We start from the raw sequence: 144,179 nt of genomic DNA on the forward strand, positions 1-144,179 counted from the left end.
ACAGGTCTGACAATGATGGAGCATTGTGAATGATGTCATCAATCTCGTGTTGAAGTAATAATGCCCATTCTTCCTGCAGAGGCACTCGCAAGTGTTAGAGAGTGGTTGGTGGATGCTAACATGATGAAAAGCTACCTCCTGAGAGCATCCCAGACATGCATTATGGGATCAAATTGGGAGAGTGAGCAGGCCACATGTCGGGTGCAAAATCTTTCATTTCCAAGAAAACGTCAACGACCTGTGCTCTACTAGGTTGAGTACAATCATCCACCAGTATGAAGTCTGAGCCTACAGCACTTCACAACAACTGCACATGAGGTCCCAAGATGTCTTCATGAAACATGACATCATTTAAACTTTGTCGATTCACCCGTACAATTTCATTAAGTGTTGTCGACATAATCCTTGCCCTCACCATTTGTGATCCTCCTCAATATCAGTCTCTTTCCACGATGTTTTGGTCCTTAAATTGTGTTCCTTGTTCCCTCCAGATGGGACTCCATTGAGAATCACTCTCCAGACCAAATTGGGACAAAGTAAGAGCATATGGACTATCAGACCAATTGTGTGATTGGATTGAAGAGTTCCTAGATAACAGGATGCAGCATGTCATTCTCAATGGAGAGAAGTCTTCCAAAGTAAGAATGATTTCAGGTGTGCCACAGGGGAGTGTCGTAGGACCGTTGCTATTCACAATATACATAAATCACCTTGTGGATGACATCGGAAGTTCACTGAGGCTTTTTGTGGATGATGCTGTGGTAAATCGAGAGGTTGTAACAATGGAAAATTGTACTGAAATGCAGGAGGATCTACAGCGAATTGACGCGTGGTGCAGGGAATGGCAATTGAATCTCAATGTAGACAAGTGTAATGTGCTGCGAATACACAGAAAGAAAGATCCATTATCATTTAGCTACAATATAGCAGGTCAGCAACTGGAAGCAGTTAATTCCATAAAATATCTGAGAGTACGCATTAGGAGTGATTTAAAATGGAATGACCATATAAAATTAATCGTCGGTAAAGCAGATGCCAGAATGAGTTCATTGGAAGAATCCTAAGGAAATTCAATCCGAAGGAAAAGGAAGTTGGTTACAGTACGCTTGTTCACCCACTGCTTGAATATTGCTCAGCAGTGTGGGATCCATACCAGATAGGATTGATAGAAGAGATAGAGGAGATCCAATGGAGAGCAGCGCATTTCGTTACAGGATCATTTAGTAATCACGAAAGCGTTACGGAGATGATAGATCAACTCCAATGAAAGACTCTGCAGAAGAGAGGCTCAGTAGCTCGGTACAGGCTTTTGTTGAAGTTTCGAGAACATACCTTCACCGAGGAGTCAAGCAGTATATTGCTCCCTCCTACGTATATCTCGTGAAGAGACCATGAGGATAAAATCAGAGAGATTAGAGCCCACACAGAGCCATACCGACAATCCTTCTTTGCACGAACATTACGAGACTGGAATAGAAGGGAGAACCAATAGAAGTACTCAAGGTGCCCTCCGCCACACACCGTCAGGAGGCTGCGGAGTATGGATGTAGATGTAGATCTGTGAAAACAACATTGGCCTACTGTTCGACTGTCCTGGTGGCATATTGATGACTCCACTCCATATGTTCCCTTCTGTGAAGATGTGTCAGAGGTACACATACAGCAGATCTCTGACAAAGGCCACACTGCTGAAGCATTCTGTACACTGTTTGTCTCGATAAAACATGTCCAGTGGATGCTGCTAGGTCCGGTGCCATTTTCCATGCAGTACTAAGGCGGTACTGTTGTGCCCTGGGTGCCAAATAATAATCGTCTCTTTCTGATGTCACATGCAGTTGAACCTGCACTAGTCTCTGGAATGCAGTTTCAGTGTCTATAACCAGTTGCCACATCCAAGAATCAACAGAACGATTCCTATTAAGCCAACAGGTCACATCAATTTGCAACTGTTCTGTTTCCATTCTTCCTATGGCCCTCCCCTGCAGAGTATCTGAAGGCATCTTCTCTGTGCCATACTGCACTGTCTGTGACTGTGTACACAGCAACTGTGGGTGTGTGACTACCCAGCAAACACTAGCCCATTTGACAGCTGCCATGACGTCGTCATTGGCGTGGTTGTCTACTGACTGGAATGCCATCTTCTCTACAGAACATGATCAAACAGACATCTGATGACAGTTTGTGTGATGGTATCATGAATTAGACACAGGGTGGGGAAATAGAGGCTTGTTGCTTTAATTTTGGACACCAGTGTATTTGGCAGATTGCCTAGCCTGCCCATTCCCTCAACTTAAATTGCATCGAACATATATTGGATGTGGTGGGGGGATGTATTACAGCACACCCCCATGTACCAATGAACATCCAGCTGTTGTCAACTGCGCTGGTAGAGGAATGGAATGCCCTACTATAAGAGAACTTGTAACCAATCTTTGACCAACATGGGAGCACATTGCAGAGCATGCTCTGCCATCTGTAGTGATCATACACACTGTTAAGAACCATGTCCTGCTCTTTGCAATGTCCAGGGGACCACCACAAATCACAGTGACATCAGTGTAATTATTATCCTTGAATTAGAGCATAATTTCTGTTCATCTCATTGTGTATTTCCTTCAATTACCTTTTGTATTATATTGTAGTAATTTTTATGTAACGTCTGAGATTAATCGAGTTATGTTACTTGGTAGTGACACAGTTTTTGTTGTTTAATAAAGAAGCTTTCAAGCTGTTAGTCAGCTGTTCTATTTGTGCTACATAAATGTTATGCATCTCATTACTTCACTTCGATGGAAAGGAATAATCATCCTACAGCTAAAAATCGAAAGGGGTGCCTCAGTGAGAGTCGATTTGGGTGATGTAGTAAACCTGCCGGATAATGTTCCACTGATTAAATGTATCCAATGAAAACATTTTCCAAAAAGGAATGCTGATTCACCTGTAATAGTTTACTGTGCATATCAGTGTCATATAAGCAAACACAATCTGAAACAGGCCTTGAAGGGGCAATGGTGCCGACCAGCTGCTTTGTCATCCTCAGCCTATAGGCGTCAATGGATGGGGATGTAGAGAGAGATATATGGAGATGCATCTGGTCAGTACCCTACTCTCCCAGTCGTCGTCAGTTATGATTACTGGTGTTGTTACTTCTCAATTAAGTAGCTCCTCAAATTGGCCTCACAAGGGCTGAGTGCAGCCCGCTTGCCAACAGCATTCAGGAGGCCTGGAAGATCAGCCACCCAAGTGCTAGCCAAGCCTGACAGTGCTTATCTTCTGTGATGTGACAGGAACCAGTCTTACCACTGCAGCAGAGCTGTTGACACTGGTCTTCATATGCTTGAAGTATATTCAAATATAAACCTAATAATGCTATTAAATCCTAACGAAGCATTAGTGACACCTTATGACTATTGCTGAAAGTATGTTAGGTTTCACTATAGAACAAGTTTATGAAAGATGCACATATACACTAGAAAAACCCAACTATTGTTATTATTGGTGTTGAGTACTGAATACACTCTATGTATTCCCATTGTAAAATGATATGTGAATTCAGGTAAATGTATGTGAGGAACTTGGCAGCCACTTCTATTAACCCACCAACTGAAAGCAATACAGCACTTGAATTGGCAGGCTGGCTGGTGTGGCCGAGCGGTTCTAGGCACTTCAGTCTGGAACCGCTACGGTCGCCGGTTCAAATCCTGCCTCGGGCATGGAAGTGTGTGATGTCCTTAGGTTAGTTAGTTTTAAGAAGTTCTAAGTTCTAGGGGACTGATGACCTCAGATGTTAAGTCCCATAGTGCTCAGACCCATTTGAACCATTTTTTGAGTTGGCAGCTGTGACTGAACAAACATCTTCCATAGAGTGTGTACAAGTATTTACATACATAAGGTTTATGTAGACTTGAAAAACTGGTAATATATTAACACTTTTGTAGAACTGAGGAATCATTTATTCACATTGGTACAGTCAGCCAGCTTTTTAATAAAGAGTAACTTCACCATATTTAGTATATCTTTCATATGGTGCTGCTTTTCTGTTTTGATGGTTTCAATGCATTGAAGAATAATAATTATTGCAAAAACTTGGACAAAATTGATACCAAATTGCCGATCTTGGTAAAAAATTAAATATTTCATAAAATTTGTCTGACTGCATATGTAAAACACACAAGTGGTACCAGAACAAATGCTCTAAATACACATTTGCATGTACAGTACCTGAAGTATATTACACTGTTCCTTTTGAGATGTTTAACTGAACAGTAGATGATACTGTGGCTCCAATTGCCATTAGTAGTTGACACTTTTGTTCACTCAGTCAGGGGCTTAATGCAAAGAGAGTAAAACAAAAGTTATGTTGTACTACTGTGGGAGATAATATCTAAGAACCTCAAGACCTGAATTTTCTGCCAACCATGTCTGGAGCAAATCATGACACTAAGTTTATGTGAGAGAGTATTATAGTATTTATTTTACAATTAGAGCTACATAATGAGGGCAAATTGTGTCTCCATAATGAAACTGTAGGAGCAGGAGGGGAGTGGTAAGGTGCTAAGCCACTTTACAAACACACCTTAAAAACAAAATTGTTGCTAGTCTCTTTAAAAATTTACACACCTTAACACAGATCATCAGTTCAGAAAACTTTAAACAAGCTCTGATAACTGGCATTAAAGAGCATTACTAACATTACAACTCTGATTACTGGTAGTAAAATAATATTAACAATAAACAATATGTACAAAGAAAGTATGACGTTTCTCCTTAAAACAAATACTTACAGCTCATAATTTCACAAATGGCTGACTTGAGAAATCAGTCACGACAATGAGCTGAACAACAGTTACAATCATTGCTTATACATTCACAACCAAGGGATAAACAACAGTACTTAACATGTGGGTCAGGGGTGGGGTTGGGGGTGGGGTACAAGGGGTAAGGGGTAAGGGGTAAGGGAGTGTTTATGTGCCACAATATTGGTATTAGTTTTACAAATGGTAGATCATTCAGTGCACTTGCTGGCCTCTCTCTTTACAATAGTCCACAACTTGGCCCTTCTGGTTTGAATAACTTGCGGTACATGTAACATAAACCTGTTAGCACCATGCATAGACAAGAAGTCACAGTGCTTAATTAAGATATGTAATAATGGCAGCAAACATACATAGCCCGGTGTGCATGCGCACACAAAATCTGCAATGAAAAACAATGACAAGTATTAAAATTATCACTTGGCATTACAAGCCACTGACCCATTTAATTTTAATGTTTTAGTTTAGCCATCTGTGAATTCAGCAATAGATGATTGCTCCCTCTCAAACTGACTTAACAAACCAACAATCTGAATTACTTCCAGACACTTTGAGTAAAAAGTAAGTATTTGAACAATGCAAACAAGAGCATTTGACTTCATGAAACAATTCTGGATCAGCAGCAGTGCAAACAGTTTAAGCCAGTTACTCATGTTTCCACACACACTCAGTAAGTCAAAAGCTAATTCACAAACACCACCTCAGTTTAAAAGAAACAACTGGGTCAGCTCACTTCATCATACTAAAATTATAAACAATTCAGTGATCATACTCCCACTTAATTTTTAAGTAATGATTGAGTAAACGAATCTCCATTTAAAGCATAAAATATCTAAAGTACAGTATAATAACAACAACATCATGTTACAGTTCTTTAAATATGAACACCATGCTAAATTACAGCCAACTGAAGCTGAGATTTCTTAATGGGCAAAAGAAACTTTAACAGCAAAATGTGGACAAATTACTGATATCAAATGACTTACACCAACCAGCTGTTCAACACATATACCCTTGGTAGTGCAGTCACATCACAGAATAATGTATAATAGTGTAACTGTACTCACACTTCCTCTATAACTGGGGTGTGGGACACACTAATGCTTTAAACAGCAACTTAGACATCAAACCAACTAAACTGACAAACAGTCACCACTGTTTGTGAACACCAGTGCAAATTGGCCCCTCAGATTCGAATACACAGCTCTCATTTGACTTTTACTCTGTCACAAAGACAGCTACGCACAGTCATGGCAGGCAACGTGCCTCTCACTGCACCAACCGCTCACAATACCAGCAGCCGCGTGACCCGCCATCTCTTTGAGTATCCTTGCACTATCGTGGAACCAAACTTTAAGGACTCAAGAGTAACCAACATGCTACACACATTTACATTCTACATAGCCGTCCACTCAAAAACCCCCACACCAGTGTCTCTGACTGGAGGACTAAGTAATAAGTGACCATTGACAACAAGAGAGGCACTACTCTGTCCATCAAGCCAGCACACATGGCTCACATAAACTGATATCAGTTTTATCTCACAACATAGACATATTGCAGTATATGGTTTTGTTTTTGTCTTATTGTAAGGCATTAAAAGTGAAATTATAAGCGACTACATGATAAGCCCAACCAACAAAAGGAAAGACAGCTAAAGGCAGATACTTGTAGAAAGGTCCATAAAATATGCCATAGAGAAATGGAGGTGATAAACTGAAGATTAAATTTCCTTCGCCATATTGCTGCAACAGATAAAAAGTAAAATGTGGTCGACAGCCCACATGTCATTCACCAAAACAGCTGGTAACTCAGACAGCAAACATAAATTGGAACGTAAGTGATTAATAAAAGGGCATTCTGTCAGGAAATGGCAAACCGTCAAAGGTTGAGGGCAATGAGCACAAAGTGGTGGAGGAGCACCACTTAACAATGGTGATGGCTAAAAACACAATGCCCAATACGCAACCTAGCTAAAATGATCTCACAGCAAGATGGTCGAGATGAGGTCGTCCAAGCCGCTGGGAAAGGTTTAATTTCCTGGAGCTTGTTCCCATGAAAGGAGGACCAGTGATGAGTCCAATGTGCCATTACCTGCTGACAGACGGCAACACAGATATCATTCGAGGGAATGGAAGAGCTAGCGGGCTGAGGCACGAGGACTGCAGCATTGGCAACAGCATCAGCAGCCTTGTCTCCCATCGGATCAACATGACCAGTGACCCACATAAACATCAAAGTGGCTCCATCAACAGCGAGAAAGTGATAGCTTTCCTGGGGCCTTTGCACTAAAGGATGTATAATGTACCGCACACAGAGGCTCTGAATGGCACAGAGAGAGGCAGGATGTGTACTGCATGGCCCTACACAGGGTGAAGAGCTCTGGTGTAAATACTGAACAGTGATCTGGAAGCTGATACTGAAAAACATCAGTGCCAGTGACAAAGGCACACTCAACATGGTGGTCAGTCTGAGAGCCATCAGCGTACAGAAAGGTACTATTGCCAAGTTCCATGGGAATGTCGTGAAGCTTACAGCGATAGAGTGAAGATGGAGTATTGTCCTCCTGAAGCGAATGAAGGTCAAGGTGAACACAAGACACTGCACAAAGCCAGTGTGGTAGGGGTTTCACACCCATCAGGAAAGTGGCAGGTAGCATGAAGTTAAGCTGCTGGAGCAAGTGCCAAAAGTGAACTCCAGGAAGTAACAGAGAGGAGGGATGCGCCTCATACTGAGGATCAAAGGAGACATTGGAGAAGGAGGCATAGGATGGGTGGCTTGGCATGACAGACAAATGACTTGCCTATCTGCTGAGGAGGAGGTCACAGTGGTTTGACAGTGATATTTTGGCAGCTTCTGCATACAGACTCTCGACCGAGCTAGTGTAAAAGGTGCCAGTGGCCAAACGGATGCCAAGATGGTGGACTGTACTGAAACAGCGTAAGATGGGCAGATGTGCAGATGCATAAACGAAAACCCCATAGTCTAGTTTTGAATAGACAAGGAACCGGTACAAATGGAGGAGAGTGGTGTGATACGTTCCCCAGGAAGTACAGCTGAGAACACACAGGACATATTGAGAGACCTCATACAGCAGGCAGGCACATAAGACATGTGGGAGGACCAAGAAAGTTTCCTACGCATCATGAGCTGCAGAAATTTTGTAGTTTCAATGAGTGGAAGAGCAACAGGCCCAAGATGTAAAGACAGTGGAAGAAATCAATTGAGCTATATAACGGAACATATTAAAGGCTTTACTTTACCGAAGTATGCGATACACTCCAAATTCAACCAGTTTAACGAGTATTTATGATTATAGAAAAGTTATTGTGTATGTTAACAATGATTGCACAACATGTCTCCATAAACAGTCAACCCATTAAATTATACTGAATAACTGACCCACACAAAAGTTAATATCACTTGATCACTGATACAGCAAATGTCATCATGTAAAAACACTAAGTTTATCTTAAATAATTAATATGAAGTACGAAAAATAGTGGCCAACTTAGGTATTTTGGATCTCCTTAAATAAAAATCACCCAGTGAAACCTATTTGTTCACTAGGAGCGTTTTCACTTAGTATTCACGTAATCAATCCTATTTTAGATGAAAACCAATGTAATTCTTAATAATTCATGTTACTTACTTATTTATGCAAATTACAGAAGTCAATTGACAAAATTCTAAAAAACGGCCTTTTTGTAACAAAGAATTATTCTGTCAAGTCAACAAATCTGTCTGTCATTTTAATAACATGTTAAATTATGTCACTCGATGCAAATTAATAACTTTTCTGCACAAATTATGATAACAGATGTACATGTGACTTATAAACTATATCTCTTTTTAGTAGTTCTTTGACAATGTTATAAATACAAGCAGCGAGAAGGGTCGAGAGGCAGTCGCAGGCAGTCAGAGGCAGTCGGAGGCAGTCGGGGGGCAGTCGGAATGTCACTTTGGTGAAGTGTGTTTCTGTGTTATTGTTTGGGATGGAAAACAATGCAAAGAACATGTAAAGGAAGTACTACTTTGTGTTGTGTTATGGTCTTTGGTGGACAGTGGAATTAATATGGCCACCAAAGTAATAAATATTTGATGTTTACATATGTGTTGGTTTCGCTTGTTCTTTATCATCAAAAGCACATGAAAAACACGGGACCTCATGTGTTTACCCTAGACAACCAGATTTAGAGCCAGCATCAGCATCGAGACACAGCAGCGATCCAGCAAGCAGCAGCGATTACTACAATACAATACATTTTAATGGCGCCAACCTAACATCAAGTGCTAACAAGCTCCGTAAATTGGAGTGAAATAGTGCGATTACAGCAATTAGCAAAATATCTATGACTCAGGCAGACCATTACAGCAACCAGAAATTTATACAAACGGTTTTGTTGGCAGACAAGTGAAAGCCACTGTCAATGCACCATGTGTAAAGATGATTGAGACATCGCTGAAGATGCTGCTCAAGAAGGCAAGCCTGTGAAGAACTGGAATAGGTGGCAAAATCATCAACTGAAAGGGGTCTGGAGATGCTTGGCAGGAGACAAGCCATAATAGGGTTAATGGTGATAGCAAAAAGGATGAAGCTCAGCACAGGATCCTGAGGCACACCGTTTTCCTGAATGAAGGTGTCTGACAAGGCAGAACCAACAAGTACCATGAAAACATGGGATTTTAAAAATTCCCGAAGGAAACGGGGCATGTGGCCACAGAAGCTCTGCATGTGGAGATTACAGAGGATACCAGTCCTCCAGCAGGAGTCATAGGCTTTCTCCAAATCAGAAAAGGCAGCCACTGACTGGTGAGGGTGGGGGAAATGACGTGATAGTCAACTGGAGAACAGTGTACTCAAAATCCACTCTGCGCAGTGGTCAGAAAATTTTGAGACTCGAGCCACCATACCAGCCAGGCACAAACCATATGTTCCATCACATTGCAAACACAGCTGGTGAGAGAAATTGGGCTACAACTAGAAGAAAGCTGATTGTCTTTGCTGGGATTATGTAATGGTATGACAGTGGCTTTATCCCAGTGTCTGGGAAACGTGACCTCTGCCCAGATGTTATTGTATGTGTGAAGGAGGAAGTGCTTGCCCATAAGAGAAAAGTTCTGCAACATCTGAATGTGAATGTTGCCCAGCTCTAGGATGGAGGATCGGGATGAAATGAGAGCAAGATATAGCTCCAGCACAGTAAAGGTGGCACTGTAGCTCTCACCATTCTGAGAAGAGACTGGTATTCCCCAAGCCTTCTCCACTCATTTCCGATGGAGGAAGGCAGGGTGTTAGTGTGAGGAGGTTGAAATCTCCACAAATTATTGGCCTCAGGTGTTTGAGATAGCAATAGGGTACACAATGACATTGGCTGCTACTGTCATGCTGGAAATCAGGAAATGGACCTTGGTCCCAGAAAGCTGTTGGAGGTTGTTCCACATGATGAAAGAGGGAGTGGAACCATTGAAGGAACTAGTTAATGAAATCCAGCTAGCTTTTTTGTTAACCCAAAGAATGCAATGACACTGTGCATGAAACTGTTTGTATTGAATGGAGTTTGCCATCGTAGGATGATAGTTAAAAACATGGAGAGCATGTCTCCATGTGCGAATAGCATTCTGGCACACTCCAGTCCACCAAGGGATCTGGACATGGTGCAATAAAGAGGAAGTGCAAGGAATGGTATGTTCTTTGGTGGTAAGGATAACATTTGTAAGATATTCTACTTGGTCATCACTATTGGGGAAATGCGCATCATTTAAGCTCGCTAGGGAGGAGTAAAACCTCCAGTTGGCCTTAGAAAGCTGCCATTTGGGTGTGCACATAGGTACATAGGTGGGATAGAAATCAGCACACCGACAGCACACAGGAAATGGTTGCTCAAGTACATGTCAGAAAGAATGGACCATTTGAGATGACCGGAAGCTGCACAGTGGAGAATGAGAGGTCCAAATGGGAATAGGTGTGTGTGGTGTCTGAAAGGAACGTGCATGCTCCTATGTTAAGGCAGATGATGTGAAGTTGACTGAGAAGGTGAGCCATCAGGCCACCTGGGAATACTCCAAAGGAGATAGTGCACATTAAAGTCAATGAGCAGCAGAAATGGGTGAGGGAGTTGCCCAATAAGCTGGAGGAAGTCTGCCCTGATGACACTGAATGATGGAGAGACGTAAAAGATGCAAACGGAAAACATGAAGTCAGGAAGGAAAATATGTACTGCTACAAGTTGAAACTGGTTAGTCAGGGAGATGGGTTGACTGTGAATGTCATCCTCGATGAGCAGCATGACTCCCCCACAAGGTGGAATGCCATCAGGGGAAAGTCAAAGTAGACCAGAAAGAAATGCGGCCGGTGAAAGCTATCATCGTGACGCTACTTTGTTTCCTGGAGGCAGAGGACACACAGACACTGCGTTTCGAAGGGCAGCCACAAGTCCTCTTCATTGGATTGAAGGCCACAAACATTCCATTGGAGGAGAGTCATGATGAGGAAAGGGGAGGGGGGAAAACGAAGGGATGCCATATCGGCAGCTCCCGAGTGCCAGCCTTTGATTACTCACTGCTACATGACACAGAGACTAGAAGATCTGGGTCCATGAGGTCTGCAGATGTGTTGGCATTCTCCTTCTGTCAGTCTCCACAGTCAAGGCCAGAAAAAGGTTGGCAGTGTGCACTGGCGACATGTAGGCTGGCTGGGTGACTGTTTCATGTGGTGACACCATCAAAGAGGATCTCCGAGATGGTGAAGGAGATGCCTTTGTTTGACTTCTTGGAGCCTTTCCAGTTGGCAGGGGAAGACTCAGATGTTAGTTGGCTGGAGGGACGTAGAAAGTCTTTGTGGGAGTATTCCCTCTGTCCATTCTGGCCCGCTGGTTGTGTAGCAGGTGACATTGCCCCGTGCAGCGAAACTTTGGTGGCTTGCTGCACAGCTGGAGGAGGAGGACACGAGGATGCTACCATGACACAGAGATATTACAACCATTGTGCTGAATTTTGTGTCACATGTTTGCATGGCCATGTCCTTCATGGAGCGAGAAGCAGCAAGAACAGTACTGTAAGTGGCAGATGGTAGAACATAGAGTTTACGACTAGCCAACAACTTGCGAACAACAGGGAAAGGCCCTTTTTCCTTCACCTGGATCTCCTGGACAACCCACTCATTGAGATACATGGGACAAGCTTGGGAGGAGGTGGCATGATCGCCATTACAGTTGATACAGTGGGGAGAAGATGGACAATTGCCCTCATGAGTATCCCTACCACAGGTTACACATTTGGCCGGTTGTCATCAGGAAATGCAACTGTGGTTGTAACAATGACACTGGTAGCAGTACCAGGTATGAAATGTACTGTTGAAATGTGATAACTTCATAACTGCTTTGATCTTTGATGGAAGCACCACTCTATCATAAGTCACAAAGAGACTGTGTGTGGGCACTAAGGGTGCATCTACCTTTTTCATCACCCAATGGACTGCAACAACACCCTGATCAGAGAGGTATGTCTAGATTTCTGCCTTGGTCAGGCCACTGAGCAGCCTAGGGTCAGTAACACCATGGAAAGAATTCACCGTTTTATGGGCCTCCACACGAACAGGATAGCCATGGATGAGTGCAGCTGCAAGCTGTTGTTGTGCTTGAGAATCAGAAGTACTCTCCCAAAGCAAAGTGACATTGTGTAAACAATAACAAGATTGCACAGTGCCAGCAACTTCATCAGCACTTTTCTGAATAATAAATGGATTTACCTTAGGAAAGGACTGACTGTCTTCAGTATGTGAAAACACAAGGAACAGCTGGGAGAGTCTTTGAATCGTTAGCCTCATTCAGTTTATGTTTAGTAGACATAGGCTGTGAAGAAGGTGACTGGCTCATTGTGTGAAAATCCCCTGGACTGCCAGCATATCAGATGGCATGCTCCTTCCAACTAGGAGACCCTCTCTCACAGAGGGGGGGCTCACTCACCTTAGGTGATAGTTCACACCTCCTGAACATCTGACAGAGGGACCAAATTGAACAACTCAGGCAATCTCCTTTCCCTGGGCTTGGCCTGTAACAGGGGGTATGTGCAAAACTCACCAGTCAACCTGGGGCAGGACATATGCGTTACCCAGTCATCTGTTTTGTGTCAGATGTGTGGGCTGGCCTTCAGGAGTGCACATGGTAGAAGAAGAAGAAGAAGAAGAACCTCAAACACTGAAGCGCAGGAAGGGCAGGAGAAGGGGAATAAAGAAAGAAAAAAGGAACGAAAAACAGTGGAGAGACTGTTCTGATATCAGCTACTGAAAATGCAGAACTCATTTTCAAAAACATTCCAGACATGTTCCCCAAAGAAGAGGCAAAAAAAGTAGCAAGAGGATAGACATGCAGCATGGACAGGAAATGGTGCTGCAATGTTTTGTACTTTCAGAACAACGGTATGACCATACTAAACATCAAACATGGGAGAGTTCACACTCTGTGGTGTAAAACAGCACTCATGATGCTTACTGAATCTTGTAGAGGTTCATTCTTACTTCTAAAGCAATGTTTAAATGACACGATCTTCAGCCACTGTAAAACCATGTGTCATCAGTTTCTGACTTTGGTACAATATGTGGCCTATATTTAGCAATATTTCCTTTTCAACTGTCAAAACTACTATACGTTAAATGATTTTTCCATTGGAGCACATAGGATCAATGAAACATAACAGCGAAGTGCTGACAGCCTACAACTGCATGAAATCTTGCAACTGCATAAACCTTCTGGCACACATGAATCTTCCTCAGGTTTGAGTCTGTGGCAATTTTTGTCCTACATTTGAATCTGCTATGAAGTGGTCCCTCACTTCCAATAGAACATACAATGACCTCGAGTATCCAAAAGCAAGCATCATGTTCGTGTCACCTCTAACCGCACTAGCCACCAACATGCCCTTATTCTTCCACCAACAAAGTAAGGAAAAGGATAGATTGCTACTCACTGTAAAGATAACATGTTGAACTCTGGACCAGGACAACAAAAAGAGTTTACATTTTCAGCTTTCAGTCAAAGCCTTCTCCAGTAAAAGGTGCCTGTCATGTGTGTGTGAGGTGTATTTGCTTGTGTGTGTTTCCTTTTCAGAAGATGGCTTTGTTGTGCCTATATGCAACTCAATATGTCATCTTTATGGTTAGCAGCAATCTGTCCTTTACCTTGTTTCCATTGTTTGCTTATTTTTCCACCCACATGTGATGGTTGTTAGTTCTTAGTCTGTTATCTAAATGCGCAACCAATTGCACATTACTAGAATCTCACACCAAAAACTGAAGACAGGCACTCATCTGTGGAGTCATGGTGCACAGGTACAAATAAAAAAAGTCTGATGTTTCAAGTTTTTGAGCTATGCATATTTTTGTAGCATGTAGGTCCTACATGAGATTTACTCATACACACTTAGACTGAAACATGAACCTGTTTTGCATGCCGAAAGCAGGAACAACATCAGAGTGTCAGATGGCAGCACTGATGCATTGATCAATGATGCTTCTGCCCACAGTACAGTAAAATTAATTTTTCTTTTCCTTTCCTTACATTAAGCCTCAGAGTAGGGTGTAATCAACAAGAAATAGTAATCCACAAATTTCAGGAGATTCAGGTTGTTCTGTAGAACATAACATGACGAAGCAAAGATAGAGATTATTTGAATCAGAGTGGCATTGACAGTGAAACAGTGATTACAGTCCTACTAGTCATACTACTTGACATATTTTATCTGTCAGCAACATCAAAGGAAGTATCAAGTGACAGCCAAGTCTCAAGGTATGTATGATTCAACCAAAGCTCAGTCTAAATATATTTGTTGCGTATTTGGGAAACCAGGTCATGTTAGTGCACAATGCTCAGATAAATTGTTGCAAAATCATAAAAGTAACAATTCTACAAATGTAGCGAAGAACGTGGGAGAGATAGGTGGAAGTGAAAATAATTTTTCTTTCTCAGCTGTTACTGGAGGTTCTGCAGACAGCAAATTAGAGTCGTTCCTGAACTTGTGGCATAAAACATTTAATTAATGAATCTGTTCCTATGATGCATGTGAAAAAGTGGAAAATCCAATAGAATAAAGGTTGCTGAAACAGATACAATTTTGATTGCCAGAAATGTTGTAGTAGTTGATATTTAAAGCATTGTTTCTGGAAAGAAATTTCAAATAAAAATAAAAGATGTTCTTACAGTATCATGTTTGCTAAATAATTTGTCAGTGTGTTAACTAGAGATGACTGGACACTACATTGTTTTGGAAAATTCAGTGTATTCAATTTGAAAGGGTAATAAAGTTGTAGCTCGAAGAAGAGATTCAGGCATGTATACCCTTTCATTCATACATACTAAGAGTTTTAACTGGCGTGGCTGTGTTTCCGACAGTGGTGTAGAGCTGTGACATAAATGCTTAGGACACTTGAACCTTGAGAATCTAAAGAAATTTAGTTACCTAGCATTGGGAATGGACCGAGCATTATCGTAAAGTTTTATAAACCCATAAATAAATGTTTGACCTTAACGGATGGTAAACAGACACCATTACCAGATATTCAGTCTTGTGTTCGAGCCAGACAACCATTTGGATGGATAGATAATAATGTGCTTGGTTCTATAATGCCTGTTTCTTTTTATGGAAAGGAATAAATAGTGACTTTCACTGATGACTGTACTTACTTTACAACGGCTTACTCTCTTCTGTCAAAGCCTCAAGTGTTTCATTAATTTAAAGCACTCTATGGGATAACTACTGCTCATTTTAACAAGAAAATTAGCAGATTTAGATGTGACAATGGTTGTTAAAGCACTTCAAATGACATGATGACATTCTTTGAAGAAATTGGGATGCAGCTCTAGTTAACCATAAGGTACACACCTCAGCAAACTGGAGTGGCAGAACGACACATCATACTATCGTTGAAAAGTTTTGTTGGATGCAAACTTGGAAAGCAACTTTGGTCAGAAATGGTACTGGCAGTTGTTTCTATCATTAGCTGCATTCCAACTTCAGCTATACACGGAGAAATTACAGCAATGTTATGGTATAGAAGGAAGCCAAATTTGAAGGAACTATGTATGTCTGGGTGTGATGCATACTTGCACATTCCAAAGGAACTATGGGTGAGTAATATTGGCACCAGGTCATTAGAATATTTCATGATGAGATATTGTCCAGTTGGTTTCAGATTATAGTGTACAAACAATACAAGATTGCATTTGTAATGATGTAATTGTTGAAGAAGGTAAGTTTCTATTTGAAGGTGATAGTAGTGGTGACTGGATCTTTAAGGAGATTTTTCAAATGGACAACGTAACACAGAATATAGCAGACGACAACACCATCAGAATGAAACTAAACTAGAGGAAACTGAACGAACTGTTGAAGATAACTCAGAGCCCTTCACTTCAGAAGTAGTGAAGGAAGAAAGAACTGCTGCAGAAAAGCAATAGAATAACAAGAAACCTAGATACTTTGAAGACCATATGGTGTTAGCCTTGAATGCAGAAGCATTTGTGAATAACTTACCACAGAATTCTGAAGATGTGAAGTGTCACCATGAGAAAGAAAAACGGACAAAAACAACGAAGGTCAACCGAAGCGTCCGATCCCACCCGTCGTCTTTGACCCGTGATGCAAGGCTGTTCTGGTGTGTGACGTCACGACGGCGCGGAATGTAGTTTGTGAGAGTGGCGTGTTTGTAGGTGTCGTTTTGATGCGATCGGTGGTGCTCTCTGTTGGTGTGTTTGGTGATGTTTTTGTTTTAGTTTGCGAGTGTGGCGTCGTGTGTAAATTGCTTTTTTATCTTTGGTGGGTATGGATATGACTGACAGCGTTAACAGTTTTCGGTCGTCGGCTATGATGGGGGACAGAGCGTTGTCTCTATTAAAATTTCTTGAACTATTCGGATTTTTGGATGAAGTCGTTTGAAGTGTTCAGTAGGTCGTGAAGAAATGAGGCTTACTTAAAGTTCCGGCGTCTCAGACCAGGGACGGCTGTATGTGGAGATGTCGTGAGGATAACAGGTCAAGGGAAGTGTTGGATCCCAACTTATGAGAGCGGGAGCTGCTGTTGAGCTATATAGGTCAAGGGAAGTGTCCGATTCCAGATGATATTGTGTTTAGTGGTATTTGGGGAGTTCTGTGATGTCGTTTTTTTTCGTCGTTTTGCGTGGTTTTGTATGGGGGTGGATGTCTAAAGTTGTTTATCTTTAGTTTGTCCCCACCCAAAAAACCCCTATTTCCCGCGCTTGTCCCGTTAGTGGCATTAGGATTTTTGTGGAACGTTTGTGTGTTTGTTTTTCGATGTATTTTCGTCCTCATAATGTGTACGTAACGACTTTATATGCGCCATATTGCAATCATGGTTTATGGTCGTTTCCGCCATATATGTGACGTCATGGGTCAAAGCAGACGGGTAGGATCGGACGCTTCCGTATTTCCCTTGGAATCCTGTCATCTAATGGAACTGGGACTTATGCATCACTTCGAGCAAATAAGAGTGTCATTAACAGTATGTGGGTGTTCAAAGAAGAAAGGGATGCATCTGAAAATACTGAAAAATATAAGGCACCTTCAGTTATTAAAGGTTGTTTTCAGGTAGAACGACAAGACAATGAGGAGACATATGCTCCAGTTACTTGACTCACAACAGTGAGAACTTTTGTTAGTCTGGTGAATGAACATGATTTATTTATGGAACAAATGACTGTACAAAAAGCATTCCTGCATTGAGAACTGACTGAAGAAATTTATACAAAAGTTCTTCAAGTTGTAAAGAGTAAGGAAGGACTTGTATGCAAACTCATCAATGTTTTATATGGGCAGAAGCAGGCACCAAGAACTTAGAACGTTAAGTTTGACGGTTTAATGAAGGAAAGCAGGATTTGAAAATCTGAAGTTGATAGATGTCTCTCTGTTTAAAACACTGATGGTTATAATACAGTACTTATTTGCTACTGCATGTAAGTTATATTGCAATTGCTGGAAAATCACTGATACTAAGAAGTAGTCAAAATTAAGTATATTAAAGGAACACTTGACATTCATTTGTGTCACAAAATGGGCAATTCAAATGGTCGTCTCTGACTGGGCAAGAGTAGAAGATTGAATATCTACAACAGCATATATATTCCAGGAATTTGGAAAAACTGTTTGTTGCTTTGGCAACAGCTACAACAGACACCCTGAGGCTGAAGGATCTTTTTGAAGAATTTAAATATTTATGACAACTGAACACTCTACCATGCATGTGTATTACAGAAGTGGGAACTTAGTGGATTGAAGCATATCAATACTGAATATGAGTTCATACATCAGCTGCTCAACGAAAGACATCTGAATTTTCAACGTATCAGCTATGAGGAACGAGAGGGAGATATTCAACAAAACCTACTATGAGTGCACATTTCAATAGACCGTGTCCAAAGATGGGTTTAGTGAAATTTGCAGATACTTAAAGAAATTATCAAATTGAGGCGAGGGGTGTTGTTGTAATGATTGGTAAATAATCATACTTGGAACTTTTTCCTCGTTTTTGTGTGTGCTTTTCTGTGTTAACCAATCTTCACGATTGTAATAGCGATACCTAATAAACAGACATTACGTATTTACACCTGGTAATTCCTAGAATTAACGACACACATATCATCCGCAGTTGTATATATACTAGTGATGCACAGTTAAAGTATCAATGAACGATTTTTTTGTCAACAGCCTTTCAGAAATTCACCAGATTTACAGAGGGCATAAATTCAAAAGTTTTTGCAGGAGTTATGGAAAAAAAACCCACCCTACGCTGCAAACACACTATATCCAAGGTTTTAATGCCTTCCACCATACAACATCAAGTTAGGCCTACTTATACAAAATACCCTACTGTATTAAGGTTCATGTCGAATCTTCGTTTTGTGGTGGTATGAATTCTCATATTTTTCACTAATCCACGATGTTTACACTGCCCCAGACGTTAATTTTCATCTGATATTTACTTCGTATTCAGAGGTTTAATCAATTCCACATTACAATATCAACAAGCAAACACAAAAAATTAAATATCTCTGAATATTATGGCGTTTTGGGCATTAAAGGAGGTACAAACAAAGTTTCACGGTTTGCCGAACTGGCACGAATTGTAGCTTTTGCAACTCCCAGCCGATTCGTAACGAATATACCTTTTCTTCCTGCTTTCGCACAATTAATGTTTTGTAACAGCCAAAAATTAATTTACAGTCGATTCGCGTCGTACGGTAACCTTGGTTGATGGTAGCTCAATTCTCATTGGTTGACTGCACTGTTGAGGCTTAACTTTCTAATGGCATGTATTTTAGGTCGAGGAAATACGTGGGCTTAGGGATTGCTAGCTCAGCAGCTCTACATGCAGAGCTACCCCAGTCTGTTGCGACGTTTAGTGAGGGTGGCGCGGGGGGGGGGGGGGGGGTAATTCGGAAAAACTGGTTGTCGGACATTACTTTAAAATAAAATAAACTGCATCACAGTAAAACATCTAATTCTGATATTGTATGTTTTTCCGTTAATTGTGTATGTTTAATTCAAGACTGAATGTCTATTTTAAGATTTAATTGTGCATGGAAATGCTGGCTGCAGTTATTCAATATTACAAGATCGTATATAGATTTTGTACGAAAGAAGGGCTCACACATCTCGTGCCAACAACAATAAAAGTAGACGAAAAATTTCTGCACTGCTCATGCCGATTTTTTTTCTTTCTTTCTTTATTGAATTTCAATTCCCCCCCCCCCCCCCCCCGAAGGGAGCGGGCTGGCATCAGCTTACTACGCCGCTCTTCAGCCTACAGAATTTGTGTTAAAAAGATGAAGATAATAAAAAATAACAGTTGGCGATAAAATCGGTGACTTAAAGGTAAAATGGCAGAAAATTCTAGAACTTAAAACATAAAACACAGGGTTGATGATGCTAAGAAAATACACAAGAAGCAGAAAATTAACAGACAGACAGTTAAAAAAACACAGCGACAGTCTGGTTTCTGTTCGCAAGATATAAAATGCACACCCAGCAACAGCATGATTTCTGTTCGTAACACTGTGGAAAGACGCACAACACTGAACACTCACTTAAACACGGCACTAAAAAGTTGGCACAAATATGACATACCACAGCCGAGAGCAGGTGGGGGGAAACTGGACAGATGATGAAGAAAATAAAAAAGGCAGGGAAGGAGAGGAAAAGTGAAGGGTGGGAGGGGGGAAAGAAGCCAATGGAGAATGAGGACCCACAAGAGGGGTGGGGGGTGCTGAGCAGACGTGCCAGGGAGTGGGGAAGGCAGAGGAGGGGAATGCAAAGGGACACGGGGGGTGGGGGGGGGGAGAAGGGACATAGGGGGAGGTTGGGTGGGGAGAAAATACAGGATGGAAGGGGGGAGGAAGAGGGAGCCCAGGGAAAGGACGGAGGAAAGGAGGGGGGTGATGATCAGAGTTGATAGGAGGGATAAATGGAGGGTGAGAGGGCATCGTCCGGGAGGGGGAGTTGTTGAAAGCCACCTTGGGAAAGGAGATGTAGGGTGGAGAGATGGAGGGTAGGGGGGACACAACGGTGAAGACGTGGCAGGGGGTGGGGATGGGAGAGGAGAGGAGCAACCAGGAGGTGAGGGGGTTCAAGACGGCGGGAGGTGTAGAGGATGCGGATATGTTCAAGGAATAGGAGCAGATGGGGGAAAGGAATGAGATCATAGAGGATCCGCGTGGGGGACGGGAGGCGTATACAGAAGGCGAGGCGGAGTGCATGACGCTCAAGGATCTGGAGGGACTTATAGAATTTGGGGGGGGGGGCAGATATCCAGGCAGGACTGGCATAACAGAGGATGAGACGGATTAAGGATTTGTAGGTGTGGAGGATGGTAGAGAGGTGCAACCCCCACGTCCGGCCAGAGAGGAGTTTGAGGAGTCGGAGGCGGTTGTGGGCTTAAGATTGGATGGAGCGGAGATGAGGGATCCAGGTGAGGTGACGGTCAATGGTAAGGCCAAGGTAGGTGAGGGTGGGGTTGAGGCGGACAGGACGTGCGCAGGCAGTAAGGGAGAAATCCAGGAGCCGGAAGGAGCGAGTGGTATGACCTGCGATGATTGCCTGGGTCTTGGAAGGATTGAGTTTCAGGAGCCACTGGTTACACCATGCAGCAAAAAGGTCAAGGTGATTCTGGAGAAGGCGTTGGGACCGTTGGAGGGTAGGAGTGAGGGCGAGGAATGCGGTGTCATCAGCATATTGCAAGAGGTGTACTGGAGGGGGGGTTGGGGCATATCCGCCGTGTACAGGAGGTAGAGGAGAGGGGAGAGGACAGAGCCCTGGGGCACACCTGCAGAGGGGTAGAAGGTGTGGGAATTGGCATTATGGGTAGTAACATAGGAGGGGCGATGGGAGAGGAAGGAGGCCACCAGACGGATGTAGTTGATAGGAAGGGCGTAGGTTTGGAGTTTAAACAGGAGACCGGGATGCCAGACACGGTCGTAGGCCTTTTCGAGGTCAAGTGAGACAAAAATGGCGGAGCGACGGGAGTTAAGCTGGAGGGGGAGGAGGTGAGTGAGGCGGAGAAGTTGGTCATCAGCAGAGAAGGAAGGTCGAAAGCCACATTGGGTGTTTGGGAGGAGGTGGTTTTGGTGGAGGTGGAGATGGATGCGCCGGGAAAGGATGGATTCCAAGAGCTTGCTGAACACCGATGTGAGACAGATAGGACGATAGGAAGAGGCATCAGATGGAGGCTTGTTGGGTTTGGAGAACATCAGGATACAGGAGGTTTTCCACAGGTCGGGATAGAAGCCAGTGGCAAGGATGACATTGTAGAGGGTGGCAAGGATGGAAAGGAAGGAGGGAGGGCAGTGTTTGAGGTGGCGGTAGGTAACGCAGTCGTGGCCGGGAGCAGTGTTGCGTTTAGTGCGGAGTGTGAGGCTGATGTCCTGTGTAGTGATGGGAGTGTTAAGTGCAGATGGTGGGGTGTGGCCCAAGTACTGGAAGCTAGGAGCAAGGGGAGGAACAGAGGTATTTGTATAGTCCATGACATCAGGGGAGAGGGAATAATCGAAGTGGGGATCATCTGGGATGGAAAAAACATCAGAGAGGTGGGAGGCAAAGTGGTTGGCCTTACTGAGGTTGTCAGGAAAGGGACGGTCATTAAGAAGGAGAGGGTACTGGGGGGTGGGGTGGTTCCCAGTAAGGCGGTGGAAAGCAGACCAATACTTGGAAGAGTTTATGGGGAGCGTGGTGTTGAGTTGTGTACATGTCTGGCGCCAGGCACAGTGTTTCTTCGCAACAAGCAGGTTGCGGATGTGTCGTTGTAATTGCCGGTGGCGGGTAAGTGTATCCCGGTCACGAGTGCGAAGAAAAGAGCGGTAGAGGCGGCGGGACTCTTGAAGGAGAAGGACGGCCTGTGGAGGCAGGGCGGGGCGGTGAGGGTGGATGGCTTTGGTGGGGATATGGGTGGCGACGGCGTCAGACAAGGTCTGGTGCAGGAAGGCAGCAGTGCGAGAGATGTCATCAGGAGAATGGAGGGTAAGGTCGTGGCCGTCAACCTGGGTGTGAATGGAGTCCCGGTAGGCATCCCAGTTGGCACGGGAGTAATCATGGACAAGTTTAGGAAGGACGTCAGGGCAAGGAGCGTTGCGGGGATGGCGACCATTAGAGATAGTGAGGAGAACAGGAGCATGGTCACTGCCAATGAGGTTAAGGACATCTGCGGTGATGCGCCCAAGGAGGTTGGGAGAGGCAAGGACCACATCAGGAGTGGTGTTGGATTTGGGTCGGGTGTGCTGAGGCAGGGGAACCAGGTCTCCCTGGAGAGTGGTGAGAAACTGATGCCACTGCTGGAGGTCGGCAGGATCACGGCTGTGGATATTGAGGTCGGCGGCAATCACGTAGGTGGAGAAGGTGCGGTCAATGTGGGCCAGGAAATCGTACGGGATGGGGGTGCGAAGGCGGACATAAATGGTGGCACAGGTGATGGTAAGGGTGGGGAAGAAGAGGCTGAGGGTGATATGCTCAGCGGGATTGTTAAGGAGAGGTTGGGGCCGGACGGGGAGGTGCTTGAGGTGGCCTATAACAACTCCGCTACGCGCCAGAGGGTGCGGGTTATCAGTGCGGTGTAGGGTGTAAGGAGCCGTGGAGACGGAGATACGGGGTTGAAGGAAGGTTTCATTTAGGACGAAGGCATCCACGCGGTGCTGACGGAGGGTGTGGAGGAAGAGGAGTTTGTGGGTGGGCAGGGAGCGAATGTTGTGGTACAGGATACGGTAGGGTTGTTGTACCATGGGAGGGGAGAGTTAGACGAGGGTGGTGAAGGTGAAGTGGGCCTGGTTGTGGGAGTATGTGGCATAGGTGGTAAGATGGAAGATGGAACGGGCAGTGAGGGCGATTTGGGAAAGAGTGTGTGAGCGCTGGATGGGGTCGATGTTTTGGAGCACAATGGTGGTGAAACGGATGATGTCCTCGGCAGTAGGGGGAGGGCGGAGCGAGTTGTTGGGGTGGATGGGGTCATCAACAGGACGGACAGGGACGGTGAGCTCAGGGGTTACTGGTGGAGGTTTCGCTTTACACTTCGAGGAGTAGGTAGGATGTGGTTCGTTGCAAGTGTTGCAGGAGGGGGGAGAGGTGAGGTTGGGGCAATGCTTGAGGAAGTGTGAAGCTTTGCAGTGGGGACAAGTAGGGGGGTTCTTGCAGGCAGAGGTAACGTGGTCGTTGTAGGTGAGACAGCATTGGCAGCGGTAGGATTGGACTGGGGAACGGGAGGGGTCCACCTTATGGTGGGCTCCCTCGGTGAGGAGGCAGTCAATGGAGGAGGAGGATTCGGTGAATATCCGCATGAGAAAAGTTGGCCCGGCATCATTGAAGATGCGACGGGCCGAGGGGATTTCAATGGCGGGCCGGGAGTTGAGTTCCGCCAACACCTCAGCCTCCGTGATCACGGGGCTAAGCTTCGTGATCACAGCGGTGAAGGTTGGCGGACGTCGGGGAGGTTGAGGCTGACGGGGAGAGGACGGGGTGTGGTAGGGGGTGAGGGTTGCACATTGGCCAAATTGGATACGGGGGATGCGGGAGAGGAGATTGGTGTGGAAGGAAGCATTGGGGGATTTGATGAGGTCCGAGTCCTTGCGAGGAATCAGTTGGGAGATGGGGGCATTGGGGTAGTATTTCCGGATGGCGAGGGTGAGGGAGCGGGCATCAAGGAATTGAGGGTCAGGATTGGAGAGGACAAAGGTGTGGGTGGCAGGCATGGTGGGGGCTGGGGTCGGGGCTGCGTCCATGAGGGTGGGTGGGTCACGGGGATTGGGGGTTTTTTTGGAGGAGACTTTGGGGGAAGGGTCAACATTCGGGCACTTTGAAGGTTTCGTGGGCACAACCGGGTGGAGAGGGGGCAGGGGTACGGGTTGCAGGGGGACATGGCGGGGGGCAGGACCACCCTGAGCGCAGCGGATGACGCAGACGGAGGGGGCGTGGGTGTCCCAGAGACTGTGGAACGTTGAGCAGAGATCCGTGCAGGCTTGGAGCCCGTCGGAGGCGGTGGAGGGAGCGGCGGAAAGTCAGTAGCTGTCAATGGGGCGACAGTGATAGGGGAGGAGGAGTTGGGGGTGGTTACAGCCGAAAGTGGCGCAGGGGTGGGGTGGACCGGGAGAGAAGGAAGGACGGGAAGTGGGGTGGAGGATGAGCTCCATGTGATGGTTGTTGGAGCAGCGGAGGGAGAGGTGAAAATGATAGTGGTGGTGGGTTGGGCCATGGTGGCGGCGCGCGAGAAGGGCGGCGGCGGCGGTGGCGGCGGCGGCGATGACCAGGCGAAGGCGGCGGCGGTGGTGGCGAGCACCGGCTGGCGGCGACCAGGCGGCGGCGGCGGCGGCAACGAACAGACGGACGGACAGCAGGCAGCAGCGGTGGCGGCGGTGACAGCGACGGCGACGGACAGCGAGCAGGCAGGCGGATGGACGGACGGACGAACAGCTACAGCAGTAAACGGTGGGCGGGCGGGCAGACAGACAGACACAAACTTCGAAGACGGAGATTCCAACCTGAGAGTAGCCCAGGCTTTGCAATCTGAAGCTTTTGAATGAGGGGATCCAACCCTCTGTTGATCATGCCGAAGCGGAGACACGTTTTTTTTTTCTTTATTGTGATTTTAAACACCTTATACAAAGGCGGGCTGTCAGCAGAACAATACGCCGCTCTTCAGCCTTGAGTTTGACAACAAGTAGTACATAAAGGTGGCACAGAGTAGACAGTAAAAACCGTGGGCAAAAATGTAGACACTAAAAATCGAAAAGAAATGGAGCCGTTCACGCTGGACGAGAAACATCACTAACACTGGGCGACACGGTGCACAGAACATGGATGATGGAGACGGCACGTGAACGGTGGTAGTGTGACGGCGACCAACACAACACACAAACGAAGGCACACACATGAAACACTGACGGCGATGATCTCCGGCGCGCGAATGTTCACTGAGCGTGTACGAGTCCTGGGACCTGCCAAGAGAGGAGGTGGAGGAGGAGGAAGGGGAAGGGGAATGGGAGAGGGGAGAGCAGAGATGCCATGGGCAAAGGAGAGAGGGGGAGGGAGGAAGGGGGAGGGGAAGCCCGGGGGAGAGGGGAGGAGGGAGGGGGGAAAGGAAAGAGAAGGGAAGGGAAGGGAAGGGAGGGAGGGAGGGTGCCTAAAGGAAAGGACACAGGAGGTGGGGGGGAGGATTAAAGTTGATAGGAGGGGTAGATGCAGGGGAGGAGGACATCAACAGGGAGGGGGAGCTGGCGGAAGCCACCTTGGGAGAGGGTAAGGAGGGTTGAGAGATGGAGAACGGGTGGGACGTGGGAATACAGGCGCGGCAGCGGGCGGGGATGGGAGAGGATCGGGGAGACGAGCGGGTGAGGAGGGTCGAGTTTACAGGAGGTGTACAGTATCTGTATCCTTTCAAGGAAAAGGAGGAGGTGGGGGAAGGGGATGAGATCATACAGGATCTGCGTGGGGGAGGGGAGACGGATGCGATAGGTGAGGCGGAGAGCATGGCGTTCAAGGATTTGGAGGGATTTATAAAAGGGAGGGGGGGCGGAGATCCAAGCCGGATGGGCATAACAAAGGATAGGGCGGATGAGGGATTTATAGGTGTGGAGGATGGTGGAGGGGTCCAGACCCCACGTACGGCCGGAGAGGAGCTTGAGGAGACTGAGTCGGGAGCGTGCCTTGGCTTAAATTGTCTGGAGGTGGGGAGACCAGGATTGGCGATGGTCGAGGGTGACGCCAAGGTACTTAAGGGTGGGAGTGAGGGTGATAGGACGGCCATAGATGGTGATGTAGAAATCAAGGAGGCGGAAGGAAGGGGTGGTTTTGCCTACAATGATCACCTGAGTTTTGGAGGGATTGACCTTGAGCAACCACTGGTTGCACCAAGTGGTGAACCGGTCAAGATGGGATTGGAGAAGGTATTGGGAGCGCTGCAGGGTGGGGGCAAGGGCAAGGAAGGCGGTGTCATCGGCAAACTGGAGAAGGTGGATGGGTGCTGACGGCAGCGGCATGTCCTCCGTGTACAAAAGGTACAGAAGGGGGGAGAGGACGGAGCCTTGGGGCACACCGGCAGAGGGGAAAAAGGTGTAGGAATCTGTGTTATGGATGGTGACATAGGAAGGACGGCGGGAGAGAAAGGAGCTGATCAGACGGACGGAGTTAATGGGAAGGGCGAAGGTTATGAGCTTGAAGAGGAGACCGGACTGCCATACGCGGTCATATGCACGTTCGAGGTCCAGGGAGAGGAAGATTGCGGAGCGACGGGAATTAAGCTGTTCGGAAAGGAGATGAGTGAGGTGAAGGAGAAGGTCGTCGGAAGAGAAGGACGGCTGAAAGCCACACTGGGTAACGGGAAGGAGGCGGTGCTGGCGGAGATGCTGGTGGATGCATCGGGTGAGGATAGATTCCAGGACCTTGCTGAAGACCGAGGTAAGGCTGATGGGATGGTAGGAGGAGACGGCGGACGGCGGTTTGCTGGGTTTAAGGAACATGAGGATACGGGAGGTTTTCCACAGGTCAGGGTAGTAACCGGTGGACAGGACTACATTGTAGAGCCTGGCCAGGGTGGAGAGGAAAGAGACAGGAGCTTCACGAAGGTGACGGTAGGTGACACGATCGTGACCAGGAGCGGTGTTGCGTTTTGTGCGGAGGGTAGCAATGAGATCCTGTGTAGTGATAGGGGCATTGAGTTCCGTGTGTGCAATGTTGTCCAAGTACTGGAAACCAGAAGCAAAGGGAGGGACAGAGGTGTCAGTTCGATCGCGGATATCCAGGAAGAGGGAGTAATCGAACTGCGGATCATCGGGGATGGAAAATACATCGGAGAGGTAGGAGGCAAAGTGATTGGCCTTACTAAGGGAGTCAGGGTAAGGGTGATCATCATGGAGAAGAGGATAATAGGGGGAGGGTTTCGTTCCGGTAAGGCGACGGAAGGCTGACCAGAACTTGGACGAGTTTATTGGTAGGGTAACATTTAAACGGGTGCATGTCTGTCGCCAGTCCCAGCGTTTCTTAGCCGTGAGCAAATTACGAATGTGTCGCTGGAGTTTCCGGTGGCATCGTAGTGTGTCCGGGTCACGCGTGCGGAGGAAGGCACGGTAGAGACGACGGGATTCATGGAGGAGCAGGATGGCCTGTGGGGGTAAGGTAGGACGGTGGGGTGGATGGCGACAGTAGGGACGTGGGCCTCCACGGCCTCAGACAAGGTCTGCTGGAGAAAGGAAGCGGCATGTGTGAGATCGTCAGGGTGGTGGTAGGTGAAGGGGTGGCTATCGACCTGGGTGGAAAGGGTATCCCGGTAGGCATTCCAGTCGGCATGGGAATAGTCATGGACATACTTAGGGGGAGGGTCATTACGAGGGTCGGGGTGGGGGCGACGACCGTCTGAAACGGTGAGGAGGACAGGGAGATGGTCGCTACCAATAGGCTCCAGGACATCCACCGTTATGCGGCCAAGGAGGTTGGGGGAGGAGAGGATAACATCAGGAGTGGAATTGGATTCAGGACGGGTGTGCTGGGGGATGGGGATTACGTCGCCCTGAAGGGAGGAGAGGAACCAATGCCACCGCCGTAACTGGGCGGCGGAACGACTATGGATGTTGAGGTCGGCGGCGATCACGTAAGAGGAGAAGGTAGGGTCCATGTGGGAGAGGAAGTCGAAGGGAATAGGAGCATTGGGGCGGACATAGATGGTGGCGCAGGTAACAGTAAGGACGGGGAAGAAGAGACTAAGGATCAGGTGTTCGGTGGGCTTGGGAAGGAGAGGTTGGAGCCGAACGGGGATCTGACGGTGGTGACCAATGGCAACTCCACCACGCGCAATTGGGAGGGGATTATCGGAGCAGTGGAGGAGATAGGGCGAAGTGTGGATGGTGTGGTGGGGTTGGAGGAAGGTTTCATTAAGGAGGAAGGCATCCATGCGGTGGGTGGCAAGGGTGTGCAGGAAGAGGTTCTTGTTGGCGGGAAGGGAGCGGATGTTGTTGAAAAGGATACGTTGCTGTCGCGCCATGACAGGGATTTAGACGAGGGTGTCAAGGCGGGAGAAGGTGAAATGGGCCTGGTTGTTGGAGTAGGTGGCGTACATTTTGAGGTGGAAAATGGTACAGGCGGCGAGGGATACCTGTTGGAGGGTGTGGGGGCGCTGAAAGGGATGGACATTCTGGAGGACGATCGTGAGGAACCGGATGATGTCCTCAGCGATGGGGGGGGGGACGAAGGGAATTTCCAGGAGGGGTGGGGGTGTCCAGAGGACGGACAGGGACGGTGAGTTCAGGAGTGGTCGGAGGGGGTCGGGCTTTACACTTTTGGGAGTAGGTGGGATGGGGGAGATTGCAGGTATTGCAGGAAGGAGGGGATTGGAGGTTAGGGCACTGCCTGAGGAAGTGCGCTTGCCTACAATGCGGGCAGGTGGGGGCCTCGCGGCACTCAGCTGTGGGGTGCGCGTTATAATGCAGACACCTCTGGCAGCGCAGGGATTGAGGAGGGGAATGGGAGGGATCTACCTTGTAACGCTGGTTGAAGAGGAGGGCACCCTCCTTCAGGATACGGTCAATGGAGGGGGCGTCCTCGGAGAAAACCCGCATAAGGCGGGTGGGGCCGGCCAAGTTGAAAATGCGGCGGACCGCCCGCACCTCCAGCATGGGATGCGCCTTGAGCTCCGCCAACACCTCCTCCTCTGTGATCGACGGACTGAGCCGAGTGATCACGGCGGTGAGGGTCGGTGGGCGACGCGGGGGTTGGGGTTGGCGGGTAAGAGATGTGGAAGGAGCAGGGGTGAGGGAGGCGTTGTGGCCAAAACGGGTGATGGGGAGGCGGGAGAGGATGTCAGTATGGAGGGTGGGGCTGGGGGAGGAGATGAGAATGGAATCCCGTCTGGGAGTGAGGAGAGAGATAGGTGCACCAGGGAAGTGTTAGCGGAGGAGGAGGGAGAGATTCCGGGCCTCAAGAAGGGAAGGATCGGGACGGGAGAGGAGGTATTTGTAGAAAGAGGGGGGGGAGGAGGAGGAGGAAGAGGCGGAGGGAGCAGGGCCAGGTGGGGAGACATCCATGGCACCCTGGGGGGGGGGGGAAGGAGGACGGGTCGCGGCCTTTTTGGGGGCGGAGGAGGTGGTGGTGCCACTAGGGCGCTTAACGGCGACAGAAGGGCGGGTGGTGACAAGAGGGACGGGAGCTATAGGGACGTGGCGGGAAGGGACAGGTCCCGGCGTGGACGCAGCAGTCGGCGCCGGAGACGGTGACGGTGACGGCGGTGATGGCGAAGGCAACGGGGAGAGCTGGGCATGGTCAGTGGCCCTATGGGCCACCACCCTAGCCGGAGCTGCAGTGACAGGCTGGGGGAGTGGGGGGAAAGGATCAGATCGAGAGGAGCGGGAGGAAGAAGCTGGAGAGGGGGCGACAAAGAGCGAGGGGTAAGGGAGAGTGAGAAGAGGTGGGATGGAAGGAGGGGGGTGGGACTGGGCACACCACGTGATAGTGGTGGAGGCGGCGGAAGGGGAAGTGTAAACGATGGCGGTGGTGGTAACGGTGGCGGTGGAGGTGGGGGTGGACATGACGTCAGGGAGAAACAATAACGCACAGAACGAAAAGGAAAGGACACAAACTGGGGACAGACGAAGACAAAGACGGAGGAAGACGAGGACGGAGGAAGACGTAGACGGCCAAAGACCAGGGTCGGACGGCGACGGCGGCGGCGGCGGCGGCGGCGGCGACCAGGCGACGGCGGCGACGGCGGCGGCGAGCACTGGCTGTCGGCGACCAGGCGGCGGCGGCGGCGGTGGCAGCGGCGGCGGCGAACAGACGGACGGACGGACGGACGGACGGACAGCAGACAGCAGCGGTAGCGGCGGTGACGGACAGCGAGCAGGCAGGCGGACGGACGGACAGACGGACGGACGAACGAACAGCTACAGCAGTAAGCGGTGGGCAGACGGGCAGACAGTCAGACAGACAGACAGACGGACACAATCTTCGAAGACGGAGATTCCAACCTGAGAGTAGCCCAGGCTTTGCAATCTGACGCCTGCGAATGAGGGGATCCAACCCTCTGAATGGGAGACCCGTTAAAATCAGATGCAGATGAATGACAGTGTACCGTAATTTCATAGTCAAAGATTCAATGAACGATAATAACAAGAGGTGAATTTAAATGAAATTTAAGTTAGTAACAAAGTTTGTTGCGCATGAAAGTGAATACCGCAATGAAGAACGTTCGCGTATCCACCATTCGGCACATGTCTGACGTTTGCATGGCACTCACTAGAGTCTGGACTCTGGACCTAACACAGGCGTCTAAAGCTAGCGAAATGAGGGATGCTCAACTACCGGACCTACCGATAGATGGCTCTACCAGCTGATTACTGTCGTCTGTATTGTCCGCCATATTCGAATTTGACAAGAACTCAAGAAGTTTCTTTCGGTCTGTACGGTGTATAAGGAATATCGAAATGGTGATTTCTTGTTCCGCTTTCAACTGTACGAAGCGATGGAATAAGGAAAGTGACTTACCATTTCACAGGTAATAGGAATACCGATACAATACGATAAAAATACAGACTTAGTGCGTTTGCTAATTCGATGTTTTTGAACAGGTTTCCTCTAAAGCACCCAGAGCTGCTAAAGAAGTGGATTACTTCCGTGAAGCGGAAAGGTTATAATCCTACGTCTTGCAGTTTTCTTTGCAGAATCCATTTCCGACAAGATGATTACGTACTGAGCCCTGGAACGTGGAAGAAACGTCTCAAACCCGAAGCAGCGCCACCAGTTTTTGACTTGCCGACACATTTGATGCCACCAAATAAACAGCCACGACGACATGTTGTTAGGATTTTGAGTTTTGAGTGACAACGATGCTTCTCCATTTGAGATAGCTAATTAATTTCCTTGCTATGTGTGCGCTTTTTACTTTTGTGAATTTATTTCGTACGGACACAAATGGGCTACATAGGTCTAAGCAATGTTGTAAACCAGGTCCAAATTTTTGTTTTTAGCGTTCTGTCATGGAATCCTTGCTCGATTTGCCCCTGCAGAAGCTACTGATTGCGTGGAGAATGTTGTCAATGAGAATTCTTCCGTGGAAAGCATGTCCCATTTATCCAATGCAGAAGCTGCGAATTGTGTCGAAAACGTTATTATGATGTTTTCACACCCCCAAAGTTTTCTTATATTTTTTCATCAAGCCTTGAGTTATTTCATTCATATATAACGAAATTATTTCTTTATTTCAGAGTGCAGTTGGTTCTTCAGTAATTGATTGTGGTATACAGTCGAAAGTAGAAATGGAAGACAAGGTGACCGAAACTTGCAATTTTTTCTCAGACATTGTGCACGAATTAAAATGTAAACTAAAGTGCGTCCATGAAAAACTTCGAAGAAGAGAGAAGAAAGTGTTTTCCATGGATGACATCATAAGTTCATTGAAGGAGGAGGGGCATCATCCTGAGAAGTTACATAACTTCCTCAATCATCAGAAAGGAACACAAGTGGAATCAGTGTGCAATTTAGTGAACAATTCTCTCTCGTAAAAGGGTAATAAATACACAACTAATGTGAAAAATGTTTGCGATGGCTGTGTACTTTTATTCACCAGCAGCATATGAATACCTGCAAAAATTAATGCCTCTGCCCCATAAATCATTGATTTCCAAATGGGTGGCAAGTGTTTTTAAGTACATTGATTTGAACCCAATTGTAAGGGACCAGTTCAGTGATTCATGTCTAATTGTAGACAGTATGGCAATTAGGAAGCAAGTAGTTTGGCACCAAGGAACTAAGCTATACACAGGTTTTTTAGACTTTGGTGGGGAAGTGCCTCAGTCAAAAGAAGTAATAGAGGCATCTGAGGCTCTGGTTTTCATGCTTGTGTCTATTAAAGGCAAATTTAAATGCCCGATTGCATATTTCTTTATCAATGGTGTACAGGCAAATAATCAGGCCACGCTGATAAAATCTGCTTTAGAGAGGCTGCATAGTTCTGGCATTAGGGTTTGGTGTTACATGTGATGGCTGCAAGGTAAATGTAAGCACTTTACATTCACTTGGCTGTACTTTAAACTTTTACAAGGGTGATTTTAAAAGCCACATTCCTCATCCTATGGAAAAATACAATGTTTATTGTATCTTGGTCATGTCATATGATTAAGTTAGCCAGAAATGCTCTAGCAGAAGTATCTGCTATTGAGTCTCCAACTGGCATTATTAGATGGCATTTCATTGAGCAATTGAACAAGGTACAACAAGAAGGTATGACATTTGCCAACAAACTATCAGGACAAAATATAAGTTATGTAAATAGAAAAGTAAATGTTTCATTAGCTGCACAGACTATGAGTTCTAGCGTGGCAGATAGTAAAGTTTTTGAGGAGGGTTGGTGATCCAAATCTTAAAGGAAGTGAAGCAACAGTAGAATTCTTTTATAGGATTTTTGATATTCTGAACTCCAGAAATCCATTAGGTAAAGGGTATAAGAGTCCCCTGAGACTTGACAACAAATCTTATTGGCTTGGTATTTTCAGAGACACTGAAAATTATATCAAAACCTTAAAAATCATTGGTGTTCCATTGCTGCTCCATGCAAGAAATACTTTTGCTTTTGGGATAATTTTCAATATGCAGTCAGTCAGGCACATAGCTCTGGCAAGTATGCTTCGTGTTGAATCTCCTCTGAAGTATTTGCTAACATATAAACTGTCACAAGACCACATAGGGCTTTTTTTTTCCTGCATTCGGTCCAGAGGTGATTTGAACAACAATCCAAATGCATACCAGTTCAAATGTGCCATGAGAAAGTTGCTCTTGGGTAACAGTGTCACTGCAATGAATGGGAATTGCTCAAATTTTAATGTGTGTTGTTTGCCACCTGTTTATGATTTTCATGCAAGAAAGCATGTAGTAGAAAGTGATGAAAGTGCTGCAGAAAATGAAGTAGAGAAGTGGTGTGCACTTCTTGATGATAAGATTAAGTTCTCATTTTACAAGCAAAACATACTCTATTATATTGCACGGTATGTGTCATTGCACCTGTCAAGGCAGATCACATACAAAGACTGTCTTCACATACGGAAGCCACCAGTAGTTAAATCTGCCTTGGAATGTGATGCTCTCTATGCTTTTGCCAATATGGCCAATAAGAATGCATTTGTAAAATTTTGTTAACTGGGGAAAACTGGTTGAAACAAGTGACTGCGTGTACTCTGTTGTAGAATATTCAGAGAAACTGTTTCAGATGTCTGTGATTGCTGGGGATATGTGACAGAAGTATATTCAGGCAAAGATTTTGCATTGTGTTAAAAATAAAATTGTAGGTTACCCATTTGCTGCTCTTGGTCATGATTACCATTATGAAATTGGGATTGAGGACTTACGTCAGACTCAACTTGTTTGTAAGATTGCATCCCTGTACTCCTACATATGCTTGAAAACATATGGAAAAATGTCCGCTGAGAAAATTTTAAACGACAAATCAAGTATAAGGCAGAAGTTAAATAAACTCATATTGTTTAATCATGTATAGTGCTCAAATTGGAAAAGATTATGTAATGGGACATTCCATGCAGATGGATGTGACATTTTGACAGATTTCTTAAAACTATTTTGTACATAGATTTGTGGTTGTGCAATGATGAAATTGAAAGGATGAATCACATTGAAGTAAAATTAACTCTTTACATCCTGTGTAGATATTGTAACAAAATTATAATTGTTTATTATATAAGCTTATTTTAAGATGTTTGGTGTCACACAATATGCACTTGCATTAAAAACAGGTGATTTGTGTGAAATTAATGAAAAAATTATGTTCTGAGACTTATTTGACAGATGGCTTTCAGTGTGAGAAAATATTTCCCTCAATAACTATGTTAACTTGAATTTATCATTTTAAGAAAACAGTTTAATCATAGGATGGGTGTGATCTAATGGAGTATGCAGTGGCCCTATGTTTCAAACAGTAATGTTTGGGGGTACTCTGCAACATAAGAGCAATAAAATTGTTACTCTGTTAATTTTTGTTTTAATACTTCCTAGAATGAACACAATGTTCCAATTGATCTTAAGCATTCTTATTACTTTAGAACCATTCTAGAATAAGGGGGCCTGAGTCAGGCAAAACCTAATATTGTGAATTTTGTCTTTATTTTGCTAGGAGGTCTTTCTATTATATTTTCCTGTGTTAAGGGGAGGGGGGGGGGGGGAGAGAATGCAAATAACCATATGTAATTATCTTTCTAGCACTACAAAGTACAGAATACAGTGATTACAGTTACACTTGGAAATCTAGGAAATTTCAGTATTCATGTTACATGCCTAATTTTCATCATTTACCTTAATTACACGGTTACACTTTTTGCTGATTTGAACTGTGTACTACATGTTAAAAAGATTTTGTTTGGTCATAGTAATAAAAGCATTTCATTTTGTTAGTTCATATGTCCCATACTGAACTGAAATTATCAAGTTATGATGCCAAAGGAAGGAATTAACATTAAGGAATCTTACTTCACAGAAAATATGTAACAATGGTTATACTTTTTGCTAGTTAACTTTAACATAAACCATTTAGTTTTCCATTAAGAGTGAAAGCAGTTGCACAAGTCACATAAAGAACAAAGTTTCCCATAGTGAACTAAAGTATTTTACATTTGAGTTATTGTAGACCCAAAGAATTGTGCTCTTGATATTTCTATTTAAAAAAGTTTGTAACTCAAATTCACAGACAATTTGGAATCTGTACATACATGGGTGTTGCCTGGTACTTCTCATGTGCCATGTGGAACCTTTAATTTTCTGGTTTAAATATAATTTCATGAATTACCTTTAATACCAACAATGTCTGAATGCATTATTTACCATTTAGAAGAAGAAATAGTAGTGTACAGAATAACAAACGTCATGAAAAATGCGAAAGATTGTTCTGTACAGAACTTGGAATGGCTCTTAATCAATAGCAGGTAAAAAGGCTTCTATTAAATGTTCAAAGAAACCAGTCAGTACCTCTTAATTCACCATAGAGGTGATACAGTAATAAAACAATTTACTTTTTTTCAGAATTTCTGCTAAGTATTAAAATTTTGAAGACCTATTCAATTAGTATTTGCTTTATCAATAACCTGTAGAACAAGCGCACATATAAGCAGGTCATTATGGGAGTCAAGAATTATGTTAAAATTAAAGATACTGACTGGTATTACCTACTCACAAAACATTGTAGTTGCTGTACAGTTTGTGGTGTACCCAATGTGATTCCTGGAGGACATAATATTCTTCTATCCTATGGGAGTGCACCGGTACCACACCTATTGAAAGTAAGCTTTGCTGTGGAATAGTTGTATCAGACATCTGTACCAGAAAACAAATCTCCACTGTGACACCCTCATGTTCTTGGTATGCTATTATTACAGGAACACACTTCACAAGGAGGAGGGAGGGGGGGGGGGAGAAAATCATGTTCTTAGGAGCAGCAAGCTTTACAGCAGCATGTGCTGTAAAAAGCATAGTGAGATTTCCCTTTTCATCATTTCCAACATTGTACAAAACTTTCTTGCACTTTTATGTTATCACATTTTTCCCTTGAGAATGGTGGAGGGGGGGGGGGGGAGGGGGAAATATTTAGCGAACTTTCATAAGAACTGAAAACTCTACTTGTGTCATTTGTTATTTTCAAAATGTTACTCTCTTTCCAAATACTGTTCTATTTCTTCAAACCAATTCTGAATTTCTCAGGTTATTACATATTATTTACTGTACATTGTCCAGCAATACTTCTGTTGTTATGGGATAGTTTGTAATTTGGCACTATCTTTGTGCCACTGGTATTGGCTAGTGTACTTTTGCAGATAAGAAAATCAACTGGACTAGAATGTCCTGTCAGTATAGGACAAATTCAGACAATATGGAACTTTTTACACTAAATTTGCAATATAATGTCACCCTTGTCTCACACAGATTGTAGCAGCCATTGGGGTGCCTGTCTGGCCAGCTTCTGCAGCTTCCGCTTTCAGGTTTGTTTTCTGCTTGGGCCCTATAATGACAACCAGTCATTCCAGTGATTGACACCATGTCAAAGACTGGAACAAAGATTCACAGAAATAAAATTCCATGGTTGTAATTCATAGTGTAATTAATTTTGATCACTGACATGCTTTGAATTCAGTTTTAAAATAAAACCATGGTACCAGTCATTGTTTGGGTGTCAGACTGGAAAATTACAGTTTTAAGACACCCCAACCTTAAAATTAACAGCTGTGATTCATGTTATTTTCAACAAGTTCCTTCACTTCCTACATCATCATGGATCAGTCCAATATAATATTATTACTAGACTTAACTTCCAAATGATACAAGTCATGCATTTAAGAGGAGCCTTAACGTTGGCCTTTGTGTTTGTCTCATTTAAAAGTATTTCTTGTCTTATATCAAAGGCTGAAGCACTGTCAAAACTGGTGCTTCTACCTTATCACTCAGTTAAAATACACCATGCCACGTACAGGCGTTAATAAAATCATGGCATTTAAATTTCTGATGAAAGAGAGAGCCAAAATCGTAAGTGCATGTTGCAATTAAAGTGTCAGCATATATGCAGATCGGTAATGCATCACTACAGATAAAGAAAAATAATCATTTTTTCCGTTTATACGTAATACTTTAATAGTTCAGTTGTAATTTCCGTTGTCAGTAATGATACTCCTGCACGCGATGTCAACATTTTTTTTTTAAAGAGACGTCTTCACTGTTTTCCACACTTGATTTTCCGAATTATACCTGTAGTTCAAAGCTTTGGCAAGTAAACTAATTTGTTGACCTCCATTGAATCTTAAATAGGGTTTTAAAACGGGCAAATAAATAAAGCACTCATAAAATTAATAGTAAACGATTTATAGGTCAGCTTGTCAAACTTCCAAAAGACACTCGAATTTAGGAATTTCATAGCAGAACTGTCACTGTTTTTTTCTCGCTAGATTAGAAACACTTCATTATGTTGATGTTTAGATATCTATAACATCCAATATAAAAGACTTATGAGGGCGCAGAACGAAAAACATTTTCATCCGTGTCCTATTGCAAGGATCATTTTATACATTAGAAGAGTTCCTGAACTACAGTGTTTAACATCTCTTGTATTGTAAACTGCAAATGTATGCCCAAATTTGTATTTGTAATACCGAATATTTTTATTGTAAACATATATTTTGCAATATTTATTTCTCTGTAACACTTATTATTTTGTAATCTTTATCTCTCTCTAAAATGTATTTTTGTAGTGGGACCTAAGTTCACTGTTTTTTGTTTTGTAATCTCTATCTATATCTAAAATGTATTTTTTTTTTTTGTAGTGGGACCTAAGTTACTGTTTACTGTTTTTGTTTTGTTTCATGTATTACCATAAATTCTGGCCAAAAGCTTGTAAAATTGACACGTTCCATATCCTTTGATACTGTCACAACATGGATCACCGGAACAAGAGATAAATAAATAAATAAATAAATAAAAATACTTCGATTTTTGCCAAATTCAGATATGGCGGACAACAGTGACCTCTGGCGGACACTCAATGATATGAACTTTGGCCGGCACACGTTAGAGCCACCTATCGGTAGGTCTGGTAGTTGAGCATCCCTCATTTCGCTAGCTTTAGACGCCTGTGGACCTAACTAGCCACGCCATCTCTTTTACTGTGCTGGCGGCGAAGTACTTCGGTGTATAACCGCTGTGCGGCGCCACCATTACTTCTCAGCTATGACACAGAAAATAAAAATCTGCAAGCTTACGCAGAGTAACTACATGAGTTATGTCATAAGAAATTCTTTACAATCAAAACCGGTAAGCGTATCAGTTCCCTTGGGAACGTACACATTTATTACCGAATGCAGAAAAAAAATTGTACCCATTTAATTAGCGTAACGGATTGTTTTTATACGTCGTAGATGGTGGCGTGAGCGTACTTTTCAACAATATCCGCTCTCTTCCCGCCAACAAGAACCTCTTCCTGCACACCCTTGCTACCCACCGTGTGGATGCCTTCCTCCTCAATGAAACCTTCCTCCAACCCCACCACTCCATCCACACCTCCCCCTATCTCCTCCACCGCTCCGATAATCCCCTCCCAGTTGCGCGTGGCGGAGTTGCCATTGGCCACCACCGCCAGATCCCCGTTCGGCTCCAACCTCTCCTTCCCGACCCCACCGAACACCTGATCCTTAGTCTCTTCTTCCCCGGCCTTACCATTACCTGTGCCACCATCTATGTCCGCCCCAACGCCCCTCTTCCTTTCGACTTCCTCTCCCACATCGACCGTACCTTCTCCTCCTATGTGATCGCCGCCGACCTCAACATCCATAGTCGCTCCGCTGCCCAGTTACGGCGGTGGCATCGGTTCCTCTCCTCCCTTCAAGGCGACCTCATCCCCATCCCCCAGCACACCCGTCCCGAATCCAATTCCACTCCCGACGTTATTCTCTCCTCCCCCAACCTCCTTGGCCGCATTACGGTGGATGTCCTGGAGCCTATTGGTAGCGACCATCTCCCTGTCCTCCTCACCGTTTCAGACGGTCGTCGCCCCCGCCCCGACCCTCGTCATGACCCTCCCCCAAAGTACATCCATGACTATTCCCGTGCCAACTGGAATGCCTACCGGGATACCCTCTCCACGCAGGTCGATAGCCACCCTCTCGCCTACCACCGTCCCGATGATGTCTCCCATGCCGCCTCCTTTCTCCAGCAGACCTTGTCTGAGGCCGTGGAGGCCCACGTCCCTACTGTTGCCATCCACCCCCACCGTCCTACCTTGCCACCACAGGCCGTCCTCCTCCTCCGTGAATCCCGTCGTCTCTACCGTGCCTTCCTCCGCACGCGTGACCCGGACACCCTACGACGCCACCGGCAACTACAGCGACACATTCGAAATTTGCTCGCGGCTAAGAAACGCCGGGACTGGCGACAGACATGCACCCGTTTAAATGCTACCCTCCCTATAAACTCGTCCAAGTTCTGGACCGCCTTCCGTCGCCTTACCGGAACTAAGCCCTCCCCCTACTATCCTCTTCTCCACGATGATCACCCCTTCCCTGACGCCCTTAGTAAGGCCAATCACTTTGCCTCCTACCTGTCCGATGTGTTTTCCATCCCTGATGATCCCCAGTTCGATTACTCCCTCTTCCCAGATATCCGCGATCGAACTGACACCTCTGTCCCTCCCCTCGCTCCTGGTTTCCAGTACTTGGACAACATTCCACACACGGAACTTAATGCCCCTATCACTACACAGGATCTCATCACTACACTCCGCACCAAACGCAACACCGCTCCTGGTCACGATCGTGTCACCTACCGTCACCTTCGTGAAGCTCCTGTCTCTTTTCTCTCCACCCTGGCCAGGCTCTACAATGTAGTCCTGTCCACCGGTTACTACCCCGACCTGTGGAAAACCTCCCGTATCCTCATGTTCCTCAAACCTGGCAAACCGCCGTCCGCCGTCTCCTCCTACCGCCCCATCAGCCTTACCTCGGTCTTCAGCAAGGTCCTGGAATCTATCCTCACCCGATGCATCCACCAGCATCTTCGCCAGCACCGCCTCCTCCCCGTTACCCAGTGTGGCTTTCGGCCGTCCTTCTCTTCCGACGATCTCCTCCTTCACCTCACTCATCTCCTTTCCGAACAGCTCAATTCCCGTCGCTCTGCAATCTTCCTCTCTCTTGACCTCGAACGCGCTTATGACCGCGTATGGCATTCCGGTCTCCTCTTCAAGCTCCAAACCTTCGCCCTTCCCATTAACTACGTTCGTCTGATCGGTTCCTTTCTCTCCCGCCGTCCTTCCCATGTCACCATCCATAACACCGATTCCTACACCTTTTTCCCCTCCGCCGGTGTGCCCCAAGGCTCCGTCCTCTCCCCCCTTCTGTACTTGTTGTACACGGCGGACATGCCGCCGCCGCCACCCCCCGTCCACCTTCTCCAGTTTGCTGATGACACCGCCTTCCTTGCCCTTGCCCCCACCCTGCAACGCTCCCAACACCTTCTCCAATCCCATCTTGACCGGTTCACCGCTTGGTGCAACCAGTGGTTGCTCAAGGTCAATCCTTCCAAAACGCAGGCGATCATTGTAGGCAAAACCACCCCTTCCTTCCGCCTCCTTGATTTCTATCTCACCGTTTATGGCCGTCCCATCGCTCTCACCCCCACCCTTAAGTACCTTGGCGTCACCCTCGACCGTCGCCTCTCCTGGACTCCCCATCTCCAGACAATCCAAGCCAAGGCACGTTCCCGCCTCCGTCTCCTCAAGCTCCTTTCCGGCCGTACGTGGGGTCTGGACCCCTCCACCATCCTCCACACCTATAAGTCCCTCATCCGTCCTATCCTCTGCTACGCCCATCCAGCCTGGATCTCCGCCCCCCCTTCCTTTTATAAATCCCTCCAAATCCTTGAACGCCATGCTCTCCGCCTTGCCAATCGCATCCGTCTCCCCTCCCCCACGCGGATCCTGTATGATCTTATCCCCTTCCCCCACCTCCTCCTCTTCCTCGAAAGGATACGAATCCTATACACCTCCCGTAAACTCGATCCTCCTCACCCGCTCGTCTCCCCGATCCTCTCCCACCCCCGCCCGCTGCCCCGCCTGTACTCCCATGTCCCGCCCGGTCTCCATCTCTCCACCCTCCTTACCCTCTCCCAAGGTGGCTTCCGCCAGCTCCCCCTCCCTGATGATGTCCTCGTCCCCTCCATCTACCCCTCCTATCAACTTTGACCCTGCCCCCCCCTCACTCCTGGTGTCCTTTCCCTTAGGCACCCTCCCTCCTTTCTCTTCCCTTCCCTTCTCTTTCCTTTTCCCCCATCCCCTCCCTCCACCCATCTTCTTCCGGGCTTCCCCTTCCCCCTTCCTCTCTCCCCCCTCTTTGCCTTGCCCGTGGCGTCCCTGCTCTCCCCTCTCGCTTTCCCACTCCCCCTCCTCCTCCTCCCCCTCCTCCTCCTCCTCCTCCTCCTCCTCTCTTGGCAGGTCCCTGGACTCGCACACGCATCGTGAACTTTCGCGCGCCAGAGATCGTCGCCCTCGGTTTAGTGTTTGTGCCGTCGTGTCTGTGCATCAGTGTTTTTCGCCGTCCACGCTCCTTCGTTCACGTGCGTCGTCTACCTCGTCAGTGTTTGTGCCCAGTGCCGCCGTTTTTTTTCTTGTTGTTTCGTCGAGTGTGAACAGATTCATGTTTTTTAACTATTGTATCTCCTGTTTTTTAAACCGCCATTCTGTTACTTGTCTGTCTCCCTTTCTTTTTTATTGTACTGCCTATGGCTGAAGAGTGGAGTACACTGTTCCGCTGCCAGCCCACCTTTGTATGGGGTGTTCAAATTACAATAAAGAAAAACAAAAAAAAAAGCGTGAGCGTAGGCATCAGAGGGTTGGATCCCCTCAGTCGACGACGTCAGGTTGCAACGCCTGGGCTACTCTCAGGTTGTAATCTCCGTCTTCGGCGGTTGTGTCTGTCGGTCTGTCTGTCGGGTTGGATCCCCTCAGTCGACGACGTCAGGTTGCAACGCCTGGGCTACTCTCAGGTTGTAATCTCCGTCTTCGGCGGTTGTGTCTGTCGGTCTGTCTGTCGGGTTGGATCCCCTCAGTCGACGACGTCAGGTTGCAACGCCTGGGCTACTCTCAGGTTGTAATCTCCGTCTTCGGCGGTTGTGTCTGTCTGTCTGTCTGTCTGTCTGCCTGCCTGCCTGCCCGTTGTTTCCTGCTGTCTGCTCGCTGTCCACCGCCGCCGCTGCTGCCTGCCGTCCGTCCGTCCGTCTACTCGCTGTCCACCGCCGCCGCTGCTGCCTGCTGTCTGTCCGTCCGTCCGTCTGCCTGTTCGCCGCCGTCTGCTGTCCGTCCGTCCGTCTGTTCCTCGCCGCCGCCAGTGCCCGCCGCTGCCGCCTGGTCGCCGCCGTCGCCGCCGTCCTGACCCTGGTCTACGGCCGTCATCGTCTTCATCCGTCTTCGTCTTTGTCTGTCCCCAGTTTCTGTCCTTTCCTCTCCGTTCTGTTCGTTATTGTTTCTGTCTACCATCATGTCCGCCCCCACCACCGCTGCCACCGCTACCACCACCGCCATAGTTTATACTTCCCCTTCCGCCGCCTCCACCACTATAACTTGGTGTGCCCAGTCCCACCCCCCCTCCTTCCATCCCACCTCTCCTCACTCTCCCTTCACCCTCTATCTTTGTCGCCCCCTCTCCCGCTTCTTCATCTCGCCCCTCTCGTTCTGATCCTTTCCCCCCACTCCCCCAGCCTGTTACGGCAGCTCCGGCTCGGGTGGCGGCCCGTCGGGCCACTGTCCACGCCCAGCTTTCACCGTCACCTTCGCCATCACCGCCGCCACTGCTACCGTCATCGCCGTCGCTTTCGCCTTCGCCTTCACCGTCACCATCACCTTCTCCGGCGCCGACTCCGGCCCCGGGACCTGCCCCTCCCCGCCACATTCCAGTTGTTCCCGTCCCCCACACCTCCTCCACCGCCGTCAAGCGCCCCAGTGGCACCCCTGCTTCCTCTGCTTCCAAAAAGGCTCCGCCTAGTCCTCCTTCCCCCACCCATGATGCCATGGATGTCTCCCCGCCTGTCCCTGCCCCCTCCTCCTCCTCCTCTACCCCCTCCTCCTACCGCTACCTCCTCTCCCGTCCCGATCCCTCTCTCCTTGAAGCCCGGAACCTCACCCTCTTCCTTCGCCAGAATTGTCCTGGTGCCCCCATCTCCCTCCTCACCCCTCGCTGTGATTCGGTCCTCATCTCCTCCCCCAGCCCAACCCTCCACACATACCTCCTTTCCCGCATTCCTGTCACCCGCTTCGGCCCTCATGCCTCTCTCATCCCTGCTCCTTCCCCACCTCCCTCCCGCCAACCCCAACCTCCGCGTCGCCCGCCAACTCTCACCGCCGTGATCACTCGGCTTAGTCCAGTGATCACGGAGGAGGAGGTGTTGGCGGAGCTCAAGGCACATCCCCATTTGGAGGTGCGTGCGGTTCGCCGCATACATAATGCTGCCGGCCCCACCCGCCTTATGCGGGATTTTTCTGAGCACGCCCCCTCCATTGACCGTCTCCTGAAGGAGGGTGCCCTCCTTTTTAACCAGCGGTACAAGGTCGACCCCTCCCGTTCCCCTCCTCAATCCCTGCGCTGCTAGAGGTGTCTGCGCTATAACGCGCACCCCACAGCTGAGTGCCGCGAGGCCCCCACCTGCCCGCATTGTCGCCAAGCGCACTTCCTCCGGCAGTGCCCTAACATCCAATCCCCTCCTTCCTGCAATACCTGCAATCTCCCCCATCCCACCTACTCCCAAAAGTGTAAAGCCCGACCGCCTCCAACCACTCCTGAACTCACCGTCCCTGTTGGTCCCCTGGACGCCCCCACCCCTCCTGGCAATTCCCTTCGTCCCCCCCCCCCCGCCACCGCTGAGGACATCATCAGGTTCCTAACCATCGTCCTCCAGAATGTTCATCCTTTTCAGCGCCCCCACACCCTCCAGCAGATCTCCCTTGCCGCCCGTACCGTATTCCAACTCAAGATGTACGCCACCTACTCCAACAACCAGTCCCATTTCACCTTCTCCCGCCTTGACACCCTCGTCTAAATCCCGATCATGGTGCGACAGCAACGTATCCTTATTAACAACATCCGCTCCCTACCCGCCAACAGGAACCTCTTCCTGCACACCCTTGCCGCCCACCGCGTGGATGCCTTCCTCCTTAATGAAACCTTCCTCCAACCCCACCACACCATTCACACTTCGCCCTACCTCCTCCACCGCTCCGATAATCCCCTCCCAATTGCGCGTGGCGGAGTTGCCATTGGTCACCACCGCCAGATCCCCGTTCGGCTCCAACCTCTCCTTCCCGACCCCACCGAACACCTGATCCTTAGTCTCTTCTTCCCCGGCCTTACCATTACCTGCGCCACCATCTATGTCCGCCCCAACGCTCCTATTCCCTTCGACTTCCTCTCCCACGTCGATCGTACCTTTTCCTCCTACGTGATCGCCGCCGACCTCAACATCCTTAGTCGTTCCGCCGCCCAGTTACGGCGGTGGCATCGGTTCCTCTCCTCTCTTCAAGGCGACCTCATTCCCATCCCCCAGCACACCCGTCCCGAATCCAACTCCACTCCTGATGTTATCCTCTCCTCCCCCAACCTCCTTGGCTGCATAAAGGTGGATGTCCTGGAGCCTATTGGCAGTGACCATCTCCCTGTCCTCCTCACCGTTTCAGACGGTCGTCGCCCCCGCCCCGACCCTCGTAATGACCCTCCCCCTAAGTATGTCCATGACTACTCCCGTGCCGACTGGAATGCCTACCGGGATACCGTTTCCACCCAGGTCGATAGCCACACCTTCACCTACCACCACCCTGACGATGTTACCCATGCCGCTTCCTTTCTCCAGCAGACCTTGTCTGAGGCCGTGGAGGCCCACGTCCCTACTGTCGCCATCCACCCCCACCGTCCTACCTTACCCCCACAGGCCGTCCTCCTCCTCCGTGAATCCCGTCGTCTCTACCGTGCCTTCCTCCGCACGCGTGACCCGGACACACTACAACGCCACCGGCAACTCCAGCGACACATTCGTAATTTGCTCGCGGCTAAGAAACGCCGGGACTGGCGACAGACATGCACCCGTTTAAATGCTACCCTACCAATAAACTCGTCCAAGTTCTGGTCGGCCTTCCGTCGCCTTACTGGAACTAAGCCCTCCCCTTATTATCCTCTTCTCCATGATGATCACCCTTTCCTTGACTCCCTTAGTAAGGCCAACCACTTTGCCTCCTACCTCTCCGATGTATTTTCCATTCCCGATGATCCGCAGTTCGATTACTCCCTCTTCCCGGATATCCGCGCTCGAACTGACACATCTGTCCCTCTCCTCGCTCATGGTTTCCAGTACTTGGACAACATTGCACACACAGAACTCAATGCCCCTATCACTACACAGGATCTCATTGCTACACTCCGCACAAAACGCAACACCGTTCCTGGTCACGATCGTGTCACCTACCGTCACCTTCGTGAAGCTCCTGTCTCTTTCCTCTCCACCCTGGCCAGGCTCTACAATGTAGTCCTGTCCACCGGTTACTACCCCGACCTGTGGAAAACCTCCCGTATCCTCATGTTGCTTAAACCTGGCAAACCGCCGTCAGCCGTCTCCTCCTACCGCCCCATCTGCCTTACCTCGGTCTTCAGCAAGGTCCTGGAATCTATCCTCACCCGCCGCATGCACCAGCATCTCCGCCAGCACCGCCTCCTTCCCGTTACCCAGTGTGGCTTTTGGCCGTCCTTCTCTTCCGACGACCTTCTCCTTCACCTCACTCATCTCCTTACCGAACAGCTTAATTCCCGTCGCTCCGCAATCTTCCTCTCCCTGGACCTCGAACGTGCCTATGACCGCGTATGGCATTCCGGTCTCCTCTTCAAGCTCCAAACCTTTGCCCTCCCCATTAACTACGTCCGTCTGATAGGATCCTTTCTCTCCCGCCGTCCTTCCTATGTCACCGTCCATAACACAGATTCCTACACCTTTTTCCCCTCTGCCGGTGTGCCCCAAGGCTCCGTCCTCTCCCCCCTTCTGTACCTCTTGTACACGGCGGATATGCCGCCACCGTCAGCCCCTGTCCACCTTCTCCAGTTTGCCGATGACACCGCCTTCCTTGCCCTTGCCCCCACCCTACAGCGCTCCCAACACCTTCTCCAATCCCATCTTGACCGGTTCACCGCTTGGTGCAACCAGTGGTTGCTCAAGGTCAATCCCTCCAAAACCCAGGCGATCATTGTAGGCAAAACCACCCCTTCCTTCCGCCTCCTTGATTTCTACATCACCATCTATGGCTGTCCTATCGCCCTCACTCCCACCCTTAAGTACCTTGGCGTCACCCTTGACCGTCGCCTCTCCTGGACTCCCCACCTCTGGACAATCCAAGCCAAGGCACGCTCCCGACTCAATCTCCTCAAGCTCCTCTCTGGCCGTACGTGGGGTCTGGACCCCTCCACCATCCTCCACACCTATAAATCCCTCATCCGCCCTATCCTTTGTTATGCCCATCCGGCTTGGATCTCCGCCCCCCCTCCCTTTTATAAATCCCTCCAAATCCTTGAACGCCATGCTCTCCGCCTCGCCTATCGCATCCGTCTCCCCTCCCCCACACGGATCCTGTATGATCTCATCCCCTTCCCCCACCTCCTGCTTTTCCTTGAAAGGATACGGATCCTGTACACCTCCCGTAAACTCGACCCTCCTCACCCGCTCGTCTCCCCGATCCTCTCCCACCCCCGCCCGCTGCCGCGCATGTATGCCCACGTCCCACCTGGTCTCCATCTCTCCACCCTCCTTACCCTCTCCCAAGGTGGCTTCCGCCAGCTCCCCCTCCCTGATGATGTCCTCCTCCCCTCCATCTACCCCTCCTATCAACTTTGACCCTGCCCCCCCCCACTTCCTGTGTCCTTTCCTTTAGGCACCCTCCCTCCCTTCTCTTCCCTTCCCTTCCCGTCCCTTCTCTTTCCTTTTTCCCCGTCACCTCCCTCCACCGCTCTTCCCCCGGGCTTCCCCTCCCCCTTCCTCCCTCCCCCCTTTATCCCCTGCCCGTGGCATCTCTGCTCTCCCCTCTCGCTGTCCCACTCCCCTTCCTCCTCCTCCTCTCTTGGCAGGTCCCCGGACTCGCACACGCATAGTGAACATTCGCGCGCTGGAGGTCATCGCCATTAGTGTCTCGTGTGTGTGTCTTCGTTTGTGTTTAGTGTTTGTTCGCCGGAACGCCGCCACTGTTCACGTGTACCATCGCCATCGTCCCTGTTTTGTGCGCCGTGTCCACTAGTGTCAGTGATGTTTTCTCATCAGGCGTGAACGGCTCCGTGTTTTTTGTTTTTTGGTGTCTACATTGTTTTGCCCGCCATTTTTGATTGTATTCTCTGTGTCCCCTCTATTTCTTACTTCTTGTAAATCTCAAGGTTGAAGAGCGGCGTACTCAGCTGCTGCCAGCCCGCCTTATGCAAGGTGATAAAAATTACAATAAAGGGAAAAAAAAGGCGTGAGCTTATCTATCATATTTTGTCAACAATGTAGTCAATTTTTTGGAGCCGTAGATCATATGAGATTTGCGGCTAGAATCACAAAGCCAATAACATAGTACGTGCCAAACTTTATGGCTTACGTTATTTCCAGCTTTCCCATTTGTGTCTTTTTCTGTAGAATGTATTATTCGGTAAGTGAAGCTTAAAGCAGAGTTTGTTTGTAGTTTACAAATTCGCGTATTGCATCTAACGTAAATTAGTTGCAAGTAACTACTAGAGGCACTTACATGTACAATAAATCTAATTATCCGCTAACTGGTATTTCTGGTCAGGCGAACAATGTCATTGCTACCAAGTGATATGTTTTCGTCTGTAAATGCAACTATTAGTACTTGTCAGGACGTAAGTTAACGTCTTCCCTTACCAAAGGGGCAAAACGTTTCATGAGATCGTGTTGTTTATATTTGCAACTATTCTTCCTCATTTGTTACATGATATACGAAAGTTGCGCTTGTTCACAGACAAAAAAAATTCTCTGAACAAAACAGTCAGAAGTAATTATGTTTTACATTTCTTTTTTTCCCTTTATTGTTATTTCATACCCCTGCTCATGCGGGCAGATGTGGTCTGGCAGCAGCACAATTCACCGCTCTTCAGCCAAGAGACTACATAAAACACAGGAGTAACGGTACGTACGTAAACTATGGACATAAAAGACGAAGTTTCCACATGACAAGGGGAAACAATGGGCGTTAAAATATACAAAAAAGGGGTAGTTTCACAAGGGACGTTTATATAATTTCCACATATACACTCCTGGAAATGTAAAAAAGAACACATTGACACCGGTGTGTCAGACCCACCATACTTGCTCCGGACACTGCGAGAGGGCTGTACAAGCAATGATCACACGCACGGCACAGCGGACACACCAGGAACCGCGGTGTTGGCCGTCGAATGGCGCTAGCTGCGCAGCATTTGTGCACCGCCGCCGTCAGTGTCAGCCAGTTTGCCGTGGCATACGGAGCTCCATCGCAGTCTTTAACACTGGTAGCATGCCGCGACAGCGTGGACGTGAACCGTATGTGCAGTTGACGGACTTTGAGCGAGGGCGTATAGTGGGCATGCGGGAGGCCGGGTAGACGTACCGCCGAATTGCTCAACACGTGGGGCGTGAGGTCTCCACAGTACATCGATGTTGTCGCCAGTGGTCGGCGGAAGGTGCACGTGCCCGTCGACCTGGGACCGGACCGCAGTGGTGCACGGATGCACGCCAAGACCGTAGGATCCTACGCAGTGCCGTAGGGGCCGCACCGCCACTTCCCAGCAAATTAGGGACACTGTTGCTCGTGGGGTATCGGCGAGGACCATTCGCAACCGTCTCCATGAAGCTGGGCTACGGTCCCGCACACCGTTAGGCCGTCTTCCGCTCACGCCCCAACATCGTGCAGCCCGCCTCCAGTGGTGTCGCGACAGGCGTGAATGGAGGGACGAATGGAGACGTGTCGTCTTCAGCGATGAGAGTCGCTTCTGCTTTGGTGCCAATGATGGTCGTATGCGTGTTTTGCGCCGTGCAGGTGAGCGCCACAATCAGGCCTGCATACGACCGAGGCACAAAGGGCCAACACCCGGCATCATGGTGTGGGGAGCGATCTCCTACACTGGCCGTACACCACTGGTGATCGACGAGGGGACACTGAATAGTGCACGGCACATCCAAACCGTCATCGAACCCATCGTTCTACCATTCCTAGACCGGCAAGGGAACTTGCTGTTCCAACAGGACAATGCACGTCCGCATGTATCTCGTGCCACCCAACGTGCTCTAGAAGGTGTAAGTCAACTACCCTGGCCAGCAAGATCTCCGGATCTGTCCCCCATTGAGCATGTTTGGGACTGGATGAAGCGTCGTCTCACGCGGTCTGCACGTCCAGCACGAACGCTGGTCCAACTGAGGTGCCAGGTGGAAATGGCATGGCAAGCCGTTCCACAGGACTACATCCAGCATCTCTACGATCGTCTCCATGGGAGAACAGCAGCCTGCATTGCTGCGAAAGGTGGATATACACTGTACTAGTGCCGACATTGTGCATGCTCTGTTGCCTGTGTCTATGTGCCTGTGGTTCTGTCAGTGTGATCATGTGATGTATCTGACCCCAGGAATGTGTCAATAAAGTTTCCCCTTCCTGGGACAATGAATTCACGGTGTTCTTATTTCAATTTCCAGGAGTGTAATTAAAATTACACTTGAAGACGAGCAGATAAACACTGGTGGCCCGAAGAGTACAATTGAAATCGCTTATCACAGCAATGAGAGCCACACGGGACGACGACACTGACCACACACTGCGAGCACCGAAACGCGACAGCGTAACTTGCATTAAAAGCAGAAGGGCCTACTAAAGGATGGGAGGTTAGAGAGGAAGGAGAGAGGTAAGATAGATGGTCGGTGCATGAAGGGAGGGGGTAGGAAGTTACAATGGGAGAGCCGGTAGCACACCGTAGGGCAGGAGACAGAGAGAGTGGGGAGGGAGCAGCCTAGGAAAGAGCCCAAGGACTGGGAAAGGAGAAGTGAGAAAGATGGAGGGGGTAGGAGGGAGATAACAGCAGATGGGGAGGGGGAGGAGAGTGAGATCAAGGGAAGAGAGGAGTAGAGGCCAGGTTCAGAGTTGGAAGGAAGAATAAATACTAGGGTGAAGTGCATCATCCAAGATGAAAGATTTTAATAGTTCCTTTGGGACAAGAGGTGGAGGGCGTAGAATTGGAGAGAGGTTGGGACACATCGGTAAAAGTGCAGTAGGAGGTGGGGAGTGGAGAGGAAAGGAACACATGCGGGTGAGGGGGACTGAGGCAGCTGTTTGTTTAGAGGATCAGATTTGTTCAAGGAAATGGAGGAGATGTGGAAAGGGGATGACATCATAGATGATCCTCATGGGGGATGGGAGACAGATACAGAAAGTGAGGCAGAACACATGGCATTCAAGAATTTGGGGGGCTTTATAGAAAGAATGGCCCAATCAGTACTCCCCAGTGAAGCAGTTCACACAAATGGTACTCCACGGCTTCGAGCATGCAGCCCCATACAAAATGAAACACAACAACAGTGACCAGGGGTACTACCAGAACAACGAGGCAGTAAACCAAAATCATACTAAGCCAAAACAAGGACCGACCTTTAAAATATCGAGACCTAGCCCATGCCGGACAACAGACCAAATTCTGGGAAATCCATAAAAAACCTCGGCCAACTTAATACCAAAACAACAATTTATGAACAATATGCAAGATACAAGACCTCTCAGTCCAAAGGCTTCTGTTTAGTTGCGAAGGTGCCTCCGACCCGCCTGCTGAGGACCGAAGCGTCATACCGAGTGCCGAATCAAGCTTAACCTTCGTTAACGGAAAGCGGAGGCACCACAAGACAAAATAAACTCCAATCTAACGGCGCAAGGCAAACTCTAAGGAGTGCCACTCGAAGAATATGCACTTGAATCAAACATAAAGCACCCAGACCAACGTGCCACTGAACGGCGCACTTCCATCACCAGCATCTAGTAGAGTACGGAGAGCAGCGTAGCCCATCGATATACATCCATGGGACGGTAAACGAGGATAGCAATCCCAGCGACGGAGAGACAGGAGGACGAAATGACATCCCGCCACACATAGAAGGTATTTCAAACCAGGCTCGACAAACTACAACAGGCGAGATTTTGCTCCCCTTGCCAATCAAGTTAAACGGCACACCACGCCGCTGTCCACACTATTAACCGTAAAGTCACGGTACGGTCTTCCCATCGGGCCCCACTCGGCGTCCAGCTGCAAACAACCCCAGTTGAGCCGAACTGTCTTCACGCCAAGGCAGCCACCTCTTCCCTCCTCACACGCCTCCAGCTCAGCCCCGGCCAGCGATCACACACGGAACCAACCGCCTAACGCCCAAGCGCCATCTGAGTGAAAACTCAGCACTAAGATCGGTACGGAATTTGAAATAAACGAGCACCATAACAAAAATGAACATACAAATTTACCTTTCAACCAGTATTTGCCCTGAGTAGTAATACTGTCTTAAGCAGAGGTCAAACAAAGTGATAGATCGAGAATTGACTATGACGATGAGAAACCATAAGGGGGCGCTGCAAAGCAAATCCGCCCTCTATGCGAAACGATACGGCTAAAATAAAAATGAGAAGAAGAAGAAAGAGATATGACATACAAAGTGAGGTAAAATATAACTTTTTTTTCTTATTGGTATTTTCACACCTGATACAGGTAGGCCAGCAGCGGCATACTACACCGCTCTTCGAACTAATTATACAAAAGGAGACAATCAGACATGGTGGGTATACAAATGTAGACATATAAAATTTAACCACACGGAGCTGTCCACGGGCGCAGTGTCCGAAATAAAAACGTTCAGAAACGTGGACATGAACAGAGATGACACACGCGAACGTTGGAGCACTAATGATGAAACACTGGAACATTACACGATGGCACACACAAACACTAGGCGACGATTTCTGGTGAGCGAAAGTTCACAATACGAGTATGAGTCTGGGACCTGCCAAAAAGGGGAAAAGGTGGGGGAGGAGGAAGAGGGGAGGGTGTAGATGTCAGTGGCAGAGAAGATGCGAGGGAGGGAGGGAGGGAGAGGGGAGGGAGAGGGGAGCAGTGTAGGTGCCAGTGGCAGAGGAGATGGGAGGGAGGGAGATGGGAGGGAGAGGGGAGCGTGTAGGTGCCAGTGGCAGAGGAGATGGGAGGGAGGGAGGGAGGGAGAGGGGAGGGTTTAGGTGCCAGTGGCAGAGGAGATGGGAGGGAGGGAGGGAGGGAGGAGGGAGAGGGGAGGGTGTAGGTGCCAGTGGCAGAGGAGATTGGAGGGAGAGGAGGCAGGTGAGGCAGGTGGAGGGAGGGGGTGAGGTAGGGGAGGGAGGGTCAGGGAGGGGAGGATGGGGGGAAGGGGAGGGAGGGGAGGGATGGGAGGAACAGGAGGGAGGGGAGTGCGGGGACGGAGGGGAGGGAGGGGAGGGAGGGGAGGGAGGGGAGGGAGGGGAGGGAGGGGAGGGAGGGGAGGGAGGGGAGGGAGGGGAGGGAGGGGAGGGAGGGGAGGGAGGGGAGGGAGGGGAGGGAGGGGAGGGAGGGGAGGGAGGGGAGGGAGAGAGAGTACCCTTGGAAAAAACACAGGGGGTGGATGGGGAGGATCAAAGTTGGTTGGAGGGGTATATGGAGGGGAGGAGGGCATCATCAGGGAGGGGGAGTTGGTGTAAAGCGACCTTGGGCGAGGGTATGGAGAGTGGAGAGATGGAGAGCAGGTGGGATGTGGAAATGGAGGTGCAGCAGTGGACTGGGGTGGGGGAGGATGGGAAGAGAAAAGCAGGTGAGGGGGATCAGGGAGGTGAAGAGGATCTGTATCCCTTAGAGGAAAAAGACTAGGTGCGGGAATGGGATGAGGTCATATAGGATCTGCGTGGGGGATGGGAGGCACATGACATAGACGAGGCGGAGCGCATGCCATTCTAGGATTTGAAGGAATTTGTAAAAGGTAGGAGGGGCGGAGAGCCAGATGGGATGAGCGCAGCAGAGGATAGGGAGGATGAGGGACTTATAGGTGTGGAGGATGGTGGAGGGGTCCAGACCCCACATTTGGCCAGAAAGGAGCTTGAGGAGACGGAGTCGGGAGCGTGCCTTGGCTTGGATAGTCAAGAGATGGTTGGTCCAGGAGAGGCGACGGTCAGGGTGTCGCCAAGATACTTGAGGGTGGGAGTAAGGGTGATAGGACAGCCATAAATGGTGATATAGAAGATTTGCCTACAATGATCGCCTGGGTCTTGGAAGGATTGACCTTGAGCAACATCTGGTTACACCATGCGGTGAACCAGTCAAGATGTTATTGGAGAAGGTGTTGAAAACGTTGCAGGGTGGGGGCGAGGGCAAAGAAGGTGGTGTCATCGTTGTATTGGAGAAGGTGGACGGTGGGTGAAGACGGCGGCATGTCCGCCATATACAGAAGGCACAGAAGAGGGAAAAGGACAGAACCTTGGGGCACACCGGCGGAGGGGAAAAAGGTGTAGGAATCTGTGTTGTGGACAGTGACGTAGGAAGGACGTTGGGAAAGAAAGGACCCGATCAGACGGATGTAGTTAATAGGAAGGGCCAAGGTTTGGAGCCTGAAGAGAAGACCGGAATGAAATATAATGATATAATACTAAAATGTTTACATGAAATGGATATATTGACAAAGATTTTGTCAACCACATAGTACAGTTATATACGCCAAAAAGCGATTGTACAAATTAGTGAAAAGGAACAAACAGAAGAGAAGCACACCATCGAATATATGAAAAAAATTAAAAAAAATTATCATATTTTAATCTAAGAGCAAAATTTAATCATAATGCCAGAAAGTAAAACGGTGTTCGTATCCATCTAGCGTACAGATAATGACATTCAGGAAGAAAGGACTTTTTTTGGCAGATGGCGCCTCATTGCTGAAAGCACATGTAATGTAAACTAAGTTGAGGTAAGAAAATTACGGACATGAACGAAACAAACGTGTTAGCGAAACTGGGCCAAATCCAAAGATAAAGTGCTAGCACACATCATACATGGGAAAAATAACACTGGCTCGATAGGATGATTTGAGAACACGGAGGGGCTCTTACGGTGTGCCCGAATATCATGAGACATAAATTTACACCATATCTGATCTCCGGCGGTAATCCGGAAGGATACAGCCCTTTGATTGGCCTTTCGGTTCTAATCGAAGTGTTAGGTATATTGCAGGTGCCAGCCACCCTGCAGCGGTTCCTGCCAGCCACCCTGCTGCGGTTCCTGCCAGCCAGCCAGCAGCGGTTCCTGCCAGCAGCCAGCAGCGGTTCCTGCCAGCAGCCAGCAGCGGTTCCTGCCAGCAGCCAGCAGCGTCCAGCAGCCAGCAGCGTCCAGCAGCCAGCAGCGTCCAGCAGCCAGCAGCGTCCAGCAGCCAGCAGTGTCCAGCAGCCAGCAGCATCCAGCAGCCAGCAGCATCAGCATCCCCACCCCCCGGCCAGCCAGCCAGGTCGCCTACCCCGCCAGCAGCAGCAGAGTGGGGCTTCGGCCCCAGTCTCCTTCGTAATTTCTCCGTCCCTTCTACTCTGTGTTTCTTGTCACCTTGTCTGTCCCTTGTTTGCTTCTTTGTCCCGTCCTGTGCTTTTCCCCTTCTTGTAATGTCGACCCCCACCACCACCACTACTGCCACCACCACTGCCATCGTATACACATCCCTCTCCGCCGCCGCCACCACTATCACGTGGTGTGCCGCATCACTCCCCCCTCAGTCCATCCCCCCACTCCTCACTCTTCCATCTCCCTCACTATTTGTCGCCCCATCCCCGGCTCCTCCCTCCCACGCCTCCTCTGATCCCTTCCCTCCACTCCCACCCTCTGCTCATTCCGTTTCTGCGGCCCCCCTAACTCCTCCTCCTTCCTGGTGCCCCCATCTCCCTCCTCACTCCTCGCCGTGATTCGGTGCTCATCTCCTCCCCCAGCCCTACCCTCCACACAGATCTCCTTTCCCGCATCCCTGTCACCCGCTTTGGCCCTAATGCCTCCCTCACCCCTGCTCCTTCCCTGCCTCCCTCCCGTCAACCCCAACCCCAGCGTCGCCCGCCGACCCTCACTGCCGTGATCACTCGGCTTAGTCCGGCGATCGCGGAGGAGGAGGTGTTGGCGGAGCTCAAGGCGTATCCCCATCTGGAGGTGCGTGTGGTTCGCCGAATACATAACGCTGCCGGCCCCACCCGCCTTATGCGGGTTTTTTCTGAGCACGCCCCCTCCATAGACCGTCTCCTAAAGGAGGGTGCCCTCCTTTTTAACCAGCGTTATAAAGTTGACCCCTCCTGTTCCCCTCCTCAATCCCTCCGCTGCCAAAGGTGCTTGCGGTATAATGCGCACCCAACATCTGAGTGCCGCGAGGCCCCCACCTGCCCGCACTGTAGGCAAGCCCACTTTTTACGGCAGTGCCCCAATCTCCAGTCGCCCCCCTCCTGTAATACCTGTAACCTCCCTCATACCATCTACTCCCAGAAGTGAAAGGCCCGACCCCCTCCTACCACTCCTGATCTCACTGTTCCTGTCCGCCCTCTGGACGCCCCCACCCCTCCCAGCAACTCCCTTCGCCCACCCGCTACCGCTGAGGACATCATCAGATCCCTCACCATTGTCCTGCAGAATGTTCATCCTTTTCAGCGCCCACACACCCTCCAACAGATCTCCCTTGCCGCCCGTTCCGTTTTTCACCTCAAAATGTACGCCACCTACTCGAACAACCAGGCCCATTTCACCTTCTCCCGTCTTGACACCCTCGTTTTAATCCCTGTCATGGCCCGGCAGCACCGTATCCTTTTCAACAACATCCGCTCCCTCCCCACCAACAAGAACCTCTTCCTACACACCCTTGCCACCCACCGCGTGGATGCCTTCCTCCTTAATGAAACCTTCCTCCAACCCCACCACACTGTCCACACATCGCCCTACCTCCTCCACCACTCCGATACTCCCCTCCCAATTGCGCGTGGCGGAGTTGTCATTGGGCACCATCGCCAGATCCCCGTTCGGCTCCAACCTCTTCTTCTCGACCCCACCGAACACCGGATCCTTAGTCTCTTCTTCCCCGGCCTTACCGTTACTTCCGCCACCATCTATGTCCGCCCCAACGCCCCTATTCCCTTCGACTTCCTCTCCCACGTCGACCGTACCTTCTCCTCCTACGTGATCGCCGCCGACCTCAACATCCATAGTCGTTCCGCTGCCCAGTTACGGCGATGGCATCGGTTCCTCTCCTCCCTTCAAGGTGACCTCATTCCCATCCCCCAGCACACCCATCCCGAATCCGACTCCACTCCCAATGTTATCCTCTCCTCCCCCAACCTCCTTGGCCGCATAATGGTGGATGTCCTGGAGCCTATTGGTAGCGACCATCTCCCTGTCCTCCTCCCCGTTTCAGACGGTCGTCGCCCCCGCCCTGAACCCCGTCACGACCCCCCCCCTAAGAACGTCCATGATTATTCCCGTGCCAACTGGAATGCCTATCGGGATACCCTCTCCGCCCGGGTTGATAGCCACCCTTTCACCTACCACCACCCGATGATGTCACCCATGCCGCCTCCTTTCTCCAGCAGACCTTGTCTGAGGCCGTGGAGGCCCACGTCCCTACTGTCGCCATCCACCCCCAACGTCCTACCTTACCCCCACAGGCCATCCTCCTCCTCCATGAATCCCGTTGTCTCTACCGTGCCTTCCTCCGCACGCGTGACCCGGACACACTACAACACCACCGGCAACTCCAGCGACACATTCGTAATTTGCTCGCGGCTAAGAAACGCCAGGACTGGCGACAGACATGCACCCGTTTAACTGGTACCCTACCTATCAACTCGTCCAAGTTCTGGTCAGCCTTCCGTCACCTTACCGGAACTAAACCCTCCCCCTATTATCCTCTTCTCCATGATGATCACCCTTTCCCTGACTCCCTTAGTAAGGCCAATCACTTTGCCTCCTACCTCTCCGATGATTTTCCATCCCCGATGATCCGCAGTTCGATTACTCCCTCTTCCCGGATATCCGTGATCGAACTGACACCTCTGTCCCTCCCTTCGCTCCTGGTTTCCAGTACTTGGACAACATTGCACACACGGAACTCAATGCCCCTATCACTACACAGGATCTCATTGCTACCCTCCGCACAAAACGCAACACCGCTCCTGGTCACGATCGTGTCACCTACCGTCACCTTCGTGAAGCTCCTGTCTCTTTCCTCTCCACCCTGGCCAGGCTCTACAATGTAGTCCTGTCCACCGGTTACTACCCTGACCTGTGGAAAACCTCCCGTATCCTCATGTTCCTATAAACCCAGCAAACCGCCGTCCGCCGTCTCCTCCTACCGTCCCATCAGCCTTACCTCGGTCTTCAGCAAGGTCCTGGAATCTATCCTCACCCGACGCATCCACCAGCATCTCCGCCAGCACCGCCTCCTTCCCGTTACCCAGTGTGGCTTTTGGCCGTCCTTCTCTTCCGACGACCTTCTCCTTCACCTCACTCATCTCCTTTCCGAACAGCTTAATTTCCGTCGCTCCAGAATCTTCCTCTCCCTGGACCTTGAATGTGCCTATGACAGCGTATGGATTCCGGTCTGCTCTTCAAGCTCCAAACCTTCGCCCTTCCCATTAACTACGTCCGTCTGATCGGCTCCTTTCTCTCCCGCCTTCCTTCCTATGTCACCATCCATAACACAGATTCCTACACCTTTTTCCCCTCCGCCGGTGTGCCCCAAGGCTCCGTCCTCTCCCCCCTCCTGTACCTTTTGTACACGGCGGACATGCCGCCGCCGTCACCCCCCGTCCACCTTCTCCAGTTTGCCGATGACACCGCCTTCCTTGCGCTTGCACCCACACTGCAGCACTAGCAACAACTTCTCCAATCCCATCTTGACCGGTTCACCGCTTGGTGCAACCAGTGGTTGCTCAAGGTCAATCCCTCCAAAACCCAGGGGATCATTGTAGGCAAAACCACCCCTTCCTACCGCCTCCTTGATTTCTACATCACCATCTATGGCCGTCCTATCGTCCTATCGTGAAGCTCCTGTCTCTTTCCTCTCCACCCTGGTCAGGCTCTACAATGTAGTCCTGTCCACCGGTTACTACCCCGACCTGTGGAAAACCTCCCGTATCCTCATGTTCCTTAAACCTGGCAAACCGCCGTCCGCCGTCTCCTCCTACCGTCCCATCAGCCTTACCTCGGTCTTCAGCAAGGTCCTGGAATCTATCCTCACCCGATGCATCCGCCAGCATCTCCGCCACCACCGCCTCCTTCCCGTTACCCAGTGTGGCTTTCAGCCGTCCTTCTCTTCCGACGACCTTCTCCTTCACCTCACTCATCTACTTTCCGAACAGCTTAATTCCCGTCGCTCCGCACTCTTCCTCTCCCTGGACCTCGAACGTGCCCATGACCGCGTATGGCATTCCGGTCTCATTTTCAAGCTCCAAACCTTTGCCCTTCCCATTAACTATGTCCATCTGATCGGCTCCTTTCTCTCCCGCCGTCCTTCCTATGTCACCATCCATAACACAGATTCCTACACCTTTTTCCCCTCCGCTGGTGTGCCCCAAGGCTCCGTCCTCTCCCCCCTTCTGTACCTTTTGTACACGGCGGACATGCCGCCGCCGTCAGCCCCCGTCCACCTTCCCCAGTTTGCCGATGACACCACCTTCCTTGCCCTTGCCCCCACCTTACAGCGCTCCCAACACCTTCTCCAATCCCATCTTGACCGGTTCACCGCTTGGTGCAACCAGTGGTTGCTCAAGGTCAATCCCTCCAAAACCCAGGCGATCATTGTAGGCAAAACAACCTCTTCCTTCCACCTCCTTGATTTCTACATCACCATCTATGGCCGTCCTATCGCCCTCACTCCCACCCTTAAGTACCTTGGCGTCACCCTCGACCGTCGCCTCTCCTGGACTCTCCACCTCCAGACAATCCAAGCCAAGGCACGCTCCCGACTCAGTCTCCTCAAGCTCCTCTCCGGCCGTACGTGGGGTCTGGACCCCTCCACCATCCTCCACACCTATAAGTCCCTCATCCGCCCTATCCTTTGTTATGCCCATCCGGCTTGGATCTCCGCCCCCCCTACCTTTTATAAATCCCTCCACATCCTTGAATGTCATGCTCTCCGCCTCGCCTATCGCATCCGTCTCCCCTCCCCCACGTGGATCCTGTACGATCTCATCCCCTTCCCCCACCTCCCCCTTTTCCTTGAAAGGATACGGACCCTGTACACCTCCCGCAAACTCGATCCTCCTCACCCGCTTGTCTCCCCGCTCCTCTCCCAACCCCGCCCGCTGCGCTGCCTGTATTCCCACGTCCCACCCGGTCTCCATCTCTCCACCCTCCTTACCCTCTCCCAAGGTGGCTTCCGCCAGCTCCCCCTCCCTGATGATGTCCTCCTCCCCTCCATCTACCCCTCCTACCAACTTTGATCCTCCCTCCCTATTCCTGTATCTGTTCCTTTGGGCACCCACCATCCCTCCCCCCCTTCTCCCCACTTCTCCCCCAGGGCTCCCCTCCCCTGTCCTTCTACTCCTCCTCCCCTCTCCTCAGCCATTGGCATCTCTGTTCTCCCCTCTCCACCCTCTCCACCCGCCCTCACCCTTCTTCCCCTCTTGACAGGTCCCCGGAATCGCACACGCTACGTGGACATTCGCGCGCCGGAGATCATCGCCATCTGTGTCTCGTGTGTGTGACGTCGTTTAGTGTTTTTAGTGTCCGCCGTCATGCTTCCCCGTTCACTTGTGCCATCGGATTCATCAGTGTTATGTGCAGCATGTCAACGTGTTTTCAGTGTCTTTCTCGTCGAGTGTGAACGGCTCCATGTTTTTTCTGTGACGGTGACCATTATTTTTTGCCCATCACTATGTTCATTTTCATTCTCCATTTTTTGTACTGTGATAGTCAACTCTCTGGCTGAAGAGCGGCGTAGCATGCCACTGCCAGCCTACCTGATTGTTCAGGTGTTAAAATAACAATTAAGTAAAAAAAAAAACAATGAGAGCCACACGGGACGACGACACTGACCACACACTGCACACGGCGAGCGCCGAAACGCGATAGCATAACTTACATTAAAATCAGAAGGACCCGCCAAAGGATGGGAGGTTAGAGAGGAGGGAGAGAGGAAAGATAGGAAGATGGTCAGTGCATGAGTGGAGGGCGCAGGAAGGGACACAAGGGGAGAGCCGGTAGCACACCATTGGCAGGAGATAGGGAGGGTGGGGAGGGAGCAGCCTAGGAAAGAGCGCAAGGACTGGGAAAGGAAAAGTGAGAAAGATGCCGGGGGGAGGGGGTCAGGAGGGAGAAAACAGCAGATAGGAGGGGAAGGAGGTTAAGTGCAAGGGAAGAGAAGGGTGGAGGCCAGTTTCAGACTTGGAAAGAAGGATAAATATTGGGGTGAAGCACGTCATCCAAGATGGGAGATGTTAGAAGTTCCTTTTGGATAAGAGGTGGAGGGTGAAGACTTGGAGAGAGGGTGTGACACATCAGTAAGGGTGCAGTATTAGGTGGGGAATGGAGAGGAAAGGAACACCAGGGGGTGAGGGAGATAGAGGCAGCTGTTGGTGTAGAGGATACAGATATGTTTAAGGAAATGGAGGAGATGTGGGAAGGGGATGACGTCATTCAGGATCCTCATGGGGGACAGGAGACAGATACAGAAAGTGAGGCAGAACACATGGCATTCAAGAATTTGGTGGATTTTATAGAAATTAGGAGGGGCAGAGATCCAGGTGACACTAGCATAACAAAGGATGGGACAGATCAAGGATTTTTAGGTAGGAAGAATGCAATTCCCAAGTCCACCTGGAGAAGAGTTTCAGGAGGTGGAGTCTGCTGTGGGCTTTGCATTGGATGGTACAGAGATGGTGAGTCCAGGTGAGGTTACGGTCAAGGTGAGGCCAAGGTATTTCAAGATGGGGTTAGGATAGGGCAGTAATAGATGGGGAGGTAGAAATCAGGGAGTCAGGAGTGGGACGAGAATACCATAATGAGTGCATGGTTTTGGAAGGATTGATTTGATGGAGCCACTGGTTGCACCAAGTAGTAAACTGGTTTAGGTGGGTTTGGAGGAAACGCTGGGACAATTGAAAGTTGGGACAGAGAGCAAGGAAGTCGGTGTCATGAGCATATTGAAGGAGATCGTGGGTGGGATGGTTTGGGCATATCAGTGGTCTACATGAGATATAGAAGAGGAGAAAGGATGGAGCCCTGGGGGCATACTTGTGGTAAGGTAGAAGATATGAGAATTGGCATTGTGAATGGTGACATAGGAAGGACGGTGGAGAGGTAGGAGGCAGTGAGATGGATAAAGTTCATAGGAAGGGTGTAGGTCTGGAGCTTGAAAAGGAGTCCTAAATGCCATACACGGTCATAGGCATTCTGGAGAATAAGGGAAACAAAAATAGCAGAGCAATGGGGTGGTGGGCAGGGGTATGGGGGGGGGGCAGGGTGAGGCAGAGCATGGAGCTGGTGCAGGGTAGGGCAGGGTGCAGGGGCAGGGCAGGGTGTTGGGGGAGGGCGACACACAAAAGAGACGGTGTGATGGACTGGGATGTGGTCACTGCCAATGGGATTGAGGACTCCTGCATTGTTACACCCAAGCAGGTTGGGGGAAGCGAGGACAGTATTGGAGATGGTGTTACTTTTGGGACAGGTATGCTGAGGAAGGGACAAGGTCACCTCGGATGGTGGAATGGAACTGATACCACCACCAGGGGGTTCTCAGGGTCACAGCTATGAATGTTAAGGTCTGCAGCAATCACAAAGGTGGACAAGGTGCAGCCAGTAAGGGAGAGCAATTCATAGGCGATGGGCGCTGGAGGACAGACATAGACTGTGAAACAGGTTACAGTGAGGGCAGGGGGGAGGGAAAGACATCGAGGATCAGGCGTTCGGTACCATCATTCAGCAGGGCCCGTGGCCACACAGGGATATGCTTCAGGTTGCCGATAGTGACCCCCTCTCATGCTAAGGGGCAGGGATTATCAGTATGGTTAAGGACATAGGGAGAGGCGTGGACAATGTGGTAAGGCTGTAGGAAGATTTCATTCAGGATGAAGGCATCAACCTGGTGTTGGGACATGGTATGCATGCTTGTTTGCAGGAAAGGGGAAGATATTTTGATAAAGGAGGTGATACTCTCGTTGTGCCTGGACAGAGAGAGTGGAAGTGGAAGGAGGTCAGGCAAGAAAGGTTTTGTAGAGGGTGTCGAGATAGGTAAAGACAAAGTGGCTTGGTTATGGGAGTAGGTGGTGTAGGTGTTCAGGTGGTGAGGGAGATCTGCTGGAGGGGGTGTGGGCGTTTGAAAGGGTGGATGTTTTGGAGTACGATGGTAAGGAAACAGATAATGTCTTTGTCTGTGGAGGTGGGGAGGGTGGATGGAAGTGTTAGGGTGGAGGGTTTTATCAATGGTACAAACGAGGATGGTGAATTCTGGTTTGTTTGACGGGGGGTTTGCCTTGCATTTAGAGGATTAGGTGGGCTGGGCTTCATTACATGTATTTCAGCAAGGAGGGGAGACCAGGTTGGGACACTTTTTGAGGAAATGAGAGGCTTTGCGGTGGGGGCAGGTGGGAGGACTTTCACAGGCAGAGGAAAGGCTAACGTTACAGACAAGGCACCTTTGGCACAGGTATAGCTCTGGGGGGGGGGGGGGGGGGAGGAGCCAACAGGGTTCTGGCAGTCACAAATAAGGGCTCCCTATGTGAGTAGCTGGTCGATGGAGAAGGGGGATTTGGTGAAAAGATGCATAAAGAAGGTGCAGCCGGAGTCACTGTAGATACTGCAGGTGAAGCATATTTTGAGTGCAGTATGGGCATTCAGTTCCGCCAACACCTCCACCTCCATGACCACAGGTCTGAGCTTTGTGGTCATGGTGGTGAAGGTCGGAGGGCAGTGGGGGTTTGTGGATAGTGGGGATAGACGATGGGATAAGAAAGGGGGTAAGGTTGGCAAGGGGCCAAAGGTGACACGGGAAATCTTTTTGAGGTGGTCAGTGCCGAGGTAGGGATTGAGGTATTCGATAAGGATGGAGTCCTTTTGGGGAATGAGTTGAGAAATGGGGGCACTGGGGAAGCTTTTGCAGATTTATAAGGTGAGGGCATGGGCATGAAGGAACTGGGGGTTGCAGCGGGAGAGGATGAAGGTGTGCATGGCGGGTGGTTGGGACGTGGGAATAGGGGGTGTATCCATGGGTTGTCAGAAATGGTGGGTGATGAGACGGTTTTTTAGTGGAGGGGAGGTGTGGAGTTGACACTATGTTGTTTAGGGTGTTTTTTGCTGAGGGCAGCCTTGGAAGAAGGGTGAGGGGTAGGGGTAAGTGAAAGAACAGGGGAGGCAGGCCTTTCTTTGGGTGCAGAGGTGCCAACAGGAGGTGGTGTCAGCGAATTGTCTGGGATGGTGACTGTGGCCTCACAGGCTGGATTTGGAGGGCAACTGGGGAGGGGGTATCTCATGAGGAAGGATGGTGACGGCAGTGACGGGGGAGGAGTGGAGCTGGGAGGGGGAGCAGTAGTGGACTGATAAGTGTTGGTATATACACTCCTGGAAATGGAAAAAAGAACACATTGACACCGGGGTGTCAGACCCACCATACTTGCTCCGGACACTGCGAGAGGGCTGTACAAGCAATGATCACACGCATGGCACAGCGGACACACCAGGAACCGCGGTGTTGGCCGTCGAATGGCGCTAGCTGCGCAGCATTTGTGCACCGCCGCCATCAGTGTCAGCCAGTTTGCCGTGGCATACGGAGCTCCATTGCAGTCTTTAACACTGGTAGCATGCCGCGACAGCGTGGACGTGAACCGTATGTGCAGTTGACGGACTTTGAGCGAGGGCGTATAGTGGGCATGCGGGAGGCCGGGTGGACGTACCGCCGAATTGCTCAACACGTGGGGCGTGAGGTCTCCACAGTACATCGATGTTGTCGCCAGTGGTCGGCGGAAGGTGCACGTGCCCGTCGACCTGGGACCGGACCGCAGCGACGCACGGATGCACGCCAAGACCGTAGGATCTTACGCAGTGCCGTAGGGGACCACACTGCCACTTCCCAGCAAATTAGGGACACTGTTGCTCCTGGGGTATCGGCGAGGACCATTCGCAACCGTCTCCATGAAGCTGGGCTACGGTCCCGCACACCGTTAGGCCGTCTTCCGCTCACGCCCCAACATCGTGCAGCCCGCCTCCAGTGGTGTCGCGACAGGCGTGAATGGAGGGACGAATGGAGACGTGTCGTCTTCAGCGATGAGAGTCGATTCTGCCTTGGTGCCAATGATGGTCGTATGTGTGTTTGGCGCCGTGCAGGTGAGCGCCACAATCAGGACTGCATTCGACCGAGGCACACAGGGCCAACACCCGGCATCATGGTGTGGAGAGCGATCTCCTACACTGGCCGTACACCACTGGTGATCGTCGAGGGGACACTGAATAGTGCACGGTACATCCAAACCGTCATCGAACCCATCGCTCTACCATTCCTAGACCGGCAAGGGAACTTGCTGTTCCAACAGGACAATGCACGTCCGCATGTATCCCGTGCCACCCAACGTGCTCTAGAAGGTGTAGGTCAACTACCCTGGCCAGCAAGATCTCCGGATCTGTCCCCCATTGAGCATGTTTGGGACTGGATGAAGCGTCGTCTCACGCGGTCTGCACGTCCAGCACGAACGCTGGTCCAACTGAGGCGCCAGGTGGAAATGGCATGGCAAGCCGTTCCACAGGACTACATCCAGCATCTCTACGATCGTCTCCGTGGGAGAATAGCAGCCTGCATTGCTGCGAAAGGTGGATATACACTGTACTAGTGCCGACATTGTGCATGCTCTGTTGCCTGTGTCTATGTGCCTGTGGTTCTGTCAGTGTGATCATGTGATGTATCTGACCCCAGGAATGTGTCAATAAAGTTTCCCCTTCCTGGGACAATGAATTCACGGTGTTCTTATTTCAATTTCCAGGAGTGTAGTATTGGGAAGGATGTGGAGGGGGATGGAACAGTAATAATAGGAGGTTTGGCATCAGGAGCGGGGGGCATAGGAGGTACTCCATGAAGCGATGGCGGGGGAATGGGAGGGGGCCATGTAGACAGTGGTGGTGAGTACATGTTGAAATGGGAATGTGCCTACCATCGACGGGAGTCACCAAGTTAGGGAAATGATGGGCATGGAGATCATGCAGAACAGGGGAAGATGAAGAGAAAGATACAGCACAGTGATGACGTGCAGCCAGCACAGACTGGCAAGTGCCGGGCAGGATGTGGTGCACGGTGGACGGAGGGCAGGAGGTGGTGGACGGCCATCAGCAGAACCAGAAGCTGTGGGCGATGGCGACGGCAGCGGCAGATGGCAGCGACACAGTGCACTGAGCTTCCAACTGGAGCATCGGTTTTGGTTTGATTTTGTTTTGTTTTGCTTTAGGGCGCAAGAAACAGCTGGGGTCATAAGTGTGCAAGTCAAAACTGTAGAACACCAAGACAGAGAGGAGATAAAAAGCGACTATACATCAGGCCCTACTGACGTAAGAAAAGGCGGTTTAGAACAGGGGCATGTAGAAAGGGCTAAAAGAGGCTCCATATGGAAACAGACCCAAAACTAAAAATTAAATAGGCTTCATCATGTTGCTTTGGCCGATAAAAATTAAAACATGGTCGACATCTCATTCATCATTTGCTAAAATGGACGAAAACTCAGACGGCAAACCCAAGTGGGACCACAAATGACTAAAAAATAGACATTCTGTCATGAAGTGGTAGACAGTTAAAACTTGGGCGCAATTTGTACACAGTGGTGGGGTAGCACCTATTATAAAATGACGATGGCTAATAAGGCAGTGCGCAATATGCAGAGTAGTTAAAATAACTTCGTGCTGGCGGGAGGGCCGATAGGAGGTCGTCCAAGCTGCTGGGAGAGGCTTAACAAGCTGGAGCTTATACCCGTGGAGGGAGGACCATTGGCGATGCAAAAGGGACACTACCTGCTGACAGACGTCAACATAGAGGTCATCGCAGATAATACATGAACTAGCAGGCTGTGATATGTGGACTGCAGCCTTGGCAGCAGCGTCAGCAGTCTCATTTCCTGACAGACCCATTTGACCAGGAACCCACAAAAACTACACAGTGACTCCACCAGGACTGAGCAAGTGACAGTATTCCTGGATCCGATTTACTAAGGGATGGGCAGTGTACAGAGCACATAGACTTTGAAGGTCGCTGACCGAGGACACAATTGAAAAGTGTGTGTCGCAGGATGTACACCGTGGCCGGATGCAGGGTGAAGAGCTGTTAACACCGAGCAGTGTGCCAGATGCGGATATCGAAATACACAGGAGCCAACGACAAAGGCACACTAGACTTCACAGACAGTCTGAGACACATAAATGTACACAAAGGTACTATTGTGAAGTCCAGTGCGATGGATGTGAAACTGGAGGCGATAGATAGAGGCTGAAGTAGTGTCCTTTGGAAGTGAGTGAAGGCCAAGGTTAACATGGACCGTTTCACGAAGCCAAGGTGGTGATGGGTTCACATCCACCAGGAAAATTGCAGGTAATGTGAAGTTAAGACGTCGTAGCTGAAAGCAGACTCCAGGAGGTATCGGAGCAGAGGGACAGGGCCCACATTGGCGATCAAATGAAACATTGAAGAAGGAGGCACAGGATCGGTAGCCATGCATGGCAGACAAAAGGCATGCATACCTTCTGAGAAAAAAGTCACGATTATAGGATAGTGGTAGTACAGCAGCTTCAGCATACAGACACTCAACCAGACTAGTGTAAAATGTGTCAGTGGCCAAATGGATTCCACGATGGTGCATAGTGTTGAAACAGCGTAAGAGGCATGGATGTGCAGACACATAAACAAAGCACCCATAGTCGATTTTCGAAAGGACAAGGAACCAGTACAAACGGTGGAGGGTGGTTTGATGGGCACCCCAGGAAGTACCATTGAGGACATGTAGGACATTCAGGGACCGAGTACAGAGAGCTGCCAGAGTTTCCTCTCGAACATGAGCCCCAGGAATTTCGTATTTTCAGTGAACAAAGGGGCAACAGACCCAAGATATAAAGATGGTGTGAGAAACCATTTGGACCGCCAGAGATTCATACAAACCGCTTTCTCTGTGCAAAAATGAAAGACATTGTTGATGCTCCAGGAGTAAAGACGATCAAGACATCGCTGAAGACGCCGCTTGGTGAGACAGGTCCGTGGGGAACTAAAATAGATGGCAAAATAGTCATCAAAAAGGGAGCCACAGATGCCAGGTGGTAGACAGGCCGTTATAGGGTTAATGGCGATAGCAAAGAGGATGACACTCAAGACAGAAACTTGAAGCACACCGTTTTCCTGGATAAAGGAGACTGGTAAAGCAGACCCACATCTGAACGTTGACAGCATCTGGCGCTGGGGTGGAGGGTCGGGATGAACTGAGAGCTTGATCTAGCTCCCTCATAGTAAAGGCGCCTGTAACACTCACGATTCTGAGAATAGAACGGAATCGCCCGAGCCTCCTCCGCTCGTTTCCGATGGAGAAAGGCAGGGTGATAGTGGGAACAGCTCGATATTTCCACAAAATGGCGGCCCAAGGTGTTGGAGATAGCAATAGGGTCTACAATAATATCGTCTGCTGCTGTCAGGCTGGAAAATTGACTAATTTATCTTTGTCTGAGAGAGTCGTCAGAAGTTGGCCCACATGACGGAGGAGGGCGTGGAGCTGTTGAAAGAAAACTAGTGTATGAAATCCAGCTAGCTTTCTTTCTATCCCGAGGAACGTGACGACACTTTGCATGTATCTGTTTATAATGAACGCAGTTCGCCATCTTAGGATGTGGGGGCTAGAAGTGGAGCAGTGGAAGTCGGTACCAATGAGAAGTGATCGTGCTGAGGCGTTGTGGGTGGCGTAGTTCCAAAAATCCTCTTTTTAGAGAAAACCGACCAGCTACGTAAAAGAAAAACTGTCTGGTAAAAAATTATCAACTACAGGAAGTCTAGCAAAAACACAGGTATGGTTTCGGTGAGCCCCTGTGTCTCAGCAAAGATGACTGGCTCCTTTTTAACTATACTTGGCAGCATATCATGCAGACTCTGGGAAGCTGACAACACGCAAGTTACAAACAACCCCCCCCCCCCCTCCCGCGGTAATATACACCGACGGGTCAATTTTATTATAAAATTGTCCCCTCTTACGACGATTTCGGGACGTCTCAGGCACGAGACCACTGCAGCTGGCCCAGGACACTTGTTCGGCGACCTGCAACAACCGTAGCTTCGTTATTAACAATCCCTGCATCTTTCGATGAACTACTGCTGTGGGCAGCAAGCATACCACCCGCCTAGATTGTTGCACACAACTTTTCCCGCGTTTCGCCCTGGAACGTTTTTCCCTCTCTGCTCTGTACCACTATTCTTCAAATGTTTGTTTACTGCCACCCATATGGAACTATTTTAAAAGTTGATTGCACCCACACGTACAGACCCTCATCCTGTGAACTCAAGATAGCTAACTATCCATTCACGGAGGTGACTAGAACTCCTACTGATAGTCACTGAACAAGTGTGGGACTGCAGGTACTCCGTTTCTAAATTTTAAAAAAGTTTACGAATAAGGAAGAAGCTGCGTTTGGGACGCGATATAGGACGAAGTTGACGTTTAGGATATGGTGAAGGAAGTGTTACATTTGGGAGACGAATCTCGTTGCGGTTGCTGTGAGGAGAGGACTTGCATCTAGATCGCATTACAGTGAAAACAAGAAACGAAGGAATTAAAGACATTACCTAGAAGTGGACACTAATTTATATCAATGGAGCAAGTTGAAAATTTGTGCTGGACCAGGATTCGGACGCAGGTCTTCTGCTTACTAGGCAGATGCACCGAACACTTCGCCATGCGGACACAGGGGTCACCATCACTGCACGGACTAATTTTGCCCGCCTTCCATCAGACCCGAATTCTCAACTTACACCACACACTACTGATGTAGTGCCCCTGCTGATTAGCCTCATTACTCGTGGCATCTCGCCGATTCACATAAGATTTCGAACTTGGAGAAATATATCCTAGATGCAACATAGCTGTTGTGTAGTGTTATTTGAGACCAAAACTTATTCTATGGTGTAACTTTAAAGGGTCTCTTCGGATTTCCGATGAATGAATTTTCACAGGTCTGCCATAAAATGCCTGCAGGTTCCTACACGACTGAGTGCTTTCTTTCTTATGTGAAAAATGTATACCACTGCTAAGTGGATATTCATGCATCTCAAATTAGGTTGTTCATAAATAATATAGGGAACACCCTATCATCACAAAAAGCAGGTGAGTCTAGATTACTTCGTACTATTGGGAAAAGGGTTGGAGGAATAAGTTTACATTTCGCAAGGCGGTTTCTAGTAACAGCCGGCAGTTCTGGACAGGCTACTACCGAAATAACACACCTGAGTGGCTTTCTTTGTGAGTGAGTAATATATCTGAGTGGGTTTCCACATTACATTCTTCCTGAACAAAAAATGTTAACTTGCTCTAATTGGTTTACTAGAAAAAGCCAGCAGCTTTTGACTTACCTTGGGAAAAACTTCTTTTGTCTAGGCTATTGATAGAAATCCTTCTAAGGGAACTCTAGAATTGGAATGTGCTACAAGTACTGGCTTGTCCGGGGGAAAAATGAAGTCGCAAAATAGCAAAGGAAAACCATCTTTGTCTCGGCTATAAACAACAGACAGGCTAGACCTCATCTGAGATTAAAATATTATGGATAGCAGCACAGGAACAGGTGTGTGATAGTCAGCGTGACTCGAGAGAAGGTAAGAGCCAGTGACAGAGATATCATTGTGGTGCAGGTATCCGGGCTGTGGCAGCAGTAGAGCAAGTGGAAATCTGAGCTGGCTGGTGGAGGGGTGGGTGGCTGACATCCTGTGACGTGACATGGCGGTAGGCAGAAAAAGGCGCTGACAGCAGATGGCTGCAGTGGCATGTGCAGGTACTGCTTAGCAGTACTTTCAGTGTTGTTGCAATTGGTCCTCGCTGCTTAGGGTGTGATCAAAGCGGACTTGGTGTGCAGAACTTTACCAGCGGTGATTGATGCATTTGCAGACTGTCTAAAGTGGCTCTCTCCTGTATGGTGTTTGTTTAAACAATAATGACATAATTGTGCCTATACTGTTCCTTTCCTATTCTGCTTCACATGATAGTGCCAAGTGTTTGGCAGCTGTAAGTGTGACACCAATGAGGTTTACAGTTTTCAAGTTAGGACAAGCCAGCCTTTGTATTTCAAATTCAGGGTGAAAGTTGCTTAAACTGCGTCACCAGATGGGTGGATGGAAGGTGAGTAATGTGACAATCACGTAGGCCGCTTTGGTATCCCCAGGTCCAGTATCTGGGATTTATGGTAACTGACCTGGCAAACATGTAGACAATCAACTACATCCAGTCACCATCTTCAATTGCCATCTTGCACTCTGGAATCAAAAGACTGTCTTAGAATCGCCAGGTCGCCATGTTGGATCGCCATATTGGATCTAGGATAAAATGGACTGTCCTAGTACACCTAGGTCGCCATTCTAGATAGCCATATTTGATTCTGATGTTGTCGAAACTGATCTCCGAATTTGACACCAACACAACAAAGCACTATTTTGAAGTTTTTCATTTCCCACTAATTTACACTTAGGGCAATAGCCTCTACTTCTACAGTTATGTCATACGAGTGGGGAAAATACCCTGTAATACGATGGGGCTATTTTTCAATTTCCCACGACTTTATACATAGCACAACTGGCCTGTGTCAGAGGGGTGGGGGAAATGTGGTAACAATGCATGACGACACAGGGCGAGTAGAGGGAAGGAGGATGGAGAAAAGAAAACGAAAAACGAAACTCCTCCCGAACAGGCCATGACGGCCCAACGGAAATCTGCAAATAATGCAGGCTGTCACAGATCTCTCCCAGCCCTACTATTCATCCAATACTTAATATTACTCGTATTTCAGCTGTGTGAGAATTGTTTAGCAACTTGAGGCGGCCAGAGAAAGATTAGAGCCACAGTAGTGTCGAAAATTTAGTAGTATGTCAATTACGGGTGCAATCGTAAACAAATATCATACTATCACTCCAGAGAGACTGGAGACTGGAATACACTGTTTTTCTAGGTTGTTCCTGTGTTATGGAAATGGTACAACCACGAACGATAACTATACATATCCTAAGTGTTTGAAAGGGCACTTCGAAAACACCCCATATACTTTTTCATATTCTGCACAAAATATGAGACAGAGGATTGAGATAAATTTGCATCACAGACAAAGCGACGAGGTAAAGAGTTACATTCAGCCTGAGCCAGCATTCAACCTGAGCTCGCATTCATCAACATTGTGGGCCAGCAAGTGTACCGACATCTGTGATATCTTGGTTGTAGCCCCAATGAGCCCCAGAAGCGTAACAGCTGTTAGTGTTTGCTGTAGAGTGTATTTTTATACCGAGTCAGGGTGACAAAAACTACTGAAAGAACTCTTTATCTCTAGTTCTTTGGAGCGATAACATATGTGTAACCTCCGACAATGAAGGCCGACTTAAAATGTCATGTAAAATTTCAAGTAATACGTATTTGCACAGTTTTCTATGCACATAGGAAGTTTCTTTAAAACTGCAACACGTCACGAAGAAAAGACGTGACACTAGAGCTGTGGAGAATAACGGTAGCTAACGCATTAATCAAGATTATCGGGGAGTGTAGTAGAAAATCTGTAAACAGAACTGCTGGAACTAAAAGTTTTCATACCCAATACGTAAGAAAGAAATCAAATTAGACGCCAACATCTACTAAGGCAGCTTGCTATTGCTAACCGGTTACAAAGTTCTTTAAAGTCCGCAGCTCGTGGTCGTGCGGTAGCGTTCTCGCTTCCCGCGCCCGGGTTCCCGGGTTCGATTCCCGGCGGGGTCAGGGATTTTCTCTGCCTCGTGATGACTGTCTGAATCCGCGCGACCGCTACGATCGCAGGTTCGAATTATACTTCGGGCATGGATGTGTGTGATGTCCTTAGGTTAGTTAGGTTTAAGTAGTTCTAAGTTCTAGGGGACTGATGACCTCAGAAGTTAAGTCCCATAGTGCTCAGAGCCATCTGAACCATTTGAAGTTCTTTAAATGAATATTTTGAAGAAGCTCTCACAATAGCGTAACTGAAATGTTCCACAACTGCCAGTGCGAGGTACTAAAAGCAAGACACTGTGCATCAGGAAACGGCTAGGACTGAGAGCCTGCTTTCCAAATGACTCAAGGAATGTTCATTAGCGTTCAGAACTTGAGTACAATCAAGTACTGAGGGTATACAGTCTAAATAGAAAGGTTACGGAATCACGTTAAGCTTAATCACAGTGAATGCGGCACCTAAGAAGGTGCATGACATGCAATTAGCGAAGATATGACAGTGAAAAATTTGCCGCACAATAATAAAACAGTTAGGAAACAATTATGGTTACCCACAACTGCACAGATGCTTGACAGTAACAGGGCATGTCCTCTCTTTCTCTTGGCCTTATCCCGTATCATAACATGGTGGGCAGTTTAATTCCTGGATTTGGTAATTTTTGTGGTAGCGAGTGGCTTGATGATCTTCCTGTTACCATTCCTTTCCCATCCTGGACGGAATTCGTGCATGCGACGTTTTCCTAAATAGTTGCCAATCGTGTAACGTGAGGCAGAACGTGGGTACCAGCCCTGTATTCACCATGCTGGATGTGGGAAGCCGCCTAAAATCCCCATCCACACTGACCAGCGCACAGGACGTCGTCGTCAATGCACCGGGCGGCGTGGAAGTGGCGTGCTAACGAGCTCGGCTACCTCGGTTGGTTGTGAGGACCCTTTATGGCGCATTTACAAGCGCTGATGGCTTGCGATAGCGTTTTCCGATAAACAGCTGTGCCAACGTCTAGGTAAGTCATTTATCGCGCCAGACGGGCTGTGAATGCACCTCAGATGTGCTCTACAGGATTCACAAGTGATTACGTTGCTGTCTAGTTCTTGGTCCATGCGGAGAACATGTTTCTACCCTACACCCATTTCAAACCTTTGGTTATTTGTGAGGATTTGGAAGCGAATGCATGACTGACTTTCAGAAGTCTTTGGCCCATCAGTCAGTCTAGATACGACTGTACATCAGGGAATGCATTTCCAATACAGTGTAATGTAGTTTATTAAGTTCAATTCAGAATATTTTCTGCATAAAGTTTTTAAATAGCAGTTGGAGTAGTTTAGAATGACTATTTCGTGACTGTCACGAGTTAAAAATTAAAAGAGAAGTTGCTTATTAATGAGAGACATATTTTGCGGCAAATTAATAGCGGAATTCGGCAATTGACAGTTGCATCCAATTAATGATGAGTTCAGATACTGTCCAGCTACAACTTTTAAATAAAATTTATTCCTAAGCTGCTTCGCAGTATATCACTAAAGTACCTAGGTTATCAGCAGCATCCACGTCATTTGTCTCCCAACTCTGCGTAAAGGAGGCTGTATGCAGCAAGAAAACCAAGTCCATCGCGTTTTCACTGAATGCATGTGGTGCCTGTTCTTTCGGACATCTTCGCACACACACACACACACACACACACACACACACACACACACACAAACACACACGACGGCCAGTGAGCCCTTCAGAGCAGATGCATACCAAGTTCGAAGTCTTACGTGAATCGGCGAGATGCCGCGAGTAATGAGGCTAATCAGCAGGGGCACTACATCAGTAATGTGTGGTGTAAGTCGAGAATTCGGGTCTGACGGAAGGCTGGCAAAATTAGTCCGTGCAGTGATGGTGACCCCTGTGTCCGCATGGCGTAGTGTTCGGTGCATCTGCCTAGTAAGCAGAAGACCTGCGTCCGAATCCTGGTCCAGCACAAATTTTCAACTTGCTCCATTGATATAAATTAGTGTCCACTTCTAGGTAATGTCTTTAATTCCTTCGTTTCTTGTTTTCACTGTAATGCGATCTAGATGCAAGTCCTCTCCTCACAGCAACTGCAACGAGATTCGTCTCCCAAATGTAACACTTCCTTCACCATATCCTAAACGTCAACTTCGTCCTATATCGCGTCCCAAACGCAGCTTCTTCCTTATTCGTAAACTTTTTTAAAATTTAGAAACGGAGTACCTGCAGTCCCACACTTGCTCAGTGACTATCAGTAGGAGTTCTAGTCACCTCCGTGAATGGATAGTTAGCTATCTTGAGTTCACAGGATAAGAGTCTGTACGTGTGGGTGCAATCAACTTTTAAAATAGTTCCATATGGGTGGCAGTAAACAAACATTTGAAGAATAGTGGTACAGAGCAGAGAGGAAAAAGCGTTCCAGGGCGAAACGCGGGAAAAGTTGTGTGCAACAATCTAGGCGGGTGGTATGCTTGCTGCCCACAGCAGTAGTTCATCGAAAAATGCAGGGATTGTTAATAACGAAGCTACGGTTGTGGCAGGTCGCCGAACAAGTGTCCTGGGCCAGCTGCAGTGGTCTCGGTCCTGAGACGTCCCGAAATCGTCGTAAGAGGGGACAATTTTATAATAAAATTGACCCGTCGGTGTATATTACCGCGGAAGGGGGGGGGGGGGGTTGTTTGTAACTTGCGTGTTGTCAGCTTCCCAGAGTCTGCATGATATGGTGTCAAGTATAGTTAAAAAGGAGCCAGTCATCTTTGCTGAGACACAGGGCTCGCCGAAATCATACCTGTGTTTTTGCTAGACTTCCTGTAGTTGATAATTTTTTACCAGACAGTTTTTCTTTTACGTAGCTGGTCGGTTTTCTCTAAAAAGAGGATTTTTGGAACTACGCCACCCACAACGCCTCAGCACGATCACTGCTCATTGGTACCGACTTCCACTGCTCCACTTCTAGCCCCCACAGTGATTAGTGATGCCAGTTAATACATAAATCAACATAAAATATTTTTCGAACAAATAGGCTGATTTAAAATAATGAAGCATCATTGCATGCACGCCAGTACGCTGAACATTTTGATACAAAACAGGACATAGTTATCTTAATTCGTATTCAGGAAACGGTTAATGTAATATTTACATTTCTGCGCAAGTTAACGTGTACAAAAAAGATACTACAGACACATAAAATACATCGTTTTATGTGTATTGTTCACTACATTTCTTTTGATGCTACCAGTCTTCATTATCATGCACTACCTGCCACTTAAAAAATCAAGACAGTTCATTCCTTCTCCCAGACAAAGAAGTAACCAACATTTTTATAGAAAGTGAGTTAGAGTCGCAATAGTGCTGTATCTAACGTTCTGAATCTGCTTGTTAATATGATTCTGCCACTTGTTACTTTTGGTACCAATGTCGAACTGAAAAATACGTTGTTGCAGGGGATATCGCTCTAATGCAAGCTCATGCATAACGGCATGAATGTTGTAAATGGTAGAGCGCAAAAACGCTTGAATAAAGGAAGGAAACCTCAAATTAACATTTGCGAGAATAAGGACAATAAATGCTAGGCACTGAGTGGTAGCGGATGTTTTTGCATACCAAGAAGAAATAGTCACGCTCCTGGAAAATTTATGTGTGGTGGGGTGAGTGGGACAACATTGGAACTGTTACTCGTTATGAAAAAAAGATCTCTCACTATTCGCGTAGCCAAAAACTTGCGGAGTAATTTGTAGTTTTAATACAGTAGTGTAACGTTCACCGAAACTGGAATGTTTTGGGCATAATTCCGATTCTTCAAATGCTTTTCAATCTAACATAAGCCTAAATATGATAGATTTTGAGAGATATGATGAAAATATTAGGAATGGAAATTCTATCTTTTCTAGTAAAGAACTTGCCACTATTGGATTTCACGCGGAGATTTATCTAAAATAATAAGGGACAGTTCTCTCAGGAATTTTATGTAATTTATTATGACAAGAGAATACCATTTTTGGTTTTCTAGTGCACTGAGATGGTGGATGTGAAGAGTCGTAAAAGAGAAGAAAGTGTTTTTCACCATTGTTCACATAGGCCACAGAAAAGGAAAGCTATACGTTTGTCAGAGAACACGATGTAATGTTTTACGTATTACAATTCCCAGATTTAGTTTTTGATAAACAAACTGAAGCGCCGTTCGCTCCTCTAAGACAAAAGATGAAAGCGTTCCAACAGGCTTCATAGAATCGCGCATCATGACAAATATAATGAATTATGTCCAAAGCACGAATGCTACCTCAGATTGTTTGGTTGGTTGGTTTAAAAGAGGGGGGAAGGGACCAAACTATTAGGTCATGAGTCCCTTGTTCCTAATAAAACAATGCCACATGTGTGAGAATAAAACAGACGAGACATATAACACAAAACGGAAAGAAAGGAAAAACCACAAGAATGAAGGAATGGCAACTAACACTAAAAGGAACACAAGAGGACAAGAAAACAACAGAGAGACGCTAGAAAAAGAAGAGAGTAAAACAAGAAAGCAGATTACAGTGGCTGGCTGACAACTAAAATTAAAAGGAAAAACCAGCCACTCTGCAACACACTAAAACCTCCACCCTATAACCACTAGCATGGAGGACACAGAGAGATAAAGGACATGCGCTAAAACTTAAATCAAATGATTGAACCCACCCTCACGAATAAAACGTAAAACTGTATCCCCAAGATTTCGTCGCTGGGCAGTCAAAGTGGGATATCGCATCAGAATATGGGCCACTGTCAACAGGGCGCCGCACCGACACTGAGGCGGGTCTTCACGGCACAAGAGGTAACCGTGGGTCGCCCAAGCTTGGCTAATGTGGAGCCGGCAGAGAACAACTGTTTCCGTGCAAGAGGCATGTAAGGCTTCCACACATTCGTAGTCTCCTTAATGACACGCAGTTTGTTGTCCATTCTGTTATGCTATACTGTCTCCCAAAGCCGAAAAACCCTGCGGCGTAAGTCAGAACGCAGGTCAGGTTCAGAAATGCCCATCCCCAGAAGCGCTTTCCACGTAGCCTGTCTGGCCACACTGTCGGCAAGTTCGTTGCCTGGGATGGTGACGTGTCCTGGGGTTTACACAAGCACCACTGAACGATGGGACTCGTACAGGGCACTTATTGACTCCTAAATGGACGCCACCAAAGGATGGCGAGGGTAGCACTGGTCGATAGCTTTTAAATTGCTCAAGGAGTCAGTACGCAGAAGAAACGATTCCTTGGGGCATGAACGGATGTACTGAAGTGCATGAGATATGGCCACCAGCTCTGCAGCCATCAGATAAGCAATGCTGTAGAATATGGCCTCCTTGGACAAAGGCGGAGCCAACATTCCCATCAGCCATCGAGCCATTGGTGTAAACCACTTCAGAGCCCCGGAACACTTCAAGAACGAGAGGAAGTGACAGCGGAGAGGTGCAGGGTTAACGGAGTCCTTAGTGTCATGTGAAAGGTCTAAGGAAAGCTTCGGCCTACAGCTACACCATGGAGGTGTACGTGAACGGACCTCGAGGAGAGGTGGTGAAGGGAAGGACTCCAGTTCAGACAGAAGTAATCGTTAGCCCTGACTTAGGCCGCCTATGTGGGAGATGAACCGCCATGTTTGGGAAATGAAGACAGTAATTATGATGTTCAGGAGAGCTATGAATGTGGGGAACGTAACTGGCCAGCAGTTGTGCATGTCTGATCTTCAATGGACGGACTACAGCCTCCAACAGTATGCTTGTCACCGCACTCATCCTAAGAGCTCCGGTCGCTAGTCGAACTCCGCAATGGTGTAATGGGTCGAGCAAACGCAATGCTGAGGGCGCCATGGAACCATAAATCACACACCCATAGTCAAGGCTGGATTGAAAAAGGTCTCTGTAGAGCTGCAGCAGCATGGAGTGATCTGCACCCAAGTTGGTGTTGCTCGGGCAGCAGAGGGCATTGAGGTGCTGCCAACACTTGCGTTTAAGCTGACGAAGATGGGGAAGCAAAGTCAAATGAGCGTCGTAAACCAGAACTAAGAATCGATATGTCTCCACTTCAGTGAGTGGATCGTCGTTAAGGTAAAGTTGTGGTACCAGATGAATGGTACGAAGCTGACAGAAATGCATGACACACCTCTTCATGGAGGAAAACTGCGTCTCGTGGATGGCTCCCTGTAGGCAACACCAGTACTGGAGCAGCCGAACAAAATGCAGAAGTCGTCTGCATACAGAGAAGGTGAGACGGAGGTTGCGACAGCTGCTGCTGGACCGTTAATGACCACTAAAACTAGAGATACACACAATACAGAGCCCTGGGGGACTCCAATCTCCTGGATATGGGTGGAACTATGGGAGGCACCAACTTGGACACAGAAAGTACGAAGTGACAGAAAAAAAATGGTTCAAATGGCTCTGAGCACTATGGGACTCAACTGCTGTGGTCATAAGTCCCCTAGAACTTAGAACTACTTAAACCTAACTAACCTAAGGACATCACACACATCCATGCCCGAGGCAGGATTTGAACCTGCGACCGTAGCGGTCGTGCGGTTCCAGACTGTAGCGCCTTTAACCGCTCGGCCACTCCGGCCGGCTGAAGTGACAGAAAGTTTTGGATAAAAATCAGGAGCGGGCCCCGGAGACCCCACTCATACAATGTGGCTAGGATATGATGTCGCCAGGTCATGTTGTATGCTTTACGTAAGTCAAAAAAGACAGCAACCAGGTGTTGGCGTCTGGAAAAGGCTTTTTGGATTGCAGACTCGAGGGACAGAAGGTTATCCGTGGTAGGACGACCCTGCAGAAGTTGCCCTGACATAGAGCCAGTAGGCCACATGATTCCAGGACTGATCCCAACCGCCAACACACCATACATTCCAGTAGCTTACAAAGAAAGTTGGTGAGGCTGATGGGCCGATAACTATCCACATCAAGCGGGTTTTTTCCGGGTTTGAGCACCGTAATGATGCTGCTCTCCCGCCATTGCGATGGAAAGACGCCATCGCACCAGATCTGATTGAATCTTGTAATCAGATGAGATATGTTTAATCATTGGCTGTGGACTCGATCAGGCCCAGGAGCTGTGTTGGGGCAATGTGCTAGGGCACTGAGGAGCTCCCACTCTGTAAATGGAGCGTTGTGGGATTCAGTGAGGCATGTAGTGAATGAGAGGATTTTCCCTTCCAGCCGCCATTTGAGAGTGCGAAAGGCTGGGGGGTAATTCTCCGACGCAGAGGCTCGAGCAAGGTGCTCGGCAATCGCGTTTGCATCGGTAGATAAAACGCCATTTATGGTAAAACTGGGAACACCTGTTGGGATCTGGTACACGAAACGGCGTTTGATCTTTGCCCGGACTTGGAAAGGTGATGTATGGTACCCAATGGTTGAGACGTATCTCTCCCAACACTCCTGTTTCCATCGTTTGATAAGTTGGCAAACGCGGGCACGGACGGCTCCAGAGAAGGGTGACTATTATGCTGCTGTAGAGCTCGCCGACGCCCCTTAATTGCTTCAGCGACTTCTGGCGACCACCAACCGACTGCCTAAAGCCGGGGGCACCCTAAAGAGCGAGGGATCGTATTTTCTGCCGCAGTAACAATTGTAGTCACCTGCTCAACCACCATATCGATGTTACCATGCGTGGGAGCTTCAATGGTGACAGTAGAGGTGAAAGTTTCCCAGTCTACCTTGTTTAAAGCCCATCTGGGCAGGTGTCCATGGGCCTGATGGTGGATCAATGACAGGAAGATGGAGAAGTGGTCACTACCACACAGGTCGTTATGTGCTCTCCAGTGGATAGATGGGAGAAGTCCAGGGCTGCAAGTTGATAAATCAGTGGCTGAGTAACTACCATGAGCCACACTGAAATGTGTGGTGGCCCCAATATTTAAGAGGCAGAGGTTGAACTGAGACAGTAATGTTTTGACATCTCTGCCTCGGCCAGTAAGCACAGTGCCACCCCACACGGGTTATGGGCGTTGAAATCTGCCAAAAGTAGGGAAGGTTTAGGGAGTTGATCAATCAGTGCAGCTAATGCATTCAGGGGTACTGCACCATCTGGAGGAAAATATACACTGCAGACAGTTACTTCCTGTGTCGTCCTTATTCTGACAGCTGCAGCTTTAAGAAGGGTTTGAAGGGGCCTAGTGTCACTACAGACTGAGTTTAGGACATAAACGCAAACTCCACCTGACACTCAATTATAGTTACTACGGTTCCTGTAATATCCCTTATAGCTGCAGAGGGCAGGGGTCCTCATTGCTGGGAACCTGGATTCCTGGAGGGCAATGCAGATAGCAGGTGTAAAGCTTAACAGTTGCTGTAGCTCAGACAGGCAGTGGAAATAACCGCAGCAGTTCCACTGGAGGATGACGTCATCATGAGACTAAGGAAGGCATGGAACATTCAATGAAGCAGTTTTCACCTCAGGGTAACTCGCTGCCATGTAAGTATTGCCTGAACAGTCTATATCCATTGTATCTGAGGGTCTGGCGAGATCTATGCCCTCATCAGACGCCAGGATCTCCATACCATCCTCAGACACATAGCTTGTAGGTATCGGTGGTGTGGGTGCCACAGCAATTTCCTTGGTCTCAGGGGTCTCCTTTTTGGATTTCTCTCGCTGCTCGTTGGGTTTCCCTGACTGGGAGGACTTCACTGGCTCAGGTTCTGGGACTGAGGATGAGCATGAAGCCCTACGACCAGCTGCTTTTGAGCCCTTCAAACACTGGTGGGTGTCATCTTTCCCACTAGGTGAAACCTGGTAACGGAGTGACCCAAGGGACCCCTTCCTAGCAAGAGAAGCCAAAGAAGACTTACGCTTCTCCAGCTTAGAAGTGGGGATGGACGTCCCTGATGGTTGGCGGATGTTGCTCCCGAAGTAGGTGGTGTGGGAGCAACAGGGAGGGAAATGCCCCGCACAATCAAGGGTGCAGGTGTAGTATTCCATCTCTGAGAGGTGACTGGGTGTAGCGGAGCTGATAGTGCCAGAACTATTGTAGTGAAGGCGTAAGACCATGTCTTACATACAGGATGCAGGCGTTCAAATTTTCTCTTAATGTCATTGTAGGTTAGTTGGTCCAGGGTCTTTTACTCCATGATTTTCCTTTCTTTCTGGAGAATCCTGCAGTCTAGCGAGCAAGGCAAATGGTGCTCTCCGTAGTTGACACAGATAGGAGGTAGGGAACGTGGAGTATTGGGATGTGATGGGCATCCACCAACTCACTGTGTGTTGCTGAAAGACATATGGCCGAACTTCCAGCACTTAAAGCACCGCATGAGTGGAGCGATATAGGGCCTTACTACACAGTGGTAGACCATCATCTTGACCTTCTTGGGCAATGTATCACCCTCAAAGGCCAAGATGAAGGCACCGGTGGCAACCTCATTAATCCTCGGGCCCCGGTTGATTCACTGGATGAAATGTACACCTCGCCACTCTAAATTGGCCCTCAACTCATTATCAGACTGCAAAAGAAGGTTTCTGTCGAATACGATACCCCGGACCATATTTAAGCCCTTATGAGGCGTGATGGTTACAGAAAGATCTCCCAGCTTGTCACAAGTGAGTAATGCCTGTGACTGGGCAGAGGGTGCTGTTTTGATCAAGACTGACCCAGATGTCATTTTGGACAATTCCTCCACCTCCCCAAACTTGTCCTCTAAATGCTCAACAAAAAACTGAGGCTTCATCATCATGAAAGATTCCCCATCAACTCTCAAACATACAAGATACCGGGGCAAATAAGATCCGCTGGCATACTTAGCCTGATGTTCCTCCCATGGTGTGGCCAGGGAGGGGAATGATTTGGGATCATACTTCTGTGCATTGAATTGAGCTTATGAACACTTAGAGGCTGCTGGTGTGTCACAACCAGCCAAAGATGATGAGCTAGCTTCATTGCATGTCATCTGCTCTGATGCCACTGCTTCCCTTTCATGTCCCTTGACACTTATAACTTCCATCTGCTTTCTAGACAAGTTGTAAATAGCCTTTCACTCCCTGTATTCCACCGATGCTATTTTCAGAATTCCAAAGAGAATATACCAGTTGACATTGTCAAAAGCTTTCTCAGAGTCTAAGAATGCTATAAATGTAGATTTGCCTTTCCTTTGCCTACTCTCTATGAGAAGTCATAGGGTCAGTATTGCCTTGCATGTCCCACATTTCTCCAGAAACCATACTGATCTTCCCTGAGGTGAGCTTCTACCAGTTTTTTTCCATTCTTATATAAATAATTCATGTTTATATTTTGCAACCATGACTTGTTAAATTGGTAGTTCACTAATATTCACATCTGTTAGTACCTGCATCCTTTAGAATTGAAATTATTACATTCTTCTTGAAATCAAAGAGTATTTTGCCTTTCTCATACATTTTGCATACAAGATGGAATAGCTTTATCGTGGATGACTCTCCAAAGGCTATTAGTAGTTCTGACAGAAGGTTGTCTACTCAGGGGGCCGTGTTTTGACTTATGTTTTACAGTGCTCTGTGAAATCCCTCTTACAGCATCATATCTCCCATCTTATCTCTCTATATATAATCTTGCCTTCAAATTCATCTCACTTGTAGAGCCCCTCTGTCTGCCCCGATAGCTGAGTGGTCAGCACGGCGGTTTGTCATGCCAAGGGCCTGGCTTTGATTCCCGGTTGGGTTGGAAATTTTCTGTCCTCAGGGACTGATTGTTATGTTGTCCTCACTATCATTTCATCGTCATCAGTGGAAGGCAAAGGGAAACCACCACTGGAAGCACTTCCCTAGACGCTCAGGTGGTGGACCTCTCTGATGAGGCTTCCCCCATGACAAGACCTGCTGTAAAGCAGAACACAAAGTTTTTTTCATAGCCCCTCTACATACTCCCTCCACCTTTCACCTCTCCATTCTTTGCTTAGTACTGGTTATCCATTCAAGCTCTTGATTTCATATAGCCACTTCTCTTTTCCCCAAAGGCCCCTTTAATTTTTAATTTTCTTGTATGCAGTATCTATCTTTCCCCTAGTGATGTATGCTTATACATCCTTACATTTGTCCTCCAGATATTCAGTGGTCACTGTGAATCTCACTTCTTTAGACATTTTTATTCCCTTTTGTCAGTTTCATTTGCTGCCTTTCAATATTTTCTCGTTCCATCAGTTTAGTTAAATATCTCCAGTGCTATCCAAAAAATTTTACTAGGCCTTTTCTTTTTACCTATATGATCCTGTGCTGCCTTCCAATAAATTGTGGTCAGAATCCACATTCACCTCTGGAAATGTCTTACAGTTTAAAATCTGGTTCCAGAATCTCGGTCTTACAACTATATAATCAATATGAAACCTTCTAGTGCCTCCAGGACTCTTCTGTGTATACAAAATTCTGTCATGATTTTTAAACAAAGTGTTAGCAATGACTGAATTATGCTCTGTGTAAAATTCTACCAGGCACCTTCCTCTTTCATACCCTTCCTCCAGTCTGTATCCACCTACTATTTTCCTTCTCTTCCTTTTCCTGCTATTGAATTCCAGTCCCCAACAAAATTAAAATTATACTGAATAATACTGAATTATACTGAATAATTTTTGATGGCAGTGAAAGAGTCAGTCATAGCAGGGGTCCATGGAACGGGCCAAGATCCAGAAGTGTGGGTGCCTGCCAAGGCGTCCATCAGTGGAGACTGAATCTCTGCAGCCCAAGGTAGATGTCGGTGATAATAATTAACCATCCCCAGAAAGCACCGGAACTCTTTGAATGATGCAGGTCTAGGTAGGTTTAGTATTGTTTGTACTTTCTCAGGGGGCGATGAAATGCCATCGGCAGAGACCTGAAAACCGAGAAAAGTGACAGCGGGTTGATGTAGCTGTAATTTGTCCTGGTTGGTCTTGATGCCTGCTGCCGTGAGAGTGTTCATAACAGTTTGCACATGTCGAATGTTATCCTCGATGGAGGAGCTGAACACAAGAATGTCATCAAGATATGCAAAGCAGAATTTTAGTTTGAATAGCACTTCGTTGATGAATCGTTGCCAGGTCTGGGTTGCGTTTTTCAGACCGAAGGGCATGAATCGAAATTGAAATAACCCGATCGGGGTGGTGATTGCTGTCTTCACGATGTCTTCAGGTGCCATGGGCATCTGGTGGTATGCCCGTTTGCAATTAATGGCAGAGAACGTGGTCGCACCTGTGCGAGAACTGGTAAAGTCGGCAATGTTGGGTATGGGGTAGGTGTCCATAATAGTTCATACGTTTAGTCGACGGTAGTATCTGCACATGCGCCATGACCGGTCTTTCTTGGGTGTCATATGTATGGGCGTAGACCAGCTACTTGCAGAGGGTTCAATGACACCAGAGCTTAGTAGTTCAGAAATCTGCTTTTTAAGGTCGGAGAGGCGCTCGAGACAAAGTCGATGTGGTTTACCGGAGATTGGGGGACCTGGCGTGTGGCGAAGCTTGTCAACCGTGCCGTTGGTGACGACGGAAATGTTGCCGGCAGTACAGAAGGCAGTTTGTTTACAATGTGTGGCGGGCGGGGCAGGCGAGACGTGGTCATGGTGTTCGGAGCCACTCGGCGGATACGACGGGAGCTGAGGTGATGAAGTGTCCCAGGAGTCAACGTGACAAGATGGCCACCGGCACGAAGCAGTGACACCATGGTCGGGTGAGCTCAGTAGAGCTCGTGAAGCGTTAGTGAGTCCACTGTCCAAGAGCGCGGCCTGTGGCAGCACGGTCACAGACGAAGCGCTAGGCGCGAGTGCACTGTTTGTGTTGTCAGTGGCGGTCAGACGGTGACGCCCAGGAGCCGAAGTTGCATAGTTTGAGGTGCTGTCCGCGAGGGGAGGGGTAGGAGCTGTCAGTTCGGGAACACATGATGCTTGTCGCGCATGTGCACTCGTGTCCGGCCGAGTGTCAAATGCTGCAGTGCTAAGGAGGTGTGGTCCTGTGGCACTGTCAGTACACGTTATGGTAGACTAGATAGCACAGTTGCGAGGGGTAGCGTGAGGTAAGCACACGGAGGCTCGATTGCTGGGACTACAAGCAGATTCGGCGCACTTACTGACCTCGCTTTGTCCTGCAGTGGCTGTAATTCCTTTGCTGCGTCGGAGAGCTGGAGCTGAGTTTCGTGGAGCCAGAGGAAGAGCTTGAAGTTTTCCTTGTGTAGGCGAGCGACGTTTTTGAGCTGGACAAGGCACTTATGCGTGATTTCTTGTAACGTCGTCGGCAGACACGAGCATGTACGGATGAGATGAGCCAGGATCGATTTGTCACGGGGGGGTTTGCTCGATGGAGCACAGGGAAAGTGAGTCTTGGACGGGTGATGAAACATGGTGTTTTGCACTAGGTCCGGTGAAAGTTTGTGGTGTCGCAAGAAGTCAATGCCTAGTATAGGTTCTTTAATTTCACACACTAAAAAAGTCCACTGGAGTTTGCAGTTTACGGAGAGTCAGACGACATGTGAAGTTGAACCCGAGCATTGTAGTTTAGTTGAATTCACGGCTTCCAGTGAAGTTTGATGAGGGCAGAGGTTCGACGACGCTAAGGACGTAGGCAGCAGTGAAACATCGGAGCCTGTGTCCACTAGGAAAAGGTATCCTGATGAAATGTCTTTAATGTAAACTCGTCCACAATTAACCGGTCATTCCCATAGAGAATGTAGCACTGGAGGGGGGGGGGGGCGGGGGATGTGCCTGTCATGTTGTGCGTAGGAGGCGTTTGGGAAGTAGCAGGGTGGTCTGCAGTTCTGTGCTGCCCTACCAAACCGTGTGTGGAAGTAACAGTACGGGTGGTGCGGTTGCATTTCCTGTGGAACGTTCGTTGCCAGTGGCGGTGGCTGAGGTTCACTGGTCGCAGCAGGTTCAGTTGCAGGAGAGCTGTGTCAGAGAATAGATCAGCGCTGGCCAGGGCATGTAGCCATCTCCAGAGCTGGGGAGGTTTGTCGTTGCCTAGTTGCTCGACGTGGAGCACTTGCCGTATTGCCACCTCTGCTGAGCGTGCAAGCCAATGTAGAACTGTCTTTTTGGCAAGAGTGTACCGGGTAGATGAGTCCGGGGCGTCAATCAGGTCAGCAATCAAGTCCTCCTGGTCGTGCAGGTGGGTGATGAGGCACAGAAACCTGGCTGACGTATCAAGTTTGTAATAGTCGAACACTTCGTCCGCAATTTTGAACCAGGTAGTAGCTGTGTCGGGATTAAATGGCGGCAGCGTCGGTAAACATTAGAGAATGTTTGGAAGAACAGGTTGAGTTGAGGTCGTCAGGCACTGCCTGAAACCAGCTGTTGTTGCTGTAGTATTCCAGGAGAGTGTGCCTCCAGGGGATGTGGTAACGACAGCTGTTCGGGTGGCAGCGTGAAGGTGACACGTTGTGGTTGATCGCGATCTGTCACGCTGTGGAAGACCAACGTGGATGAGGCACCAAGATGTGCCGAGAAAGGTAGCAGAAGCTTAACTGGAGCTGGCACGTGGGTGACAGGTGAGAAAAAGTTCAAAGTTGGAGAGCGCGTGTTAGTCCGCGGAAAGCTCGATGTATGATCAGAGCTGGGACCACCTGTGTTGCAGGAAGGCTGCGGAGGTGCGGGCTGTCCAGAAGCACGGTGTGGGAAATGATGTCGAACATGGGGTAGAATGTGTGAAAGTTCACTGTTCATTGTCACTCCACTCAAAACGGTGTGCGGATAAGGTGAATGTCATGGCACAAAACACTGAGGCATAGTAGTAGAACGGAGGTGGAGGTCAAGCATAGATAACAAGTAATTGTTCCTGTTGCAGGCCAAGGTACTGAAGTAGGAAGGTAAGTGCTGATGCTGAACCGAGGCAGGTGCGGGCATGGTCAGATGCTGAGTAGGTTGACCTGTGAACGAAGCAGTTCTGGCCATGTGGCCGATATCCGCGTGGTATTGGACGGATTGCGTCATGGCAAATCGTTGTCCTGGCGGTAATAGGTTGTCCAACGAAGCAGTTGCAGAAATCGGCATTGGTCCCGCACTGCACGGACATCCGTAAGAGGGAACTGAACCGCCGATGAGGGAGGGCACATGTGGTGGGAACAAAGGCGTCTGATAGCCAGAGTCATGCACACTCCTAATCTCACTTATTGTTGCAGGCTGGAAAACGTCCGGCGAAATCGTTGTAATCGTCAAGTGAGATGCATCATGTTGCATTCCTGGCGGGTGTACATTGCCTGTAACACGATGCATGTCGATGACAAAATCCGGCGTTAGGCATTGGGCCAAAGTCATTGTTCGAATGTCGTGTTGATGTAAAACACGTGAAAATACCCGACGTGGAGGCTGCCAACATGGTAAAATGGCGAAAACGGAAGATGTTACAACTCAGGGTCGCCAGTTAGGAGGAAGTTCGGGTCGGTTACACCAAACAACACTCCCATTTTGCAGTAGTTCGTTTATTCAATTGAACATATCAAAGGCTTACACAGAACTGACATGGCGGAACTGCACAAAGATAACGTTGAGCTTAGTTCAAAGACGATACTCAGATCGATTCTGGTATCGACCTCATCGGCGCCACAAGTGCATTATTTTTTAGTGTAGACAGAATTCCAATGCATAATCCAGTAGCTGAAATAACAGTTTTTGGATTATCAGTTAGTTTCATATTGTGAATTACAGTAATTATGAAGTAATTGGGTGCTGTTATGGTAAACAATAGTATAGAAAGTTGACAGTATCACAAACAGAGTTGTTACAGGTTCCTACAATTATAAAGTACAGCATATTTGTTGCTTTATCTGTTATCAAATTGTTTTTAGGTTAAAGGTCCAAATTGCAATCAACAAATTGACTATACATGTTCCTACAAATGGATGGACATAGTATTAACCAACACTTTTTCATGAAGTTGTTGAAAATCACACTGCAGAGTTCAAAAGGGGGAATTTCACTGAAGTGAGTGCACATATAGAGATGGTTATACACTCCAGGAAATTGAAATAAGAACACCGTGAATTCATTGTCCCAGGAAGGGGAAACTTTATTGACACATTCCTGGGGTCAGATACATCACATGATCACACTGACAGAACCACAGGCACATAGACACAGGCAACAGAGCATGCACAATGTCGGCACTAGTACAGTGTATATCCACCTTTCGCAGCAATGCAGGCTGCTATTCTCCCATGGAGACGATCGTAGAGATGCTGGATGTAGTCCTGTGGAACGGCTTGCCATGCCATTTCCACCTGGCGCCTCAGTTGGACCAGCATTCGTGCTGGACGTGCAGACCGCGTGAGACGACGCTTCATCCAGTCCCAAACATGCTCAATGGGGGACAGATCCGGAGATCTTGCTGGCCAGGGTAGTTGACTTACACCTTCTAGAGCACGTTGGGTGGCACAGGATACATGCGGACGTGCATTGTCCTGTTGGAACAGCAAGTTCCCTTGCCGGTCTAGGAATGGTAGAACGATGGGTTCGATGACGGTTTGGATGTACCGTGCACTATTCAGTGTCCCCTCGACGATCACCAGTGGTGTACGGCCAGTGTAGGAGATCGCTCCCCACACCATGATGCCGGGTGTTGGCCCTGTGTGCCTCGGTCGTATGCAGTCCTGATTGTGGCGCTCACCTGCACGGCGCCAAACACGCATACGACCATCATTGGCACCAAGGCAGAAGCGACTCTCATCGCTGAAGACGACACGTCTCCATTCGTCCCTCCATTCACGCCTGTCGCGACACCACTGGAGGCGGGCTGCACGATGTTGGGGCGTGAGCGGAAGACGGCCTAACGGTGTGCGGGACCGTAGCCCAGCTTCATGGAGACGGTTGCGAATGGTCCTCGCCGATACCCCAGGAGCAACAGTGTCCCTAATTTGCTGGGAAGTGGCGGTGCGGTCCCATACGGCACTGCGTAGGATCCTACGGTCTTGGCGTGCATCCGTGCGTCGCTGCGGTCCGGTCCCAGGTCGACGGGCACGTGCACCTTCCGCCGACCACTGGCGACAACATCGATGTACTGTGGAGACCTCACGCCCCACGTGTTGAGCAATTCGGCAGTACGTCCACCCAGCCTCCCGCATGCCCACTATACGGCCTCGCTCAAAGTCCGTCAACTGCACATACGGTTCACGTCCACGCTGTCGCGGCATGCTACCAGTGTTAAAGACTGCGATGGAGCTCCGTATGCCACGGCAAACTGGCTGACACTGACGGCGGCGGTGCACAAATGCTGCGCAGCTAGCGCCATTCGACGGCCAACACCGCAGTTCCTGGTGTGTCCGCTGTGCCATGCGTGTGATCATTGCTTGTACAGCCCTCTCGCAGTGTCCGGAGCAAGTATGGTGGGTCTGACACACCGGTGTCATTGTGTTCTTTTTTCCGTTTCCAGGAGTGTATTATCACCAATATTCTGAGATCCACCAAGTGAAGAGTATGCTGAGTATACCACATTTCTTTACCTCTCACCATGGACAATGCAGTGACCAATGGCTTTCACTTAATAACAGAGCAGTGGCATTTGCATAGAGTTGCCAGTGCTAACAGACAAGAAACACTGCGTGAAATAATCGCACAAATCACTGTGGGCTGTATGATGACTGTATGCATTATGACAGTGCAGCAAAATCTGGCATTAATGGGTTCTGGCAGCAGATGACCGACAAGTGTACCTTCGCTAATGGCACGACACTGTCTGCAGCACTTTTCCTGCGAAAGCTGGTGGGTGCTCCATAATGGTATCGGCTGTGTGTACATGCAATTGAGGTGTTCTCTTATCTTATTGAGCTGATCATTAATTGGAAATGGCTTTGTTTGGCTGCTTGGAGACCATTTGGAGCCATTCGATGATGGAATTTTTTGGGACGACAATATGCCACATCACTGGCCTACAATTGTTCTCGATTGGTTTTAAAAATATTCTGGATAATTTGAATGAATGATTTGGGCACTCACATCACCCGATATGAATCCCATCAAATATTTATGGAACAAAGTCAACAGGTCATGCACCAGCAAAACTTTTGCAATTATGGATGGCTATAGAGGCAGCATGGCTCCATATTTCTGAAGGGGACTTCCAACGACTTGCTGAGTCAATACCATACTAAGTTGCTGCACTGTGCTATGCAAAAGGATGTCCAACATGACATTAGGAGGTATCCCATGACTTTTGTTACCTCAGTAGACATATATAGGTCCTGCCTAATGACTTAACGGGGAATGTGATGGAAAATAAACATTTATTTAAAAAATCATTACATCCATATTTATTAATGTTCAAATCTAAAATTTTGCATGTGTAAAGCAAAAAAGCTGTGTTTTAATGAAAAAATATAATAAAGTATGCAGGATTAACATTTTGCCAGAAAACTTAATTTTTAATTCTTTAATTGTCTTTTTTATAAAAAAAGCCATAACTCAAATTATAATGATGCAATTAAGCTGAAAATTTTATTGTAATGTCCTGAGAAGGTTAAAAGACCACTGAACTAAAGTTATTAATTTATGGTACAAATTGTATCATTAACAGAGTTTTTAATTTTGCACATCCAAAATTAACTTTTTTTCTACATACAATCATCTAAAAATCAGAATGTAATTGCAGGATCTCATATTTTTTAGTTCCAGAGAGACAGTAAGATGCAAACAGTTCCTGAAAATTTCATAGCATTAGCGAATATACTTTTTGAGAAAAGGTTTCTAATAATGTACAAAATGAAAAACAGAGGAAATGAGGTTCAAAGATTTTCTTCTCATACTTCTACATGTAATAAGCTTATCTCAATTTACTGATACTCTTCATTCTCCATGTTTGTCTTATCTCCTCTTTGAATTTGCCTGGCCTGTACTTACAAGTGAGAAACTGATTTGTTAGCTTCCTTGATCCTGCTCTCGTTGATGGTGCAAAACACTTTTGTTACAAACACACCAAGATCTATACCAATTCTCTTCAGCACTTCAATTTTGCCCTTATTTCCATTACTGTAACATAAAACTGCATCATAGACACCTATTTTGAGTACTACTTCAAGTCCACAGAATGTCCTTTTTGAGCATCTAATCCCAATTAAATTACTGAGGCTCTCATTTGCATTTTGTGTCTTTCTGCGAAGGAACTCCCTCAATAAATCAGGGTTTGCAAGAAACCTGAACATGGGCATAATTGCATTCATAACAGTTGCTGGTAATAAGTGTTTGTGGGAATACGTCACACTTCTGTTGTTGAACTTACACCAATCTTCTTTCAGAAACAGATTGTGCATTAGTGTTTGGTCAGTGGATAGTTTACGGAAAAAAATGGCCCACAAAGCATGCCTCATTGCCCCGAAATTATGTATGTTTTTCCTGATAGCTCTTCCCTAAAATAACTGAAGAGAATCAATCTCTTACAGAGTAAGTCTGCCTTTTCCTTCTAGTGGTATTCCATCCTCAAGTACTTCACCTTTATTCTCTTTCAGCAAGCGACAAAGCCTGCCACAAACCTCTTTTGGATGTGGCCAACACATTCCAGCTTTTCTATTGTAGTACTGTATGGATTTTTATCTGCTACACCTTTCAACTAAGAGGAGTTGCCATTACCAGGGTATTTAGATAATCTAACACCACTCTGGACCTCAGATCTGGAGAACATCTTCATAACTGCAGCAGCCCCCATGCCACCATTTGAGCCACTGTAATTTTTAGAGCATGCTGCTGCATGCTTTTCTTGTCACTGTTTCTCACTGTCTTCATTGTTGGACATTTTCCTTGTTGCACACTGGTGGCAGTATTTAGACATAATTTCTACATCTAAAACTTTACCTGAGTCAAAACCAATAACAGATGCAACACCATATGGAGATGTGTGACCCCTTTTCATCCAGGTCCTGTCCACAGACTCATACAGGTCAGTAACATTTTAGGAGATTCACTGTCGTGAATATCTGCCCCAGGATCTGTTTCTTATTGGTTTACTTCCACAATTCTTCCACCGCTTTCTTCAGAGAAACTTGGGCAGTATTGCATACAGCATCAGACATTTCTTTATTTATTTTTTCAAACCTTGCACAAAATGGAGGCATGTTCAGAAAACCACACAATAAATTACCTTCTGCCCTGCCCTGTCCAAGGCATCTCAGAGCATATGCTAACCTAAAATGGCTTTAAAAAAATACAGCTTTTTGGAGGAGGAAAATGAAAATTTATAGCCACATGAATTACAAATTAATTTAGAATCACAAGCTATTCCCACTCTTCTTTCTTTCTTCAACAACAATCATGCATTCTGTATAGCCCTATTGTCATGCTTTTCCACAGTGATAGAAACAATAATGAAAAACAGGCTTTTGAGCTATCTAAGTAAATTCAATCTCCTCTGCAATGACCGGCATGGTTTCAGGCCTGGTGGAGGTACAGAATCTGCAATAGCACAATTTACAAAAACAGTTTTAGAAGCACTAGATGAGAACAGCTATGTAACTGGCTTTTCCTAGACCTGTCTAAGGCATTTGATACCGTTGACCACCAGAAGCTGTTGCATAAATTAGAGGCACTAGGAGTAAGAGGAGAGGTTCTCAAATGGTTTCATTCATATCTAGAAAACAGAGTACAGTTAGTAGAGATCACACATGTCCCCAGTGGATCAAAGTACATTGAGAAACATATATGTGATCCACAATATATCAATATTGGGGTCCCTCAAGGACGTGTACTAGGCCCTGTATTATTTCTGGCATATAGAAATGATTTCCTGCAACATATCAGCCATGGAGAGAAGATATTGTATGCGGATGACAGCAACATAGTAATCACCAGTAAGACACCAGCATAAATGTTGGAAAATTCTACTGAAGTGCTGAGGGATGTTCACAAATGGTTTCAGGAAAACAAAGTAACTCTCAACTAAAAGAAAACAAATACAATATGCTTTAAAATGAGCAGAAAACAGAGTCTCTTACATTTAAAACTAGATGACATATCCATAGATGATGTACCTACAACAAAATTCTTAGGGTTGTACATTGACAGCCAAATGAAGTGGAATGAACATGCTATGAAACTCTCGAAAAAGATATCCACAACATGTTATGCACTTAGAGTCCTTGTATCCGCATGCAGTAGTGAATGTCTGAGAACTATATACTTTAGTTATGTTCATTCAGATATCAGTTATGGTATTATTTTCTGGGGAAACAGTGCTCATAGTGCTCAGAATTTACAAAGAGTATTTAAAATGCAAAACAGAGCAGTAAGTATTATAACAAAAAGCAGTAAGTGGGCCCACTGCAAAGAACTTTTCAAAATGTTAGAAATTCTAACTGTTCCTTTACATTCCAAACCATAGTGTACATCAAGAAAAATATAGAAAATTATAGCACAATTTGCAGTTTTCATAACTATAGTACAAGGACAAGTCACTGTCTTCACGCAGACAGGAAGAATAAACTTAAGAGTCAAAATAGCTTCTCATATGAAGGTGTACATCTGTAAAATAAACTGTCACAGAAAATAAAAGAAGCTGATAACATGTACCGCTTTAGGAAAAATCTTAAATTGTTTTTGCAGGAACACTGCTTTTACACTATAAGTGAATTCCTTAGTACAAAATGATTGTAAATAGCTTTTGTTTCACAATATTTTGATAAGAAGCAAAAATGTATAAATATATGAATGTATACAACTGACAACATCCATACATTTTAAAATGTCCACCGATGGCTAAATAAATTTTTACAGCTAACACATGAACGTAGAAACTTTATAGCTTGGCAGAGAAGCTCTAAATCAAAAAGTCTGAATCCAGTGGAATCCATATCAACATTATTCAAGTACCTGTACAATTCTCCTGTCCTGAGATTCGATGCTGTCATTCGTTTTGAGCTGCTTCCTCTTTTTTGTTGGTAAGCCAATTTCCATGAAACTTTCATTTCCTAAACACAGTTTTTCCACCACCCATTATGCATAAATCTTGACTTCGACATAAAGGTTTGTGAATCCAACCTCCCACTGACTAATATTAGTTAGTATTCTCAAAACGTAAATAAACAACGTGGAAGAAAGTTTTCAGGCAAAGATATAGATGCCAGCCACAGATATAGATGTCAGCCAAAGGTATCAACAAAAAAAAATGGCCTTCACACTGAGAAAAATTCCACTGAAGCAAGCAGTTTCCCAAATGTCGGAAAAGGTGGGAGTGGCTGCCAGTGCAGAGTTAATCAGTTCAACAATTTAAAGGTATTTCTAAAACCGCTATCATGATAAAATTACTACACACACAACACTTCCTCTGGAAGTGATTGGTCATGTGACACAGTAATGTTATGTATAGAATGAAACTTTTTCAACTTTTCCTCATCAGTCTTATTCTTTAACATAACTCATTTTCAGTAGTGTTGGAATGAGGAGATAACTGTGTAGATCACGAAAACGATATTTTTGAAAAATCGATTTTTTGGATCAAAATCCATTACATCCCCCTGTAACAGTTAAACAAGCAATCTAAATTATCTTTGAAATCCTATGAAAAATGAGCTGTTACATTTTGATAACACTTGCTCGAACCCCCTCCAGAAATATTTTACAACCACAGCTTGGACAAAACTTTTGCAGGCAAGCCACAAAACGGCTAACAGAGCACAAGAACTTATGCATTCGTATATATGACAGTAGTTACTACACACACAACACATCCTCCAGAAGTGATTGGTCATGTGAAGCAGTAATATTATGTATAGAATGAAACTTTTTCAACTTTTCCTCATCTAATACAGGATCAGTCTTTTCCTTTAACATAACTCATTTTCAGTAGTGTTGGAATGAGGTACATAAATCTAACATTTATCCTAACTTTCCTTTTGAGGCAGGCAAGCACTACTGACATTTCGGCCTTTCACTTCAAACATGACACACAGTGACAGTACTATAGATCTCCCTGTACAAGTTTTCATAGTCAGCAAATCATCAGTAGTGCATATTCCCTATAGAATGATTTCAGTATTGATTTTATTTTACTAATCCAAGTAATCATAATATTGTGCAATTTTCATGTATAATTTTGGACAAGTCAGCCTACATTTTTACAAGTAATTTTTACAATTATGTTGTTGCAATTTTCATTGTTTCATGAAAGTTTGTTCAATATTACAAGAAAATACACTCCTGGAAATGGAAAAAAGAACACATTGACACCGGTGTGTCAGACCCACCATACTTGCTCCGGACACTGCGAGAGGGCTGTACAAGCAATGATCACACGCACGGCACAGCGGACACACCAGGAACCGCGGTGTTGGCCGTCGAATGGCGCTAGCTGCGCAGCATTTGTGCACCGCCGCCGTCAGTGTCAGCCAGTTTGCCGTGGCATACGGAGCTCCATCGCAGTCTTTAACACTGGTAGCATGCAGCGACAGCGTGGACGTGAACCGTATGTGCAGTTGACGGACTTTGAGCGAGGGCGTATAGTGGGCATGCGGGAGGCTGGGTGGACGTACCGCCGAATTGCTCAACACGTGGGGCGTGAGGTCTCCACAGTACATCGATGTTGTCGCCAGTGGTCGGCGGAAGGTGCACGTGCCCGTCGACCTGGGACCGGACCGCAGCGACGCACGGATTCACGCCAAGACCGTAGGATCCTTCGCAGTGCCGTATGGGACCGCACCGCCACTTCCCAGCAAATTAGGGACACTGTTGCTCCTGGGGTATCGGCGAGGACCATTCGCAACCGTCTCCATGAAGCTGGGCTACGGTCCCGCACACCGTTAGGCCGTCTTCCGCTCACGCCCCAACATCGTGCAGCCCGCCTCCAGTGGTGTCGCGACAGGCGTGAATGGAGGGACGAATGGAGACGTGTCGTCTTCAGCGATGAGAGTCGCTTCTGCCTTGGTGCCAATGATGGTCGTATGCATGTTTGGCGCCGTGCAGGTGAGCGCCACAATCAGGACTGCATACGACCGAGGCACACAGGGCCAACACCCGGCATCATGGTGTGGGGAGCGATCTCCTACACTGGCCGTACACCACTGGTGATCGTCGAGGGGACACTGAATAGTGCACGGTACATCCAAACCGTCATCGAACCCATCGTTCTACCATTCCTAGACCGGCAAGGGAACTTGCTGTTCCAACAGGACAATGCACGTCCACATGTATCCCGTGCCACCCAACGTGCTCTAGAAGGTGTAAGTCAACTACCCTGGCCAGCAAGATCTCCGGATCTGTCCCCCATTGAGCATGTTTGGGACTGGATGAAGCGTCGTCTCACGCGGTCTGCACGTCCAGCACGAACGCTGGTCCAACTGAGGCGCCAGGTGGAAATGGCATGGCAAGCCGTTCCACAGGACTACATCCAGCATCTCTACGATCGTCTCCATGGGAGAATAGCAGCCTGCATTGCTGCGAAAGGTGGATATACACTGTACTAGTGCCGACATTGTGCATGCTCTGTTGCCTGTGTCTATGTGCCTGTGGTTCTGTCAGTGTGATCATGTGATGTATCTGACCCCAGGAATGTGTCAATAAAGTTTCCCCTTCCTGGGAAAATGAATTCACGATGTTCTTATTTCAATTTCCAGGAGTGTATGTAGGTCAGACTGCTGTCTTGTTTTGTAGCTATGAATGTGTTCATTTAATATTAGTGGGCTGTCAGTGTTAATAGGTAGGTTGTAACAGATGATATAATACTGTGAATGTAAATAGATGGCAGTGTCAAATAGCAAGTTTCTTGAAATGTTGCCTACATGACTTATTATATCTCAGATTGCATATTATACATATCGCCTTTTTTTGAATTTTAAAGATATCTCTGCTGCAGGGTGAGTTCCCACCAGAACATGATCCCATACTGTAGTATGGAGTGAAAGTAAGAGTAATATATCTGTGTGAGGACTAATTTGGTGACTGATTTGCTGAATAATCCTAGAATATAACACACAGTTGATAGCTTATTTGAGATGTAATTAACATGTATGTTCCACTTAAGATTTTCTTCAAGCCATATACCAAGAAGTGTAATGGAGCTTGCACTGGAGAGCTCTTCCTTGTTCAGGAGTGAGTTGGAGATTTCTCATTTCTGACATGAAAGGCTGAAACTTATGTAGGTTTGTAGCGACCTGCAGCCCAGCATTTTGAGGGATGTGCGCAATGCTGCACCAAACCATGCATGTTTCCAAATGCCAGTGGCAATTGAACATAGGCGCTTCATCTGATTGCCTTTCTCCTGCCAGCCGATGGGCATTTTGTGTGAGAGGTCGCAGGGCCTGAAGGTAACGCATACGGATAGTTGAAGACAAAATTGATCCACCACCTATCTGCATCACAAGAAGAGCGCATCCATCAGTTATTAACTCAAGAAGAAATTGTAGACCATAGTCTGTCACAGTATCTTAGAAGTAAAATTGACTCTGGTACAGTACCTGATCAACTGCTACGTACAAGCTGGAGCAGTCGCTTACCTCCATCTATCAAGTTGATTATCGCGACACTGTTGGACACACACACACACGCACACACACACACACACACACACACACACACACACACACAATCAATATGTAGGTGGGAGATGCTGTCATAGTTGGTGTGGGCCTCTGGGTCGTTTCTGTTGTTCTGTTGCTTGGGTTGGCGCTGGAACAGGCAGTGGGTGAGGCAGCAGTTGTCTGTTTGCTGGGGGTAGGTCGTGGAAAATATATGCCGGTTTGACTCTGTCAAAAGTGACAGTGGTACGTTTTCCATTCAGGAGACTGTCCAGTGCCAGGCCTGAATGGCTGTGGGGTGCATATCTACTGGATCAGCTCTCTGACACACCTAACAAGCATAGAAGGAACCTCTTCTCATCTTGGTGCTGCTTCTATGAAATCACAAGGTAGTCTCAGCACTTTGCCATATACTAGATCAGCTGGGGAACCGCCCAGGTTGGATCTGTATGCGTTTTTGGAGTCTGAGTAGGACGATTGGTAAAGGCTCAGTCCACCCAGTCGCATGGCACATCAGGGCTGCTTTTAGGGTGCATTACCATTGTTTCACCATTCCATTGCTTGCCAGGTAGTAGCTGGCTGTCCAGAGGTGGTTCATGCTGCAAAGTACTGACAGTTTTGTGAACAATTCTGACTTGAATTGTCTGCCTCTGTCGGTTGTAACATGGAGTGGGCAGCCAAACTGCGATATCCAATGTGACAAATTGGTACTGCTTTCAGCCAACGAGTGAATCTGTCGATGATGCTGAGCAGGTAGCATTCAGCGTTTGAAGGTGGCTGTGGTCCAATGATGTAAATGTGAACATGTGTGAATCACACTGTGACATCGTGGAAATTACCTAGTGGTGCATGTACGTGTCTGCTGACTTTACTGCATTGGCACTGGAGACAACACTTCGTCCACTCTCTACAATCCTTCTTTGCTCCTGATCACACAGAGCGATCTAGAACCAGACGGAGCATAGATCATGCACCTAGGTTGCTCAGACTGTGTAGGGATTCGTACACTTGCTATCGGAGGTTAACAGGCAGGTATGGACACACCGCAATAGAGTTGCACGCCAGCGCCTGGAATGTATACAGGTTGTAGTCGTAATGGAGCCTGTGGTCTTGCAGCTCTTGGTCTGACCTCTGTGCTTCTGTGAGTGCCATCCAGTCCAGTGTAGAGACACTGCCGACGCAAGAGAGACCGTGCACCATGATGTTGTCGATCCCAGAAATGTGTGTTGCCTTGGCAAGCAGTTCAGATTATTTTGCTGGAAGGCGAATGTCAGTGGCTTGCTGTCTGTAAATATTGTGGGGCCTTGACATAAGGATAAAAGTATTTGGACAGCCTCATACATTGCCAGCAGTTTGTGGTCGTACACACTCCATTTCTTTTGCGAGCTGGTCAGCTTTTTTGAGAAGAAAGTTAGCAGCTGCCAGGCCTCACGAATGTGTTTGTTGAATCACACCGCCTATTGCTGTCTGTCTTTCATCTACAACCACAGCCAACAGTGAATTCGGCTCAGGATGTGCATCCACTACCACTTGTTTTGTTTTCCCAAAAGTCTCGACCAAGTCATCCATCAAGGTAATTGCATATTGCCTTTAGCCTTCAGGTCCACCAGCGTGGTTGTCAGTGGCTCTCTAACTTCGGCTGCATGCGGCAGATGCCGCCAATAAAAGTTCAGCATGCCTAGGTAGCATTTTAACTCCTTACGTGTGTCCGGCCGGGGCAGCTGGCGGATAGCCTCTACTTTATCCAGCAATGGAAGCGAGCCTGAAGGAATAATGCGGTGGCCTAGTAAATCAACTTGTGACTGTCCAAAGATACACATTGCCACATTCAACACAATTCTGTACTCACTTAGTCAATGAAAAATCTCAACAAGATGCAAGCGATGTTCTTCTGGTGAGGCTGAGAAGAGCAAAATGTCGCTTAGGTAAGCGAAACAGAATGACGTCCTCCCAACACTGAATCGACGAACTTTTGCCATGTTTGAGCTGCATTTTGGAGACTCAGTGTCTCAAATAAGCCAAACAGCGTAATAATTGCAGTATTCGGTATATCTTCATCTGCCACCAGATCTGTGCGTAGGCCTTGGCGCAATCTAGTACACTATCCATGCAAGTGGCACTCAATGCGTTGTTGAAGTTGAGCAGAGGTATCGGGGACTCTTGCGCCAGTCGTTGTGGTCGGCAGGAGTTCGGCACCCCTCAGTTGTCTTAATGTAGTGCACAGTGTTGTGCCTGACATCCTCCGGTAAGCCCGGTAGATTTGTTAATACTGGAAAGTCCTTCAATAGTGCGGTGTACTCATCGTCAGGGTCGGTAATCACCTGGGCAGATGTCACCATTCTTGCCACAAAATACAGCACTATCATTTGCAGACGTAGAGGCAAATTACTTTTACTCAGGCGTTCCTGCAGATGCATCTAAATTTGCATTGGTGGTGAGCCATTTGGAGCAGCAATATGCAGCAGATGTGCAAGATATCATCATCACACCACCTGAAGGGAATGCATATGAGCAGCTGAAGATAGAACTGATCTGCCGTGTATCTGCATCACAAGAAGAGCACATCTGTCAGGTAGTAATGAAGAAGGTATTGGGGGATGAAGACCGTCACAATATCTGTGATATCTTAGAAGTAAAATTGACACTGTTATCATACCCAGTCATCTGCTGCATACCATCTTGAGCAGTCGCTTATCTCCATCTAACAAGGTGATTACTGTGACACAGTTGGAGTGTTGTTAGTCGCCGTGTTAGAATTGATGAACAAGGTGTTGGATGCCGTCTCAACAGTGCCTATTATGCTATCAGCCAGGCAGTGCACAAGTACAGCCACCACAGTAGCACAAGCTGAGTACAATGCATTAACAGCAAAGGTTGATCAACTGATGCAACAGATTAGCTGGCTGGTAGCATGTTGCAGCACCCGTGGAGATCACAGCTGCCCAAAATACACGACACACTCCCATAGCAGGGCTGTGTCCCACTCGCCTGTACAATCACCTGATGTACAGTAGGTCATGTGCTGGTACTACTGGCATTTTGGGAAACGTGCACAACGTTGCACCAAACTGTGTGTGTTCCGAAATGCCAGCGGCAATTGAACGTAGGTGATTTGTCTGATTTCTGTTCTCCCATTAGCTGACTGCACACCTAGTGGTCATTTTGTACATTTTTACTAACAGCATGACAGTATTACACAAGACCTGATTCATTCACACTGTTGCTAAAGATTGTTTTTTGCACAATTGTAATGAGATTGTTCTCACTGAACCATTCTCTCAGTAATGACATAAGTGGTTTAATGTTTTGACCTTGGTTAGCTTTGTCTGCACCTGTTACCAGAATACTTGTGTCATCTGCAAATAGTGTAGCATGCCCTGAAGTATGCTTTGTGTTAATGTCGTCAATATATAACAGAAACAGTATGGGTCCCAGGATTGAGCCTGGTGGAACACCATATTTAACTGGCATTTTCTCAGAAGAGTGCACAGTACACTGATGAACATTAGTATTTCTTTTTTTTTCAAATTTCATTTCAACTATTTGTAGTCCATTTCTTAGATCTGATTCTAACCATTGGTTTGTAATTCCTCTCACACCTTTGTTAGCTAAAGTTCTAAGGAGTATGGTGTGGTCAGTAACATGAAAAACTATAGACACATGTAAAAAAAAATACCACTAGTAATTTCTTTTTTATCTAAAGATTTTAAGGTTGTGTTGAGATATTCATACATTGCTGTGTTTGTTGTTTTAGCTTTTCTAAATCCTTATTGGTATTCTGATATTACAGAGAATCTGTTAATAAAACTGTCTAATCTGGTGTAAGACAATGTCTCAAATATTTTTGAAAATGTGCTGAGTGGTGCTACTGGGCTGTAATTAGCTACATCATTTTCTGGTCCCTTTTTGTAAAGTGATGTAGCTTTATCAATCTTTAGGATGTCAGGGAAAAGTCCATTACTAAAGGATGCATTAATTATAACAGTTAATGATTCTACAGTGTATTCCCCACAATTCTTTACAATAAAATCTGGTACGTTGTCACTGCCATTGAAGTATTTATTCTTTAGATTTTTTGAAACTGCGAGCTCTTCGGTGTTTGAGGCTTTTAGGAGAAACATTGACACTTTTGTGTGTTGGGTGTTGAGCACTGCTCTATGGCAGTTATTGTTTATTAGGTTTTCAGCTATGGTACTGAAATAGCCATTAAAAACATTTATGATTTTTCCTAGTTCTGATGTCAACTCTTAATGTAGATTCAGTTTCAAATTTTGTGTATAGAATGTTGGTTGTTGTTGGTTTCATTTTTCACAACTTTCCAAATGCCTTTCATTTTATTTTTTGAGTCTGTTATTAATTTATAATTACATAATTTTTTGCTTGCTGAATTACTTTTTTATAGACAGAACAGTAAGACTTCCAGTATGTTCTAGACTTATCATCCACCATATGCTGTTTCAGATAGTTCTTCAGTTAGTGCTTTTTTTGGCTAGAGATTTTTATCCCTTTTGTTACCCATGAATTTGTCCATTTCTTTTTCAAATTCTCCTTGACTATAATGGAAATGCAATATTGAAATAGTGAAGAAATGTTTTATGAAATTAAACATGCTATTAACATCATTTTTTCATAGTAAATAATATAAATCAGTGGTGTTCATAGCAGTTGTGCTAATGCAAATTCCAAATACAAACATTGAGTCCTAATTCAATACATATATGGCCACCTACCTAATAGCTGGTACGTCCTTTCACACAGATAATGGCTGCAACCCATAGTGGCATGGAAACAATGAGGTCTTGGTAGGTTGCTGGAGGGAGTTGGCACCACATCTGCATGGACATGTCACCTAATTCCAGTTGGGGGTCGATGAGCTCTGATGCCACATTCAGTAATATTCAGATCTGTCAAGTTGAGAGAGGGGGGGGGCGGTCAGCACATCAATTGGAAATTAGCACAGTGTTCCTCACACCACTCCATCACACTGCTGGCCTTATGACATGGTGCATTATGTTGCTGAAAAATGCCACTGCCATCGGGAAATATGATCGTCATGAAGGGATGTATGTCGTCTGCAACCAGTGTGTGATACTCCTTGGACATCATGGTGCATTGCACAAGCTCCACTGGATCCATGGATGCCCAAGTGAATGTTCACCAGAGCATAGTGGAGCTGCCATCAGTTTGTCTCTGTCACTCAGTACAGGTGTGAAGGAGCTGTTCCCCTGGAGGAGGATGGATTTGAGACCTCCCACTGACATGATGAGGAAGATATCAGGATTCATCAGAATATGCAATGCTGTGAAACTATGTAACGTTGAGTCCCCCCCCCCCCCACACCCCCCTCCCGCCTCCCCCTGCTCAGGTAATCTAGACGAAGCATCAGCAATAGCATTCTCCCTTCCTTTAATGTACTCTGTTGAGTAATCAGATTGCTGTAAATAAACTTCCCACCTGCTGATGCTCCCTTGAATACAATTTACATTCCTGAATATAACATAGAATTTTATTATCTGAATAAGGTAATTCTTCTCATGTTTCTATACATTTCTGGTTTCAAATTCACTTGAATCATGTTCTGCATCACCCTGTCTAATTTTTCCTGAAAAAAGCAAACACCCAAGGCTGAATCGTTATCATCAGTTACTAAACAGAATGGCAAAGAAAAATGTGGTCTGTGTAGAATCTCACTCTTACTAAGTAGCTCTTTTATTTCATGAAGGGTAATCTAATACTCTCAATCCATTCCAATTTGACACTTCTCACTCCATTGCCATACAAAATTCTTTTTCAATGGATTTTTAAAGCAAGGTGCATTTAAAGCATGAGTCTTGATATACTTTCTGTAGGAACCTACAAGACTCAAGAATGATTATAGTTCCCTCTTGGACAAAGCCTTTGGAAATTTTGCAGTGTTTTGGATTTTTTCCATTATCAGACGAAATTTCCTCCTCTGTTATTCTGTGGCCAAGAACACAGCAGATTTGCATTTCTCTAAGTTCAAAGACTTACCTCCCTGTCTCAGTTTATCCCCAATTTCCCTTAAGGCATTCATATGCTCTTCCTAGGTCTTAGTGGATTATAAAACGTCATCTACATAAATAGACAATCTTGTTAAAATTTTCTGCCCCAAATTGAATTCCAGAACCAAACAATACTGAAAACACTTACCATCATATAAAAATGCAGAATAATTTCTACAGACATATTCTAATTCATTTTGATAAAAACCAGAAGTTAAGTAAAGACTACTCATGTATTTTACATTTTCTTTGCAAGATGTGGCAACCCTGCTGGCTTGTGTAGGCACAATATCTTTGACCTTGGTCTATAAGCTGCTTCTAGTCCAAGCGGCACATCGATGCAACTGCTCAGTTGTGAGTTGTGCTGTAATAAGTTAACATGTGTTTGTGTCTCTCAGCATGGAAATGGAACCACATAATATTGCGCAATGATATGCCATTTCTTTTCGCATTAAACTGGGTGAAAATGCGACAACAAATCACGGTAAGTTTCAGAAGGCTTTTGAAGAGGAGGTTATATCAAGAGCTCAAGTTTTTTGTTGGCATAAAATGAATGTTGAAGATGAAGACCACAGTGGGCAACCATCAACCTCACACACAGTCAACTTGGCCAGGGTGCGTGAACTCGTATGATCTGATCAAACATTTTCCCTGAAAATTATTGTAGAAGAACTGAACATCAATCAAAAAACGGTTCATCTAATCATAACTGAAGATCTTGGTATGAGAAAGATTTGTGCAAAAATGGTCCCCAAAAATCTCACACCACAACAGCGAGAAACACAGAAAAATGTGGCAGCCAATCTGTTAGAGGAAACAGAAATCTATCCAGAGTTGTTGAGCCATGTTATCACTGGTGATGAAAGTTGGTTTTTTCAGTACGATCCAGAGACAAAATGCCAAAGTTCGCAATGGTGCTCAAAGGGATCACCCAGACCAAAAAAAGCTCGCACGTCAAAGCCAAAAGTGAATTGCGTGCTTGTGTGCTTCTTTGATTTGTTGCAAGGGAACTGTTCATAAAGAGTGGGTGCATCCTGGATAACAGTTAACCAATATTACTACAAAGAAATTTTAGAAAGACTTCATAAAAGAGTTCTTTGTGTCCATGCCAACAGTGCTAATAATAGGATTCTGCATCACAATAATGCGCCATCCTATACTGCTCTGCCAGTACAGCAATTTTTAACCTCAAACAAATTTCAGTACCACCACAGCCACATTATTCACCAGATATTGCTTCGTTAGACTTTTTTCTATTTCCAAGAGTCAAAATGTCAGTCAAGGGACACCATTTTCAAACAACATAAGATGTCCAAAAAACTGTGACGGACAGAAGATGAGTTGCTGAAATGTTACCATCAATGGAAGAAGCACTGGAAAAAGTGTGTTCAATCAGAAGGGAACTACTCTGAATGAGACAACACTAAACTTGACTAAAATGGTAAGCAACATTTTTTTTCCACATCAGTCTCATTACTTTATTGTTGCACCTCGTATACATATTGAAAGTTATATTGCTTGTGAAAACAATAAACCCAAATTTCAACTGTGACCTGCACCAGCACGATACAAGACAAAAATTCAGATACCATGTAAATAGCCACAGAACAGCTCTATACAGAAAAAATGCACTTCATGCCAATGCCCTACCAAAAATTTTCACAGGTCTTTCTATTAACAAATTAAAAGACCAGATAAAAAGAATTCTAATTGAAAACCCTTTTTATTCCCTAAATGAGTACTTTACCTTTATGAAAAGTGCTTTGTAAGTGTGTCAAGCACATAGTTTTAAGTATCTCACAACTGATCTAATGTTCATAACAACAATGTTTGTAACATTGTTATTTGTACATTTCCTAATGGAAAATGCATTAAAATGTAAAATTTACTAACATTGGCAGTCATCAACCACTATAATCGAGTGTCAATGCAACATGCTTTCTTTGAACTACCAAAATCTTTGACATTTCAAATGTGTGCTGCCATTGCAATTTGTTCTTTAGTCTTATTCTGGCACTTGGCATGTGATTGTGTGTTGTGTACAGTGTTCTCAATAAATATAGAGTTTATATACAAAGTGGTGGTCAGGTTTTTAATATGACAATTGTATGACCAGTTCCCCATAACTTAAATGGAAATTTTCTGGCACCACACAATAGGTACAACAATGAGTTCACTTGGGAGCATGTGCCTCAACTAGTTTTTGCACAGTGACACACACTGCAGAGAGTTAGGATTATGATTTTTTATGTATGCAAAAAACTGTAACACATAGTACTAGATTATTAGATGATAGTTCTTCGAGCCTTGAAATTATTTACTTCCTCATCCTCTTTGTGGACAATGTTATGGCGCCCAGTTACAGATACTGGTGAGACAGACAGATAGAGCAGGTGAAATAAGGAACTAGTAAATGAAGTTGACTTTGTACTATAAGAATTAATGTATTTCACATTATTAGTGACCTAACCAGAAAACCACATCCTCTCTCTATCACAGACCGGAAAACGGTAAAATACAAACACTGTCTATCTCATGCATCAAACCAGCTTGTCAGCTTGACGAAGATAGAAATTTGGAGGACAACTCCCACTCCCATCCCCAACCCCACTTCCACATCACCACTTGCTACCAGTGTTCCTAACAAACAATGCTTTCTTTCTGGCTCTGTGTGTGACACTAGTGTGTGACACTAGTGCATCGTGTCTTCCACCGAGCTTGGAGGTTGCACGTGATGTTGCGTGTGAATGAATCCCTTCACGTTCCCCCCACCACAGTGATTCCACTGACCGGCTGACAGCATCTGACGACACCTGTGTTGCCATCTTCCACGTCAAAATTTCATCCTTTCCCATCAAGGACCTGTCTTTGCAGCTATGTGATGGCACACTGTTCGTCCTGCGTGCACATCAAGCAACTGGATGATTCGATTGGTCACGCCATGCTCCTCCGTGTCTTTGTGATCCCTCCAGATGCAGAGGAGACATCAATCACCACCTCAATTGAGGACAACAGCCATCTCTCTATTCGTGTACCACTCATGGTGCACCACAACCCCACATCACTGGGCTGCCTAATCCCAGTTTCCTGGTATGGCTGCCCGCTCCACCCATGGATGTGGCAATGCATTTTCATCATTAATGCAATGTACACCCATGGGCCCGCTTTCCCCACAATCACAAACCAAGCACAACGCCCACCTCCATTACCATGTCTCCCCGTGCTCTGTACTATGGTGGGGGGACGGCTCCGTGGCGCTCATCGACCACTAGAATCGAGTGTCGATGCAACATGCTATCTTTGAACTACCAAAATCTATGACATTTCAAATGTGTGCCCCCACTGCGGTTTTTCCTTTAGTCTTATACTGGTGCTTAGCATGTGATGGTGTGTTGTGTACAGTGTTATTATTAAATATAAAGTTTATATACCAAGCGATGTTCAGGTTTTTAATATGATGATTGTATGACCCATACCCCATATACACAAACAAATCTTTAGTTTTTAACTCATAAACTGACATATTCACAAGAATAATCTGTATCATGTCCCAAAATTACATTATTTCTAAGGACTGTACTTGTTTATTTGATGTTGGATAATAATAACTATTATTATCATTATTATTATTATTAAACTTATTTGAGCTCTGTGTTTACAAATGTTTTAGACACTTTCAAATCCAGTTCTATTCCCCCAGTTATCTCTGCAGCTTTCTGTACCTAAACTTCGAGATCATCTAAATCTTCTCTGACACATTCTAGTGCTTGACCCTGCTTCTTTATAATTTTATCCAAACAATCTATTTTTTGGTCTAATTTTTCCCGCTGTTTTTCAAGTTTCAAGTTTCTGACTTTGTTTATCCAATGAGTTTCGAAATCATATTAAAAAGGTTGCTATTAAAACCCCATATATTCTCATGACTGAAAATATGAATTGGTGAACAGATAGCTTCTTTTTCCCCCATGGACCACAATATTTCCACTTGCAGCATCCAGAGAACACTCCCTGTTACGTACAGTCTGATTAGGAGATATAGGAAGCTGAATACAGCAGATAATATGGACCTGGTGACCTCAGCTATGGGCAGCTGGATATGGTGGAAAATATACACTTGGTGCCCTCGGCTGCTAAATTCAGAGGTCAGTAAGTCAATAAATCTTTGTCGTTGCAATATTCCACTTTTAGCATCCAGAGAACATACTTCCTTTATTTCAGTAACAAAACATGAAGCCAGCTTGACTGTCTAAGGCTGAGATATCTGTAACAAAATAGAGCAGAAAATATGAGGTGTGGGTCCTCTGTCTGAAAACGATTAATTATCACAGCTATAGACTATACATGGTATTCAGTTTACTATAGTATGATAAATATAAAAGAAAAGGGGGAAGATGCCCTGTTCAGAGCTAACAAATCAATATTTAAAACTGAAATTTGGCAACAACTTGAATAAACATTTCACTTGCTCGACTGACAGTGCTAACAACATGATTACTTTGGGCAATTGATAATGACTGGATTGGATATACCAATTTGAATAACAATATAGGAAATGTCTGTATATCAGAAGACATAAATTTCTTTAATTTTCCATAAAAGTGAGTTATTGAAAAATATGTGGGGTTGGTGGGCTGGATAGTCTGGATGTGGGTTTCAGGAGCTTTTCCACACACCACTAGGTGAATACCAGGTTTCAGCAGCGTGGGGTCGGTGTGATGGCCAGCCTCGATGTGAGTTTTAGGCGGTTTTCCACACCCCACTAGCAAAATACTGGGCCTGTTCCAATGTTTTGCCTCAGATGGGACCTATGCAAACACTGATAACACTTTCTCACACTTGCAGACAAAATTTGCTCTCTATGTACACAGAATGTGTACACTGCTTCTGCCGTGGGGGATGAATAATAGTCTAATGACCTTTGCTATTTGGTCTCTTAAAACACACAAACCACATTTGGTTCATATTTCTTATTTAACTCCTACAACCCATTACTACAGTTTTCATGAAGAATAAAATTAATATCTTTTGAACGATAATGTAAAAGCAAAATGAAGCTATATGTGCTTTCCTATTATCTTTCAAGGATATTCTTTCACCATCTGTAAGGCCCTTTGGTGTCTTTTCAGCCAATTTGCGACTGCTCTCCAGCATGGTTTCCTTTCCATTGTTGTTGTTGTGGTCTTTAGTCCTGAGACTGGTTTGATGCAGCTCTCCATGCTAATCTATCCCGTGCAAGCTCCTTCATCTTTCAGTACCTTCTGCAACCTACATCCTTCTGAATCTGCTTAGTGTATTCATCTCTTGGTCTCCCTCTACGATTTTTACCCTCCACGCTGCCCTCCAATGCTAAATTTGTGATCCCTTGATGCCTGAGGACATGTCCTACCAACAGATCCCTTTTTCTTGTCAAGTTGTGCCACAAACTTCTCTTCTCCCCAATCCTATTCAATACCTCCTCATCAGTTACGTGATCTACCCACCTAATCTTCAACATTCTTCTGTAGCACCACATTTTGAAAGCTTCTATTCTCTTCTTGTCCAAACTATTTATTGTCCATGTTTCACTTCCATACATGGCTACACTCCATACAAATACTTTCAGAAACGACTTCCTGACACTTAAATCTATACTCGATGTTAACAAGTTTCTCTTCTTCATAAACGCTTTCCTTGCCATTGCCAGTCTACATTTTATATCCTCTCTACTTCGACCATCATCAGTTATTTTGCTCCCCAAATAGCATAACTCCTTTACTACTTTAAGTGTCTCATTTCCTAATCTAATTCCTTCACCATCACCCAACTTATTTCAACTACATTCCATTATCCTCGTTTTGCTTTTGTTGATGTTCATCTTATATCCTCCTTTCAAGACACTGTCCATTCTGTTCAACTGCTCTTCCAAGTCCTTTGCTGTCTCTGACAGAATTACAATGTCATCGGCGAACCTCAAAGTTTTTATTTCTTCTCCCTGGATTTTAATACCTACTCTGAATTTTTCTTTGTTTCATTCACTGCTTGCTCAATATACAGATTGAATAACATCAGGGAGAGGCTACAACCCTGTCTCACTCCCTTCCCAACAACTGCTTCCCTTTCATACCCCCTGACTCTTATAACTGCCATCTGGTTTCTGTACAAACTGTAAATAGCCTTTCGCTCCCTGTATTTTACCCCTGCCACCTTTAGAATTTGAAAGAGAGTTTCCAGTCAACATTGTGAAAAGCTTTCTCTAAGTCTACAAATGCTAGAAACATAGGTTTGCCTTTTCTTAATCTTTCTTCTAAGATAAGTCGTAAGGTCAGTATTGCGTCACGTGTTCCAACATTTCTATGGAATCCAAACTGATCTTCCCCGAGGTCAGCTTCTACCAGTTTCTCCATTCGTCTGCAAAGAATTCGCGTTAGTATTTTGCATCTGTGACTTATTAAACTGATAGTTCGGTAATTTTCACATCTGTCAACACCTGCTTTCTTTGGGATTGGAGTTATTATATTCTTCTTGAAGTCTGAGGGTATTTCGCCTGTCTCGTACATCTTGCTCACCAGATGGTAGAGTTTTGACTGGACTGGTTCTCCCAAGGCCGTCAGTAGTTCTAGTGGAATGTTGTCTACTCCCGGGGCCTTGTTTCGACTCAGGTGTTTCAGTGCTCTGTCAAACTCTTCACGAAGTATCATATCTCCCATTTCATCTTCATCTACATCCTCTTCCATTTCCATAATATTGTCCTCAAGTACATTGCCCTTGTATAGACCCTCTATATACTCCTTCCACCTTTCTGCTTTACCCTCTTTGCTTAGAACTGGGTTTCCATCTGAGCTCTTGATATTCATACAAGTGGCTCTCTTTTCTCCAAAGGTCTCTTTAATTTTCCTGTAGGCTGTATCTATCTTACCCCTAGTGAGATAAGCCTCTAAATCCTTACATTTGTCCTCTAGCCATGCCTGCTTAGCCATTTTGCACTTCCTGTCGATCTCATTTTTGAGACGTTTGTATTCCTTTTTGCCTGCTTCCTTTACTGCATTTTTATATTTTCTCCTTTCATCAATTAAATTCAATATTTCTTCTGTTACCCAAGGATTTCTACCAGCCCTCGTCTTTTTACCTACTTGATCCTCTGCTGCCTTCACTTCTTCATCCCTCAGAGCTACCCATTCTTCTTGTACTGTATTTCTATTCCCCATTCCTGTCAATCGTTCCCTTATGCTGTCCCTGAAACTCTGTACAATCTCTGGTTTAGTCAGTTTATCCAGGTCCCATCTCCTTAAATTCCCACCTTTTTGCAGTTTCTTCAGTTTTAATCTACAGTTCATAACCAATAGATTGTGGTCAGAGTCCACATCTGCCCCTGGAAATGTCCTACAATTTCAAACCTGGGTCCTAAATCTCTGTCTTACCATTATATAATCTATCTGGTACCTTTTAGTATCTCCAGGATTCTTCCATGTATACAACCTTCTTTTATGATTCTTGAACCAAGTGTTAGCTATGATTAAGTTATGCTCTGTGCAAAATTCTACCAGATGGCTTCCTCTTTCATTTCTTAGCCCCAATCCATATTCACCTACTATGTTTCCTTCTCTCCCTTTTCCTACTTTTGAATTCCAGTCACCCACGACTATTAAATTTTTGTCTCCCTTCACTACCTGAATAATTTCTTTTATCTCATCATACATTTCTTCAATTTCTTCATCATCTGCAGAGCTAGTTGGCATATAAACTTGTACTATTGTAGTAGGCATGGGTTTCGTGTCTATCTTATCCACTATAATACGTTCACTATGCTGTTTGTAGTAGCTTACCCGCACTCCTATTTTTTTTATTCATTATCAAACCTACTCCTGCATTACCCCTATTTGATTTTCTATTTATAACCCTTCCTTTCCATACTAGAAACATATGTACAGTTACTATCTCGATATCAGCTACAGTCTCACTAAAACGTGCTCATGAGAAACAGTCGCAGAATAATCGGGAACATATATTATCTTTTTTTACCGGAAGCTATCTTACAGTGTGGGACGCAGGGTACTCAGTAGACCACTTCCTCCCTTTCCTGTTTCAGCCGCTAACAGTTTACAGAAAGAAAGCCTGTTGATAGTTTGTTTGTGAGCTCTAATCTCTATAAATTTTGAATAACGATCTTGTGTGAGAAATGTGTAGACTAGGGGGAAGCAATACGCTGGTTGACTCTTCTAGGAAAGTAACAATCAACACATTGCTGTGTACAATGCCTCTCTTTTAGTGTCTATCAGAGGGTTTAAATTATACAGATTTAATAATGGGTAATAAAGGCCATTTTTCTAGCTACTGTTGTAGGTATGGACCTAACCGTTCATCTTAAATTGCAATGGATTCTTTACAACAAATTTCATTAGCGAGTATAGGCCTACTGTATGTAGGCCCTACTGTGACTGCACAGTTAAAATGCCTAGTTCCTTGACGTACGTGCTCGCGTTTGAGCAATCAGTACTTTCTTTCTCAGTGTCATGTCACCAGAGAAAATTATTCCGTAAGACATCATTGAGTGAAAGACATGCAGACAGGTGGGCCCTGATCTAAAGTAGGACAAATGCTGAAAAGAAAAAATATTATACAGATATCAAATTTAAATTTTAATGGAGATTAAATATTATTACAACATAAAATTTTCATGTATTTAGAAATACTGTTACCATGCGTTCTTGCAATATTTTGTGGGGGAGGGAGGGAGGTGTCCCATAATTTTTGCTGCTCCATGACCCCAACGAATCTAAATCCGTCACTGGCCACAACTCAAGCAATACAGTGCTTTGGTGTTGACGAGTATGAGTTTGCCAAATTTGTTATGAGAAATCAGTGTAAGCAATGGCAGTATTCAAAATCTTTCCAACATAATTGATCTCTGTACTCGATACTTTACCAGATTTCATCCCATAACTTAATGACACGGATAGTAGGAATACTTATGTGGCTGGTATTATTGAGAATGCATCTACTCTGTTGAAAATAGTAGTTCCAAACATAGTAACTGTAACAGAATTAATGCAGTTTCCACATCACCCAATTGGTAGGCCTACGCAGCCCAGTGCATTACCGTACTGTTTTCAATAACTGGTGAATTTGCCAGTAGCCATTTAATCACACTGCTTGCAGACAGATGGAGAAACACATTTTTCACTCAGAAAGAGGAGCAGCGTTGCACACCTTCCAAATGAACTGAAAGTTTTCTGCATCATTGAGACTGCATAATCCATCACAGAATTTGTCAGGCAGCAGTCGCCTGCATTTTCCGCAGTACACGCCTTGGTGAATATTTGCTTCTAAACCACAATAAATACATCTACTGTGTACATTTAGAGATATCTCTAACATCTTTGGTTGCCAAAACTATCTCGTATCAGATGGATAGGCTATACCCCTTCGGTATGTGACTTTCCTACAGCAATGTTATTCAAATGAGTTATGACAAACAATCCACAGCTCCAAGCTTCTTTTTGGCTTGAATGTTCCACCTCAACCACCTTCAAGTTCCTGCAGATCATTTTATCGAATATAGACAAGTAATTTCACACCTACAAAAGTTTGTGAACATTGACGGGCAATCTTCACCTTTCCCATTTTGCTGTAGCAATGAAACAGCAAACACTGACCAGTGATTTCCATTTACATGTAGTGGAATGAAAAGCCTTTCAAAATCATTGAGATTCTTCTGATACGTAAGATTATTTCCACAATTTTTACGTGTCCGGATGCTGCCGGCTGTCTGAGAGCCAATGTAGAAATCTTTCTCATGACCATGAAAAATAGTTTCTGCGCAATAATCTACAATAACGTTTGTCAGACAATTGTTACCAAAAAGAGATTTATAATTCTCACTTAGCAAGAATTGTTCTTTTTGTGGTTTAACCATGTCACGGAAAATAGCAACAATAAAATCCGCTTTACATCTTTTTTCATAGTGGGCTAGATACTTGAGCAAGCCATCGTTTAAACATACGCCCTACTGTTACACAGTTTGGAAGATTATTGCTTTCCGTGCATTCAATTTCTTTGTAACCATTCACAGAACACTGAACGGCTGTGACGTCAAAATTAAATCAGAAATAAGAAAACGTTGTCTTCTTTTTTTGCCAGAATTCCTCTGCAGTTGGCCCAACATTATTTTCAAATTGCTTCTGTCTTCCCTTTCCTTTTGACTCTACTGCAACTTCTTCCAGTGAATGTGAATTACTGATTTTAAAGTCCCAGGAAACAGATCGTACTTGGGTGTCCATGATCTCTAAGAATTGCCCGTTAAAAAGTGGTCTCATTTGCATCTGTCTGAACCTGTTCTCCCCTGCTGCACCTCTTGATGTCTTCTCCACTGGGCAGGAGATCTGTGACAGTTCCAAACCGCAAAGGCACAAATGGCACATATCTCCTTAAAGTATGCGTAACAAAATCTTCCTGATGGAAAGTATTCTGGGCGGTATCATTTCCAAGAAATATTTCGTCTCTGTTTTGTTCTACCTTGGTTTTGAAAAATCAGTAATATCTACTCTGTTCGTACAATGCTGATGCTGGCATATGATGATCTGATTCGCTTTTGGGGGCATCTGTACAGTGCAGCCAATGGTCATTCGTGTGAAACTGATTTAGCACATCCAGTTTCTGCACACGTGACTGTCACATGGCTGGAGGTATCATTCATAGGTGTGCACAGCATGAGGCTACAGAGCGTAGTGCAAATGCTTAGTAGACAAGTAGCTCATGAAAGTGCTACAGTGCTAGTGGTGTTAATACAAAGCAGAACAATGGCAACGACAAACAAAGCAAACATAGTATTATATCTGCAACAACAGTTGCCAAAGTTGACATTTCGTCAGAAAGGAGTCCGAGGAATTTCGCAGAATGAAGAAGTAGCCTTATATGGTGGTAACAAAGTAACCTATTCGGAGGAAAACATGAACACCTGAAGCGGCACTTATACACGCTGAATGTACTTATCTTCTGCATTTTGACTGAGGTACCGTTTTACCATATTAAGATGATCGTTCTCATCCAAATCACGATCACAAAAAGCTTCCAATCTGGCTTTCTGCAAAACACATAATTTCCGTACATATTCCATATTATTGCACAAAGCAAAATTTTCATCGCAGAGGTAATTAATTCCAGATACAACTGCCTTGGGGCGACATCTCAAAGAATACTTTTCATCCTTCTCCTCTAGGAACATCTGAGGGCATAGAATTTTTTATCCTGATTTGTGTGATTTCCGATTACATCAGTTGTAGTCGTATAAACACGGACAATTCCATTTCCAAGGACACAGTTGGACTTGAAAGTCGTACAGTTGTTATATTTGCTCTTTCTATAGCAAACATAACTTAAATATGTTTGTATTTACCTACCGTTGTTGAACCCCTTGAAACATACGACGCAAGGTCATTTCATCTCAGTAAGCATGAGTCTAAGAGTCATCAACAACTTCTCCTTATCGGTGTTGTGCGTAATTTGAAGACCACAGGTAACAAATTCTAAATCAACTACGCCTACTTCATAGTTAAATGACGCTGACTGATTATTCCGATTAGTCACTTTCGTGCAAGACCTTGTATTTACTACTTGTAAGTTACCGTACCTTTCACTTTTGGTTGTATTCCATCCGTATCTTTCTGCCATCATTTATGAAGTTGACTCATGGTTACCCTTTTATCAGAATGCCTCGTAATACTGGTGACTTCCTCGATGACAGAAAGAACTCCACAATCATCAAAATCAGCGTCTTCATAGTCCACGTCTTGTCTTTCGATCACCCGCACAATATGAACTGTGGCGTAGCAAGCGTCCGAAGATCCTCTGAAAGACGTTTCATTCTAGTAGTACAGTTTAACACCACCAATTTACACTGAAAAAAATGTCAAATCGGAAGCAAACAAACAACAGAAGCAGCACCGGCGCACAAGCAAATGCCCTGTGTGGACGATGATGCCTATGTTTGGAATCCAGATAGAGGGAGTTCCGCGCTGGAGATTGGTGTGGTCCACTACAAAAACACTCTCGACCGGATTGGGTGCACTGCCGAGAACGCAGTAAGGATAGCAGTCCTCATCGAAATTCGAGAAAACGTTGAGAACGATCTGCAGAAGTTAGTGACTTGAAATGAATGGTCTTTAGAATGAAAAGAAGACAAAAGATTAAGGAAGTAAAAAAGTCTATTTACACAGTTGAACTAGAACGTTATAAAAGTCAAAGTAGCCTGCCTCTTTCAGATGTAGCCCAAAATGAGATGGAACACAAACTCCTCAAGCAGGCTGCGCACAAAAAAATATATTGAGAGGAGCTATCGGTTGCGACGAAACACCGCCAGTAGTTACACCTATAGATACATGACTTCTCTGCTGTTCACACTTATTTGCCTGGCAGTATGTTTCTCGAACCATCTACAGACTATTTTCTATCCTTCCATTAACAGCGTGCGGAAAAAAATGAACATTTAAATCTTTATATACAAACTCTGGTTTATTTTATTATGATGATCATTTCTCCCTATGTGGGTTGGCGACTATAAAATATTTTTACATTCAAGGAAGACAGTTGGTAATTGAAATTTCGTTAAAAGACCACGCCGCAATGGGTAACACCTTTTTTTAAATGATTGCCATCCTAACTCGCTTATCATATCCGTGACACTCTCTCCCCTATTTCTCGATAATACAAAACGAGATCTCCTTCTGAGAACGTCTTCGATGTCCTCTGTCAATTCTGTCTGGTACGGATCACACGCAGCGCAGCAGTACTCTAGCAGAGCACAAATAGGCATAGTTTTGTTGTCTTTTTAGTAGATCTGCGGCCTTTTCGAAGTGCTCTGCCAATAACACAGTCTCTGATTTCCATTCCCCACCACAACATTATCTACATGATCGTTGCAATTTAAGAAATGGTTCAAATGGCTCTGAGCACTACGGGACTTAACATCTGTGGTCATCAGTCCCCTAGGACTTAGAACTACTTAAACCTAACTAACCTAAGGACATCACACACATCCATGCCTGAGGCAGGATTCGAACCTGCGATCGCAGCGGTCGCGCGGTTCCAGACTGTAGCGCCTAGAACCGCTCGGCCACTCCGGCCGGCCACACAATTGTGATAAAACTCAAGTTTTCTTTGAACTGTTAAGCAACGGAATCATTCGAGTGAGGGTCACAAGAAATCGATACAAAGTTTGTATCATTTCAAATAATGATGGAGATCTTTAGCCAGAAGAAGAAATTAACAAAAGCTGGTTGACCAATAAGGAATGATGTGACATGCTAACGACTAAATATTTTTAACAACGCCATATCGTTTATCGGCCTCCAGTATATGTGGATGAAACACTACAAAATAATTATTAAGATTGCAGTGGAAAATGACTGAATAATATTAAATACTGTAAGGCGAGCAAAACTGCAAATTTAACAGTTTGTTTGTTTTGCTACCAACTAGTATAATTTCATTTACTCCCTGGACATTATTTTGCACCAGTAATAATTCTGTAACTATTTTTGTATTTGTGCCTCCTGCCATTCATACATCACTCTTATCTATTGTCATTTCTTAATTTTGGTAAAAATCAGCACATTCACATCCAACTACTTTTATTTTGCTGCATTTCTGTTTGTTGTAACTGAATATGTTACAAAAACTAGTTGTTGGTTACTCTGTTCTTAATTCCAGATGGAATTAGAGCTTCGTGTGGTAACATTGTACCAGTAATTATTAAGTTTTTTCTCTCTACTAGCAGCATAGACATTACAAATAATCCCTCTCTTTGTTTACACTCTGAACAGCACGATATACTGACAACAAATTCGTGCTTAACATTCCATTGCTATCGCTGTTTCAGAAAGAGAGTTTGTAGGTAGTGGGGAGCGGGCGTGGTAATTACGACGATAAATAATCACTCACACTCCCATCAGTTACTATGAATACTTTTATTCGCGCAACATATACACAACGCCCATAGCATAGAGCGTGTACTACAAGGAACTGATATGGCAAAGGTACAGTTGTTCTTGCTGTGTTAAGGCAGAGTAGAGCCAGTGGTTCAAAGTCCCCACAGAGCCGCCCCCCTTTCACCCCCCTTCCCCCTTCCCAAGTGCAGAGCACAGTGACGGGTGAACGTCGTGATGCGTTGTCCCGCTGGCGATGGCAAGGGTCGACATGTCAAGGGTCAACATGTCGTAGGCCGCCAGTTGCCTGGGTGGCCGGGCCGTGATGTCAGCGGTGGTTCTGATGGGGCCGTGGCAGTGTCTGTTGACGCGTTGGTGGCTGGTGATGCGTCGTCCGGTGTTGGTGAGGCTGTCGGTCCGCTGGAGGTGGTGTTCGGGGTGTCTGTCGTTATGAAGTGCTCCGGGGCCGACACAAGCAGGTAGTCGTCCGAAGAAAGAGTAGACTTCAGACCTGCTGTGTCAATCGTATGCAGAAGGGGTGTTGAGTGCTCTTATGACCTCGAGACCGTGCTGTAGCCCAACTGTCTATTGTCGAATTTCGCCTTAACCATGAGTAGTGAGTTTTGCAGCGTTGGGTAAAAGTCTTCTGGGAAGTAGTGTTGCAGGTCCAGGCTGACTAAACTGGCTTGAGGGGCCTGGAGCTGGAGCGGTGGAGGGTAAACACCAGGTGTGTCCACTAAAGTCCAAACCGGTTTTAGATGGTTCAGTGACACTGTTGTCATTTCCCCAGGTTGCAAGATATCAAAAGTATTTGGCCCTTATTTCAACACATTGTAAGGGCCACTGTACACAGGGTGGAGGGCAGGTTTGATAGCGTCAATCCTGAGCGTGACGGGTGTACACGATTGGAGGTCCTTGTGCACAAAGATGGTCGGTTTGGCATGGTGGGATAATGGTGGGATGTGGATGTGGTCATGCTTCACTAGGTCCGGCAGGTTGACACCCAATGGGTTGATGGTTTGAGATATGAACTCTGCTGGGAGGGTGACTGGTTCCTCATAGAGCACCTCTGCCAGAGAGGCATCCAGATCTTCTTTGTAGGCAGTTCGTATGCCCAGCAGCACACAGGGGAGGGCCTCTGTCCACTCCTGGTCGTGGCGTACGAGCACCATCTTGAGGGTGTGGTGTCACCATTCCACAAGTCCATTGGATTCAGGATGGTAGGCTGTCATGTGGAATCGGTGGCACCCACAGAGGTGGCAGGGCTCAGAGAACAGGACCGACTTGAACTGCTCGTCCTAGTCAGTTGTCAGGGACTCTGGACAGCTGAAGCATGCAATCCAAAGTGTGATGAAAGGTCGGGTGATGGTGTTGGCTGAGGTATTAGTCAGAGGTGTGGCCTCCACCCATTGAGTTGCCCTGTCTATGGCTAACAAGATGTACTTGTATCCATTTGACTCTGGGAGTGACCCCACCAGGTCTATGTGGACATGCTGGAAATGGCCCTTCGGGATGGGGAATTTCCCGAAGGGTGGTTGGTTGTGACATCATGTCTTGGCCCGTTGGCATTGGACGCAGGCTCTCATCCATGCAGTGCAGTCCCATTTAATGTTAGTCCAAATGAAATGTTCCGTTATGAGTTTCAGTGTCGGGCATACTTCAGGGAGGGACAAGTTGTGGGGAGGTCGAAAACTGTCTTCCTTAAGTTCTGTGGGCAACTGGTCATTGCCTACCATGGGATACATCTCACCAAACTAGTTTGGTTTTGCCTGCAATGGTGCAATGCTTGAGCTGGAGGCCTGCTGTGTGTCCAGATAGCAGATTTTGAATGTCGGTGTCAGTTGATTGTGCCTACACTAGTTGGTTGAAGTCAAGGTGTGCTGATGAGGTGGCAAGTTGTGAGAGGTAGACAGCCACCATGTTTTCTGCTCCCCATACATAGCGGATGTCCATAGTATATTGCGAAATCAAGTCCAGGTGGCAGAATCATCGAGGGAAGGTACTGGATGGCAGGTTTTTAATAGCATCATCCAGAGGATGGTGGTCTGTGTAGATAGTAAGAGGCCAGCCCCCAATGTGTTCTCAGAAGTATATCAGCAAATGCTCATAGTTGAAGGATGACCACCTTTTCTGAGAGTCAGTAAGTTTCTGTGAGAAAAAAACGTAAGGGTAGGGTTGCACTGGGGACTTTCTGTTGTAGTACTGCCCCAATCGCCCAGTTGCTGGCATCGGCCTCTATAACCATATGGGCGTCTGGCGATGAGAGTGCCAGGGTGGTGGTCTAAGTGAGCTCAGTCTGATGATCTCTAAGGCGACTTGCGTATCAGGAGTCCAAGTGAGCTTACGTTTGCCTGACATGTTCTTCCTGTGGAGTGACTCTGTGAGTGGCAGAAATGTTTCTGCAGTATCGGGGAGGCATTGTTGGTAATAATTAATTACCCCTAAAAACGGTCCAACTACTGATAGTCTGGTGGGGGTGAGAGGTTACGGATTGGTCTATCTTTTCCAGGGTGGAGCAGATGCCCGAGGCATCGACAAAGTGGCCTATGAATGTAACGCATTTTTGCTGGAGTTGACATTTGTCCTCGTTGACCATAACACCATGCTCTGCTAGTTTGTTGAACACCTCTTGGAGGTGTTTCTCATGACGTTGAGTTGTTTGTGAGAAGATAATGTCGTCATCCAACTGACAAAAGCAAAAGAATATGGTAAAAAATAAGCTGTCAATGACCCATTGCCATGTCTGGGCTGCATTCTTTAGTCTCAAGGGCATAAAGAGGAATTCAAATAGCATTAATAGTGTAATTATTACCATCTTTGGGATGTCCTCTGTGGCCACTGGGATCTGCGAATAAGCTCTTTTACAGTTGATGTCCCTGCTGATGGTTGCACCAACCAGTTCCTGGGAGAAGCCCTGCATATCTGTCATGGAGTAACTATTAATGATGGTGTGCATCTTCTAATGTCTACAGCCCCCCCCTCCCCCCCCCCCCTCCACACACATACAGACGCCAAGTTTTATCTACCTTCATTCTCATAGTAATCAGTGAGGCCCGTGCACTGTCTGATGGCCTGAAGTGTCCCTCGCGTAACAGTTCATTGATCGCGGCCTTGGCCGCCTTTAATTTGTGAGGGGCAAGGTGGTGCAGGTGGCATCGGACTGGTGGACCGAGGATAGTATTAATTCTGTTTATGGTACTGTCACATACAATGTTAATCTTTCTATGTGGCTGATGTGGAGTAGCACATGAGGCCCACTATCCACTTGCAAAGGTGATATCACTGTTTACACACCACCTGCTTGCGAGAGCAATATCACTGCTTTTGTGCAACCCGCTTGCCACAGCATTGTATCCAGAAGTAAGAGGCACTGGACTGACCTCAGGTTCTAAATGCCTGGCAGCGTCTCGGGTGGGTAGCTCTCATTGTTTCTGGTGTGATGACAGCTGTTGCTGTGTGCAGTTGTGCCGTGAGCTCAGAGCAGCAGTTGTGGAGGTGTTCGTTAGCACCTGTTAAGCTAGCATTGGTGCAGCAGAGGTCAGTATGCACAGTAGACACGGCTTTAAACTCCTCGAACAATGCCTGGCAATTTAATGAGAGGTCGAGTACTGTTTCAGAGGTAGGAGGCGCAGGCGGCGGAGTCTTGTCCATTGGTAGGTGGTCACTGTTTCCTCCACTGATAGGTGTGCGGCCGTCGTGATGTAGTAATAAGGTCCTTCCCAGGTCTGGCAGAAGATTTTAATGCCTCAAAAAATGTGTGTCCAACACTGGGTCTACAGTGTCAGCCACAAAAAATGTCCATGGGTGAGGGGTGTGGTTGTCCAGTTGAACTATGATAGATGCTGTGTCTATCATGAGAATCACTAAATCATTTGCAGAGTGTAGTTGTATAGCAGATGGTGTACGTTTTCCAGGTTCCAGCTAAGGTGGCAGCATGCTAACATTGGCGCCCATGTGAACAAGGAAGTAGGCTCTAAGATGGTTGTCGTAGATGAAGTGCCATGTGCTGTTAGAATGTAGACATGGGATATGATGAGTGTTGTCATGTTCGATAGTGAGGTGACTTGTAGCAGAGCAGCAAAATGATGCACCTGTCTCAGGCGGCTGTACTAATTTGGGTAGCTGCAAGGTGAACAACAGCGGCGCGTTAGGCAATGAAGTGTGTGTGGAACCAGCAGGGGTGGAGTGGGACGAATAGGTGCAGCATCCTGGCCGGGTGAATTGTTGGGATGGTTGGGCATGGGGCAATGGCTGGGTGTGAATGTGGCAGGTGGTTGCTTGTGCCTCACTGCAGCAGTCTTGAGAGGCTGCTGCAGGTGTGGTGTGGAAGAGCTCGGCTGATGTCAGAGTGTCTCAGCTGAGGTCAGAGCAGTTCAGCAAATGTCAGCTGGCTGGGCTCTGCACGGTGAATGCTGTGCAGTGATCTCCATGAGCGTAGTCAGTGTGTGGGCTGGCTGTAGATGCAACAGGTGTTGACGTCGGTGTCGAAGCCAATGCAAGTGTTTATCAAGGCATGATGTTGTGTGAGGGCAAGCATCTGGTCGGCAAGGCATAACTGCATTTCCAGTGGTTTGTTATCGTGCATTGGCATGGCTGTCTGTACGTTTTCAGGCAGCTTGAGAAGCCGTAGTGACCAGGTAGCATGATCTGGTTTGGTTGTGCTGATTTGGAGGCATAACCTGCACCAGAGTGCTGACGGGGTAGCATGGCCGAGCAACGTCTCAGCAATGTCTAGGTGGAGTTGTTCAGGTGAATACAACAGGCACTGTTCATTGTCTCGTATCTGTCAGTGGTTGGTGCATGTAATAGGAGGTCACTGATAAGATCAGTGTTGGTGTGGAGGCAGTTCAAAAGCACCAAGAACTTGTCGTGGGCATCTGTGATCCTGGCCGACTGCATCAACTACATCATGCACTTGCTGTGAATCAAATTGTAGTGGCCACAGATGTAACTTGGTGTGTGACCAGTGGTAATCTGCCTGGTGGCAAGGGGCTGGGACCAGTACGAGGTTGTTATAATTGTGTGAAGTATATGGTGCGGGTTTGTAAATGCCACCTGGTGGCACTGGTAGAGGTGGCAGCTGGCGTCACAGCATTGTAGTCACTGTAGGTGTGTTGGTAACGTGGGTGTCCTACTAACTATTTATCACACGACGCGGTGCTGGTGTCATGGCCGGTGTGTCGGCTTTGTGGAGGATAGCATCATAGTGGGGTACCCAGGAACACAGCGCTGTAGGTAGTTCCTGGTTGGTGGCAATCGTGATAGATGGTGCCTCAGTGTATGTCACCCAATGCGGCTGCTGCTGTAGGTATTCCTTGTATTTCATGATGCGTGGGTCATAGTTGGTGTCAATCTGCTGTATTGCTATGCTGTGGTTGTAACTTGTGAAAACCCTATGTGGTTGCAGGTAGACACGGTGTGCCTGCTTTTGAGTGACAACACATGGGAGGCGTGGCCTGCAGCACAGCACAGCTGTTGGTGTGATGTCATCTGATGGCATGATGCAGGTCGCGCCAGATGACGTACGCCGTCAAGCAGAATGTAAAGTTCAGGCATAGGCCCTGGAAAAATATGGTCTCAGGAAGGTCACTTGTAGAATGGAATTTTCCACATCGAGCATGGTGGTTACAATGATAAATAATCACTCGCACTCGTGCCATTTAGTGTGAATACGTTTATTCTTGCAGCATATACACAATACGCAATGCATAGAGTGTGTACTACAGAGAACTGACCCGGCAAAGATACAGTTGTTCTTGTTGCGGTAGAGCAGTGATATTATTTGGGGGTAGAGCCAGCGGTTCTATGTCTCCGCAAGTTAAAGGATTCATAAACAGTACTAACACGATCATAATTAACTTCCACCATCCCTCTAGATTCTCAAACCTCTGCAATCTCTTCTTCAGTGGCAATGGGACATGCAAAATTCTGGTCTTACCTGAGTTATCACAATTCCCAGAATTGGTGACATTTGTCCTCTGCCACAGGTAGGTTCAACATTGCCAAACACCCATCAGCAAGCCACTCAGAAGTAACCTGCTAACAGGGCACTGTAACACCAATACTTGTCAAACATTAGGAAGAACTTGCATATTTTCTCTAAATAAGGAGAGAACTGTGTATGTAGCAAGTAACAAATTGCAATGGCGGATATATTTATTTACTTATTGAAAACCAAAATTAGCTACCAAAATTGCCCTACATGTATAATCTGTCATATGCAATTGCAGTAATGGGGCCATGTTCTCTAGATGCTGCAAGTGACTCATTGCAATGGCGAAGATTTGTTGAGTTATTGACCTCCAAATTCAGCAACCGAGGCACCAAGTGCATATTTTCTGCCCGATTCAGCTGCCCATATCTCCTAATCAGACTATTAAACAGTTTTTGTAGACTGGTTACATAAATAGCACAATGTGTTGCTGATTAATTCACCACATAATTTTAGGCTCTGGCTGAGATTCCATCATGCCCAGAAGAGCTGGTGCTTTTTAGGGATCTGATGGCTTTTATAATTTCATTGGGTGCTATAAATTTGGAGTGTACTGTCATCAATGGTGTATGTTGGGTAAGATTAAGTAGTTTTATGGCTTCTGAGGGAGACTGATTGTGTTGTGTACCTTTGTTTTTGGCTACAGAGAGGAAAATTTAAGACTTCTTATGCTACCCTTTCCAGATTATTGTGTCTAATTTCCTATGAACTGTGCTACCCTTGCTTACTCTGAAATTTTGTCCCCATTTGTTTCCAATTTAATGATTTTCCGTATGTTTTGTTTTTATTGTTTGAACTGTTAATTGCAAGCAGTAGTGATGCCAATACACAAAGATGGCAAGAGACGTGTAGTGTCGAACTATAGGCCTATCTATCTGCTGCTAGTTCTATCAGAAACATTTTATAGGGTAGTGTACAACAAGCTACATAAATACCTAACACAAAATGGCTCACTGGCTCCCTCCCAGTTGGGTTTTACAAAGGGCTATCCACACAGGGGCAATACTCAGTCTCACAAAAGAAATTCTAGATGAACTTAACTGTAGAATGTACCTGTAGGTATTTTCTGTGGTCTCACTAAAGCTTTAGGCTGTATAAAACATAACATATAGGTACAATATCTCCCACACTATGGAATCAAAAGGCAACCATTAGCTTGGTTAGAATACTACCTAGATAACAGGAAACAAAGGGCCACCCTACCAGGTGTAAGTGAAACAATAAAATCAGGTTGGAGAAATACACAGGCCAACGAAAATTTTTTTTCAAAAACTTTTTTTTACTTTGACAGCTGATCTTTATAGATTCTTATGAGCTGAATCCAAATCTAGCATTAGTTTTTCTGTATCACCCATAGTTTTCCAGAAATATGCTTTTTTTATATAATATAGAAATCCTATGCTATACGGTAAATGGGGAAATTAATGAAACACTTTGTAACAACATAAGCATGGTTTGTATTTACAGTAAGCTATTTAAAACAATGATATGTGTTAATAGAGGTTTCACTTGTCATCTGGAATTGGTTTGTATTTTCTTTCTCTTTTATCTTTGAAGCCTCTTGTGTAGCTTTTTCTATGATGAGTCACTTAAATGAACTTCTCGGTGAAGTGACCAACAGTAGTCCCCCATCATGTTGGTGTTCCAGCAGCCTTGGTATTGTTTTTCTATCACTTTAATGTCCTGGTGAAAACACTATCCTTGCTCCTCACTAACATCTCCCATATTGTCTCGGAAGTAATCAAGCTGACTGTTCAAAAAGTGAACGTTCAGGCTCATTAAACATCCTAAAGTTTTAAACTTCTTTAACATTGTAGCTATAGTAGAAATATATTTTGGCTCTTTTTCATGTCCTAAGATCCTTATAACGATTTGCTTGAATGATACTCATGCTTCTTTCTCATTTAAGGCCATTGTGGCTTCAAAGTTAACATCAAACATCAATTTTATAATCTCAGGTCTGACAAAGATGCCTTCATTTAGTTTAGCTTCTGATAGGTGTGGAAGCTGTTGGCAGAGATACTTAAAACATGGTCCATCCTTAGGCAAAGCCTTTTACAAACTGTTTCATTAGGCCTGACATTATTTGTAGAGGTGGTAGGAGTACATTTTTTGGATCTACAAGGTTTTTGTGTAGAATGTTCTTGTCACCAGGTTTTAAAGACTCCCTCACAGGCCAGTTCTTTCTGCACCAGTAAAGGACATGAAGTTGAACTGCTGGAAATAGAAAACAGTGCTTGTGATGTAAATAATATGAAAAACCACCAGTGCAGTTGAAGGTTTAACAAAAACAGTAAATCAACCAAAAAAAGACAGTTCGAAAATGAGAATGCAACTCAGTACAGTGATTGCCACAAACTGTAGATTAGGAAAGCTAGCAACACATCTAACAATATCATCTCACAAAAAAAGTGGAAAACCTCGAAAAAATATCACACTGATTGCTAAAAATAGCAACACTAAATGTCTAATAGCAAATCTAGGGTCGACTACTGAGCCTGTAACACACGACTCTGCTCCATTTATTCAAAATTCAAATGTAAGTTCGTCACAACCTCCTGTATTACTTAAAAAACAAACTGAGTGTGCAAACGAAAAAATATTTTAACCACAATAGGCGGGTTGGAACAAATAAACGATAGTGAATCAATAACCCACAGTGTAAACCAGAATCTCTGTGTGAATACTACCAGTATTTCCTCTTACAAAACAAAAGCAGGGCAAGAAAACATTGCAACAATGACAGATGCATGTAACAAATCAGAACGAACAAATAGGCCTACCAATAAAGAGCTTACAGTCCATGAAGCGACAGAAGGACGATGTGTTAGCAATACTTCTTTGAATAATTCGAAAATTGGAGCCAGTATAAATGAAACCAGTCCCTACGTCTTCATCAGACCTTCAGATGAGAAACCTTCACCCAATAGAGATACAAATTGGCGTGATGTACAGTGTAGGGAAAGAACTTTTCGATCTACAGATCAGCAAGTATCATTCACAACATGAAAACAACAAACCAACAACATACACAAAACAAAGCAGAATGCATCTGCACAACGAAAAATGCTGTATGCAACTGCACTAAAGAAAAGTGTAGAGGAAGAAAGACCTCAAGCATCTGCCGTAGCATCAGTCAGAAATTCAAGTACTAGAGAAAGATGAAATCAGATAATAGGCACTGGTGAAGAACAAGGAATGCTATATGGCAAGAAAAGAGCACGGTTTCATTTAGGAAAAGAGAAAAACGGCACAACAACTGAAAATGTAACCAAATTCCTTGAGAAAATCTTTCCAGGATATAGCAACTTTCATGTAGAAAAACTGGAAACAAAGGGTGTGAACAGCAGCTTCAAGATTGGTGTGTGCTTTCATCTAAAGGAGAAGGTGAAGGACACAACACTATAGACAAAGAATATTGTTGTCAGGCGTTTTTTATTCTGGAGATCGACCAGTGCCCCAGTAAAATAGTGCCTGAAATAAAAACCCAAGGCCCCATAATATCTCACAGAAGTAACAGTAGAGATGATGGTCATATGCCAATAGTTATAGCAGTTGTTAATATACAGTGTTTAAGAACCAAGGTGGACCTTCTATCATTCTTTGTAGAAGAAGTCAAACCAGATGTTTTATGCATCTGTGAACACTGGTAAGATGAAGCAGAAGGTGACTGTTACAGAGCCATTGAATATTTGGACATGGTAAATTCATGGTATCGAACTACTACAATTCATGGTGGTGTATCTGTATATGCAAGCAAGACTCTTAGTGTAAAGGAAATAGACTTAAAAAACTTTTCCACAGACCTAGATCTAGAATTCGCTTCACTAGTGTTAACAGATATTGACCTTATTATTGTCTCTGTGTACCACTCACCAGATGGTAATTTTGAAAACTTTATTGCACAAATGGAAACCTGTTTGTCCTACCTAACACGTCTTACATCTAAAATTGCACTGTGTGGAGGTTTCTACATACATATAGGTGATGGAGGAACTAAAGAGAGAGTCCTCATGACTTTGATAAAGAGCTATAGGCTGTTTGTTGCAAACCAACTTCCAACACGAGGTGATGCCCGCCTAGACACAGTTATCACTAACCTCAATATCTGGAACTATAATATCAGTGTAGTTGAATCAATGATTGCTGACCATAGTGCATTAGTAATGGAAATAAGTATGAAATGATTGAGTCAACTGCACAACCAAGCTCATGGCACTCCAGTTACACATTTAGTAAGAGGACCATAAAAGAAGAAAGACTAAATGACCTTAAAATAGCCCTGTCAAGTGTAAACTGGCAGCAAAAAATTGCAGGAATGGGGGCCAGTGCCTCATTCGAACGTCTGTTCCAATCATTAAAAACTAAATTTGATGATTTATTTCCAAAAATCCACAAGAAGTAGGTGTCGACTGATGGGAACACAAGACAGCTTTCCAGTGGTTGCCCTAAAGATGTTCAACTCACTGACTCAAGGAGTGCAACCCCTGCCGCTAGGAACAATCAGAAGGAGAGTAGCACAGGACCTGAAAGAACATCCAATGTACTCCATTGGTGAATTCTTTAATAGTGACCAAAGTGAATGTACAAACAAATATTGTTTCTATTAAGTATAAATGTCTTAATTTTGTGAATATTTTTTTTAAATATATATATGTAATTAATCTTGACGCAGTCAGTCCAGTCATGGCTGGTAAATGACATAGATCTAGTAATAAAGTAATAAACATTTCTACTCCTGATGTCCCATTCACACAAGAAACCTGGAAATTTGGTAAAGCCACCTTGCTGACCAAGGAGCCTGCATGCTACATTTAGATCGCCTCATATCATCCAACCATGAGCAGAATAGTCTATTTTATTTAGCACTATTTCTAGGTTTTCATAGGTTTCTTTCATATGTACAGAATGTCCAACAGGTATAGAAGCATACATTAGTTTCCATTGTGTAATAAAACAGCCTTTACACTAGTTTTGGATGAATCAATAAACAGCCTCCAGTCTTCCGTTTTGTATTTAATACCAAACTCATTCATCAGACTGGGAATGCCTGAGCAGTACACTAAACCACCTTCTTGTTGAAAAAAACTTTGAAAATTGATGCTCTCTGTCTGTCTGTACATGTACATGCAGGTTCGAACTGCCAATAAGTTCTTTTATTTTAATCTAGTGCCAAGCCGTTCAGCTTTTCCTTTCGTTATGCCCAGATCCCTAACCAAATCGTTAAGCTTGGTCTGAGTAAACAATTTGGACTCTAGACTTTCTGTATTACAATGGAATTTATCATCACCTGGTTCATCTAAATCACATTGTACATCAGAAAATACTTCTCTTGGAATAAAATTTAAATCATCTGGTGGTTCAGGAACTGGTAAATCTACACCATGCCCTACTGGTTAAATGGCGGACAAAAGGTTAGGGTAGCTTATTACCTTCTTGTTTTTCGAATTACGACCAGTAATATCAACAAAGAAAAAGTAGCAATCATCAGAACGATTTCTTGGCTGCCTCCATATCATAGGAACAGAAAATCTAAAGGCTTTTTTCTCCTTTTTGGACCATTTTCTCAGATCTTCAACACACACACAACATACCTTACACGGCGCCGAAGATTTATCTTGATCACCAAGTTTAGGTCCAAAGTATGATAGATACACCTTTTCCACAAAGTCTGTAATGTTTCTTTGGGTGTTTTTCAATCACAAATTCAACAAAAACTGTCAGCAGAGTTCTTAAAACCATGATTAGAGATTGTACTGAGCCCAGGTACAGGAAACGGGAAACTGAGGTTAGAGATGGGGAGGGAACGCCATCTGTTAACACACAAAAATAGAATCAACTTTTTTTGTCAGCAACTGTTTTTCAGCAGTGCTACCAATGTCATCTACATTCATTACACATCCTTTTTAAATTATTTTAACTTTATAATAGCTGTTAGATTCTTTAAAAAATGGCTTAATTTAATAATTTTAACTGTAAAATGTGAAGAAATGGTGGGCAATTCAGTTTTTTTAAGTATCATATTAGGATTTCCCACCCTAAAAAACATAATAAGGTATTTTCAGCAAAAGCGTTTTTCCATCATTGACCTGTGCTATTAAGTATGGTCTTTCCCAATGATCTATCCTTGGACCACTGGTTAGCATTAGTAAACAAATCTCCAAACATATTCACTGATGATACTTTTATCTCGGTCAGGGGCGTGGAATCATCAATGCAGATTACAACTGAAACAATAACACAAATATACAAATGTTTTGCACTACATAGTCTATCACTAAATCTCTCAAAAACAAATTAAATACAGTTTCAGACAGCATATAACAAATTTCAAGCTCTTAAAATAGACATCAATTGTCAAAAAATGAATGAAACTTCACTTATAAGACATCTAGGAATACAAATGGGTAGAAAATTAAGATGGAATGAACACCACTGATTACCTATTCAAGAAACTAAGTTCAGCATGTTTTGCACTAAGAACTGTAATGAGCTATATTGACAGGAAAATATTAATTTTGACATATTTTGGATATTTGGACTCTCAGATCTGATGTGTCATAATTGGCTGGGGAAATTCTGCAGAAATGGAAGAAGTTTTTAAAATACAAAAACGAGCTGTGAGGTTAATTTATTGTGTTTCAAATCAGATATTTGTAGGCATCTATTCAAGACACTCGAGATATTGACACTGACAAGTCAGTACATCTACTTATTGATGGGATGAATCAATAGATCAATAAACAAAGCCTCTGCTAAAGCTCAGCTACTCTCAATGTAATACAAAAAGGAGTTGTCCAGGTGGGATTAAGAATTTACAATAAGGTCCCACTGAATATGTAAAATGACATTAACAACTCTTAGGTATTTGAGAAGAAACAGAAACAATTCGTAATATACCATTCTGTGTGTAATTTAAATCAATTTATAGACCTATAAGATCTGTATAAGCCATATTACATTATAAATGATGTAATTTGTATTTAGTATTGCAAATCCTGTATGTATACGATCTGTAGTTTTATTTATTTATTTACATATTTTGGTGTTCCATAGATCCTTGATGCAAGTGTATCACTAAGATGCAGAACATGTCAGTTTATTACAGTAAAAACCATATCTAAATTGCCATGGGGCTTAGAAACTCAACCATATATAAAGAGATACATGACGTTCATGTGTATAAACAACAACACAGATTATAGTAGTCATAATGACTATACAAACAAATTATGTCTTTAATTCTAATACATACAAAAAGCATTCTGTCATTAATTGATATGCCAGTGCTACATAGTAAGTTTTTATAGGAATGCTTAAAATTAAACAGATGTTATTACGTGTGATATATTGTCAAAAATGCCTGTAAAGAATAGAAAGAACTATTGAAACGATAAAGTTTCAGTTGTCGTTTGAATTAGTTATATCCCCAATGACTGATTTAACATGAAATGGAAGTTTATTACATACTTTTATACTTGAATAATGTATCTTTGTGAATATTATGTTTACTTCTTGTATTGTGATCTTGATATTCATTGTTTGTTTTGAAAATTGTATGATTATTGCTGGCCACTGGTGGCCGAGCGGTTCTAGGCGCTTCAGTCTGGAACCACGCAACCGCTACGGTCGCAGGTTCGAATCCTGCCTCGGGCATGGGTGTGTGTGATGTCCTTAGGTTGGTTAGGTTTAAGTAGTTCTAAGTTCTAGGGGACTGATGACCTGAGATGTTAAGTCCCATAGTGCTCAGAGCCATTTTTTGTATGATTATTGTTCACAAAGCACATTAGTGAAAAATAGTACTGACATGGCCTGGTGAGGATCGCGAGTTGTCTGAAAAAGTTTCTGCAAGAGCATCATGAGTGCACTCTAGCCATAATTCTGATGACTCTTTTTCTGTACACTAAAGGCTTTGTTTGCACAGGACTGGTTACCCCAAAATATGATGCCATATGTCACAAGTGGATGGAAATATCCTAGGTATGCAGCATTAATTATTTCCAAGTCACCAACAGATGAAATTTAGCAAATGGCAAATGTTGCTGAATTCAGTTTTTTACATAGGTCATTGATGTGAACTGACCATTTTAGATTGTTATTTACATGTAACCCCAGGAATTTGGAAGACTCTGATCTCAATATTTCTTTGTCACCACATTTTATTTCAAATATTTTCATGTTTTTTTATTTGGTGTTTGAAACTAAATGAATTGAGTCTTGTTAACATTGAGTGATAGACCATTTGAAATGTACCAGTCTAGAAATTCTTTGAATACTGTGGTCACAGTGTTCCATAGACTGCAGTTGGGTGTTTTGTCAAATGGCTGTGTCATCAGAAAACAGGCTGAAGTGTGCTTTGAACATTAGCTTCACTAGGATTTTAGAGAGACTTGTTAACAATGAAACTGGCTAGTAGCTGGAAACATTGGCTACATCATCTTTTTTTGAACAGTGGTTTCACAACTGCATATTTGAGTCTATTAGGGACAGTACCTTGATTTATGCACCCATTAAATATGTGACAGAGAACTTCAAGTATAAATTTGCAGCAGGGCTTCCATACACTTATAGATATATTATCCACATTAGTGGAATTTTAAATTTTGGTTTGTCTTATTACCTTCTCAGTATCTTCAGTTGTAATATAGGGTACATGCATCTGACTAATTTTGTTCTGCACTGCTCTTTGTAGAAGATTCATGGCTTCAACTCTAGACCCTTTACCACTAGTTTGATCTGCTAATGTCAAAAAATGGTTGTTGAAGTTACTGGCAACTATATCACCTTCACCTACAATGCTTCCATTACAACACACTTCGATACTGTCTGTATCTTCTGTAATTTTTCCTGGCTCCATTTTGACCACCTTCCAAATAGTCTTATTTTAATATTTGAATTGTTAATTTCAGATTTGATAAACATGCTCTTGGATTTTTTTAATGACACTCTTTAGGATGCTACAGTATATTTTGTAGTGCTCCCTATCCTGAGGTTTGTTACAATTTCTAAGTGAGGCATAAAGCATTCTCTTTGTTTTACAGGATGTTTTGATTCCCTTAGTGAGCCACTGTCTCCTGTAATAATTCATATTGGTGGTTTTTTGAAATTCTCTTGGGAAATACAGCTTCAAAAATGGTGATGAATTCATTCAGGAATACATAAAATTTATCATTGACATCTTTAGCCTAATATACTGTGTCCTGTTCCAACTGCTGCAAATGTCTGCTGAAAGTTTCCAGATTCTTGATAGCTGTGCTTACATCATTCATTTTTTACAACAGCCCATCACAATTGGAAACGCTATTGAATATTTGTGTTACACATGTTATCAATTCTGTTATTGTCTACAAAAATATTGTCAGTCAGACTTGTTGCAGTTCTTAGTCACCCTTGTGGGAAAGTCAACAACTGCCCTAAGATTAAAACAGCTCATTACATTCTGAAAATCTGTTCTATCATTACTACAGGTAAGGAATTGTACATTAAAATCACCATGTTTGATTATTTCTATGTTTTTTGAGAATAGGCTAGTTAAAAGTGATTCTATTTGCTTGAGGAATATACTAACCTTTCCTCACTGTGATATATAAACAATAATCACATGAACAAGCAGAGTATTGAAGTGGTATTGTTGTCTTTCTTGAAACCTTGAAAGTAACGTAGTATGTCTATTATTTATACTATTTTTTGTTTGGTTTTCTTCCATTTATATGCATGTATTATTGTATTCATTGGTTTATCCTGCATTACCATACAATGTCTGCCCCGACAGCTGAATGGTCAGCGTGATGGACTGCCGTCCTAAAGGGCCTGGGTTTGATTCCCGGCTGGGTCGGGAATTTCTCCACTTGGGGACTGGGTGTTGTGTTGTCTTCATCATCATTTCATCCCCATCCGGCAAGCAGGTTGCCCAATGTGGCGTCGAATGTAAGAAGACCTGCACCAAGGCAGCTGGACCTGCCCCGTAAGGGGCCTCCCGGCCAATGACGCCAAATGCTCATTTACCATACAATCTTTGTACAAAATGTAATTCTACAGGACCAAATAAAAAATCAATCAATCAAGCTATACCCCACAGCAATCCAATGGAAGGGTTTGGGTTTGGCCAATACCTGGAGAATGTTATCTGCCAATATGTTGTAAAGCACCTCTTTCTCCGGGGAACAAATATTAATTATTATTAGTAGTAGTATATTAAGCTACAAATTATCATTTTAAACCTGTGTGGTCTCCCTGGTGGGCCTAGTTGACCACATTTTGAATCCTCATCCAACAGAACTTGTAATTGGCCTACAGATAAATCAATTGTAGAAGAAAAATCTGGCCCCTGGCGCATTTGGCCAACAACTCTTCTTGATGGGGCAAAGGGTAGGTCTCAATAATAGACTGAGCATCAATGGACACTTTGAAGTAGCCACAAAGGTGCTTTTTAAGTCACAAGAGGGGTAGAGCACTCACTTGACTTATAAGCTGTATGACACTCAGCAACCTCAGCCTGTAGAATTCTGACGGCACCTGATCACACAAGGCCACTAGAAGAGGGCATGCCTGGAAGAAACATGGCCACACCGTTAGTTTCAGAGTAATTTTGGCTGTAAAATTACTAGCATAACTTAATCCATCTGAAGAAAAGAGATCTGAAGAAAAGAGATGAGAACTCAGAAAACAGAGAGTCTAACCGCTGGTAATGGACCTGGTCAGAAACAATGAGCATTGCAGCCACAGCAGAAAAACCAAAAACATTGTAAGCATTCAGGCCAAACAAGTTGTTGGTGCCAGCATCTTCCAGTACCATAAATGTCAAGGAACAAACCGCTGATTTATACACAATAGGAGCCATAAATTGACTCAAAATTAGAATATGATGCTTGTTGTAACCCACCAAATGTCACGGAACAGGAGAGATCCCACGCCCACATAAATTTGTGACTTCAGCAATGTCACAGATGCACCCATATCCACTCGCACTTTAGTAATTAGTTTTTTAGAAAGCATAAACACTGGAGACACACAATTAATGTGCTTGTCCATTTTGCAGGAGTAGGCTTGGAATTATATGCATATGCTATACGTCCCTTTTTCTACCGTTTTTGCAGGTCACCCAGTGCTTAGGGCATGAGCAAGATGGGAGCACTGAGTGCTGCCACAGCTGTGGTGGTTGTTGTCTGGCATGTCATTATCCATTGCGGCGTGGAGGCTGTATTTGCACTACTGCCATGTCATCCTCCCACTGAACGTTAACTGATGCCCGACATCCAGGTACAGGAGCCGTCAGAGTGACGTCAAACCAAAAAGCCTCGATCTGGTTTCCAGCAACACAAGAAACCTCAAAAGACTGGGCAGTACTTAATATTTCAACCATAGATGGGTTTTTGCCACTGCAGTGCACGTTAACATACGTTGTTGGGAGTCAACTGAATGATGGTGCCATGGACCATAGAATCGGTATAGGAATCACAGTGAGCATTGGTAACAAATGAACATTTGTGACTGATGTCATGGAGTTTGGTTGCCAAAGTCCGCTAAGACTGATGGCCATAAAATAACACCGATTTTTTCCTGTCCCTACTGATGGGACTGTTTAGGACTCAACACGAATCAGAATGACATGCATGTGTTCATGGTGATAATTAGACAATAACTTACACATATTGTCAAACAGAAGTGATTCTGGTTCCTGAAACAGGGCTAACTTCTACAACAACCAGAAAATCTGAGGCAAAATCCAAGAAGGAATCAAAGCCTTACACCACATGTTAGCATCAGAAACACACAAAAAATGAGGAAGTGTTTTCGAAGCCACTTCTCGTAAGCTTCCCAGTCTTTGCCAACATCATCATAAGGAGGAAAAGGTGACAGGTACAACAATGGTACAAAAATTTGCATAGTCAATGTCGCAGACAAATGTATAATAGCAACTGTTAGAGCCTCTTCATGCTTGATGAGAGATTCAAGCACTGCCTCCATAGATATGAGAACCAAGAGAACAACCAAAGAAACTGTGCACACAGAAGCAAACACTGCACTCGTTGCCAAATGTGTCATAATGCAGGGCACAAGTGATGAGGTGGCCACCAAATACAAGATTTTACTACTCCACATTCAGGAACACACAAGCATAGAAACAATACAAGGCAGCCTAATACATCAGAGGATGAGTGCCTGCTGCACTGTCCTTATAAAGGGAAGAGTTCTGCTGGAAGAAGCAGTGGGTGCTGTGACATATGCACAAGTTGTGGGTGGCCTCTGATGGTCACCCCATGCAGATGCCGATGGCGGAATGTTTGAATCAAGAGTGCTGTCTGCCTTATCTGTGATGTGTATCCAGTTATGATACACAAGATTACAGCAGTCATGATCAAAACACAAAAGGTTATTGTGCATTGTTTTCAAAGCAGTGAAAAGTGTGTATTGTTTTCAGAGTAATGAAGAGTAAGACTCAACAGGGATCTTACTTTTACAATACAACTTTTTAAGAATAATTATTGCAATACTTAGAAACTTTTACATCAAAAGGAGTGAGGTTTGTTCTACCAGAAAAGAAGCTGTTATCTGTGAAAGTCATCCTTCAGAACGTTCCCCTGAGGCAAAATTGTATAGAAATCATTGAAAAGAGAGAGAGAGAGAGAGAGAGAGAGAGAGAGAGAGAGAGAGAGAGAGAGAGAGAGAGAGAGAGAGAGAGAGAGAGAGAGAGAGAGAGAGAGAGAGAGAGAGAGAGAGAGAGAGAGAGAGAGAGAGAGAGAGAGAGAGGGAGGGAGGGAGGGAGGGAGAGATGGTGAATATTTTAATTATGTCTACAAACAAGAAGCAGCAGGCAATGGAAGCTGTTCAGTCTAATAGGGAGCACCAGTTAACACATAACAGACCATTAAGAATGCCAGCAAGATATGAGAAAGATGTGCCTATTTTAGATATTGTCAAAGTTGAGAGGTTTGGTGGAGTAGTTACATATAAAAGGCAGACTAATTGAAAAACGCAATGAATGAGGAAGTTAATTCCTTGAAATTTAGATAAACCTGGACATTACTGTATCCTCCCACACTTCAACAGGTCATACATAACCATAGATTGTACCAAATGAAGTATTATAGTAGTTATGATGTTCCAAATTTCAACACAAAGACTTGTGGCTGGAGGTTGCTAATAAGCTGCAGATATAGATTATCATGAAACTTATGATCTAGTGCCCAAATTTCAAAAAAATTGGGTAGTACTATAAATTTTAGCCTCCAGAAATAACTGTCTTGAGCAATATGATGTCCAAACTGTTTTTGATACAGAACTTAAGCTGAAAAATTTATACAGTTCAACCTAAAGGTTCTGAAGATGGAACTAAATGTGTATGTGAATTGAACTGAAACTCCTTTGGCTTGAAACAAGCTTCCAGGTGCTGGAACTAACATTTCTCCACAGTTTTATGCAAAATTGGAAACCATTCAATATTTGCAGACTCATACTATTCACCATTTGGAATACATATAAACAATCAATACTAAGAGCAAATGCGGATTAGAGTCTCATAGCTGCTAAGAATGCTATTATATTGATATTTTGCTAACTGAACCACAATGAGAATTTGACATCATGTGCAGAGGATGAGGTACCTACGTGCGGCCGAAGGCATTATGGTCAGCAGATGATTCTACTTTCTTACTTCAAGAAGCTTGCACCACGAAGAATCTATGAAACTTCAGGATGGAGAGTGTTAATCCAGCAGCAGTACCATTAGTTATTATCAGGTGTGTGCTGGCATGCACAAGAACAAGGTCAGTCTACCATACAGCAACTGATGTGCTTTTCAATAGGAAAATAGACAGACGCTAGTTTCACAGTCAACAATGCCAGTCAGCATGAGTTGGTAGAAGACCCATGTGGGTGGTGGAAAGCAAGACAGAGAGCATGGTGTTCAATGATTTGGAAGAATTTACAGACCTTTAGTGTGGTGGAGATCCAGGCAACATTTGAATAGCAGAGGATGGGTGAGATCAGTGTATGTTTTGGTGGAGGAATGTACTCCAAAAATTGTGTCTGTTAGTAGTTTCAGTATTTTAAACCTCTTGTGGGCTTTCTGTTGGATGACTAATAGCTGAGGTTTTCACATTAGTTGCTGGCAGAGGGTTGGCCCGAGATATTTTAGTGTTAGTTAACTGGATAGGACAGTTGCAGTTGGTAAGGTAGAAGTCAAGGAAACAGAAGGTGCAGGTGGTTTGTCCTACAATTATTGCATGGATTTTGGAGGGATTGACCTCGAAGAGCCACTGGTCACACCATGAGGCAAAATGATTCAGATGGATTTGGAGGGATCATTGCGATTTCTTGCATGTATGGTAGAAAGCAATGGGATTTCTTGCATGTAGGCCTATGCTAGAGAGCAAAGAAAGCAGTGTCATCAGCATACTGAAGAAGGTGGCCTGGTGGGGGTGGATTTGGCACTTCTGCAGTGGGATGAAAGGAACAGGAATTGGTGTTGTTAACAATGACCAAGGCTGGGCAATTAGATAGGAAGGATGCAATAAGGTGTGCACAGTTAACTGAAAGTGCATATGTCTGGAGTCTAAAAAGGTGACCAGATAAATCAGGCAGCGAAAATTATATTCACAGATCCTGGAAATTTTCAGTGGTTTTGATACAATTGGTACTGAAAATTTTTCTGCAGGTGAAGCCAGCAATTATGAGTATCTGTTAAACTAATTAATACTAAACTAATGTAAATACATTACTGAAAAGGGGAAATTGTTCTTCAATTTGAAAGTAGTCTTTCCTTCTGACTTTACCTATTGGCTCATAAGATATTCTCTATGGTAAGATGTACAAACTTTCATAATTTCACTAACCTTTGATTGCAATAATTTCTGATGAAACTAAAAGTTTCATTGCAACCAGTACAACAAATGTTTCGCTGTCTGAGTTCTCCAAGTCTATTGACATGCATACTAATGAGCACACATCCTTCATTAAGAAGTGCACAATTTTCAGTAACTTAATTCTAATGTACAAGATGGATGCCAGGTGATAAACCCAAGCTTCCCATTCCATAAGCATAAGTTAGTACTGGATACTTTATCAGCTGCTGCTCATACCAAATAATATGTAAACAAAATATAAAAGTAAATCTGTCAGCCAGCTAAAGGCAGTCATTCTTAACTACAGAATTAATAAACCATTATAAATTAAATAAAGTGAACAATATCCTGGAGCAGGTCTTTATAAGGTCAAGGATTACACAATTTCAGTTCCCACCAACTCAACTCTGATAAATCTGCCATTTTGTCTATGTAGTTCTAGAGAAAGCCTATGACTGTATACAGCATTCTGGTCACCTTTTTAGAACCCAGACATATGCACTTTTAATTAACTGTAACTACTTATTGCATCCTTTATATGTAATTGCACATCCTTGATCACTGTTAATAATAGAAATTCCTGTACCTTTCATCCCACTGCAGAAGTGCCACAAGACACCATTTTCTTTTTCTCAAGTCCAAACCCACCCCAACCAGTCCACCTCCTTCAGTATGCTGATGACACTGCTTTCTTTCCTTCTGCTGTACACGCCAGAAATCCCAATGATCCCTCCAAATCCACCTGAATCATTTTACCTCATGGTGCAACCAATGGCTACTCAAGATCAATCCCTCCAAAATACAGGCAATTATTATAGGATGAATCATATGCACCCTCTGCTTCCTTGACTTCTACGTTACCATCTGCAACTGTCCTATCCAGTTAACTAACACTAAAATATCTTGGGCTAACCCTCGACCGGCAACTAATGCGAAAACCTCAGCTACTAATCATGCAACAGAAAGCTCACAAGAGACTTAAAATACTAAAACTACTGACAGACTGAATTTGGGGAGTACACTCCTCCACTATTCTTGACAGCAATGAAAACATTGATTTAACCCACCCCCTGCTATTGAAATGTTGCATGGGTTTCCACCACACCAAAGGTCTTAAGTCCCTCTAATTCCTCAAATGCCATGTGCTCTGTCTTGCTTTCCATATCTGTTTACCTTTCCCCACATGGATCCTCTACCATCTCGTCAAATTTCCAACCCTCCTCACCTACAATGTACACCTCTGCATATATTATACTATCTGAAAACTAGATTCCATTAATCCAATTGTCTCCCCTCTGATCACTTTGGTATGTTGCTGCACCTTCAAAATCTTATCCTTCTGTCCTTAAAACTACATAACTCCATATTGTATCCCAACACAACTGCAACCAACTCCCTCTTGGCTGAACAGCACAATTTTGTACTACTGACAGTCCCTACCTACCCCTGCTACCCCTCCCCTCCTCCCCCCCCCCCACCAATCCACCCACCCCCACCCTCCCACCCTCCCACCCTCGCACCCACCCACCCACCCACCCATTTGGTGCGAGGGTATGAAATAGCAACAAAGGAAAGAAAAGCCATTTCAGTTTGTTTCATTTTAGTTTTCACTCAGGCATGTTACCAGCAGCATATAGTGCTAATTTTGCCTCTGTCTTTGTTCAGTTTAGCCCAGGATACATTAGTGTTAGTATTTAGGTTTGTTTAATCAAGATTGAGTCCAGTCCTGTATCTTTAAAATGTATGGTTCTGGTTTAGGTGAGGAATCTTTGTAGTTATAATAACTTTTGTGTGCTATATGTACCAAAATGTGCATGAAGCAAATTTTGATCACTTCATTTGTACTGCATGGTCTTTTACTTTCTGATAAGATTAGAACTATTAAGTTCCATGTATGTCTGTAATAACTACCTGATCATAAACATTAGAGACATAAGATATGTGGCTATCACCAGTAGAATCTTAAGGATGCAGTTTAAGATTGGTGAACGTCCAGCATTGAATTTTGTAAAAGGAACTGATAACTATTTGTTTTTAGGATAAAACCTACACTAGCACTTTCAGTTGGTGATACTATGTGCCCCCTGCCCCCCTACCTCCCATCACATGGATGCCTATGACCGCTACATACCCTTGACAGTTTCCACTTACAGTAGCCACCATTGCTGAAGCTACACAGACAGCATCCTTTGTATCAAGAGTTCTGCCATGGTTAGGCCATAGTGCCTGAACATTGATTATTCATCAATAACCATTGTATTTTGATGTTTCAGTTCCTTCTTCCTTCCACCAAAGAAATGGACTGCATGCATATGGTGGCCCCTACAATCATCTAACCATAATTTCAGCAGAATCTACGTAAAAGTCAATGGAGGATTGTGCATACTACAAAATTGGCATGCCATTGCAATGACATCAAAACCACAGTCCACAACTGCCGCCAGTACACCTTTCATCAGATCACACTGCCTCAGTGTTTCACATAATATCCCGCACCACATCGTCCTTGGGAACATTCCCATCTCAGTTTTGCTAGCCCTTTCCTCAAACACCTGTTGCTGTTAGTCTTCAATGTTCTCTCAGATTTCCCATATATCATCCTGAAGCTATAATGAAAGCCTACCAATTGATGGCCTTCCAATCCAGTGTCAAAGACAATGGACCACACTTTACCCCACACTACCAGCAAGGTGCCACCATACCCATTCTTGTCCTGGCAACCATATCTGGGCCTAGGAGTTGAGGCTCTTATCTCATTGCTAACCAGCCACTATTACCCATAAACAGGATTAATATCTCTAGACAGTGATAACAGCCAACAGCAAATGGATTCACGACCAGAGTCAACTTTGTCCACATACTACAATGGACTTGCACACAGCATTAAACAAAAGGCTGTAGTCTTCATGGTGAGGACTGCTGCCAGAGAAATCACAATCAGTACTTCAAAGTACACCCTTATATGTCAACAGATGGCAAATGGAAGTGGCAGCACTGTCCAAAAGTAACACCACACACGACAACCTCACCTAAGAAGCAAACTTTCCCTGAGGACACACAAAAGGCTGTATCATCTGTACTCAAAACTATGAACACCGATTCTCAGCTTTCAGCCACCGTTACACCAGAAGTCCACATATCAGAATCTCAACTCTCTTGTTAGTGCATTACTACATCACAAGGGTAGTTCTGCATCATAGAACACATGGATATGGCTAAATATCTCCCTCCAGTTTAGCCAAACAACCCCCACCTTGCTGTCTTCAATCATTGTACCAACAAAACTCATAAATATTTAATGGTCAGTATTCTGCAGCTTCAAGGGCAGAGTATGGTTGTTTGGCACAGGAGGTACCTCCAGGAAATGTTAAACTACCTCTGCCACATTTAAGTGGCCATACCTTCTGGGGCCTGAGATAAATTGGTCTACTGTCAGATGCTGGCAGTTCAGCTCTCTCCTTGGATGCAAGTATGATTACACTTCTGAAAAGAAATTCACAATGATTCATTGGCCTTTCCAAGAATCTAATGGAGGAATACTTGCATTTCCTGTGGATTTTGGTTGTACACACTGTCTGTGGACTGGATACGAATTGTTAGTTGGTACTGCTAGTCCTATCATTATTTGTTGAGTGAATATCATATCCAGAGCTGTGTATGGGTAACCTCCTTTAATAAATCTGTCATTGACAAAATAAAAATAACCACAAATTGTTGTTTTTATGTGTTACTTGCAAAGTAGTGTCCTGTGAAATATGAATTTTGTGATTCATTCTAAAAAGGTTTGTTTGAGGTGGTTCCATAGAAACTGAAAAGTTTAAAAGATTGAAAAAGTAATTATAAGTAGCTGCCAACATTGAGTAGACAATAACGCAAACACTTATATGGTAATCATTGTAGTCATCTACACACTGATGAAATAATGGTGTGATGTGCCCATGGATATAAATAGCTTTGATTAAAACACATGGACATTCTGTAGCCAATTTGAGTTTTAAGGCAATAGCCCTTATGAAATAATTTCATCATCACTGATAACTAGAATCAGTAGAAACTGTCTTAGCTAATTCATGTGGTCCACATGTATCTAAAGCATATAGAGCAGGCCTGTCCAAACAGTGCTCCACAACCACTAGTGTTCCGGCCACACCAGCCACCGTATTGCCTAGTGCTTTGGGCGTAGTGGTGAATGGGGCTGTCTGAAAGGTATAAGGAGGAAGAAGAAAATGAAGGCAGCTGCAACTGGACAGTCACCTCGTCAGACCCCAAGCAGTTTGCTGGTAGTACTATGTGGTTTAAATTAGGTTTACATTTTACATTAGCAGGAATGTGTTGTCTCTGCACACACACACACACACAAGTGGAAAAGCCATTCAATCAATGCCCATATCATTTAAAGGCCATGCATACTATTATGAGCCAGAAAAAATTTATTGGAATGTCATTACAGCTCCAACCACAAAGAGGATATAATGCACTTGTTTTCTGACAAACAAAAGTGAATGGTGGCTGAACTGAAAGTGGCTTTAGGGAATAAACCTGAATTCAAGATAAGCAGAGCAGTGACAAAAGTCCTTTATTGTTGACATCATATATTGGGTCTGGCTTCAGTAAGTGTCTTAACATAAGATGAGAATCATTTGGTAACACGCATGGCAGAGAAGATTCATGCTAAAAAAAAATTAATCCTGTGCAAAAATCAGTTTCACATTTATGACATGAAACAATTCCCAGAAGTCTAGGCAGTCATTTGTGGATCAGATATAGCTGAATGTGTTTCTGTAATTCAAAATATTTCATAAAGAGTACTCAAAGAGAATACAAGACTTTGAGTGACTGAAGACAGATTTTTTATTTAATTGTCAGAACATCTTCAGTTTTCATTGCTAATGAACTCCATTACTTCTGACTTAACTTGAGGTGATAAGACACACAGTGGAGCACCCAACCCAAAGGCCTGTTTGTCCAATGCAGGAATTTACAAGACTTTTATAAAATTTTACCCAGTCAGCAATATTCTCAACTGCACAGACAAGCCGCTAAATTATTTTAATGTTTGGTCCAGCAGTGTGTCCTACCATCTCTTCTTCTCTTATGAAATTGACAAAGTCCCACCAAAATTAGGGGTTTAACAGATTTTAATCTGTGTGTTGAACTATAACATAAATCATAGTTCCAGATATATTACATATTTTAAGCCAGAAATCCATATAAGTTTTGGAACATCAAAATGAAATGTTGAATACCAATATGTAATGATTTTTTTCATTGTGCTAGCTGTGTTAGTGTATCTAATTTATTTATTTAATCAAGTAATAAAATCACTACTTTGGCATAAAAATAAAACGTTGGAAATAGACACACATGGAATATTCCTGCTTATAAAAATATGCTGCAGTATTCATCTCTTAGCAGTAGCAGCACTGTGTTGCAAACATGTCTTCCTAAGTTTCCTGCATGTGTTTTCTTCAGTATATAGCCACCTAATAGTAGGTAGTGTCAAGTGTCTCCTCTCTCCTGTCTCAAGACTGACTCCAATGGATTCTCAGTCAGGTAACAGCACTAATAGAATGAAAAAGCAAGAGGAAGACATCTCTTTCTTTCATCAAAATATAAGGGGCCTCTTACACAAAACAGATCAACTTCTTATTAACATTAGTGAAAAGGACAGTATTAATAATGCTCAGATTTTGTGCATAACTGAGCACCATGTTACTGATAAATGTGCCTTGCCATCTATAGCAAGTTGTAGTTTAGTAACATACTACTGTAGGGAAAGTAAAGACAAAGGTGGAGTAGCAATTTATGTTAAGGATGGTGTAGCATACAAAGCTATAGATACTAAGAAATATTGCATGGAACAACAATTTGAGGCATTGTTGTTGTTGTTGTTGTTGTTGTTGTTGTTGTCTTCAGTCCTGAGACTGGTTTGATGCAGCTCTACATGCTACTCTATCCTGTGCAAGCTTCTTCATCCCCCAGTACCTACTGCAACCTACAGCCTTCTGAATCTGCTTAGTGTATTCATCTCTTGGTCTCCTTCTATGATTTTTACCATCCACGCTGCCCTCAAATACTAAATTGGTGATCCCTTGATGCCTCAGAACATGTCCTACCAACTGATCCCTTCTTCTAGTCAAGTTGTGCCACAAACTTCTCTTCTCCCCAATCCTATTCAGTGCTTCCTCATTAGTTATGTGATCTACCCACCTAATCTTCAGCATTCTTCTGTAGCACCA

Source organism: Schistocerca nitens, chromosome 3 (genome assembly GCF_023898315.1).
Source record: "Schistocerca nitens isolate TAMUIC-IGC-003100 chromosome 3, iqSchNite1.1, whole genome shotgun sequence".
NCBI classification, from domain to species: Eukaryota; Metazoa; Arthropoda; class Insecta; order Orthoptera; family Acrididae; genus Schistocerca; species Schistocerca nitens.